The sequence below is a fragment of the Phodopus roborovskii genome, unplaced genomic scaffold, assembly GCF_943737965.1.
Source record: "Phodopus roborovskii unplaced genomic scaffold, PHOROB, whole genome shotgun sequence".
In the NCBI taxonomy this organism is placed as follows: domain Eukaryota; kingdom Metazoa; phylum Chordata; class Mammalia; order Rodentia; family Cricetidae; genus Phodopus; species Phodopus roborovskii.
This window is the reverse complement of record NW_026126571.1, coordinates 25,326,851-25,470,970: the sequence shown is the minus strand read 5'-3', so window position 1 is coordinate 25,470,970 and position 144,120 is coordinate 25,326,851. Positions and strand designations below refer to the sequence as shown.

Here is a 144,120-nt window from a genome sequence, read left to right as displayed (position 1 = left end):
AAAAATCACTCTATAGGGGGCTGAAGAGATGGATTAGCAGTTAAGAGCACCAGCTGATTTTCTAGAAGACCTGGGGTGGAGTCCCAGCACCATATGGCAGTCCAGTTCCAGGAGATCCAATGCCCTCTTCTGGCCACTGTGGGCACTTCACATGCATGCACACCCACCCGCAAAAATAATATATTAAAAAAATCTATTTTTTATTCTTTTTGGTACTTAATTTATCTGTTTTTTTTCTTTTCTGTCTTTGTTTTTCTATTGCTGTAATAAAACACTGACTAAAACCAACTTGGGGAGAAAAGGGTTTATTTGGCATACAGTTCTCATTACAAGCCATCACTGAGGGCTGGAGTGTTGGCTTAGTGGTTAAGAGCATTTGTTGTTCTTGCAAAGGACCTAGGTTTGATTCCTAGCAACCACAGGGAGGCTCATCATTTCCTTGGGAACCAGGTACATATGTGATGTGCAGGCAGGCAAAAAACACTCATACACACAAAATAAATCTTGAAAAACAAAAACAATCCATCATTGAGGGAAGTCAGGGCAGGAACCCAGCCTGTAGGCAGGAACTGATGCAGAGCCCATGGAAGGGATGCTTCTTACTGGCTTGCTCCCCATTGCTTGCTCAGCCTGCTTTCTTAGACAACCCAGAACCATCTGCCCAGAGGTAGCACCACCCACAGCAATCTGGGCTCTTCCCGCATCAATCATAATCAACTAAAAAAATGCCCCAGAGACAATGTGATGAAAGCATTTTCTCAGTTGAGATTCCCTACTTCTGGATGATCCAAGCTTATGCCAAGTTATGGTTTTTCAGACAAAGAAATGAACTGTGGTTCTGAGACATCTAGAGGAGGAAGGGTTGGCATGAAGTCAAGGCTCAGATGTTGGGGAAAAGCAAGCACGGTGAACTCCTGGCATGGGGATTTATGTGTAATATTAGGTTAGGCTTAACTCAGAATCCTTCAAAGAATGATTAATGTATATTTTTAATTTCTGATGCTTTAACAGTATGGCATAGTTAAATATGCAGTTTTCAACTCTATGTATCTATGGTAGTTTGTGTAGAAAACAGCCCCCATGGGCTCAGGTATTTGAACCCTTGGTCACCAGTTGGTGGTGCTGGTTTGGAGATTTAGGAGGTGCTTCACTGGGGGCAGGCTTGGAGATTATATGGTAAAAGATGTGCTCTCTCTGCTCTTGCCACTTGCTGTCTTCTTCCTGCCATGGAACAGAAGCCAAAATAAACTCTGTTCTCTGTAAGTTACCTTGATCATGGTATTTTATCACAACAGAAAAAAGCCAATAGAGCTACTAATTCCAAAAACTAATAGTTTCTGATTTGTGACTGTGTTGGGATTTTATCAAGTATGCATGATATGTCTAATACATTTTGTTTTTTCCTTCCTTCTTCCTTCCCTCCCTTCTTCCCTCCCTTCCACCCTCTCTCTCTTTTTCTTTCTTTCTTTTCCTGACAGGGTTTCTCTGTGTGTATCCTGGTGTCCTAGAACTAGCTCCGAGAGCGGGCTGGTCTCGAGCTCACAGAGATCTCCTGCCTATGCCTCCACTTGGATTAAAGGCCTGTGCCACCACCTGTGGGCTACCATTTAGTTCTTACAGAAGAGTTAGAGTGCTGCCTCAAGATCCTAGAACAAAGCCTTGCTGGAGACCACTCTAGTGCCAGGATTTGGGGGTGGAGAAGCCAGGAGTGAATGAAGTCCTAAGTGCATGTGTGCTATTGACATTTGAACAGCTGTGTCAAGGGCTCCAATCCTCAGTCCCAGGGGAAAATGTGAGGCTCTCAGGTGAGGCTCAGGGGGATGGCAAAGCCTTCCCCTGGTCCTTCTTTGCCTGGGTATTTACAGCCTAAAGATTGTTTCTTTATAGAGATTTACTCCTTGTGGTGGTTGGAAAGAAAATAGCCTCAAAGGCAGTGGCACTATTGGGAAGTGTTGTGGCCTTGTTGGAGTAGGTGTGGTCTTGTTAGAGGAAATGTGTCAATGTGGAGGCGGGCTTTGAGGTCACATAAATGCTCAATGCATGCCCAGTGAGACAGACCACTTCCTGTTGCCTGCAAATCAAGAATAGGAATCTGGGCTAATTCTTCAGCACCATGTCTGCCAATTCTCCTGCACTCCACCGTGTCTGCCTGCACTCCACCACTGATGATAATGGACTACACCTCTGAAAATGTAAGCCACCCCAATGAAATGTTTTCTCTAAGAGTTGCCATGTCTCTTCACAGCAATAGAAACTGACTAAGACACTCCTACTGAGAGTCTCTAACCCCACCCCCTTGTTTATCTGTCTGGAATAACCACACCCCTTCGTTCAGCTGTATGGAATAAACGTGCTGAACTTCTAGGGTGCTGAGGTTTTCCCATCAGTGAGCCTACTCCTCTTAAACCCAACTTTTCTGTGTGTATGTGTGCCTGTTATTTCTTCATTACCTCAACACCACAGGATGTCTTTCTAGCCTGGACCTCTCTCAAGTAGGTGATGCTGGCTTGATAGTGAGCCCCATGGGTCCTCTTGTCTTCAACCTTCTCATGGCTGGAATCACAACCATACATCATCATACCTGTAATTTTTTTTTTAATATGTGTTCTGGCAGTCAAATTTGTGTTCTTGTGTTTTCTTTGCAAGCATGCTCATCTTATGTAGTTTCTTTGTGTTTCTAACTTTCTACAGTTTGAATAATGCTCTTAAGATGTATCCATATTATAGCATGGGTCAGGATTTTCTCATTGCAGAATATTATCTCACTGAATAGACATAACATATTTACTAGTCCATTCCTTTGTTTTAATAGGTGAAGTTAATTCCCATATAGTGGGGGTTCCCTTCCAGATCCCAGATTATGCTCAAACCATACCTAAACACTTGCTTTCACAGAGAGATCCTTTATTAAGCAGGGAAGAAAAGTTAAAGTGGCTGCTGCTTTCTGACTCAGGCAGAAAAACAGTAGCAAATGACCTTGCAGGTGTCATTTTTTTTGGGGGGGCAGGATTTCTCTGTATTGCTTTTGAGTCTGTCCTGGAACTCACTCTGTAGACCAGGCTGGTCTTGGACTCACAGAGATCCACCTGCCTCTGCCTCCCAAGTGCTGGGATTAAAGGCATGCGCCACCAATGCCTCGAAGGTGTCATTTTTAAGAGGAGAAAAAGGGAAGGTCTGTTAGAATGGGCAGGGATGTGTGGTAAAGGAGATAGGGGATGGGGTAAGGGTAAGGGGACAAGGGAAAGGGGCAGGGACAAAAGACTGTTTCTGGATAGATAGAGAGGAGATAGAGTGGTACATAGGCAGATGGTGGTTTAGAAAGGTAAACATGGGAAAACTCATGTTAGAGCGAGGTGCTTAATTTTAATTGGGCATGTTAATTAGGTGAACCAAAGGGACTTCTGATTGCTGGACCTTGGCAGTCAGCCTTAGGTTGAAAAAGTGGCCAAATAAGGGAATAGACTTTGGTGGCTAGCTTTTGAAATGTAATATACTTTTTTTTTTTTTTTTTTTTTTTTTTTTGCAAGACAGAGGGAATTGGGGAGAAGGCAAGGCCTGCTAGAGCCACATGCTTGAGTGGGCTAGTGTTCCTTCAGAGGTATTTGTGCTGGTTCTAGTTTTTGAAGCTTAAAAGCAAGGCTAATACAAATGTGGTGTGTAGTGTCTGTGTTTGTATATGTGTAATGTTTTTCTTGAAGAATGTTAAATAGTTGTATCATTGAATTGTATAAGTTCACATTATGGCTTCATAAGAGTGTACTATGCTTTTCCAGAGTGGCTGTACCATTTCACATTTCCAACAACATTGTGTGGAGAGTTCTAGAGCTGCAGCAGTCTGTGGAGAGTTCTAGAGCTGCAGCAGTTTGTGGAGAATTCTAGAGCTGCAGCAGTGTGGAGAGTTCTGGAGCTTCAGCAGTGTGGAGAGTTCTAGAGCTGCAGCAGTGTGGAGGGTTCTAGAGCTGCAGCAGCGTGTGGAGAGTTCTAGAGCTGCAGCAGCGTGTGGAGAGTTCTAGAGCTGCAGCAGTTTGTGGAGAGTTCTAGAGCTGCAGCAGTCTGTGGAGAGTTCTAGAGCTGCAGCAGTTTGTGGAGAATTCTAGAGCTGCAGCAGTGTGGAGGGTTCTAGAGCTGCAGCAGTGTGTGGGGGTTCTAGAGCTGCAGCAGTGTGTGGAGAGTTCTAGAGCTGCAGCAGTGTGGAGGGTTCTAGAGCTGCAGCAGTGTGTGGGGGTTCTAGAGCTGCAGCAGTGTGTGGAGAGTTCTAGAGCTGCAGCAGTGTGGAGGGTTCTAGAGCTGCAGCAGTGTGGAGGGTTCTAGAGCTGCAGCAGTGTGTGGAGAGTTCTAGCGCTGCATCTGCAACAAACTCCTGGAAGACACGCGTGTCCTGTACAAACATGTGGCTATGCTAATCGTTTCCAGGTCTTGCTGCTTACCTCTCAAAGCCAATACTTGGAAAATGAGAGGAGGAGGAACAAAAATCAGATTTGTTCAGGGGCCATTGTCCTGAGAAGATGAACTGATTGTTTTCCTCTAAGCTCCATGTTGGAGAACTCAGACGATTATGAAGAAAGTAGTTTCAGGGTAAAAGTTTCTGCTGAGTGGAGTCATCATTCAGGGTGTGTGGTTTTTCTCTTCTTGGATGGGACACAATAATTGAACTTTGCCTCCCTCTCCCTTTAAATTTGTATTGTGAAATAGGATTTGACTGTGTAGCCTTGGCTAGCCTTGAACTCATGGCAATCCTGTCTTACCTCAGTCTTCAAATTACAGTCAAGCATGACCATCCTCATATTTTTCCAGGGAGTTTAATTAACCTCATGATAATTTACATGCCTTGTGTGGAACTAAAGAATGAGGGCATTACACATTCTGATGTTATTTGCATCTTAATCTAGTCACTTGAGTGCAGCATCTTCTTAGAGCTTAACATGGTTGGCAAAAGGAGGGAGTGCAACCTCCAAAGGAGCTCACTGAGATTCTAATCAACCTCCGAGCAGCACACGTGAGCTCGGTGCTGAGCGGACTGTTCTGTATATCTCATGTTTTAGCTGTACTGTCTCTACTTTGTCAGTGCTAGCTGTGCCAGACTTTCGGAATTCTCAGCTTTTCATCTTACACTTACGGAGAGCATCTGACCCGATTTGGGTTCATGTTCCCTGTGCTAAGGCTTTGAGACTAATAGTATAATCTGAGAGCTATGCTGTGTGTACGCACACACACACATTTCCTCCCTCCTCTCGGGGGACCAGTGTTTTGTGTTTCCTATTGTGGCATGTCTGAAAATTTGTTTTTATATATTTTGTCCTTGGCTTTGTTTTAAGGGGGAGTAGTATGTTTCTTTTTTTTTTTTATGATTGCCATAAAAATGGTCACAGATAATATTTATTCCCATATGGTTCTGGAGTTCAGAAATCTTAAATCAGTTATCCTGGTTGAGATCAAGGTGTTGGCAGGACCTGCTTCCTCCAGAGCCCCTGGTGGAAAAATGCATTCCCTGCCTTGTCCAGCTCCTAGGACTTCATTCCTTGTGTTTCCTGGCTTGCAGCCCTCCTTTCCATTCCCGAACCAGCAGAGCAGTGTTGTCAGACACAGACACTGTTCAGTGACACTTGGTGCCTTCAGGTATCAGGGACGGTCTCCCCATCTTAAGGTCTGTAATGTGCAAAGTCTCTTTTGCCCTGTGTGGTAACACCCACAGCTTCCAGTGACTTGGGGCTTGTTTACTCAGCCAACCACAGGAGGCGAATGCAGTTCCTATTTTGCCATCTTGGCTGAGAATGGGGATCTTCTTTTCAAACACATTTTTTTTGTTTTTGTTTTTGGACCTGGAACTCATTCTCTAGACCCAGCTGACCTTGAACTCAGAGATCCATCTGCTTCTGCCTCTTGAGTGCTAGGATTAAAGACACATACCACCACCACCCAGCTTAATATTTATTTTTAAGGTGAGAACTTGGGTGATGTATGTGTTATCATGCACAAGGCCCTGGGTTTTATCTCTACCACCAAACAAGCCTTCTCTTTTTAAACAATAAAAACAAATGCTTTCCCATAAAGCCCTTTTCTTCCTCTCTTTCCTCCCTATGTCCCTTCTTTCCTTCCTTTTGTTTGCTTCTACCACCAAGGTCTAGTCCCATCTGTGGTTCTGTTAATCCCACCAGTCAAGAACAAGACTGTGGTGCCTACCGGGAAATCCCCCAACCTCCAAGGAAGTGACTCCTGACTGCAAAAGCAAAAGGTTTTTATTGCTAAGAACCAAACCGGCTGGGACCTCACTCTATCAGAAGAGTAAGATGCCTGCTCACAATTGTGAAGCATTTTTAAAGGGAAAAGGAGGCTTGAGACCAATAGCCTCACCTCACAAGGTTTCCAGGGTTACAGAGATTTTACAGAGTACAAATTTCTGTACAAAGTCATCATGGATCAAAGTGAATAGTAACTGTCATCCATTTAGGCAAGATTGATTAGCACACCTGTAAGTGGGGGGGGGGCTCTGCAGTCAGGGAGGTATCTACTGGCCTACTGGCTGGAATTCCTGTTCTCTCTAGTTTTCCCTTCTTGCCATAATCCCTAATTTATACATTTTTTTTGGTTGTTATTTTCTATCACAAAGACCACTACTACAGTTTTAGGCCAAATTTGAAGTGAGCGTTAATTAAATATTGGCCAGGTTGATGAACTCTGGCCAGGTCCATCCAGGGCCCAGGAAATGGCAATGAGTCACATTTCCCCAAACTTATAAAGACAATTCCATAAAGCCCCACCGTACTTCCCATTAGGTCCAATCAGGGGCGAGCGTATGTCCTGACGTACTTCCTGCCTGCTGGTGATCAAGCACATTGGTGTTGTTGGGTTCACCAAACTTCCTTAGGGGAGTGAAAACGTGTGTTGTTATTTCCCATAAACAACAGCCTCCAGCATTTCAGGAAGTATCTGTCCTTGGGTAAGGGGTTAGAGGCATTTTTGTTTCATGGATCTTGGTGATTTTGGGGTTCAGAATTTGGGCACTGTTTGAAGAGGCATAGGAGGCGCGGTCTTGCTGGAGGAAGACCTCTCTGAGAGTCTGAAGACTCTCACTCTCTTGATTCGCCCTCCCTGCTTCCTGTTTGTATTAGACTTGAGCTCTCTGCCCCAGGCCCTGCCCGGGTGCCTGGAGCTTGTTGCCAAGCTTCCCTGATCTGATAGTGATGGGACTCTGCTTCCTCCGAAGCTATAAGCCCAAAGTGAACCTTTTCTCCTGTAATTTGCCTTGACCGTGGCGTTTATCTCACCAATAGGAAAGTAACCAATACGTCAACCTTCTCAACATTTTTCTTAAAATTTGAAAGAGGGTTTCACTACATTGCCCAGGCAAGTCTCAAACTTTACAACTGTCTCCAGAGTAGCTGAGGTTACAGGCCTGTGGCCCCAGGCATGGCTAGTAAAATCCTATTATGTGGAGTAAAGTTCTTTGTGGTCTAATTTGATAGTTTCAAGTCAACACTGATAGTCATCCATGAGAGACTGTTTTTGTTATGCAATGTTGAATTGTTATCTCTTGACCAGTGCGGCTTTTGTGGTGGGAATCCTGCCTGGCCTGAATGCCTTGACATTGATTCTGGACTTGTTTCTGCTAGGAATCTCAGGAGCCTTTGCTGATAACCTAAGACTGACTGACCCAAGGGACCAAACATTTACCAGGAAGCCCCTGTGTGAGCGGAGTTGTGTTTAGAATAGGTGGGGTAGGGTCTGGAGAGAAGACCCTCAGTGGGTAAAAACACTTGCTGCTTTTGCAAAGGACCAGAGTTTGGCTCCCAGCATTTACAACAGTCAGCTCATAACTACCTGTGTGTAACTCCAGCTGTAGAGGTTTGACTGAGAATGCCCACCCTACCACCCTCCCCCATATATTTGAATACTCGGTCGGTCCCCAGCTGGTGGCTGTTTGGGAAGGAAGTGTGCCACTTGGAGCAGGCTTGAGGTTTCGAAAGCCTTGCACCATGCCTAGTGCATGGTGCTTTCTGTTTGCCCCTGAGACGTGAACTCTCAGCTAACCCCGTTACCATGTTTTCACTCTGTCATCATGGGCTCCAACCCTTAGGAACCAAAACCTAGTTAAATGTTTTTCTTTTTTAATCGCCTTGGTGGTGGTGTTTTATCATCGCTATGTAAAAGTAACTAAGACTCTAGCTATGTAAGGATGGAAAAATTTAGCCTAATTCTCCCTAGACCCCTCCTAGCAGTGAGTAGGCAAAAGGTCATTCTTGACTGTTTGCGACAGGGTGGGTTACGGACAGCACCTGTGAGTGAATGAGAACAGGAAATGAGCCGTGCCACACTACCCAGAAGCCCTAGCGAAAGCAGACTTCCTGGGCAAAGCGTGGGCTTGGATAGTTCAAATTGATTGGTCCACACTGGATGCTATGAGATGATTCGTTTGTGATGCTCGGGCTTTGTTGTAACCCTATAAAAGCTGTCTGAACCCTGTACCCAGGGTTCCCAGTCCTCTACCCCACATGGAATATTGCTGCGGACCCCAGTGCACTGGAATATAAAAGACCTCATGCTTTTGCATCAAGACCGCTTCTCGTGAATGATTTGGGGGGGGGGCACCTTTCCTGACTCGGGCCTGAGGGTCCATGCCCTCTGCGGGTCTTTCAGCTCCAGGGGATGTGATACCCTTTTCTGTTCCCCTCTCCGGCAGGTGCGCGCGCGCGTGCACACACACACACACACACACACACACACACACACACACACACGCACGCACGCACGCACGCACGTGCACACACGCACACACGCAGCGCACACACGCACGCGCGCGCACGCGCACACACACACACGCACGCGCGCGCACACACACATATACACACACACACACACACACACGCACGCACACACGCACGCACGCACACACGCACGCGCGCGCACGCGCACACACACACACGCACGCGCGCGCACACACACATATACACACACACACACACACTTCTTAACTGCTAAAATAAATGAAAATAAAGGTATCCTCCTTTCAGAGTTTTGGTTTAAGACAAACTGGCTACTTTTCTGTCATCTGCTGTTAGAGACATCCCCCTCTGTTGTCATCCAGGCACACCTGGCCCTGCCCCCTGGGGACCTGGCAAAGAGTGCCCAGCCCTGTATGCATGGCAGGCAGTATCCTGGCTCTGTACACAGGAGCAAAGGTCCCTTTAAGAGATAACCTCGGCCTACTCCTGCTCTCTCTTTCTACCATTTGTCTAAAGAGTCAGACAGACCTCTGTCTCTCTGTCCCTGTCCCTGTCTCTTTCTTTCTCTTTCTCTTTTCTCTCTCCTTTTTCTCTCCCTTCCCCTACTCTCTTCCTTCCCTCAATAAAACTTCCTTCCCATGTAAGTTCTGGCTGATGGTGTGTTTGTCTCCTGCCATGGGATCTGCTGTGGTCCCACCCCAAACCATATTACTACCCTACTCCTTTCTTAAAGGGTTATCATCAGCTTCTGTCTTCTGACCTTATGTGACTTCATAGGCAGTGCCCTTGCTCTCTGACCAGTGTAATCTTCCATTCCATCCCAGCTTCTGCTCACATTAAACTGAGACAGGAGAATTGGGAGTCAACACCAGCCTGGGCTACCTCATTCAAAAAAACCAGAGCAAACCAAAACAGAACTACAAAGTCCAAGCCCCCAAAAGTTGCAGTATTCTTCCCTTAAAAATAGTAACCAAAGCTGGCCAGTGGTGGTGCATACTTTTAATCCCAGCACTTGGGAGGCAGAGGCAGAGGCAGGCACATAAATTGGAGGTCAATCTGGTCTGCCTTGAAACCTGAGAAATCCTGTCTAGAAAAACAACAACAACAAAAACAGAACAACAACAAACAACAAAAACCCAACCCCCCTAAATCTAACCATTGTTGGACCCCACACACGTTGACTATAGCCACTGTGTTAGTTATCTATTGTTTGTTACAATGACCACTTGTTCTCTCACAGTTTCTGTCCGACCAGGTGTGCAGGCACAACTGTGTGGATGGCCTCCTTTTACCCTCCAAACAAAGTGGTACTTGCCAGGGCTGGCAGCTCTCTCCATCTCAGGGTTCCTCTTGGACTATTTATTGGATTGGGAGGACTTTGGTTCCTTACTGGCCACTGGCCACTGGCCAGAGGCTGTCCTAGGCTGCTTAAAAGCAGCCCTCCTGACATGGCAGCTTGCTTCATCAAACTGAGAAGTCTGCTAAAAGGCAGAAGTCAGCTATTTGTTTATTTATTTTTGAGACAGGGTTTCTCTGTGTAGCCCTGGCTGTCCTGGAACTTGCTCTGTAGACCAGTCTAGCCCAGAGATCTGCTTGCCTCTGCTCCTGGGGTGCCGGGATTAAAGGTGTGTGCTACCACTACCTGCACCAAAGTCAGTCTTTTACAATCTAATCTGGAAAATGTCATCTAAATGTCACCCTGCTGCTGGCCTGTAAGAGAATGATTACACAAGCCTGTAAATAGAGGAAGCAGGAACCTGGTGGAGAGGAAGACTTCCTGCCACAGCCACATCCTCCCTCTATCCACAAGAATTCCCTTCCTCCTTTCCATTTCTGAGCACATTCAATTGCTTTGGTCAAGGTTGCCAGTGGCAGGGAATTGGCTGCTGGGTTTGGCAGTGTGAAGTCACTGGCAACCTTGACCAAAGCAGTTGAATGGACTCAGGAATGGTAAGTAGGGAGGGAGTTCTCATGGATGGAGTGGGGATCCTTTCAGTAACATCTTTCTATTCCCTACCCGATCCACCTCCCGTCTTACCACTCTCTTCTATGGGTTTGATGTTTTAGATTGTACTTGTTACTCAATTTATATTGTAACTTTTTCTGCTGTTTGCTTGCCTTACCTTTTGTGATTTGAAAGGAAATGGCCTGTATAGGCTCACAGGAAGTGGCAGTATTAGGAGGTGTGGCCTTGTTGGAGGAAGTGTGTCATTGGGGGAGGGCTTTGAGGTTTTAGATGCTCAAACTCAGCACCCCCCCCCCCAATTCTTGCTGCCAGCTGATTCAGATGTAGAACTCTCTATGCTTCTGTAGCTCCATGTCTGTCTGTACGCTGCCATACTTCCTGCCATGACGATAATGAACAAAACCTCTGAACCGGTGCCAGCCCCAATTAAATGTTTCCCCCTCCTCCAGGTTTGCCTGTATTATTTCACATGGCAGTTTTTTCTTCTTCTTTTTTTCTAAGGGCAGTTTTTTCTTCTTCTTTTTTTCTAAGGCTGAATACTGCCCCATTTTATATTTATACTACAATTTCTTTATCAGTTTATCCACTGATGGACACTCAAGATTGAATCCTTGCCTTGGGCTGTTGTGATAATGAACATGGGAACATAAATATGTGACACAATTGATTTTATTTCCTTGAGATTAAACCCAGTAGTGGAATTGCATGGTAGTTTCTCCCTCCCTCCATTTTTTCTTCCTCTTTCTCCCTTCCTTCCTTCTTTGTGTGTGTGTCTGTGTGTGTGTGCGCGCACACATGTATACACGTGCATGCATGTGCCATAGTTTCTCTGTGTAGCCTTGGCTGTCCTAGAACTCATTCTGTAGACCAGGCTGGCCTCAAACTCACAGAGATCCACCTGCTTTTGCCCCCTGAATGCTGGGATCAAAGGTGTGAGCCACCACCTCCTGGCTACCATGTTGATCTTATAGAGGTCAAAGACAACTTTTGGGAGGGAGTTGGTTCTTTCCTCCCACCATGAGACCTCTAGTGGACTGAATTTACATTGGTGGGAAGCACCTTTCCCTTTTGAGTCATCTCTTTGGCTCTGATAATGGCTGGTCTGATAGATGTGTGGTGATTCTTCCTTGTGGCTTTAATTAGTCAGTAGTAAATTTTGATTATCTCTATGTCTTTTGGCAGACTTAAGGTGGCCCAAGAGCAAATGGTATATTTCTTGGAGTCATTGCTTCCTGGACATTCTTGGCCCTTTAAGAAATGTAGTTTCAGGATCACAGTACACACAGGGCTCTGCTTCAAAATCACTATTGGTCCCTGACCTTTTGTCATAGGGTGGGGGAACAGAGCTGGAAAATATGCAAGTTTCCCCCAATATAATCTCATGATTATTTTCATAACAACATGGGCTGAGAATTGGACCATTTACCTTTTCTCACGTGTCCTCTAGAGGTTCTTTAAACCTGGGTCTGGGCTCTATACACCCAAGACTCCTGCCACAATGCTGCTTTTCCTGGCCCCACAGAGGATCCTTGTGCTGTGTCACTTTGCAGGGTAGGTGACTGCCGTATTCCTCCCAGAAAGTCCAGTGAATTTTAGAAACATTCACTATTTGTGGGAGCATTGTCAGCACAGAGAGACAAAAATATGTCACTTTTAAAATGAAACATTTTTTTTCAATTAGGATTCTATCTACAGTAAATATCTACAATGGAAGAATTTTATATTTTTTTGTTATTTCCCTTTCTCTCCTTCACTTCTCTTTTTGGATACAGATATAGTCACCATCTTTCTGCTTCAGACTCCTTTGCTGGGATTATAGGTGTGAAATCCTTCACGCACATGCCAATATAGGATCTTAATTGTTGTTGCTATTGACTGATCTTTTTATGTTGGGTACTCTGGCTTGCTGTCTTTAACGTAGTTTATTTGTAGCAGGATAGCAAAACACCCATGTTTCAAAAATAACTGCATTGCTGTTGGTAACAAATGAGACTACTGAAGGAAGGAGGTAATGTGAAGTCTGTTCCCCTGCTTGTTTTTTGATCCAAGAAAGTATCGTGCAGAGATGTGAAGTGACAATATTTTTGCATCAAGATTTTGGTAGAATATAACACTTTGTCTGGATTTTGTCATCAAACCTATACTAATTACTGATTTGTTTCAGTTTAATTTTTCTAATTCTGTGAGTTAGTTTTTCTTTTCTTTTTAAAGCATAGTTGGGATTTTGCTCCCACCCGCTTCCTAAAGTACATCTTTTTCTTATCTTCAGTGACATACTTTCCTTTGTGTTTTATTTTTATGTTTTTTTCTTACTCACTGGGGCCTTCTGTGTTTCCTCTTCCTGCTGTGAATGTGGGAGGGCACCAGTCTCTCTCTCTCTCTCTCTCTCTCTCTCTCTCTCTCTCTGTTCCTCTCAATTCCATTCATTTCCTACTAAACACACCTTGCCTGCCCTTTGACATAAGAACGTATCTTAAATTGGCCTAGAACTTAAAATCTTCCTCTCTCTCAAGCAATAGGTGATGGGTGGCCCAGGGGTTCCACTACTGCCTATTTCTTGACCACTCTCATGTTTGTATCTCCTGTCACTACTTCTCCCCTGAGCCACAACTCTATATATCTGACTTTTTAGTTTACTGTCCCCTCTTGGGTAGCGAATGGGTGGCTTAAATTTAATGTGTTAAACACAAACTTTCTACTGTTCAGCAGTTGCCTATTTAGTAAATGGCAACATTATCATTTTGCTCCGGCCAGAACACTGACACCATTAACATTGATTCGTCCTTCTTAAGTCCATAATCAATTCACCAGTATCTCCTATTAGCTTCTGCTGTCAGGGATCCAGTCAGCCCAGTCCATTCTCACCATGCGACAACCACCACCCCAACAGCCACCACCCCAACAGTCACCACCCCAACAGTCACCACCCCAACAGCCACCACCCACCACCCCAAGCTACAAGGCTGCCAGTTTGTCTGGATTTTCCTTTATGCTTGTCATTCACAATTTGTCCACTAGGGGGTGGAATGAGCTTTGATAAGGCACTGCTCTGTTCAAAACTTGAAAGTACATTTCTTAAAAAAGGCATGGGTTTTGGCTAATATATAGATGAATCAAGACTGGCCATGGTGGCTAAAGAAATGGCTCAGATGGTAAAAGTCCTTGTAGTGTGAACCTGATGGTCAGGGTTCTATTCCTGAAACCCCTGTTGGAAGGAAAGAACCAACTCCTAAAAGTTGTCTTTGACCTGCACAATGTACTGTGGTACAGTGGTGTGCACACTTATACATCACACATCACACACACAGTCACACATAGTCATACACAGTCACACAGTCATACATGGACACATAAACACACACACAGAGTACACACACACACAGTCACACACAGTCATACACATATACACACAGTCATACACACACACACAGTGCACACATACACAGCCACACAGTCATACACAGACACATACACACACACACACAAAGTACACACACACACAGTCACACACAGTCATACACACACACAGTACACACATACACAGCCACAGTCATACACAGACACATATACACACACATACAGTCACACACATTCATACACACACACACACACAGTCACACACAGTCATACACATACACACACACACACACACACTGAAGCTTGACCAGACATTGCTAGCTGTTGAAAGCGGGTGATGGAAACATGAGTTCATAATAGTTAATTTGTTTTCATATATTGCTAGGTTTTATCACTTAAATTATATATTTAAATCAACAATTTAAATAATTACCAATGTAAAATATTAAATGATAGCAATTAATAATGTTACATATTTAATAAAACAAAAGCAAAACCCTTTAAAAGCTTCTCTATTTTTGTTTAACTGGCTGGTCAGTTAAGGTAGCTAGTAGCTACTTGTGGCTAATGAGTATTTGGAAATGTTGCTAGACTGAATTTAGCTGTGCTGTCAGTTTAAAATTCATGTTAAACATGTAAATCACATTAATATCTTATTTTGTCATGTAATATAGTCACTTCATGTTAATATGATAATCTCTTGGCTATATAGAACAAAATAAGGTGTCATTAAAGATGCACTTGTTTCTTTTTACTCTTCAAGTATGGCTGCTTGAAAATTTAAATGACACGTGTGCCTCATGCCATGCTTGTACTGGATCTGCCAGGCCCTGTGATCTGCTCGGCTTTCCCTCTGACAACATTGCCCAGAGTTCTCTTCTTTGTTCACACCTATTCCAACCACAATGGCCTCTTTGTTTAGAATGGGCAAAATCCCTTTCTGCCACAGGGCAGGGCACAGGCACCTGCTAGTCTGCTGGAGGGAGCCCTAGTGCTTGTGTGGCTCATTCTCTTCCTTGCTGCTGTCTTATTGGTGATAGCTGACCTGGAGCCTTCATCACCTCACTCTGATCTCCTGCATCTGCTTCCCTCATACTAGTACGCATCACAACTTCAGCAGTCTACTTTCTGTTGCAGTAAAATGCTTCATAAAGAAAAGCTTGTTTGGTTTTGGAGGTTCAAGGGCTGATGCTGCTATCTCTGGGGAGGGCTCCGTTGGCTGGTACCACATCATGCTGTAGGGTATCATGGGAGGAGCATATATGGCAGCAAGGGTTCACATAGCAAGACAGGAAGCTGGAGTGGGAATGTGTTGGACTTGCTTTGTTATATAACAACTCATTCTTTCTGGGACCTAAGAGAAATTCCTTAATCTCTTCCAAGGGCAGTCATCCAATGACCCAGCTGTTTCCAATCTCATAGGCTCCATATCTTAAGATTCTAATACTGGACATTGCCATACAGATCTAAACCTCCGGTACATAACTGTGTTCATTCATTTTTTATCATCTGAGCATGGGGGACGATAGTTGTGGATCCATAACAGGTATATGGTGACATTTGTGGGATGAAGAAATAATGATTTCAAGTTCAATATTGATTATTCAGTTTTCCTAAACACAAAAGTAAAGGTTGCTAGAGCACAAAAAAATACAATACATAACATACTTTACACAAGAAAACAAGTGCATTCTAATAAGATATAGCTATAGATTTTATTCCTTTAAAAGAAATTAAGTAAAATAAATGACATTATTCAGTGTTGTTATATTTATTTAATTAATAAGATAGGGTTTTAGAGGTGTTCCCAGTACCTAAATGGTGGTCCACAACCACCTATAACTCAGTTCCAAGGAATCCAACGTCCTCTTCTGGTGGCCTCAAGCATCACACATATACATGGTTCAAAAGACATACATACAGACAAAATACCCATACCCAATAAATAAATAAACGAATAAAAACAAGAGTTGAAAAAAGCTAATAAAATACAGATTAAGGTTTTTTTATTATTGAAAAAAAAGTTCTTTAGACAATATATTCTGATCAGTTTTCACTCCCCTCACTCCCCCCAGATCCTCTCCACCTCCCAACTCACCCAACTGCTACACTTTCTCTCTCTCTATTTTTAGAAAAGAAATAGTCAAACAGCAACAACAAAAACAAAAATCCCAAAACATGATAAAAATAAAGAATGAACACAAGAAACACACACACACACCACACTCACACACAGTCCATAAAAATACAAAAGCAAAACGGCCACTAGACTGATAGCTGGGAAGCCAGCAGGGGACTGACTCAGGCCCCCCGAATATGGGTCTCAGCCAGAAGGACTGAGCAGTCTAAGAGACCTCAGACAGTGGAGCCAGGATGTATCCCTGGTGCACAAAAGGACTTTGCGAACATATCCCCCATGGAGGGATAACTGCCTTGATCTAGAGACAGGAGAGAAGCCCTAGTCCCTATTTCACAGGACCTGTCAGATCTACATGACCCCAACTGGATGGCATTCCCCTACATATGGAATTGGGGTGGGGGGATGGGAGGGGAGGGTGTTTAGAGTGATTGTGAGAGGGCAGAGAGGGTAAAAGAGAGGGAAGGAGGAAGGGAGGACTGGAGGGAGGGAGGGAGAGGGAACTGGGATCGACATATAAAATAATAAATTAAATTAAAAAAAATGCTTTGACTCCAAAATTTAAGTTGAAGGACAAGTTACTGGGGAAAAGGATTCTATTTTTGTTTCCACAGAAAATGAAAAGATGTGGATTCCTTCCAGACTAATGTGGTTTGATCACGCCAGACCGCCTGAAACAGAGTACAAGCTAATCCTACATTCAAAACAGCTGGACAGAACAGCCCTACAGACTACAGCCAGGATATCTGAATCTTCTTGGAATCTCCCCAAGACAGCGCCCCTTGCCAGCAGGAAGTAGTTTGGAAACAACAATGCCCAAATTCCCAAATATTGTGTATAAATGTTTGTTTTCATTTAATTGGACTTTGTTATATAAAATTAAATAAAATAAAAAAATACAAAAGCAAGCAAAAGTCCAGTAAGAAAAAAAAAAATCCAAACAAAGTAATATGAGATAAAAAGTTTACAAAAATATCATTGAGTTTGTTTTGTGCTGGAAATAGTTAATATACCCAATGAGACTCCATCGGAGAAAACTAACATTTCTCTGCAAATGGATGTCAATTGGAGATAGCTCCTTGGTTAGGGATGGGTGTTCCTGTCCACTTCACACTTTCAACACTGGGACCCCCTGTAGGAGAAACTGTGTCCAGCCCACCCAAGCTCCAGATGGCCAGGCCAGCCTGCACCAACATCGCAGCAGGCTCTTCCTCCCTGAGCCAAGCTGCCTCTACGCCCAGAGACTGCGGATGAAGAGACACCTGAAGAGACAATGAGGAAAGGACAACGCAGCAGAGTCAGCCGCCTGAGTCAATGGGACCTTGGCAGGGTATAAAGGCAGCCTAACTTTCTTAATAAACCAGTGTGCAGCACACCCTGCTACTCGCTGACTCCCAGTGCCTGAGTCGCTGGTGCTGTGTCTTCTCATCCCCTCTGCAACAGACCCTGTCTAGCTTGGGCTTGTGCAGGCCCTGTGCATGCTGCCACAGCTTCTGTGAGTTCATATGTGTGTCAGTCCTGTTCTGTCAGGAAAACACTGGGAGTCATTCATCCTCTCTGGCTCTTACAATCTTTCTGCCTACATTTCTGCATAGCTCCCTGGGCCCTGAGAGGAGGAGTGTGATGAAGACATCCCATTTAGCACTGAGTGGGTCTCTGTGTTAGTTTCCATCTATTGTAAGGGGAAACCTCTTTGATGATGGCTGAGCTATGCACTGATCTATGGGTACAGCAGAATATCATTAGGAGCCATTTTATTGCTATGTTTCTTTAGCAGAATAGTAATGAGTTTTTTCCTAAGCCCATGGCCTGTTCATTCCCAGGTTCTTGTACCCTAGCAGTGTCAGCCATCTTGTGGAATGGGCCTTACATCCAGTCAGATGGTAGTTGGCCGTTCCCACACATTCATACCACTATTGTGCCATTGTATCATACAGGCAGACCACCTTTGTAGACCAAAGGGTTTGCTGTAAGGTGTACGGTTTTTCCGCCTGCTGCCGCTGGTCTTGTCCCGCCGCCACGCCGCCAGCCCCAAATAATACACAGAGACTCTGTATTTTATACAATGTTGTTGGCCCTGTTACTTGTTTCTTCTCGGCTAGCTCTGCCATAATTATTAACCCATTTCTGCTGATCTATGTATTTCTCTTACCCGGGAGCCGGCGGCATACTGCTTTCTTCAGACTCTCCATCTTGACTCCTCCTTACTACTTCCTCTTCCTCCTTGTCTCCTAGTCCCTCCTATCTTCCTTTCCTATTGGCCAACAGTGCTTTATTTATTAACCAGTATGAGAAACATATACAGAATGACATCTCCCATCAGTTTGCCACTGGGTTGGTTAGCTTTCTCCTCTGGTAGCATGCAGGGTACCATGAACACTAGTCATTGGGGGTGAGGGCACCAGCTTTACTTCTCTGTGTTCAATGAGGTATGTAAGTGTTATCTTCAGCAGCAGGGTCTTACTGTCAGTTTGTCAGGAGAGACCAATATCCTTGGGGATAGCCTGGGGTGTTTAAGGGTTTCCATGGGGTCCCTTTGGCCAACGATTCAACTAGACATAATTCACTCCTGGCACTGTGCTTAAGTTTAACTTAAGAGTCAGAAATGTCTTTTATGTAATAAATAAAATCATATCTCCAAAGGAATTTTTTAAATTATCTCATCCTAGCATTAAAAAAAAAAATAAAATAAACCCAGTTGATTGGGGCATGTTACAGAGCCTAGAACTTTTTTTGGAACACTGAAACTTTTGTGATGCTGATATTTATAACAAAATGTGATCTGCTATGAGCTAATCTTTGAAAGCATTTGTTGTTTGTCATTCAAAACTCACAGGTCATAGGAAACAGGGAAGGTTGATTGCTAGCCGGCTGTAAAGTCTGAGAAATTCTCACAGAGCTGCTGAGCCTTAGGTCTCTGTGTGCATGTGAGTATGCAACTAGGATCAAGGCTTGGGACAGCAGGACAGAATTGCCTGGGCAATCAGAGCAAAGCAAAGTTAGAAGGTCACTGGTTCACAAAGGCGCATATGCACTTGAAGAGGATTGGCTGCAGATGTGAGGAGAGAAATGCACCCAAGTGCCTCAGCCAGAGCTGCAAGCGACCGGAACTACCTTGTTTAAAGTCAGTCTACAGCTGAGATCCAGGGAGAAAAAAGTATTGGTGTGTTCATTTCCTCATTGCAAGAAGTGCTTTTAAACAAATAAATCCACAAGGTGGTTTATAAGAGTACTGGTGGGTTTACACCCGAGGAAGACATGTGACTGAGACATCATGTGTCTAAATTTTAAAAGAAATGACCAAGCATGTATTATATAATGAAGTTAAAGCATGTATCTTGGTTCCATGCACAGTTCATCTTAGTAATCTTGTTTGTGATACGTTTAGTAAATGAGAGTAGTGTCTGTGGGCATATATATCACTTTCTTGAGGGCTGTGTTGTGACTTTTAACTCCAAACACCAGAGACCAAAGTCAGGTCCCAGTGATGAGATGAGGGACTCTTTCCTTTTCCGTGTGCCCTCAATTCTTTTTGGTGTGTCACTTTTGAGAGTGCGTGTGTTTGTGTGTGAAGACTAGAAATCAACTTTGGATCCATCCAGGCTGCTTTCTGTGACCCGACGAACCAAGAGAGCAAGAGAAAGCATGGGTCCCGATCCCAGACCTAATCATATGTGTGTGTGTGTGTGTATACATACATACATATATATGTATATACATACATACATACATATACATATATATACATACATACATACATACATACATACATACATACATTTCCTTTCTTTCTTGAGACCAGGTTTCTCTGTGGTTTTGGAGGCTATCTTTGAACTAGCTCTTGTGGATCAGGCTGGGCTCACAGAGATCTACTTGCCTTTGCCTCCCGAGTTCTGGTATTAAAGGTGTGTGCCGCCACCACCTGGTTGTGTCTTATGTCTTATGTAGCTCTGGCTGGCCTAGAATTCAATATGTAGACCAGGCAGGACCTAAATCTCACAGATGAACAGCATTGTGGTTAAACAGATTCTGGGACAGGGGTGTGGCTCAGTGATGGATTGCCGCTGAGGTAACCCCCAGGTTGATCCCCAGCACAAAAGCAGAAAAAGAAGCAGGAGTTCAGAGAACAAGTTGTGCAGAAGATTGCACACACTAGACTGAGCAGGGCGCAATAGCTGACTGAGGGTTAGAGCTGCTTCCTCAGTGGTCTGTGAATGCATTCTGTGTGAAGCACCTGCATGGGGAGACCTTGTATGCTTGAGCAAAACAGTTCAAGGGCAAACCATGACAGACTTTGTGGATTGGGCCTCTCGTTTTGTTTTTAAACTAACAGGTTTGTGAGAATCTCCTGAAGACTTAAGCTTGTTTGATCAGCCTTCCTTGTGTCTAGAGGAGGTCATGTGACACTGTTCTGGTAAGTGACACCCTGAAAACTGTTATGGCCAATGAAGCTCCATTTTATGCTAGGCATCCATCTTGGTACCCACCAGCCATTTGACTCACTCCAATTCCCTGGAAGATAAATTCCTAGTAACCCTGACTCAGTGATTGAACTTATTATATGACTGTGCTTTTTGCTTCTGTGACTTACTTATGTAAATACCCAAGGGTTGTTCTGAGTTGTTTAACCACTTAACTTGGCAGAACAGGCTAGTTTTTGCTTGCTTGTGTAGATATTGAAGGTTTTCCTGCAGTTTTCTACTTTAAAAATCCTTCCTCAACCCCTTCTCTCACAGCAATCTGAAATTTGGCTTAGAGACAGTTCATCCAGCTAGTAGCTAATCAACAAATCCTTTAATTACAAGAGGATGGAGGTTATGCTCCAGGGAGGTTTCTAGGAAACTCTAACTTGGCAAAATGACAGCTGATGTTGGTGGCCCTTCTTTTCCTTGAATTTGGGTATAATTTCCAGAGCCATAGACTCTCCCTGCAACTGTGGAGAAATGCCCAGAACCAATGCCAGCAGCTGCCTACCACTTCTGCAGAGTAATAAGAAAACCCTTTTGCCAAAATTTATGCTTAAGCCACTGCCAGTTGGATTTTTCTGTTGTTTGCAGAGAGAGAGCATTCCTAATGTATGTGTCCTTGCAAAAATGCAGATGGTTCTTGTTTCATAATATTTTATGAGGATTAAACGCACAAAACATCTAACAATTACTTGCATAGACAATTTTCATAGCTCTGTCCATCATCCTACTTCCTTGATCACCTTAGCTATGTTTTGGAGTGAAACTGCAGTTGGATCTTGTCTGGCAGGCCACACTCAAGTGCAGTGTTCTGATTAGCAAAGTGTTAATTTTATATAAAGCAACATAGAGTTAGCACTACTTTTTTTTTTTTTTTTTTTTTTTGGGTTGGCCTCATACTCTGATTTGTTATACTGATTTTCTTGTGTGAGTGTGTGTGTGTGTGTGTGTCTGTCTGTTTGTCTGTCTGTCTTTCTGCTTGAAAGTCACTGCTCCAGCATCTCCCTGGAGAGGGTATAATTGTACTGATCCCTTTTAATCATTTCCCCCTGGATCCATTGAGCAGACACTCCTTTCTACAAGCTCATAGGACCTGGTGTTTTTTGCTATTTGTCTTTGTTAATTTAGCTGCTGCCTAAAGCAAGGTTGAGTACATCCAGAATGTAAGACTGCTATCAGCAAACATGGGTATGATTGGAGAGTCCTGCATGGAAACCCTTCCCCTATATTCGAACTTGATTCAAGTATTTATTGCCCATTTGTCTGATATTTGAATTATTTTTGGTCCTAAATAATCTCTATAAAAATGCATGTGTGCCTGACAGGTTTCTAAGCTTGCTAGTACATGGCTGAGTTGTGGCAATTTAGTGGCAAGTAGCTAATAAAAAGAGAAATTAAATGGGACTGGAATCTTCCTCTACAGGATGATGGGAAGGACCCTGAAAAGGGATGTACAGTGGCTCACTTTGTCCTTAGTTTTTGGACTTAAAATATGTATCAAGCATTTTTATTTTTCAAATATATATGCTCATATGTCCACATATATACAACATGATTTTGTGTATGTGGTTATATGGTGTGTGTGTGTGTGTGTGTGTGTGTGTGTGTGTGTGTATTTGTGCATCTTGGGTGTCATTCCTGAGGTATTACCCAGCTTTTGTCCATGATATGATCTCATTGGGGGCTTTCTAATTAGGCTATGCTGTCTGGCCACCTGCCTTTGCCTCCTTAACACTGGGATTACAAGCCTGGGCTCCCTCAGGCTTTTAACATGGATTCTGGGGACCAAACTCAGGTACTCAGGCTTGTGTGGCAAGCCATTTACCAACCGAGCTGTCTTCTCAGCCTAGAAAGTACTTTTAAAATGAAACATTGAAGTTTAGTGGATTGTTTTTCTGTGTGCCTATTGTACCTCTCAGATGCCATGAACAGGCACACCTCAGAGACACTGCAGGCTCAGTTCCAGATCACTTTGCTTCAAAACTGTGTATATTGCAGCAAATCAAGTCTCACAACTTGTTTTGGCTTTTGGTACATATACAAGTTATGCTCTATGTTACATGAACAATAGCATTGTGCCTCAAATAGAAATTAAAATATTCTTTACTAAAAACTTGTTAAAAATCACCTCTGCCTTCAGAGAGTGGTGACATTTTTGCTGGTGGAACTTTTGCCTTGATGTTGATAGACTGACTGAACAAGTTTGTGCTGTTCAATAGATACAAACCAATAAGTGTTATAAATTGCACAATGAACCCAAGGATAGAAATTACGTGGTCACCTCTATTGATGCAGAAAAGGCTTTTGACAAAATCCAACATTCTTTCTTGTTAAAAAGTCTTGGAAGAGCCAGGTGATGGTGGCACACACCCTTAATCCCAGCACTTGAGAGGTAGAGACAGGTGGATCTCTGTGAGTTCAAGACCAGCCTAGTCTACAGAGTGAGTTCCATGACACTCTGGAGCCTCAGAGAAACCCTGTCTCAAAAACAAAAAACAAAAAAAAAAAAAAAAAAAAAAAAAGAACAAACAAACAACAAACAAACCCCCAAACAACCAACCAACCAACCAAACAAACAAACAAAAAAAAAACAGTCCTGAAGAAATTCCAAATAGAAATGTCTATAGCCAGCATTATAATGGAGGAAAAACTCAAAGCATTGCTACCAACACCAGGAGCAAGACAGAAGTGTCCACTTTCTCCACTCTTACTCAATATAGAGCTAGAAGTCTTAGTTAGAGTAGTAAGACATGAGAAGCAAATACAAGTGATACAGTTAGGGAAGGAAGAAGTCAAAGATTTGCCAAGTGCACATTATGATTCTATATATATAAGAAACCATAAAGACTTTGCCAGGAAACAGGAAAGATAAGCATTTCCAGCAAAATGGGGAGGGGGGGTAAAAATTAACACAAATCATTATTCTTTTCATATACCAAAACCAAATATACTGGAAAAGAAGTCAGGGAAGCAATCTCATTCTAATAGTCTCAAATTAAGCCAAAACCAACCAACCATCTTGGAACAACTCTAATTGATGAGGTCTATAATGAAAACCTTAATACACAGAAATTGTATTAAGGAAATTGAGGAAGACACTAGAAAGAACTCTCATGCATGAATTGGTAGAATTATCATTGTAAAAATAGCCATCTACCAAAAGCAATCTACAGATTTAATGTAATCCCAATCAAAATTCCAGGGACAGTCTTGACAAAAACAGAAAAAACAATTTTAAAATTCATAGCGGAAGAAATTTGGAGCAAAAAGAATACTTCTAGAAATTATCCCTATGCCTGATTTCAAGTTATACTATATCACCATAGTAATAAAGGCAGCATGCTACTGGCACAAATTGGGCATGTACAACAATGGAATAAAATAGAGAGTGTGTAAAGGTTTACAGCTCTGAGGTGAAAGTTTTCCCCAATACGAGTATTTTAGCTCTGAGGGGAAATCCCCAATGCATGTGTCACAGCTCTGAGGGGAAAGACTTCCTCAATGAAAGTGTTTCAGCTCTGAGGGGAAATGTTTCCCCAATGGAAGTGTTACAGCTCTGAGGTGAGAGTTTTCTCCTATGTGTTACAGCTCTAAAAAGCTATCCTGGCAGTTAGGAGCAAGAACTACCATAAAGTCACACAGTACAACAAACCTCACACAAGACATTTATTGGGAAAGACACAAGAGGGTGTCTGTTTCTGCTCAGGTTTTTTTGGGGAGAGGAGTTTACAGTGTGGAGATTTCCAGGGTTAGTGAGATTTCAAGCCAAGCCCAGGGATTTGTGGGATTTTGTACTCACACTCAGAAATGGGCCAGACCTCTTGCCCTACATAGAGCCCACATAAGGCCATGCAATGAGTTACCTGATTTTTTGACAAATATGTAAAAAAAAAAAAAAAAATACACTAGAGAAAAGACAGCCTCTTCCACAAACAGTGCTCAGAAAAATAGATGTCTACATGCAAAAGAATGAAGCTGAATCCTTATTTTCACCTTGCATAAAACAACTCCAAATGGATCAAGAACCTCAAAATCATACCTGAAACTCTGAAATGGATAGTTGAGAAATCAGGGAGTACATTTCAAGATATAGACATAGGCAAGGACTTTCTGAATTGGACTCTGATTGCCCAGGAAGACCAATTATCAATAAATTCCATTTAATATAATTAAAAGCAGGAGCAGCGGAAATTGACAACCAAATGAAGAGACTGAATACAGATTGGGAGAAAATCTTTGCAAGATATACATTTGGCAGAGGATTAGTTTCTAGAATACGCAAAGAACTCAATAAACTAAACATAAAGAAACACACAACTCAATCAATACATGGGCTACAGAGAATTATCAAGAGACACAAATGGAGTCAGACCACCTTTAATCCCAGCATTCAGGAAGCAGAGGCAGGCAAATTTCTTAATTTGAGTTCAGCCTGGTCCACAGAGCAAGTTCTAAGACAGCCAGGGTTACACAGTGAAAGCCTGTCTAGAAAAACCAACCAACCAACCAAACAAAAGAAACACAAATGGTTAATAAATACTTTGAAAAGTGCTTAATCTCCTTAGCCACCAGGGAAATGAAAATTAAAATAACTTTGGGATTTCATCTCACTCAGAATTGCTATTCACCAAGAATACAAAATATAAATACTGGTAAGGGTGGGGAAAGAGGAATCCTTCTCCGCAGTTGATGTGAGTCTAATCTGGTGACCCACTGTGGAAAGTTGTGTGGAGGGTTCTCAAAAAGCTGAAAATAGAACTACTGTATGACCCAGCTATACTATTTCTAGGCATATATCACAAGGATTGCGTATCCTACCATACACACACTTGAACACCCGTATTTACTGTGGTTCTATGTAAAGAAGCTAGGAAATAGAATCAGAGTAGGTGTTCATCAGTTGTTGCATGGCCAATGAAAATGTGGTATACATACACAATGGGATTTTATTCATCTGGAAAGAAAAGTAAAATTTGCAGGAAAATGAACAGTACAATATTGTGCTAAGTGAGGTAACCCCAGCCCAGAAAGACCAATGCCACATGTTATTTCTCAGTGTGTATCTGAGTTTCAAACTTACATATTTATAACTTTATTTGGATTGTCTATAGAGGTCAATAAGCCAGAAAGTTCTGGTAACAGGTGGAAGGAAAGCGGCCTCAGTATGGAGAGGGGATAGTGGGACACCATGAAAGTAGAGGGGAGTTAAAGGTTTCAGTACCCATGAGGGTAGGGGTAGTGAGGAGTTAACAAAACTAGTGATGTATGAAAAAGCCTTATGGAAATCCAATATGTTGTATGTTAATTAAAAGTAATTTTAAAAAAGGTTTTGAATGAAAGGCTGACAATATTCAGAACATTAAAAAGTTTAACCTTAAGAACATCTTCATTCCCAACACCTGGGAAGCAGAGGCAGGAGGAACGTAAGTGTGAACCGGTCCAGACAGCATAGTGAGTGAGTTCTGAATCAGCCGGTCTTTCATGGTGAGACTTTGTCTCAAAATAATCATCATCCTGACCAGAGACATAGCTGAGCAGATAGAGCGCTGAAGCGGAAACACACTGTTGGGAAACAGCCACCATTGACCTAGTGCCAGAGAGCGGGTTGCCGGGAACCTTGAATCTGTAAAATGCAATTATCTGTTAAGCATGGTGATTAACAGAGGAGTTAAATGTGGTCCCCAGAGAGCTTCAATGTTCCAGGATTCCTTTCTCCTTAGCAATGGTGGATTTCTTACCCTTTCCAGCTTGCCAGAACAACTTATGGCTAAATTAACAAAGGATGATAATTCTAGCTTTATATGAAACGTGTGGAGAATCTTTCAACATGTCGAACAGACTTAGCTTGGAGCCAGGTGTATAGTTTGGCAGCACAGTGTTTACGTAGCACCTCAGAGGCTCTGGGTTCCAACCTGGATGGCAAGAACTTGGCTGAAATTGTTTCTGTTCTTCCTCAGACCTGTTATTTACTTTCTTTAGAGAACTTTTTTCTTTTCTTTCCTTTTCTTTTCTTTCGTTCTTTCTTTTCTTTTTTTTCTTGTCACACAGAGAGGAGGGTATTTGGTGTTTCCCTCTACTGCTCTCCAACCCAGGGTTGAACTTTTCTTGGCTAGGTTGAAAACCAACAGGCCTCATTGATTTTCCTGTCTCCCCCCACCTTGAAACTTGTATAAGGCGTCTGTGAGATACCTGGTTTGTTTTGTGGGTATTGTGTTCTGAACTCTTAAGGAATACTCAACAAGCACTCAGCCTAACCGCTCCAAGTGGCCACCTCTTCAAGACCACTTATATTTCAAGAGGCAGATGAAATGAAAAGAGGTATACTAAAGTCTATTTTGTATTCAGGAGTTGGATTTCCTTGTTATTAAGGTGCCTCTGGGAATGGAGAAATGACTAGCATAATGTTTGAGGAAGAGGGTAAAACAGCTTCTCTTTTGCGACCTGGGCAGGAGAAGGAAGCTTGTAGTTCGCAGTGATGGTTAAGCTGAGTTAGGCTCAAGGACCAAAGAGGAGCTCCAAGAAGACTCGTGAGCAACTGCGCAATCACGAGGGTTGGTGGAGAGGTTGGGCCGGGTCAGTACAGAGGCGGGGCAGCAGGGCGGGGCCGGTCACAATGGGGCGTGGCACGAGGGAGGGCGTGGCTCTAGGAAAGGGTGCAGCTCTGGAGAGTGTGAGGGTGGAGCTAAGTGGGGCGGAGCCCAGGGGGCTAGGGCGAGGGAACTAGGGGAGGAGCTGAGGGAAGAGGGCGGTGCCAAGTGGGCGGAGCTTAGGGGGGACGAGGGAGGGAGTAAGCGCGCCTGGGGGCAGAGGAGGGGGCCTGAGGCGAGGGCGGGGCGTGGCCACGAGGGGCGGGGCGTGCTTGTCTGGGCGGGGCCGAACTGTTTCAGGCAGCAAGGCAGGTGTTCGCGCGCACAGGTCGGGTGGATCCTGCTTGGCAGCTGCAGGGCGGGCTCAGGGCTCGAGGCGAGGGCTCCTTTCTCTTCCTGCGGCCATGGAGCGGCTGACGTTGCCTCCCGGCGGCGCGGCGGCGGTAGACGAGTACCTGGAGTACCGGAGGTGAGGCCTTAACTCTGCTCCTGAGGCGACTCCGGTTCCCGGCTGGGTCTCTCGTCGTCGGAGCACGGTGGGGTGTGCAGGGACCTGGCAGGAGAGCACACTAGGACTCTGGGAGTTGATTCTTGGACTGTTCAGGAGGCCTGGATTAATTTCCCATTTCATCTTCTGTAATTAAATATGCGGACACACGGTTCTATAATGAGTCTCTTCCGAGACCACTTGAGTCTCACCTGACAAGAGGGATGATTAACTACTTTTATAGTGGACCCTGTTTTGTTTCTCTAAGTGACAATCCAAGAATTACATATTGAGCACTTGGGACCTAGAAAAGTTAGTATACGTCAGTTTACATTTAATTCAGTGATGGGTAAAACGACAACTGATGAATGCACTCCCCAGCCCAGGGAGATGGTCTTAGGACTTGGTTTTGGAGACTTCTCTCCTGAAGCAGGGGGCACAGTTGCTTGCTGCTTTGGCTCTAGGATGCACAAAGGCTAAAACATCTGCCTCCAAGTCCCCATCTCCTAAGAAAGGTTTCTTTTTGATGGTTGGGAAACTGGGAAAATGGGGTTTATAGAAGACTTGGCAGGATGTGTGTGAAATGGGAAGGCCAAATGTATGAATCATACCCCAAGTCACTTGGGGGCACCTAGGAGGTTGGGTTTCCCAGCATCCTGCCCCATTAGTGTAATTTTGGTTAATGCTTGGAACTTTCTGAAGATTTTGAACAGGAAATGTGAGATGTAACAGCCTGATCAGTCTGTCTGCCTTAGATTTCTATACTTGTGATAAAACACCATGATAGAAAGCAACTTGAGGAGGAAAGGGTTAATTTTATCTTACAACTTGTAGTCCATCATCCAGGGAAGTCAGGGCAGGAACTAATAATGAGGCACAGTGCTTTGCAGCTCGTGGCTTCCTCAGCCTGCTTTTTAATATTTATTTTATATTTTTTCTTATTTTACATATTGATCCCAGTTCCCTTTCCCTCCCATTCCCCCCTTTCCATCCCACATCCACTTCCCAGGGAGGGTGATGCCTTCCAGGAGAGATCATCAAAATCTGTCAAGTCATTTGGGGTAGGGACTAGGCTAAGAGAGTAACCCTCCATGGGGAGGGAATGTGTTCGCAAAGTCCTTTCATGCACCAGGGATATATTCTAGTTCCACTGTCAGAGGTCCCCAGACCTCGTTACCAAGATCCACCTTCAGGGCATCTGGGTTGGCCCTATTCTGGTTTCCCAGCTATCAGTCTGGGGTCCATGAGCTCCCTCTTGTTCAGGTCAGCTGTCCATGGGTTTCTCCAGCCTGGTCTTGACCCCTTTGCTCATCACTCCTCCCTCTCTGCAACTGGATTCCAGGAGTTTGGCTCAGTGTTTAGCTGTGGGTGTCTGCTTCCGCTTCCATCAGTTACTGGATAAAGGCTCTAGGATGACATATAAGGTAGTCATCAATCTCATTTTCAGGGAAGGGAATTTAAGGTAGCCTTTTCACTATTTTCAGATTATTAGTTGGGGTCATCCTTGTAGGTCTCTGGACATTTCCCTAGTGCAAGATTTTTCTTCAAACCTATAATGGCTCCCTCTTTTCTTGCTCTCCTCTGTTCCTTTCCCGACTCAATCTTCCTGCTCACTCATGTTCTCCTCTCCCTTCCTCTCCTCTCCTTCTCTTTCTCCTAACTCCCTCTCTACTCATTGCCTCCCCCTCCCAATTTGCTCAGGAGTTCTTGTCTCTTTCCCCTTCTGTGAGGGACCATGTATGTCTCTCTTAGAGTCTTCCTTGTTTCCTAGCTTCTCTGGTAGTGTGAATTGTAGGCTGGTGATTCTTTGCTCTATTTCTAAAATCCATATATGAGTGAGTAAATACCATGTTTTTTCTTTTTCTTTTGTGACGGGTTACTTCACTCAGGATAGTTTCTTCTAGTTCCATCCATTTGCCTTCGAATTTCAAGATTCCATTGGTTTTTTTTTTTTTTTCCAGCTGAGTAGTATTCCATTGTGTAAATGAACCACATTTTTCTCCATCCATTCTTCAGTTGAGGGGCATCTAGGTTGTTTCCAGGTTCTAGCTATTACAAATAATGCTGCTATGAACCTAGTTGAACAGATATCTTTGTTGCATGGATGTGGATCTTTTGGTTATATGCCTAAGAGTGGAATTGCTGAATCCTGTTGTAGACTGATTCCCATTTTCCTGAGAAACTGCCATACCGATCTCCAAAATGGCTATTCACATTTGCACTCTCACCAGCAGTGGAGAAGTGTTCCCCTCTCTCCACAGCCTCTCCAGCATAAACTGTCATTGGTGTTTCTGATTCTAGCCATTCTGACAGGAGTAAGTTGGTATCTCAGAGTTGCCTTGATTTGCATTTCCCTGATGGCTCAGCCTGTTTTTTTTTTTTTTTTTTTTATAGCACCCTAGGCATTGCCCAGGAGTGGCACTGCCCAGTGAGCTTGGTCTTTCTAGTCTGGGGAATTTTTTCAATTGAGATTTTCTGTTTCCATATGACTCTAGTTTGTGTTAAGTTGATGTGAAACTAGCCAGCACACAGTCTCCATTGCATTGGGTTTTATTTTCTACTGCAACCAGGTATTTCAAAACATGAAAAAGTATATATGTACAAAAACAAAATCATATAAGCATTTTATAAACAACACTTCAGCCAGGATGTAAAATAAGTAAAAATAAATTTATTTAGAAACAGAAGTTAAAGGGAGATATTTTCAAGGAGAAATTCCTTCTACTTTGAACAACTTTAAAAAAATTTTTAAATGTATTTTTTTCTTCCAGCAAGGCAGTTTTCCCCCATAGAAATAGTGCAGGCTGATACTTTTTCATAAAATTTTGGAATCCTATGAAATGTCCAAACATCTGATCACCCGTACTTACCCTGAGTTTGAGCTTGTGTAAATCAGAGCTTGTTTTCGGAGCTCACATGACCTTCAGCTCCTGTGATAATCCAGTGATAAACCTGTTGCTCTGATAAAATTCCATGGTCAAAAGAAAGTTAAGAAGGAAGGATTTGTTTTGGTTTACGGTTCCAGAGGGATAGAGTCCATCGCAGCAGGAATGGCATGGCTTGGCATGGCATGGCAGCATGGCAGCAAGAGCAGGAAGATGGCTGATCATTTTTTTTTTGTCTGTACATAGGAAGCAGAGAGAGAGAGAGAGAGAGAGAGAGAGAGAGAGAGAGAGAGAGAGAGAGAGAGAGAGAGAGCAGGAAGTGAAAAAGCTATAATCTCTCAGAACTGTTGTTGAACAATGCACTTCTGACAGCATGGCTGCACCTCCTGAAGGTCCCATGATGTCACCAAACAATGCCACCCTCTGGGGACCAAGTATTCAGATACAAGGACCTATGGGTGACATTTCTCAGTCAGACCACCACCATCAGCAAAGTTATGTTTACAAATGGTTAGCTACAATCTTCTTATATGGGAAGAGAATGGAGAAAAGATTTTTGTTTTTTTCCTCAGACATCACTGGGTTCATGGCTAAAGTACCTAAAGTAAAAGGAAGATTGATGAGGGAAATTGATGAGGGATAGTCCAGTTTTATGTTGTGGTATGGATGAAAGGAAATAAATGCACAGGAAATCCTGTACCGTTATGTTTAAGTTTGTGGAATGGTGGACAGCCAGAGAGAAATAGGACTTAAGGACAGCATAATGGCAGTGAACTGGGGAACTTAGCAAGGCCTGTTTGTCCAGTTTGTCACTGTGCTCTTGTGTCTTCAGAGACAAGTATGTAGGTAGAGGGAGGCCCCTTCTGGAATGAGGGGTAGGACCCGTTTCCGGGAAGAATATTCGGGATGGTGGGAGTGGCATCCCTGCTTTGGCTTTTTGCCCAAGAGGGTGTTTGCCAAATTTGGGGGAGGGGTGGCACAGCCTGAACTCTACCAGAAGCAAAAGTTTTATTGTTACTGTTTGCAATTTGGCTATGTATTTGTGTTGAAAGTAAAAATCCAAAGTCAAAGCCACTTTTCATTAAATGTATAAGAATAATTTAATCTTAGACTTCAGTATTTTGGGGCTGGAAAATACTCAAGGATTAAAAGCAATACTTGTTGTTGTTGTAGAATTGTTGGTGAGGACGATGGAGGGAAACTTTTTACTCCTGAAGAGTATGAAGAGTACAAGAAAAAAGTCTTACCCATGCGTTTACAGAACAGGTTATTTGTGAGCTGGCGGTCACCAACAGGAATGGACTGTAAACTTGTTGGCCCAGAGACACTGTGTTTTTGTACACATAGGTAAGATATTGTATCATTTACTTTTAAAAAAATTAGTTTTAATTATGTATATGTGTGTGTCTCTGGGAGGCTATGTGCATGCTAGTACAGGTGACTGTGAAGCCAGAGGCATCAGATCTGCCTGGAGATGGGTTACAAATGGTTGTGAGCCACCTGAGATGGGTGCAGGGGACCAGACTCTGCAAGAACAGTGTGCACGTGTAACCGTTGAGCTATCTCTGCAGTCTGAGCCATCTCTGCAGCCCACTTTATGGCTTATTTTCTGATGGCTAGAAAATGAAGTCTGTAGCAAAAAACATATCTTCCTCCTATAAATAACAGTGTGATGGTTAAGAAACATTTGATGTTGTCATTAATACACTAGAACTATGTAAAGGTTTTTAAGCATATAATAAACTTTCATACTGTGTTAAAACTCATTACAGAGTCTATCACCATGAGCAGCTCTTGTCTTGCCATTGGGAAAGCAGAGGATAATGTTTTTCCAGGGGTCTTTCTGTGTGGTGAAGGTAGCATCTACTGGCCCCATTATTAGACAGGTAGGAACTGGGTGGTCACACTGACCTATGCTGGTCAGGCTACTCATCCACCAATAGACCCATGCCTCCTCAGGGTTATGAATTACTCTTCACATCCTCAGAGTTGGTGTTTTTCTTCTATATTTGTTTGCTCAGTTCTTTGTGAGAAGGTCCCATTATATAACCCAGGCTTGCCTGGAACTTGCTGTGTAATCCCAAGTAGCCTCAAACTCATGCTTCTGACTCCTGGGTGCTGGGATGACAGGTATAACCATCATAGTTGGCCCCATACCTTGAACAAACAAAAAAAAATACATATTCTTTTAACCTCAAATGGCTGTGTTCAAGAACATCACCAAGAGAAGAGATGCAAGGGCCAGTCATACTGTGTGTTGTTTGTATTGTTCTGCCCATGCATTCCTTCTGATTTTTCTATCATCTTACAGTTGTAAATACCAGGACGACCAAATTGCTTTGTAAAAAGTACAAAAGGAAAAAAACTACCTAACCAGTACTTATTCTTAGGGACCAGGGTTAAGTTTTCGTTCTAAGGAATCCATTGTGGGGAACCGCCCTGCTTCAATAGCAACTTGTGAGGCTCCTTCTGAAAGACTCTTTGTCTAGTTGCTATTTACAGAGTTGCAGTTTGACAGAAGTTGTTAGACAGTTGCTAGGATGAGTAATGTGTATAGATTGGCTTCAAACCTACCTAGAAACTATAACTAAAAGCACTGTGGAGGACTGGAGGATGATGGGTGCATGTTGATATCTGTCAAAACTGAAGGGGTTGGGCAAATTTGTAGTAACCTTATAATTTATGCTTGTGAATATCTAATGCCAGTTTCTACGTGGAATTTGTGCAGCCTGCAAATGACCTTCAAAATCCAACCCAACTACAGTGAAGATATTTCTCTGTGGTAGTCATCACTTAATGAAATTCCTATCCAATGTATGTTTTTCTGTTTATAAAATGAAACATGGTTATTAAGGAAAATGGGGGAATGTATAGAAAAGTAGAGCACTCACTACCCAGAGCCCTCTGCCGTTAGCATGTTCCATTTTTGTGTATAATTCTCTCTTTGCATTGTTCATTTAGTTGTACATTCTGTGCATGCATCAAACATAGCCCTGTTTTGTCACGATTGAATCACAGGACATATATATGCATGTGGCTATTAGTAATCTCAAGGCAGGTTTTTGATAAATTCTCCATGTACTAGCTTGTTCAGTGTTCACTGTTGTTCTTGAAGCTGTGAGTGAGACTCAGGGGGGGTGCCAGGCAGAAAGGCGGGTTGCAGGAGTGGGAACTCCAATTCCTGTCCTTCCCTTGGCTTTCAGCAATCCAACTTTTAAATATTTTATACTTAGTATTGTGATTCTATGAAGGTTCACTCTCTTTAGATAAAAAAGACTGTTTTCTGGTAATGCATTTGTCCATTTCCTTATGCTTATAAATATGCCTATTTATACATAAGTACATGTACTATTGCTAAACTGCCTTTATGTCAAGTCCTTATCCATATGTAGAATTATTTACTTAGAATAAATAATTCATTTTCCAAAATGAATTTCTAGGGTGAGAGAATGGAATTTTTAAAGTTTCTTGAAACATCAAATGGAATTGGTTGTTTTGTAAGACTTCCTTTTTAAAAAATTGAAAGATTTATTTTATTATTTTATATATATGTGAAAATAAAAAACATACAACTTAAAAGTATTTTATCAATTCTGTTAATTCATTTTGATCTTGAAAGTTAAAATTAAATTATAGTTAGGTAAACAATATTAAAATTTTATTAAATTTAGGTGATGGACTTCGATGAAAACCATTCTTTTTAAAAACCTTACATTTATATTTATTCATTCATTATGTATGTGTATATGTATGTATGTATACATGCATGGAGATCAGTGGGTCCAGAAGATCAAACTCAGGAAATTAGGCTTGGCAGCAAGTTCCTTTACCTACTGAGGCATCGCACAGGTCCTCTTTAGTTTTCTTGGTGTGCTAGGATACTCACTGCCTTATTGTAATAGGCAAGTGCAAGCCTTATAATTTTATTGTGTATGTATGTGCATGTCTCTCTGTGTGTGTATGCATATATATGTGTGTGTGTGTGTGTGTGTGTGTGTGTGTGTGTGTATGTGTGTGTGAGAGAGAGGAAACACACAGGAGTGGTTTCCTCCTCCCACCATATGTAGCTTCTACGTATCAAAATAAGGTCACTAGTTTTGGCAGCAAATACCTTTACCCTCAGAGCTGCTTCCTTCACACCTTAATTTTGTGACAGGGTCTTGTTGTATAGCCCAGGCTGGAATCAAACTCATGATCCTCCTGCCTCAATCTTCTGAATGTTGAGATTACGCGTACCACTACACTTGCTAGAAAGCAGTTTTTATAAAGAGCTGTTTTGTATGGCTGCTTATATTTTAGTAGTGGAGCATCTGATGAGCATACATGATGCCTTGGGTTTGATTTCCATTCAGTCCCCATAAAAGAAGCTTCTTCGTACATTGAGGATATGCATGCAGACTAAAGAACTGCGATGATGAGTATTTGAAGGGAATTGTACTTTTTTATATGGTTGTGAAACCTCTTAAATAACCAAAAATTAAAGTCTGAAAAAGTGAAGACTACTGACCAAAGCTGATAGCAATGCTGAATGCGGGAGCAGTTACTTTTACCTTATTAATACAAATAATAAAAGATAAAAACAGAATTAAGATAATTACGAGTGTGTCTAGTAAACAGTAATTGTAATGTTTGACAATATCCAAATTGTGTTTCTATTTTTTAAAGGTATAAACAGCATAAAACTGACTTTGAAACGATTCCACAGCAGCGCCCCATTGACCTGCCTTGCCGAGTGCCTGGATGCCGGTGCAAGGCTTACCACTATGTCCCTCTGAATGGCACCCAGCCTATTCGCTGCAGGTGCAAACACTTTGCTGACCAGCACAGTGCTGCACTTGGCTTTGCATGCAATGCCTGTAAGTTCCATCTTCTACACAGGTGCAGACTGTCTTAGCTTCTTTATTAAATTCTTAACTGAATGTTTGCAACTATTTAGCCACAAAGTAAAATTCAATGGATGGATACTCAGTTCTTGGTATGATTTATAATAATAAACTTCAGTGTCATAGAATTTACATAGTTTAAGTAATAGGGATAGATTTTAAAGAATTACTAGACATCACCTTAGTAAAAGTTTTTAAAGTTTAGTTTAATGTGTATGGGTGCTTTGTCTACATGCATGTCTGAGCACCACATGTGTACTTGGTGTATGTGGAGGCCAGAAGAGAGTGGCAGATCCCTGGGACTGGAGTTATAGATGGTTCTGAGCTGCCATGTGGGTGCTGGGAATTAAACGGTTCTCTAGAAGAGCTACCAATCTCTCCAGCTCTGATTAAAAGTTGTCAGTAATAGGAGAGATGACTCTACAGTGAAAAATTAATGTGTTTTAGAGGACCTAGGTCAGTTCTGGCACCTACATGTGACTTACAACCATTTTTAGGCACACACATTGTGCACACTCATACTTTCCGGCAAAGCACTCATACATATAAAAATAAAGTAAGTAAACTTAAAAAAGTGATAAAAATGTTTTCAATGAGAGTTTAATCAACCTGGTTCCTTTTTGCTGTGGGGCTGTTGTCGGGGATTGTTAGGTCTTATGAATGCTACGTAAGCTTTCTACCACAGATCCACACCTATAGATCTAGATTAATTCTTAACAGACTTTTAAAAGAGGGATTTTATAAGTAAAAAAGACGCAACAGCCTGACAAACATTTCAGATTTTCTGATTATGGGTGCTCAGTCAGTAAACTCAATTTGTGGCAGTACCAAATCCAAAAACAGATCTGAAGCATCTCTCACTTTGAGCATTCTGGATAAAGGATGCTCAACCATAGAAACATTTTCTGACAATTGTGTGTATGTACTTGGTGCTGGCAAAAGCCAGATGAGGGCATTAGATTGCCTGGAATTGGAGTTACAGACAGTTGAGATCCATCCTGTAGTTGTGGAGAACCGAACCCAGCTCTTCTACAAGAACAGTGTGTGCTGTTAACCACAGAACCATCTCTCCAGCCTTTATTTGTTTCATGTTTTAGAGGCAGGGCTTTGCTGTGTGCACTAGTCTGGCCTCAGAGTTGTGATCTTCCTGTCTCAGCCTTCAGAGTGCTTAGCTTCCAGGAGTTCACCACAGTGCTCAGCTTTAATGTAGCTTGTGAGGAGAGTGTTTGTCATCTCTGGCACTCCAGTTTTTACCTCAGTGTCCTTTGGGCCCCGTTGGTTTTTGAAACATTTTCTCCTTCAGTGTGTACCTCCTTAACCCCTCAGCTTCTGTAAGAATAGCAGTGGCTGGGGATAAGAGATGCAGGGCCAGAAGACCTACCCTTGGCGGGCTTTGGCTAAGATAAATGTCGTAGGGTGGGCAGCTTAGCATCTCATCTTAACATTTTACCCTTTGTGTCCCAACTCAGGCTCCAAGTGTTCAGGGTTCCACAGCTGCTTCACCTGTGCCTGTGGCCAGCCGGCATATGCCCATGAGACAGTGGTGGAAACACGACAAGAAAGGTTGGCTCAGGGAAAACCAGTAGGACAGGATGTTCCGTATGCAGCAATGGGAGGTTTAACTGGTTTCAGCTCATTGGCAGAAGGCTACATGCGCTTAGATGACAGTGGCATTGGTAAGTGAAAGTATTTGAAGTGTGAGCTTGGCACAAGGTGTACTAACAGTAATGAAACCTTACCTTTTCTTTATTTTGGTTTTTTAAGACGAGGTTTCTCTGAGAAACAACTCTGGCTGTCCTGGAACTTGCTTTGTAGACCAGGCTGGCCTCTCTTAGGCCCAAAGTTTTAGTGATCAAGAAGGACAGGAGTCCCAAGACCAGGGAGAAAGTTCCATCCTCAGGAACAGACAGGTGAGATAACAAAAGCAGTACTTACCTGGAGTCCTTTTGACCTGTGAGAAGGGGATCCAAGTTTATGACTTTTGATCCTCTGAAACCTGTATGAACTTTATTATATAAAAGGACATAAATGTTTTAGATACATTATCATTACTGATCTGTACTGAAATCCATATTGTAGAAAAAGTAGATATTGGGTATCTGTAAAACAGCAGGAATGTATTTATACCTTTGAGTCCTAGCAAAAACTACAGGTTTGGGTTAGAAGCTTGTACATTTTTTTCTTCTGTCTAGAGAGAGCCAGGTATAGATTGGACAGTGGTGCCTTAGGCCTGATGAAAATCATAGTTAGATGAAAACCAAAATAAATTATAAAACCTTGAGCTTGTGACCGATAGCAGGTAGTTACCACTCTATTAGCTTATCAGAACTTTATTAAATGTTAAGATCTGAATTTATATTTTAAATTATTTTATATCTTTAAGACTTATATGTCTTTATACTTTTAGATTTTTATTTACGAGCCATATTAAGGCAGCCTGATACTGCCAAGCTGACAAAGTTATGGCTAGCCCAGACATCAATACTATCAGAGATCTGAGAAGGATACATTTTATGTAACTTTTGAATCTATTAAAAAATGACAGGGACCAGTACATATACAGTTAGCCACAACCAAGTCTCTAAAGTGTTGGGGGCAGAAGTAAATCTTCGCCAGGTCCATAAAGTGAGAGGGTTTTTTTTTTTTTCTCTCTCTTTCTGTGGAAGAGGGACATGGAAAAGACTGACCTTATTTTGTCTAGGCAAAGATGATGCATTCAATTTTCCAGTACCCTGCAGCTTGTCCACAGTCTAAGCCGGGTCCTGCCTGGCAGCAGGCATCACATTTGAGCATCTTGCTCACTGGTCAGTGTTGTGACAATCCGTGGTGCCCCATAATCTTCTTTAGAGACCTTAGGTCACTGTCAGGTACTGGGATTCTCTGTTTGATATTATAAGCTTTGTAGTTAACATTTTAAATGCCATATTCCACAGATCTCTGTAGTATTAGAAGTCTGCCTAGGTAGATCTGAATAGACAACTTTGTTTTTAGTTACTTGTTTTAAGCTTAACCTTTGAAAACATATACAGGCAACTGAATAAGGTTTATCCCTGTTATAAATCATTAGTACTTAGCTTGATTATAACCAACAGTTTATTTATAAGGATGGCTACTAACTTATCTTTCTTTAATATCAAAAATAAAGTACCCTGTATGTTTTTAAAACTATTATCACCTGGATGACTGTTAATTTTATGTTATCAATTCTCAGTGTTACTAGTTTTAACCTTTTAGTTTTAGTTTTTAACAGATTTAATCACAAAATAGCTTTATCTAATATAATGGCCAGAGCTGAGAGATAAATTTTGAGCTATATCCATAAATGACTGACTGCTGTTAGCATTAGACAGCAAAAATATTTAAATCATTCTTGTTTTAGCATTATGATTGCAACAAAACTGACATTTATACCAGAAAACACAGAACTTTTTAACAGGTACATATTTACTTATTTATTTTTTAAATCGTGAGCCTCTTTGCACCCTCCATCATCTCAACTGTTGACTCTTGTTGGGGTTTACCCGCTCTCCTGTTATTATTATTATTTATTATTAGGGGGAGTCTGGTTAATCCTTTCTTTTATCTTTTATTGCCCAGAGAAGTAGAGTTATACTTTTAGCATTTGAAGCTCCTTCTGATGTTTTCTGTTCTGCTTTGATGTGTTTTGTGGACCTCTGAATTTGCAGCCCATTTGTCCTGTCTCTTACGTCCACTGTTTTGTCATATTTTGTCTTTTTTTGTTTCAGAATGTACCACTTCTGCATAGAATATTATAAATTATATGTTCTTTCTGTATCAATCTGCATATTCCATATGCTATTAATTGAAATATTACATTGTTTTCATTTAAGAAATTAGGCCAAATTTCTGAAAAGTTCTAAAATATAGGTCAGAAATATTCTGAAGTAGTAAAATGAAATCATAAGCTAATTCATTTATTTACTCTGAGCCTCCAATAATAAAAATAATATGGTGGCTATACAGACAGACATAGAACACTCACCCTGGCCAGGAACTCAACCTTTCGGGGTCAGGGGTCCTGGGCTATTATATATATATAATAGCCATTATATATATATAGATCATCTATTTTGTTAGTCTTAATTTTTTAGTTGACATAAAAACCTTTACCCAAGTCATCCTCCCGCTCCATACCTGCATCGCTTGTGCTGCAGCCCCTGTGCAGCCGCTGCCACCTGCGGAGGGGAGGCAGGGGCTGGGTGCTGTTCACCCTGGTGCTCTGCTTTGCCACTGGGCTGTAATTTTCCGGTCTGGGAGCCGATGAGGCAGGAAATTTTATGATTTTACACAGGGGAGGAAGGAGTCTGTCTTATGTTAATTTTTTGCTGTCCTATGTTAATATTTGTCTGGGGTAGAGTCTGTAGGGGAGAGACAATGGAAAAATACATCATATAAATAAACGTCACAGTTAGAGGGCCCAACACAGAGATTTACATACTGTAGGTTCTCTCAGATTCAGACTGCCTGACTCCCCTGTTTCCACGGGAAGGTCTATAATGCCAAACACAGTACAGACGGGAGGTGGCCTCCCCAGTAGGGAGACTCGGTATTCGACCAAGTCTTCACTCTCAGATGACAGGTTAATCCAGCCCTTGGCTGGATCCCTGCCCAGATGAGAATTCGAGGTGTCCCCCAAATTCTCCAGGTCTGACCCCTTTAGTGCGTCCACTGAGGTGCTATTGACCTATATACTGATACAGATGTCCACTGCTGGATCAGAAAGAGAACATTTTTTTTCAGACAGACAGACAGACAAGACAGTCAAGCAGACTAATAGACAGACATATCCCCTAGCCTCCCAGGACCCCTGACCCCGAAAGGTTGAGTTCCTGGCCAGGGTGAGTGTTCTTTGTCTGTCTGTATAGCCACCATATTATTTTTATTATTGGAGGCTCAGAGTAAATAAATGAATTAGCTTATGATTTCATTTTACTACTTCAGAATATTTCTGACCTATTTTTTAGAACTTTTCAGAAATTTGGCCTAATTTCTTAAATGAAAACAATGTAATATTTCAATTAATAACATATGGAATATGTAGATTGATACAGAAAGAACATATAATTTATAATATTCTATCTTCATTTATCTGTGCCCTTCTGTGCAGACAAGTGGCATCCTAAAGTTACTTTTCTAGAAGGCCCACACAATTCTTATTATTTCTATTTAATCTTTAAAAGCTTTAAAAATTATACTTATGCATTGCATGTATGTATGTGTAGGCACATGTGCATGTGGAGCCCAGACAACTTTTTGGAATCCTTTTATCATGTGGGACCTCAATCTTGGGAGTTTTAGGTAGATTTTCAGTACAGTTTGCAAAAAATGCTATTTTTGCCTTTCCCAGTTCTCCCAAATCCTTTTATTAGTAGTTTTACTGTGGCGCTAGATAGCGGTGGTGACCTGGCATCCTGGCCTTTCTAACATTTATCCCTCAAGTTGCTGCAGTGTAAAGACAGAAACCCTTCCTTTCATCTTACTTTCCTGTTGCTGGGATAAGACACTGTTTCCTAGGCAACTTATAAGAGAGAGTGTTTAATTTGAGCTTATGGTTCCAGAGGGTTAGAGTCCATGATGGGGGAGTGAGGGCATGGCTGTAGGAATAGCTGAGAGCTCACATCTTGAGTCACAACTAGGAGGCAGAGAGCTAACTGGGCATGGCATGGGCTTTTGAAACCTCAAAGCCCATCCCCAGTGACACACTTCTTCCAACAAGGTCACACCTCCTAATGTTTCCCAAACATTTTCAACTGGGGACACATTCAAACATGAGCCTATTGGCCGTTCTTATTTAAATCACCGAAAACCACAAGGGAAGTGGGTGGTAAGGAAAGGTGGAGAACGTAGGGATTGTGAGGCCTCTGCTCTGAGCCATGTAGCATTCTAGATAATGGTGCTCTCTGGTCAGGACTTGATTCTTTTGAGATGTAGAAGCAGTCCATAATTCCCAGATCTCAGGAGTCCTGGGCAGAAAGCCGAGCTGTCTGCCATCACAGCCTATGCTAGTGGGGCTAAGGTGACCCCAGAGCATAGCTGAAGGTGGGTCCCCAGCACTGGAAGATTCTGCATGGGAAGTGACAAGCACTGGAGCTTAGTAGAATCTGCACTTGCAGGGAGGGCACCAGAGACTCTCCACCTGGAGACGAGATTACACATGAGGCCAACCCTCAACGCCAGAAACCAGGAACCCATGCAACAAGGGAGGCCCAGCTGGACTGAGCCTCCCACCGTCACAGGAGGGGGCGGTGGAGGTAGGCAGGGACAGGGATTGGAAGCATGAGCAGTTTTTCTGTGCTATACACTATAGAAGGTAAGGCTAGCTTGTCATCCAGTTAGATTGAAAGTTCATTTCCAAGGAGGTGGTTTGTGAGGGAGATAGGATGGCTTTATATATTTCTCTGTGGCAAAATTCCTTCTTTTTGGTTTCAAGAGTTAATGCCTTTAGCAGTTGGTCTTTGTAATTTGTAGTTTAGGGGTGGTGTATGTATCTTCGTTCATCGAAGAAAGAATTTTTTTCATTTTTCATAGTTTGCTTTCTGTTGACTGTCATAAAACACTGCTCCCCCATCAACCTGAGGAGGAAAGGGTAACAGATGATAATCTATCATTGAGTGAGGCCACACAGGAACCTGGAGGCAGATGCTGAAGCAGAGACTGGAAGGATGCTGCTTACTGGCTTGCTTCCCATTGCTTGATCTACCTTATACAACCCAGTACCTTTGGGTAGGAGGATGCATGCCTTTAATCCCAGCACTGGGGAGGCAAAGGTTGGGACATCTCTGTGAGTTTGAGGCCAGCCTGCTGTACATAGTGAGTTCCAGACTACAAAACCAAAACCAAAAATATCCTCCTCCAAATACATAACCAACCCAGGACCACTTGCCTAGGGGGACACTACCCACAGTGGGCTGGGCTCTCCTACATCAATCATTTTTTATTTTATTTTTTTTTTATTTTTGAGACAGAGTTTCTGTGTAGGTTAGAAGTTCATCTTGACCCCTACTAATATTTTTCCTTTGGTGGAAGAGTTTCTGAGAAATGCAAAAATATTTTTAAATAGATAACAATTTAAAATGAAAATTCCTTGGCCTGGGGAGGTGGCAGAGTGGTTAAGAGCACTTGTTGCTCTTGCAGAGGACCTGGGTTTGATTCCCAGAATCCACATGGCAGATCACAACTGTCTATACCTCTGTTTCCAGGGTATCCAACACTTGGACACCAGTCATACACATTACAGACATACATTCAGGCAAACATCCATACATCCATACACAGAAAGTAAAAATAATTTAAAATAAAAATTCCTGTTTGTTTACTTATTTATTTTGAGTTGGGTTCTCAATGTGCTCTTCAAACTAGTCTAATGTCTCACTTGGTAAATATGGGATTATAGGTGTGTGCTACTGTAGCCAGCTAAAATGCACAGAACGTTTCCCTAACAGCTCTGCTGATGTTCTGATCGACTTCACAGTAGGAATGATGAATTGCTTGTATCTTTATGAATAGAGCTTTGTTTTCCATACTCATTTTCTGTTTCCAGGTGCACCCTCAGTTGAAGTTTTGGACTCTCCAGTTTCCGCCAGGGACCACCCATTCTTAAGAGCCTTCCAAACCCCGTCTACTTCTTCTCCACAAACACTAACAGATGGTAATGAAGTTGCAAGAAGTACTTCTGGATGTAGTAATAATATAGAACTTTAATTTGCCTCCCAGGCCAACAGGCCAGAGTAAGGATTGCAACTGTGTCCAATTTAGGGAACCCATGAGTATTTACTAGGGTTACTAACAGGAGCGTGGTGAGGGACAGGGATGACCCCCACCCGGGGGAAAGCTGTACCCCAGAGAGGGACAGGGATGACCCCCACCCGGGGGAAAGCTGTACCCCAGAGAGGGACAGGGATGACCCCCACCCGGGGGAAAGCTGTACCCCAGAGAGGGACAGGGATGACCCCCACCTGGGGGAAAGCTGTACCCCAGAGAGGGACAGGGATGACCCCCACCCGGGGGAAAGCTGTACCCCAGAGAGGGACAGGGATGACCCCCACCCGGGGGAAAGCTGTACCCCAGAGAGGGACAGGGATGACCCCCACCCGGGGGAAAGCTGTACCCCAGAGAGGGACAGGGATGACCCCCACCCGGGGGAAAGCTGTACCCCAGAGCTCCACAGTCCAGGCACGGGGATCTCTTTCCACAGTTTGGCTGTCTCTGTCCAGAGCAGCTGTTTATTCCCTTTTGTTCATTGCTGGGAAAATCGTGGGAATTCTTGTCTCCCCCCCCCCACTGGTGACCTTTTGTTTACCTACTATTTCCCTCTGGCTATAGAGGAAGACCTCCCCCTCCCTCCTGCAGGCAGTGTTTCAGTTTGGAGGGAAAGTTGAATTCCAAGGAAGGTACTGCCATGCATTGAGTCCAGCTCAACTCCAGCACTCACACGACACACACAAAAACAATTTTAATTTCCTTTCAGAATATAAACCAGCTATTGGTTAATTTTACAAAATAAACAGCATGAAAGTGACTAAAACTGTCTTAGTTCTGGAACTTTCAAAGCAGTATCATTTCTATGGTTGCCTATAGACAACCTCAATAATGAACAATGCTATAAGTTAATAGTTGGAAAATGTGTGTGTGTGTGTGTGTTGGTAAGTATGCATATGGAGGTCAGAGGGCTACTTGCTTAAATTGGTGCTTTCCTTCCAACGAGTGGGCCCTTATGAATTCAACTTGTCTGGTTGGTGGCAAGTACCTTTACCTGTCCAACAATCTGTTGTCCCTCTGTTACTTTTTGACACAGTGTTGTAGCCTATGCTAGCCTGGAACTTGCTATGCAGGTAGTTCAGGTTGGCCTCCAGTTTTAACTCTTCTTGCTTCTGCAAACTCTTCCTGCATCGTCACTGCATCTCAGTGACGTGGATTTAGGTATAAGCTCTGTGTCTAGCTCTTGGTTACCCATATGGAATAGCTAAGTGGTGTTATTTAATAGGAGCCAGTTGAATATTTGGAGACTATTTACCACTGAAAATTACTTTTGTTTTGTGATGGAATTCCTGCCAAGAAAGAGTTTAATATGAGGACCATTAGGGCATTTCTGGTTTGAATAATAAATTATTATCACTTGGTGTAAAGGAGTTCTGCCTCTTCTCCATCTCCTTTGGGGGGGGGGGCATGCAATATTATAAATACACAACTTGGATTTTTTTCTCACATAGTAGGTCCAAGCACTCAGATTTCTTCCGTAAAGAAGCCTGAAGAGGATGATATGGCTTATTTTGAAAGACGATACCAGGAAAGGGTAAGCATTTGTGGAAATCTCCTTGCATAACTTTCCAGCCCACATGATGAATTATTTCCTGAGATACTTTCTATATTCTTTGCAGTGTAGCTAATGGAATGTAAAAGTGAGATGTTCACATTGAAACCCTTTCCCTCCAGCTGGCATGAACCATGCAGTTGGTTAGTACTTGCCCTTTACTTCAAAACCACTGAGCAGAAGGGACCAGCAGGAGGCTGTGTTGGATGTTGCAGGGCTTTGTTCAAGAACAAGGCTATGCACTGCCTTTGTCCTTTGCTAATTATTTGGAACATTGGTATGGGGATTCTTAAAGGTTAGTGGAAGTTGGCTGTGACAGTTGAAGCTTTTGTGCTAACATGGTTTAATGTCTGCTGTTGGAGATTATTGGTAAGGATTTACTTTATGTATCAGGTTAAATTGTTTTCTTCTCTTCTTGGTCTCTTTTCCCCAAGAAAGGAGAGTTTCACTAAGGAAACTAGTACCAAATGTCTGCTAGGGGCAAGATGCTTTTTGTGCTGGGACATGTAGAAAAGCAGGGCAGGGCCTGGGAAAGAGATGGCTTGCCTTTTAGCTCACTCACTATCTGGGTATTTGATAACAATTTTCTTTCTTAAGTGTAATTTTTTTTTGAGCAGGGTATTACTACATGCTAATGCCTTGAACTTACCATCATTTTACCTCAGCCTCTAGTGTGTGTGTGTGTGTGTGTGTGTGGGTGTGTGGTTCAGTGTGCCACCTTGCCTGGCTTTGTTAAATACTATTTCAAATGAGCAATGGCTGCTGTGGCCTTTTGCTTTTGTTTGGCATACTTTCTGCTCCCTTCCACCCCACCTTCTTCTCATATTACTAAGAATCTAACACTTAGCCTTAAATGAGATGAAAAAAGAGTCTAGCATTTGTTGACCACTTATCTGTAGATTGATTTTTGGGGTGGGGTGGGGGAACAGGTAGCCCTCAGTGTGACATTAAACTCAGTATGTTTGAAAGACTGACTTTGAATTTCTGTTTCTCCTGCTTCCATTTTTCCAAGCACTGGAATTGTAGGTATATGCCACCATTGGGCTCAGTGTTCTAGAGAGGGTTAGTGTCTATTATGGGGGAGTGAGGGCACGGTGGCAGGAACAGCTAAGAGCTTACACATCCAATTGCAAGCAGGTGGCAGAAAGAGCAAACTCAAAATGGTGTGAATCCTTTGAAACCTTAAAGCCCATCCCCAGCAACATACCTCTACAAGCAAGGCCACACCTCCTACCTAATCGTCCCCAAACAGACACCAACAGGTGACCATATATCCCATTGCCCCAGGCTACTGGGGAACTTGCATTCAAATCTCCACACCTAACTTACTAAGTGCTTATTAAATATATCCCTCTATATATTTGATTTTATTTATACTTTTGAATAATCCTGAGAAGGGTCTGTATTGTGGTTAAAAGAAACAAAACAAATGAAAAGCTGTCCTAAGTGTTTGGTGAAAGAAAGAGGTAGGATTCAAATGTTCTTCCATTTGAAACAAGAGAACAAGAGGATGAATACAGGTGACATTAAAGCAGAGGAGATACTAGGGGAAAATGGGGGCCAGCAGGAGGGGAGATGGGGATGGGCAGGATAAATAGAGTGCATATGTAAATGCCAATATGAAATCTGCGACATTATATAATTAAAACAAACAAAAACTAGCCTTTAATCCCAGTGTTTGGGAGGCGGATCTCTTGAGTTCTTGGCAAGCCTAGTCTACAGAGTGAGTTCCAGGACAGGACAGCCTAGGTTATACAGAGAAACTCTGTCTTGAAAAACCAAACCAAAACCCAAACAAAACAACCTCTCTCCCCCACCCCTTAAAAGCACTAATGAAAAGGTCCTATAATGCTGCCTTCGAATGGGGTGTTCTTTAGAGCCCTTCAAATGACCCCATGACAGTGTGTGAGTGAGAATGAGGGCATGGTGCCTGAGTGAGGTTGCCAACCAGAGGAGAAAGGAGAAAATGGGGAAGATAGGTTACCTGGATTTTATTACTGGTAATTTATCACTTGCAATTTGACAGATAGGATAAACTGGTTTTACCAGGTGCCAGACAGTTTCTCTTCCTTGCCCCCCTTTTCTTCCCTTCCCTTTCCCCTGCTTCTGTCTGCCCCTGCTCTGTCCTGGCCTTTCTCATCCCCTCTTTTCTGCTGGAAATCATACCTAAGTCTTGGTACTTGCCAGTCAAGTGTTCCATCACTGAGCAACCTTCCTCCTGACTTGTTTCTGGTTTCTTTTTAAAAGTATATGTCTTATTCTTTGAGAATTTTATATATGTATATAATTTATTTTGATCATATGTATCCCTGTTCCCTTTGGTTTCTTTTCTTTTTGTTTTTGAGACAGGGTTTCTCTGTGTGGCCCTGGCTGTCCTGGAACTCACTCTGTAGTCCATGCTGGCCTCAAACTCACAGAGATTTACTTGCCTCTGCCTCCCAAGAGCTGTAATTAAAGTTGTGCACCACTAACTGCCCCCCCCCCCAGTTTCTTGATATTATTTCTGACACTTAAACTCAAAGGTCCTCTTTCCACTTTTGGGCCCTTTATATTTTGTTTGTCCCCTTGGAAGTTTGAGGCAGTGATGCTGTACCTGGAAGCTGTCGTTGAGTGGGGATGACTAAGGAATCAGTGTGCTTGTGTTATGGGGACTTCCTCCTGTCCATGTAAAGGTTCACCTTTCTCATAGTTAGACAACTGCCACTTATGGTCGCCACTTTTGAATCGTAGGAACTCACCTTTAATGGTGCCGGTGCTCCACAGATGGCCCTGCTGAATTAGTAACTGCAGGAGCACGAATAGGCTGGATGTACCATGAGGATTTTAAGCATTTAGAAACACTCCAGTGATATTTAAAATGTATTTTTATCCAAGGCAATATTCATTTATATATTCCTTTTTATCAGACTTCTGAAAAGCTAAAGCCAATCATTTAAAGAATGTAGTCACATCCCTTTACTGATCAGATTTTGGCATGCATATTTAGCAGTTACTAACTCTGGTGTGGCTATGCTAAATAAGGTATGATTAACAGGTATGTACAGCCTTTATTTAGGATAATTTAAAATTTTAATCAACAAATGTTTTAAATTTACAGATAAAAATGGAAAAAGCTGCTAAGCAGAAAGGAAAGGCTCTGCTGCCACCAGGCACAAAACCTTCCTGAAGTCTGTTGGAGAAATTGAAGCCACCATCAGGATGCATCTTTTATTTATTTAAGTTTATTTCCTCTCAATCTATGTACTTTCTTATTGTATAAATACGTCGTTTTGAATTTTGCTTAGCTTATTGAAACAGGTGAAATGAAAATATTTTTGTCAGAATTCATGACTTAGCACTTTCTGTGCTTTTTAAAATATAGTCTAGTAATCCTGCCTCAGCATATGTATGCTTTTTCTCTCTCCTAGTGAGTTATGTGTGTTATCTTCATAGGATTAAAACCCTGAAAGTAAATATTTTTAGTTTATCATAATTTAATTTTTGTAGGTTATCTAAAAAATTAAGGTTATTATCAAAGGCTTTAAACAAATACATATAGGCCAGTGTTTCATTCAAAATGGAAAATGAAAACCATTAGTTTTTGCTTTTTAAGCTTTGGAATGTTAACTTATTTTTAATTAAAATTATATTTTAAAATTATAAACCTCTTTTTAATAATAAAATCCCTTGACTTTTTATGTTGTCTTACAAATGTGCCCATTGTACATGCATATATACCTACATACATACACCTAAATGTAGTGAAATTTAATTAAAAAAAGAACATAAGGAAGTTGTATGACAGAAGTGACACTTGTTCTTCTCAAAACCCACTCCTGCTAGCTTTTACGGACTCCAAGTTACTAATCAGGGTCAGGCCTTAGTGCACCCCATTGGGAAGCAGTCTTTCCTCGAGGAGAATGGTTATGCCCCGAATGGATTGAAGATTCTGGTCTAAGGGTGTTGGCTGGAACCCAAGAAACATGTCTGAGGGCAGATCTTGAGAATATGCTGGATCAAAGAGTTGGATGAAAAGATGATGTGGGAGCACTCATACTGTGGGAGCACTCATCCTGCTATACCTTTTGAACGCACAAAGGTGCCTGCCATAGGTCCTGAGAGACTGTAGTGATGTTGTACAGAAGATACAGAATATCCATACGGGATTCCAGAAGTTACTGGCATAATACTGAAAAAAAGGGGTCAGAAACTCAGGGGTGTGTGCGTGTTGAAAACAGGAGAAGCAGCGTGGCTGTAGCTCTCACTGCTGAGTAGTGCCAGTCCTCTGTCCACCAGGAGGCAAGGACCAATGGGGTTCAAGGGGTTGGGCCTGCTCACCCCGACCCCGGGCAAGCACAGGATGTCTGAGATGAGTCTCAGTGATAGTCCAGTATTCATGGCACTTTGGAAACCAGAGACCTTGAACCAGACCAATGGCTCATTGTGATAAGTATTTACATGTAAAGCTGTTTGGGCATATACATATATATATATGCACATAAACATATATACACATACACATATACATATGTACATACACATACATACACATATACATATACATATTCACATACACATAATACACATACACATACATACGCACATACATACACATATACATATGCACATACACATACACATATACATATACTGTGTGACATACTGCACTTTGCAATTCCATGTCAGTGAATGAAATGTGCGATGGAGAGGTGGGAAAGATGGCAGAATGGAGTCACATGCCAGGTGGGAAGAGACAGAATTACAGACACAACAGTGGAGACAGGTGTGGGGATGTGGCATGTTGTTGCTGAGTAGAGGGGCAGGGTGTTGTGCACAGCCTGGAGGTCAGGCAAGTCCTGCCCAGTTGGATCATTTCCCTGGCTCTGAGCAATGGCTCCTCTAAAGAAACTCCAGATCTGTGCTGCCTGAGGCCATGTTGATGTCCATGGTCCTTGCTGTTGCTAGAAGCCATGTGCAAGTCTATAACCTGTGCTGCTGCTGGCTGATACAGGTGAGGAAGCATCTTTTGTAGTAGCATCAGTGATGGCAGAATGACAGGGTGAGAGATGTTGAAAGCTTCTGTGACAACCTTCTTAGCCCCACTCCCCAAAAAGTCCAACAACAAAACCCAGTTTAGACAGGAAGCCACTGAAGAGAGACCTTAAACATTGTAATTGGAATCCTGAAGTGTAGCTCTTCACAGTTTAAGATTTCTGGGAGTGGGGGTGGGGTAAGGCTGGGGAAGGACTCAGTTGTTGTTGTTGTTGTTATTATTATTATTATTATTATTATTATGAGACAGGGTTTCTCTGTGTAACAGCCTCTGGCTGTCCTGGAACTCACTGTGTAGACCAGGCTGGCCTCGAACTCACAGAGATCCTCCTGCCTCTGTTTTCTGTAAGGGGCTGGTCACTCAGAGTTTGATATGCTCCAATGAGTATATGGGCAACACAAATTGGACTTGGTGTATTCTTTTATTTTATTGGGGAGGGCCCAAGGGTGGGAGGGTGGACCTGGGGAGGACTGGGAAGTGAGTGTGATCAGGGTGCATTGTGTGAAATTCTCAAATAATAGAACTATGCTGAGCAAAAAAATCTGGAGAAAAAATAGTCTGATTTTTTTTCTAGGAAGGCTTGGATGATACCACTAAGGCTAAGGTCTTAAGCAATAGCTGAGGATGCCTGGGAAAGAGAGAGAACTCAGAGGGTCTGACCAGCACAGTATAGAATTAGTGAAAGATACTGCCATTATCCTGGATTCTGTCAGAGCAGATCGATAATGGAATAGAAAGTTGGGGAATTTGACTGTCAGAGGCTTAATGTAATTAAATGGGCAACAAAGCGTGAGTCTGATTAATTATAAGTTCAGAAAGACAGTTATTTGAGGTCTATAACTATTCCTGCCTCATCTCTCAAACATAACAAATATAATACAACAAACCAAAATTCCCAACTGTGGTAACTGTCAAGTAAAAGGCTCACTCACATAAGCATGGGTAATGAATATAGAAAACAAAACAAAACAAAACAAAAAAACAAAACAAAACAAAAAAATAAAAAACCAACCAACTGACCAAACTCCACAGTTTCTTATCTACTTACCATTCCAAGGTACTTCAGTCTTAGTTCTAGGAGGAAGGGAGATTCCAGATCCCTTCAGGAAGTGTTTTAGGGTTTTTACTGCTGTGACAAAACACCAGGACCACAAAGTTGTGGAGGAAAGGGTTTATTTGGCTCACACTTCCATATTGCTGTTCATATTAAAGGAAGCCACAACAGAAACTCGAACAGGGCAGGATCCTGGAGGCAGGAGCTGATGCAGAGGCCTTGGAGGGTGCTGCTTACCGACTTGTTTCCCATGGCTCCCTCAGCCTGCAACCTAGGACCACCAGCCCAGGGATGGCCCCACCCACCATGGTTTGGGTCCTTACAGTTGGATCTCAGGGAGGCAGTTCCTCAACTGAGATTCCTTCTTCTGGTGACTAGCTTTTGTCAAATTGACACATAAAATCAACTAGTACACGAAGGATCATCATTATCCCATGAAAATCCTTCTGGGGCAAAATATTTGCTAGGAAAAGTATTCTGTGGATAAAGGTTAATGCTCACATTTTCAGTCAAGAACACAAAGACACAGGATCAGCATTAACATAGATTCAAAAGGACCAAAAATATTATGGCTCACTGGTTAGAGTTTTTTCAATAAAAAGTTTTATATATGTATGCATATGTAGGAAAGGGAGGTCTGTACATGGGCTTAGAGGACAGACGTCTACTGAGGATGTCTTTCCTCATCAGTCACTATTGCGGTCTCCGAATGGAGGCGTGGGTTCGTATCCCACTTCTGACACCAGATATTGCGGTAAATAAGGATCAGGATAAACAAATAGGCCGAATAGATGTTTATTCAGGGAGAAATAACTTACAACCTAGACAGATGAACACCAGAAAATTCAACCTGATCCTCTCCTGTCCGAGTCACGCCAGAAAGAAAGAGCGCCTTCCTGGCCCCCTCCGACCTCCTTCCTCAGGTCACCTCCGCCCATCGCTCCACCCCCCAATGGGCGTGGTCAGTGCTACAGAAGGACTACCTCACTACAAGTCACCTTGGTCTTTGAGGTAGGGTCTCTCAAAGGGACCTAGGGCTTGCCAATTCGGTTAGGCTGGCTGGCCACAGCCCCAATAACCTTTGCTCTGCCTCACTAGCACTGGGATTTCCAGCATGTCATGTCCTATTGTGCCTGGCTTTTTTGTTTGCTTTGTTTTGGGGGTGCTGGGATCAAATTAAGGTCCTCCTATTTGACGGAGTGAGCTACCTCTCCAGTAGACCATTCCCAATGCTCTCTCTCTCTCTCTCTCTCTCTCTCTCTCTCTCTCTCTCTCTCTCTTTTTGGCTGGGGTCTTGTTTTGGTGGTCAGATGCAATGGGTGATCTCCATTGTCAGCTTGGTAGCATCTGGGATCAGCTAAAGACATGCCTGTGGATGGGTCTATGAGGGTTATTTCCATAAAGGATTAACCGAGGGGAGAGGACCATTCCTCAAAGTGGGCAGTGGGCTCAGTGCAAAGAGATTCAAGGGAAAGCAGTGTAGCCCACCTGCCTGCCTCCCTTCCCTTCGTGCTGCTGCTGCTCTGCTTCCACCCCTGACTGACACCACACAAGACTAATGTGGACTGGAGATCAGTGTCGTCCAGCAATCGTCCAGGCCCTTAGCACCTGGACTGGGGCTGCGGAGGCATCCAGCTTTGGGAACCGAGTGGATTCTCAAGCATGCTGATGGCTTGGTTGCTCAGCATAAATATATACAAAATAAGTGGGGCATTAAATGTTTTACACTTTACTATAAAAAGCTACAAATCAAAAACACTACACACCAAAATTCAACAAACTTTGATATGGTCAGAATAGCCATTCAGAATTGAAGCTGTGGCACTTCATATTGGGTATTATATTTTTACTCTCAAATATGTTTTCAAGTACTTATTTACCAATCAAAATGAAAAATACAGAACCGAGTTAGGACTGGGAAAAGGTATGGACTCAGCCTAGATACCCATAAGTGAAGGGATGGGTAAAGAATCTTGCCTTGTTTTATGCCATGAACTACTTACTATTCAGCTTGAGAAGAATTAAATGTCATTTGCAGAAAAATGGATAGAACAGGAAATCACCATTTTAAGTGAAATAAGGTGGACTCAGAAAGACAGACACAGATTCTTCTAATGAAGAATCCAGAAAAAGAAACATGAAAGGAGAAGGGCTATGAAGGAAGAAGACGGCCAGGAAGGGAGTGAAGTAAGTGTGACTGGGTGTGCACGGGTCAAGACAATTATGTGCATGTGTGGAAATGTTGCAATAAGAGCCATTACTCGGAGGTGTTAAAAAATAACCAAGAGAACTAAATAGTAAAGAGGAAATAATAAAAATCCGATCATAAGATGAAAACAGCAGAAAAAGGAAAGGAAGTCACAGTAAGCTTGTACTGTGACTGATCAGTGTGTGTCTGAGAGAGGGAATGATGACACAAATTGTGACTGTTAGGAATGTGACTGTTGCTGTTGCCGTAGATTCTATAGTTACTAAAAGTGTAAATAATTCCACACTTTACCTCCCTTTATTTTGCAAAACAGATAAATCCTTTGGAAAACACTGAGGGGAAGTGAATCCTCCGTGCAGAATCTTTAAGGAGCATTCTAGTAATGCTGTGTAAATTCTAAAGAAACAAGTGATGAAAGGGTTCCTTATACTCACGGGTCCTGGAAAAGGGAGTCACGACATGCCTCTGAAGGGACTCTGTAGGATGACAGTCACCAAGAGAAAGGTTCAGTCAAGAAGGTAGGAAGTTGAATGTAATCACTCTGCAAGGTCTCTTATTAGGAGTAAGAACAGAGCACACATCAAAGGCATGGGGTACTTCAGTGGTGCTTTGGAATGTCCCGAGGTCACAGTCAGGAGGGCAGGATCGGGAGCTTGTGACGGGACATCACACTTTGACTTATAAATTAGTGTGGCTTCTTTGTTAGTCTAGCAGTTTCTTACACACACTTCCCTACCATTTAGCCATCCCCTAGGGGACATAATCCCAATGGAAATGAAAACAGTATGTCCACGCAAAGACCTGCAGACCATAGCAGCTTTATTTGAAACCATTCTAAAGTGGAAGGCATCCCTATGTCCACAGAAATGTAGAAAAAGTGTTATGTATCCATAGTGGACTAGTGCGCAGTGATAAAAAGTTACAAGCTAGTGATATACACAAGAAAACAGATGGAATTATCTTAAAATATCCATGCCATTTGAAAGAAGGCAGATAAAAATGATCATTATATACGATCCAGTTAACACTTTCAGAAAATTAAAATTAACGCTCGGTATGAAGAAACAGGGAGAGCCAGGTTACTGTGAGGAAACTTTCGAAGTTGATGGAAATGTTTTATTGTGGTATAAAACATATTGATATCTGCAGTTTATGCAAATTATACTTCAAGCTTTAGAAATTAATTGGAGGGCTAGGGTTGTAGTTCAGTGGTTTGACCCTGCAGTAGGATTTGGGTTCAATTCCCAGCTTTGCAAAACAAATCAACTAGAGATGGTTTTCAGCTGTGTGATGTTTGTGCCACGTGTAACACTTGCCGGTAATGGGATAGCTCAGCCTCACAAATTCCCCTCCCCTGGTAATGTCCTGAGGGGAAAAGACTCCCCCTCCCCCATGTTAGATGTGGCTGCCAAGGTTCAGGGAGAAACGTGTATCAAGCAATTGAAAAAGGCACTGTGGCTTAGCAAGTTATTTCTTTCCCACCGTGGGAAAAGACAATCCGGTTCCTCCCAATTTTGGCTTTATGTGTTTATTTTTTCTTCCTCTTGTAGTTTAAACCTCCGTGAACAAATGAGGAAAACCCACGCAACCCCACGCCGCGGCCTTACGTCACTGCCACCTGGTGAGAGGAAGCAGCCATTGGCTGGCCGGTGCGGGGGGGGGGGTGGCGTCCTATAAATTGCCCGTGCACGCGGGCGCGCAGCCTTCCTTGCGGCCGGCGGGATGCGGCCTGGACAGCCTCGCGGTACTCGAGGCCTGGCGGCGGCGGCCGGGCCACGTGACTGCCGCCGCGCTCCATACGCCGCCGCCGTGGCGCCGCAGCAGCACGGCGCGCGCAGGCGCAGTGCGGGTGCGGAGGTGCGGAAGCTCGCGCGGTAAGAGCTCGGAGGGCTGGCCTGCGAGGTGGGCGGGCAAGCGGAGCGCCTGGCATGTGGGGCCAGCGGCTCTTCGCTGGGCCGGCTGAGGCGGAAAGTGTGAGGTTAGTCGTAGTCCTGGTGGTGGGGGTGACGGGGGCCGTTTCCGGGGCGCCGTTGTCCGCGCCGCCCGCATTTAGCGTTCAGGGTCGGGGATGAGGCCTGTTCCCCCACCCCGGGCCTCCCGCCGCCCTCGGGCCGCCTGCCCCTGCGAGCTCGACGGCACCCAGCTTCTTCGTGAGTAGACCCACCGTGTGGAGTATTTCTTCCCCTCCTGGCGAATTCTGTGGTTTAACCTTCCAAGCTCCCCCAGAGAGCAAGTGTGGAGGGGCTTCCTTCGCTTCTTCCCCGGCCTCATTTCAAAGTGAGACTCAGGCCCACCATTCGGCCGGCCACCTCTGCTCACAGCCATTACGGTTCCGTAAAGCTACCTTGGCAAGTCTTAAAAACGACTTAAAATAATTCTAGAAAGCCGTTTGTTAAACCATGTGGCAGGATTTCCAAAGTAAACTTTTTTACTTTTAAACCAAGAACACGGCTATGGCTGCACACATCTTTAATTCTAGCACTTGGGAGGCAGAGGCAGGAGGATCTCTGAGTTTGAGGCCGGCCTGGTCTACAGAGCAAGTTCGAGGCCAGCTAAGAATACATAGAGAAACCCTGTCTCGAAGAATCAAACCAAACCAAACCAAACCCCAAACCCCAAACCAAACCCTAGTGATCAGTTTGGAGAAAGTATTTCTCACCAGGTTTTGCTTTAGAGGGTGAAGGCTGTTGATATATACCTTTTGTGTCTTTTCTGAGAAGGAAATAAAATCAGTTGTAATTGAATAGTATGAAATATTACATACTTGTATCATTTTAAGATTCATGAGTGGAAAGTGTGGTTTCTGGTGTGTTGAGATAAAATTGTGAAGAAGTAGACTTTTTTAAAAAATAGCTTTTAGTTATTAAAATATTAGTAATGAAATGCCTTTTGATTAGACAAAATTTGATATATTTCAGTTTTTAATTCCAGGGTATTTTTAAAAAAATAGATGCCAGTCCTAGCCATTTGTAGCATTTCTCTTTGTTTTATTGTGGGAGTCTTTCTCTTGTTTGAGAGGGTATTTTTTATTTTATTTTAATTTTTTTTAAGAACATGGGGGCTAGAGGGCTCAGCAGTTAAAGAGCCCTGGTTGTTTTTCTAGAGGACTGGGGTTCACTTTCCCTCCTACATGCTGAGATTTGGGGGCAGTGTAGTTTTGTTAGAAGTTGAACCTTAGTTCTCTAGAAACACTAACATGGCAGTTTACAACTGGCTGTAACTCCAATCCTAGTGGATCTGATGGAGCCCCCTTCTGGCCTCAGCATCGACTACATGCATGTGGTTCACAGACATACATACATACAGGCAAAACACCCATACATGCTCACACTCACACTTGCTTGCACCCATGCACACAAGCACAAAAATATGCATGTTGTTCCAGAGTATTGATTTATTAAGTGATCAAAATGTGTGAGTTAACTTAAGGTAAATCTGTAAACGTTTGGCTAAAGATAATGATAGGGATAGGCATGATACAGTTCGACATTGAAAACTACAATATATTCAGAATAAATACAAGAAACAATCATGAGAGGCAATTTTTCCTATAGAGTTTGAGTTTTGATAGCCCTACTAGGAAAAACACTTTAAAGAATTTAAACATATGTGGTTTAGATTTTTTTCATTGTTAATAGATATTAAAACCTAATTCAAGGTATTGAATTGTTAGTTTTTCAGGACTTGTCCAAATGGATGAGGACACACATTACAATAAAGGTACTGGATTAAATATTGTTTGGGGGTATAAGAGCGAAAGGATATTAAGTTCTAATTTTTTTTTTTTGTATTGTGATTTTATTTTAGTTGAAGATGTTGTTGGAAGTCATGTAGAAGATGCAGTAACATTTTGGGCCCAGGTAAATAGAAGCTTGGTTGGTTTCTCTTTTCTGTCTACCTTATTCTTTCTTAGTCCAAGCCTTTTCCAACAAAAGCAAAATAAAAACCTAAGAATAAATGTATTTTTGTTTTCATTCTCATTACCTAATTTTGATGAAATCACGTAGCATAAGACACAAATTCAAATGACCACAGCTTGTAGTTTAGTTTTCCCAGGTTGAATAATATGCTTGTAATACAGCTGAATTAAACAAGAAAATTGTCAAGATTGGGACTTCAAAATTATATTCAATAGGGCCAGGAAGGCATGTACTGTTGTATTTGTGAAGTTATAGCCCCATCTAGAGGTCTTTTTTGAAGATTGTTAGACTGTTTCTTGAAAACAAACTTTTTTATTTTGTTTGTTTGTTTTTTTTATTACTCAAAAAACTTGATTAAAAACAAGTTAGCTTTGTGACCTGTGTGTGTGGATTTTCCCCCCGTGTGTGTGTGTGTGTGTGTGTGTGTGTGTGTGCGTGTGTGTGCGTTTAACACATACACATTATTTTTCTTATTTTTATTCTTTTGAGAATTTTATTCAACATATTGTGGTTCATACGTCCTCCAACCCCCCCTCCCCCATTCAAAATAAAGTTTTGTTCATGATCTGGTCATGGACCAGTTTGGAATACAATGGACTAACAGTCTCTGATGACATTGAAGGAATTATAGACATCTCAGAAGAACTTTAAGTCTCACAGCAGCACTTTTCCAAGTTGGCCTAGGTCTAAGTCACTCTCAGAAATTTTGTGTTTTACCTACTTAATTGGTGAACAGTTCCATTGCTGGAGGTTTGGGGTAGCCTAATTTTTACAAATAACATTAATTATATCTAACTTATTAATTAATTTGATTACATATACCATTCATATCTATAAAATAATATTTTAAAATACTTTTCCTGTTTTAATTTTTACATTTTTTATTCTTTGAGAATTTCATACAGTATATTTTGATATTATTATTCCCTAATTCCTGGACCCTCACCCACCTCCCTACCTAAAGAACTTCATGTTCTTTCTCTTTCTTAAAACAAAACAGAAAGCCATGGTATTCAGTTTGTGTTTGATGTCTTAGAAATGCTCTGAGAGGTTTTCTATCACCAGACATTGTGGCCTCATTGAATATTTTTGTGTTTCTATATAAAGCTTGATGTGATGTGTGTGTCTATTGATACTTGATTTTGTGTTGTTGAGACAGCGTGTCACTGCAGAGCCCAGCTGACTTCAAACTCAGGGTCCCCCTGCATTCCTGCCTCTCAGGTGCTGGGGTTACTTACAGGTGTGCAGTGTCACTCCCAGCTTTTATTTAATTTCTTCTACTGTGAAATAAACTCACAGGAAAATTACAAAATCAATATAAAGGCTTTTTGTGTACTTCTCACTCAGCTTCCACAAATACTAATTTCTTGTATAACCACAGCACAGGACAAAAGCCTGGCAGTTAATACTGGCACAGTACTATTAATTGAACTGTTTATAGTCTTTATTTTAAATTTCATTCCCCCATTCCATGATCCATTCTAAGATCCTCATTGTATCTTTAAGAGTCCTCTAACCTTTGTCCTGACTTTGGATGTTTTGGATGTATCTTAGTATTTTTATAGAATATCTTTAATATGGGTTTATTTGGTTATTTCTCATAAATTGTCCAAAATACCCAAAGATAATGTTGTGTCCAGTGTGCATTGATTGTATTGGGGTTCTTGATGTCATGTCTTTTTGGATATATTAACTTTAATCTACTTGGTTTGGTTGTTCACTTAAAAAATAATATTTTTTCTTTTGTAATTAACAAATGCTTTAGAGAAAGATACATTTGATTGACTAGTTTTGTTCTTTTCACTTGTAATTTTGAATTTTTTTTCTTAGTATTGTACTGGACTTTCACTTTCTTTCCTTTCAAATTTCTTTATTCCTGTTGTATTTATTAAGTGTTCCTCTGTACGGAGGAGTCGTTTCTTCTCTGCTACTTAGTTGTTCAATAATTTAGCTTATGTGACTACAGGATATGTCACAGGCAGTAATCCATTGCTGTTATTATTTATTTTTGCTGTTTGAATTCTTCATCTCTGGTCAATGGAACAGGAATTGGCCAAAATACATAGGTTGGTTCCTTGTCTTCTAAACATGTCTTATTCTTCCATTGATCACTTTTTATTTTCTGTAGCTACCAGCCTTGGAATTACCCAGTCTCTAAGGAACTTGCTTAGCATAATTTAATAGTATTTGGCACTTTATTTGAATTCTACATGACCTGAGCTTGTTGCTAGTAAGCTTCATGTGGTTCAATATCAGTTCTTCTGTGAATTCATTTGAATTATGAAAATGATAGCACAAGAATTTGATCTAATTCCCAATGTTCTAAATCCTTTAAGTGTTATTCCTTAGTAGGCCCCTCAGGTATTATATATAATACCATCGGGATTTATTGAATCTCATGTTTTCTTCTTAGAATGTTAGTAGAAATAAGGATATTATGAAGATCGGTTGCTCACTATCTGAAGTTTGTCCTCATGCTAATTCAGTTTTTGGGAATCTTGATCCTAAGAAGGTAAGCTTTATTCCTGGATATAATCATTTCATCTTGCATGTCTACTATTCTACATTTTAGAATTTATAGATTTTGGAATTTGGAGCCTATTGAACAGAAAAGACAGATTTTTAGAATTTCTATAAACTATAGTTATAGCAGGTTTATTAAAGATAACTATGAACAGAAATTATGATATAAACTAAATATGGAAGACTCTTGATCAAGTGTCGGGGGTCTAGTGCATGTTCAGTGAGACATCTACCAATAGAGCTGCATCTTAACCCTCTATATTGGTGTAAGTCTTTTGTCTTATATATGTATGACTAATATTTGTTCCTAGTCTGTGGCTAACTTGATTACCTTCTGGGTATCATTTGAAATCTTACCTATATTAATATTTTCTTTTTTGGTATGTGATTTCTCTTTCCCTCTTCAATTCTTCACTTAGATATGGGAGAATGGGGGAGGAAGGAGAAGAGAGGAAGAGAAGGGAATCAGAGGGAGAGGGAAGGCAAGGGAGATAGATAGATGGAGATAGAGAAATAGAGATAGATACACACACACACACACACACACACACACACACACACACACACAGAGAGAGAGAGAGAGAGAGAGAGAGAGAGAGAGAGAGAGAGAGAGAGAGAATTGCCTGTGCTTATGGAGGCCAGAGAATGGGTGTGTCTTTTTCTATTGCTTTCCACTTCACTTCTTTTGAGACAGGGTATGCCATTGAAGCTGGGGCTCAATTGTTTTGGCTGAGCTTGCTGGTTGCTTTCATTATTTCCTCCTAAGAAGCATTTTAGACTAGTCTTTTTCTTAGTGGGGCTTCTGCAACAAGACATTATAATATCATACTATTGATAAATTGTGTATGTTGCCAGGAAGGGTGGGATTTAGGAGATCCATGAACCATTGTAGTAACTAAGCTTTCCCTTGTATGTTATTCTTCCAAATCTACTTTTTGTTCCCATGGAGACAATACTGCCTCCACTGAGAATGTGTGTTTTTAGGTGGTTATCACTCTGGAGTGACTTTTGTGTCTTACACTAACACTTTTAGGAGACAGTTGATAGTGGAAGGAGATTGCTTTTGGTTGTCATAACTGGAAGTGGTGCTATAAGTTTCTAATGGGTGATGCCAAAAGGAATGATGGATGGCAAACACCCTTTACAGCTCTTCACCTCCAAATAAAGAACCATTCAGTCACAAATGCCAGTAGAGCTGAGGCAGCAGAACTCATAATTTTTGTTTTTTTTTATTAAACATCATTAAACTAAAGTATAAATTTGGTATTTAATAATACTATCTAATTATCAGTTAATCATGCAGCAGAAAGCATTTGATTTTCTTGTTGCTTGATTAAACAGTGATTCAAGAGGCAGCGATAAACGAAAAGAGAACTTTACTTATTGGCCAAAAAATGGAGAAATGGAATCTCTGCTTACAGTTTAGCCTCACAGCTTCGGGGAACTGAGGAGTTACAGTATAGAAGTAATGATGAAAAGAGACAGGAAAAGTATTTGTCTTTACTGAGAATAGGCATAAATCTTTGAAGAACTTGGGTGCTACACCTTCCTGTGTCTTCTGTAGTCTGATATTTTCACACATAACCAAAATGTTAAAATCTAAATGACACAGAGATGCCAAGCCTTTCATTTTGGTTCCAATCTCGAATTAGACATCTGTAGGCCCAATAGAGAATCAGTGCTTTCATCAGAAGCAGCCTTCCAAGTCCTTGACAAGTGACTGTTACTTATACTCATACAGCAGAGACGAATGCACAGCAAAGCTGATAATGCATTGGCCTCCAAAAGTTAACTAAGAACACAGAAACGAGAGAGTTTTAATTTTTTTCTTGGCAAAAGTGTTTCTAATGTCCTTATATAAAGTAAAAAGTCTAAAAATCATTCTTGACTCATAGAAAATGCAGATTCCACCAGGTTCAGGATTAGACTTAAATAGAATATTCTTGACATGTTTATGTATAAAAATATTTTACTTGTTTTTTTAGACATTAGAACAATCAGATATGGGGGGCTGGAGAGATGGCTCAGCAGTTAAGAGCTCTGCTCTTGCAGAGATCCTGAGTTAATTCCTAGCAACCATATGGTGGCTCACAACCATCTGTAATGAGACCTGCTGTCCTCTTCTGGCCTGCAGGCATATGTGCAGACAGAATACAGTATACATTATAAATAAATAAATAAACAAATAAAAAAACCCCAGTAAGATGCTTTTTAAAAAATTTAAAATACCTTTTTAAAAATTTATTTTTAACTTATTTTTTTTAACTGGTGTTTCTTTTCTCTTTTGGAATATCTTATTTATTGTTTGACAATTTCATATATGTGTACAATATATCTTGATCCTGTCTAACCCCAAATCCCTTCACCCATTCCTCCCAGACACCCTATAATAACTTCCCTCCAATTTTTATGCTTTTTCTCTCTGTATTTTTTTGTAACTCACTGAGCCCAATTAGTGCTCCCTTCTAGAATGTGGACTGATCATGGCTAAGTCTGATGCCTGTAATTGCTGGAGTGAGTTTGGGAATGCATGGGCCATGTTATGTCCAGGAGAGTGCATTTTCCAGCATTTGTTCTCATCCTTCAACTTTTATAGTCTTTCTACCCTCCCTTCCACGATATTCTCTGTGCTTAGAGGTTGATATAGATCTTCCATCTAGTAAGTGACACAGTAGTCACTTACCCTTAGCACTTGAACTAATAAAGAGTTGCTGTATTAAATGCTGCCCATTGCAGAAACAGCTTCTCTAGCCAAGGTTGAAAGCAGCACTGATCTGTTGGTATAAAGTAAGTTGTCTTAGTGTGTTTTCCATTGCTATGTCAAATACCGTGACCAAAGGCAACTTGGGAAGGAAAGTTTATTTCACCTTGCGAATTGTAGTTCATCACATCAAGGGAGGTCAGGGCAGAAACCCAAGACAGGGACTGAAGCAGAGTCTGTGGAGGAACACTGCTTTCTGGCTTGCTCAATCTACTTTGTTACACAGCTCAGGACTACCTGCCCAGGGGTGGCCTCATGTACAGTGAGCTCACAGGTTTGCTCACAGGCCAGTCTGGTGGGGGCATTTTCGCAGTTGAGCTTCCCTCTTTCAGAATAACTCTAGCTTGTATCAAGGTGATAAGCTAATCAGGCCATACATATTTAGAAAGCAGTTTGACAGCATTACCACTTAGCAAAACAGCAGGAGTGGGTTCTCCCCTATAGCCTATGACCTTCCAAGTTATGGGCTTTTGACCAGGTTAACAGTGCCAGACATGAACACCCTCCTATGGAGTGGGTCTCAGATCCAGTCAGAAAATGGTTGGTTAGTACCACTGTTGCACCTTGCCTGGTAGGACAACGTTGTAGTATTCAGGGTTTACTTCTGGGTAGTGCCATGAATGACTTTTCTTACCCAGTGCAGTGTAGCACACTATATAGCACTATGAAAGATAACAAGCAGGGAGAAGTTTTCAGATACATTGCAGTTTGGTTTCTCTATGTCTTACAACCAAGGTACTAGTTATGATGAGCCAAGAGCAGTTGCAGTACCCTCTGCTTTTTTGGGATTTCCTTGACTGATTAGTCATAGGGAGTTGATTTATGTATATTAAGCTATTCCTTCATCTCTGGAATAAAGACAGCCTGGTTGTGGTAGATGATCTTTTTGATGTGCTTTTATATTTAATTTGCAGGTATTTTGTTGAGAAATTTTTTTGTGTGTAATTTTATCATGGAAATCTCTAATTTTCTTTTTGTTGTTATTGTGTCTTTATTTGCTTTTTGGTATCAGGGTAATGGTAGCTTCATAAAAAGAATTGGGTGATGTTACTTTTTTCTTTAATGGTAAGATTTGTGAAGAATTAGTGGTAGTTCTTCCTTGAAGGTTTGGTAAAATTCACCAGTGAATCCATCTGGGCCTGGAATTCTTTCAGTTAGGAAATTTGAAATTTATTGCTTCAGACTCACTATTTGTTATAGATAGGAAAGTTCAAATTACTGCTTCAGGTTCACTTTGACTTAATTTGTTAGGTCATTTGCATCTAGGAATTTATGAGTTTCTTTTAGCATTTCTGACTTTGTGAATGTATGTTTTCAAGGTAAGACCTAATGATTTTCTGATTTCATTGGTAGCTGCTGTAATCAATTGAGGTCTCTTTTTCTTTTGGGTAGTTTGACTAAGGGTTTGTCTGTTTTATTATCTTTTCAAAGAACCAGGTATTTGTTTGATTCTTTGTATTTTTCCTCATTATATTCTGTTTAATGATTTATTTTCACTTACTGAATTTTGATTTGATGTGTTTGTGCAAACAGGCCCCCTCAGCACACAGGCTAGAGAAAAGCATCATTCTCCAGGCACAGGTATTTTTAACAGCAAAACCCACAAACTTAAGGAGGGGCTGTGACCCTCTGACCATTGAGTATGTGACCAGAGTCATGGGCTCTAGCATGCTCTTATCGTTTTAGATGGTCTCGCTATTTAGGGTGCGCTAATCAATCTTGCCTAAGTAAACAGGAGTTGCAGCTATCTCTTTGTTTCTCTAGGACCCTGCTGACACATTGACTGGAGGGGCAGTTTGTTCCCCCTTGAGTTACCTGTGGGAGGGTGACCTTCTTGGTATCTGGCTATCTTAGGGCTTTGTAAGGCAGAGGTTGCAGGTGGTTAGCAAATTCCAGGAACTAAGTCACAGTGGCCTTGGTCAGCTTTCTGGGTCAGACTGCCCTGCATTCCAATTATTTGGGCTCCATTTCATTTCTTTTCTAGTTTAAGTCTTTCATGACTTTTCATAGAGTTTTTTTAAATTTGACTTGTTACGTTTTTATTTTAAACATTGGTTTCCCCCCATATTTCTCTTTGTTCAATTTCTTCTTCCTATCTTATCTAGCCTTTCTTATTTCATTTAGCTGGTTTTTTTTCCCTCAATCATGAGCTTGTTTTCTTTGATTTCCTTGGATAAAATTACAATCAGTCTTTTGAGTTCTTTGTGATTGCATTTAATTCATTCTTGTTAGATACCGTTGTTGTAGCATTAGTAAAATTTGGAGGAATTAAATTGTCTTTGTGTGTTTCTTATGTCACTGTGTTGGAATTTATGCATGTAGTGTTATTCATTTGGTAAAAATTTTTTATCAGGTGTATTCTTTCAGTTAAAGTATTAGCAATGTTTTTGTGAGACTTGGATGTGGTAGAGTTGACTGTGTAGTTCAGAAAATAGTTCCCCAGTTAGGAGCTCAGCATGCTAGGTGTAAAATTATCTATTACTTCCTTAGCAAGATATAAACTTTGAGATCAACCACAGCTACTTGCTATTATCATTATGGAGATACTATACTAACCAGTTAATGATAGTGGTCCCTTTGGCTTCCATAACTGCTATAGGATAAGTAATAAATAAGGGTAGTATGGAGTGATTCAGTTAGATTTTAGTTAATAAAATTAATAATGGTAGTGAGATAGATTAGTTAAGGATAAGGATTAATTATTTGTGTTAGTTAGGGTTTCTATTGCTGTACTGAAACACCATGACCAAAAAGAAAGTTGGGGAGGACAGGGTTTTTTTCTGCTTGTACTTCCATATTCATCATTGAAGGAAGTAAGGACAAGAACTCAAACAGGGCAAGGACTCAGAGGCAGGAGCTGATACAGAAACCATGGAGGAGTGCTGCTTAGTGGTTTGCTCCTCATGACTTTCTCTGTCTGCTTTCATACAGAACCTAGGACCACTAGCCCAGGATGGCACCACCCACAATGAGCTGCGCCCCCCCCATCAGTCACTAGTTAAGAAAATGCTCTATGTGGCCCACATCCTGATTTTATGGCAGTGATTCTCAGTGGTTTGTGACTCCTTTGGGGGTCAAATGACCCTTTGACAGGGGTTACCTAAGATAATTGGAAATATCAGATATTTAATTATGATTCATAATAGTAGCAAATTAAGTCATGAGGTAGCAATGAAAGTAATTTTGCCACTGGGTGTCACCACAGCATAAGGAACTTTATTAAAGGGTCACAGCATTAGGAAGGTTGAGAACCACTGTCATATGGAGACATTTTCTCAGTTGAGGTTCCCTCCTCCAGATGACTACAGTTTGAGCAAGTTGACAGTCTATCCACCACAGTATTAGATTTATTTAGAAAAGAAAAACAGTCAAGGTGTATACAGTAACGAGGAAGTGAAGTACTATTAGGTCCATAGATAATAAGAGCTGTTATATTTATGAAATATTGTAATTAAGAAGTAAAGACAAGAGGCGATAGAGATGAAAGGGAGATGTAGGAATAAGAGGAGGTGTTATATGAGATGTGGAAGGAAAGTGTAATAGAGAATACTTTATTTTGGACTGGTGGACAACAGTCCTGAAACCTACTTAATTATATGAACAACAACAACAAATCAAGCAACATACAAGCAAGAATGGAGATTAAATAATAATCAGAAATAAAAAAAATACTTAACGGAGAATTGCTGACACGGCTATGCAGAGTTGAAAGGTGATGTCATTTGATTCTTCTGGCAGACTCCTAGGTGTGTGAGGAGCAAGTAGGAACTGTTGGTCTCTGCAGCCTTCTTGGTTCTGGCATGTAGGGGAGGAGAGGTTGTAAGACCTTTCATGGTGGTCACCTTGGATTCTTCCATGGCCTTTTTCTTGTCCTGCAGGCTGCCCTAATATTTAATTTAGTTCTTTGACAATTACATATATACATTTATAATGCATTCTGGTCCCTATCTCTCTATACTATCCCTATTATCCTCTCTCCTAACTGTGCCTTTCCTAGATTCATGATTTTTGCTTTTGTTTTGTGGCAGTTAGTTTAACCAGGGAAATCTGTGTGAGCATAGAGGCCCAGTGGGTTTACTAGTAGTACACTGAACAGCAGTGACTTCCTCGATAGAACCAGAGAGGTTGTTCCGTAATGACACAGGGTTTCCTGAGCCTCTCCTTAATGTATGCCTGGCTGTTGATGGGACTGTGCTTATACAGTCATGTGGTTATTTTAAGTGCTTAATTGTGATAGCTTTCCCAGAAGACCAAGAAGGTGGCCTTTTTTTTTTTAAATTTATTTTTTGAGAAGTAGACTAGTATAATGGACTCTAAAGTCAGAAGTTTGAATCTTGGTTCTCCTGAAAATGAGACTATGACTTTGGATACGTAGAGGTATAAACAAAGTACCTGCCTCACAGGTATGTTTGGAGGATTTGGTAAGTTATTGTATTCATTAACACACGGTAGTGCATGATGCTAACTTATATCCTGACCTATTTAGTGTGCTTTTCATTAAAATGAAAAATGTTTCTTTTTCTTCCACAGATTTATGGTGGATTGTTTTCTGAAGATAAGTGTTGGTACAGATGCAAAGTGCTAAAAACCATCAGTGATGATAAGGCAGGAAATATGTATCCATATTTTTGGGCTTAAGGAATGTTTACTTTGGTTCCATAAATTTTTAAAAATGTAGTTTTAATTTTTTGCAATTTTTAATTTTTGTGTGTGGGTATATATATGTATGTGGGCACAAGAGTGACACAGTGCATAACATTTGTGAGGCTTGAGGACAACCTGAGGGAGTTGGTTCTCTCCTACCACCATCTGGGTCCTGGGATTGAACTCTGGTCATCAGCATTCTCCCCTACTAAGCTGTCTTGCTGGCTTTTGCTTCTGAAACTTGATGCTTATTGAGTCTATTATTACTTGTTTATAGTGATAATGTCAGTTCAATAAACTTAAATTTATGAAAAACGTTTTTTTTTTCTGGCGAATTTAAAGAAGTAATTTCTTCTGAATTTAAATTTCTGGTAAATCATCAGGTTGTCTAAAAATAGATAACATAGGACTGGAGAGATGGCACAGGGGTTAAAAGCACTGTGCATTCTTCCTGAAGACCTGGGTTCAATTTCCAGTACCCATATCAGGGCTTACAACCATCTGTAATTCAGTGCCAGGGCAATGCCCTTGTCTGGCCTCTTTAGGCAGCATGGACATACGTGGTACACATAATACATATCAACAAAATACAATAAACATAAATAATAATAAAATAAGAGAATTCAAAGCTAGAAGATAAATTTTGTGGGTTATTTTTGTTGATTATTTGGCTCTTTATGCCTTATGTCTTTATGGTTCATGATAGTAACTTTTAATCTTCATCTTATGAAGATTGATGAATGGAAAAAGAAAATTTATTTGATCTTGAAGTTACATATATTGTATTTGGTGTCAAATGTAGTTGACAATGATAATTTGTTTTTCACCTCTAATCTTTAAATTGATAAATTCTTTTTTTGTCAAGTAGTTTTATTTCTTACATTGAAAGGTTGTGGAAGATTTATTTACATATTTTTATTTCATAATTTCTTGCATATGTAAAATGTACTTTGATAATATTCATTTCTCCCTATTATCCTTCTTATTCTCTTCCCATTCATGCCAACCCCCCTTTTTTCCCTCCCTTCAAGCCCTCCTCCTAAAGGAGATGAGATTATATGCAGAGCTGTTTGGGGGCAAGTGTACATTGTGGGATCATGGAAACAGTTCTGCAGGTGTTCCTTAAATGGTTTTCTATTTTCTAGACCTCAATGTATTTCATATTGTATATGTTTGGTAAATATTTTTCTGGATAAAATGCTAAGTTGAAAAGTTTAATGATTTATGTGATTGGTTTATGTTTTTAAAATGTCATTTAATATTGCTATAGATTGTTTTATCTTTGTGAAACTAACTTTTCTAATATAACTTTTCTCATAATTTAACAGTTGAAGACTATTTTGCATTTGCTTTTTGAGTTGACTAAGATTTTAAATTAAGGCATGAGATGATGATTGACTTTGTAATATACTTTTAGAAAGTTTTTAAAAATTAAAAAAAAAATATGTGAATGGGAGCTCTCTCTGCTTGTATGTATGTGTGCCATGTGTGCAGTGCCTACCGAGGTTAGAAAAAGGTGTTGGATTCCTTGGAACTGGAGTTACAGGTGGTTGTGAGCCACTGTGTGGAGGCTAGGAAGAACAGCCAGTGTTCTTAATCACTAAGCTAATTCTACAGCTTTCAGAAAGATTTAAAAAAAAAAAAAAACCCAAACCAAACCAACCAACCAACAGACAAAAACCAAACCAAACCAAACCAAACAAACAAACAAACAAAAAAACAAAAAACAGATACAAGGTTGAAATAAGAGTGAATTTGGTCAGTTTCAAGGCCTAGTCAGAGTGGGTTTAATTTTGTTAAAGAAAAATTCTTTCCTGAGGGAAAATAGGCTTTATTGTTTTCAATTTGAATTTAAGAATGTAGATCTGTTTTAATATTAAGAGATTAGGAAGGATCACAATGCTGAATGCCCTTATTTGTATAAAAATACCAGTGATTAAAAAAGACAAATGACAAATGATATTATTGGAAATAAGTCCCAAATGCAGAATTTTCTTTATTTTGAGGTTGTCATTAGAGGTGTTTCTGATGGCATTTGTTATCTGAGGTGATGTTTATAGGTCTTAACAGATTTGTAATCTAGGTTCAGTACTACTGTTTGCTTTCAATTTTTTCTAGTGCTTGGTGAGGTACATTGACTATGGAAATACTGAAATTCTAAACCGATCTGATATAGTAGAAATTCCCCCGGAGTTGCAATTTTCTAGTATTGCCAAGAAGTATAGACTTTGGGGACTACAGATTCCTTCTGGCCAAGAAGTTACCCAGTTTGATCAGGCAAGTCACACATTTAAATACTTCTGTATTTAATGTATTATACTTGAAACTATATACTTGAAAGCAAATGCACTATAAATGTCATTAGCTTTGTTTAATGTAAAAGCTTGTATATTTTGATGGAAAATAGGAATGATAAAAAATTCAGTTATGATGCAGTTCATGATAGAACACTTACTTACTTAGTATGATCAGACCCTGGGATTTATCCCTGGTATTTACCAAATAGACAGATGACCATAAACATACAAAAATTAAAAATTATGTTTTTGTTCTCATATTTGTTAGGTAATCACTTAATGATCAAATAAGTGATTTTATATATGTAAGTAAATAAAACAAATGTGTGTAGTTTCTTCTGTAAAAATTTAAAGGGATTGTATTTTATATGATAAAAATTCTGTTAACACAGTTTGGTTTGCTTTTGTTTTGGCAGCATGGGGATTGAATCTAGAGTACACCTCAATGATCTTTAACCCTGTCCATAAATTATCAATAGTTTGAAATGTTGGTATTACAAATAATCAGATTTATGTTTTAGGCAATGTGACAGTTTTAAATGTAGTTGGACACAAACTAGAATAACTTGGGAAGAGAGTCTCAATTGAAGGATTATCTAGATCAAGTTGGCCTGTGGGCATGTATATGAGAGCCTGTTTTGATTGCTTGACATAGGAAAGCTCAAATCCATGTGGACAGTACCATTCCTTGGCCAGGGTCTCTTGAATGATGTAGTACAGAATATAGCCAGATGAGAAGAGAAAGTAGGCAGCATGGGTATATTTGTTTCTACTTTTAGTCATGGATGTGGTGTGGCGGCTGTTTCAGCCTCAGCAACTTCTCTGCAGTGATGCATATAACTTGGAATTTTTATATTGTTTTCCTGGGAGTTGCAATACATATATATCTACTCATGCCAGATGGGGATCCCATGACAGACCAAAGTATGGATTCCACCAAACTTAAACTTGATGAAACAGCGAATTTTATTGGGGGTACTTACAGGAGTAGAAATGGCTCAAAGACAGCTGAATTATTGAAGTCCACTCCAGTGTGGGTGACACCTCACAAAACTAGGAACCTGAGACACACTGCACAGCAAGTCTGCAGGCAGATCCACAGGTTAGAGAGTGTCCTTTTAGGTGCCTCTGTGGGTTTAACCCTCGTTGAGTCAGCTAGGCTGGTTTTTGATGCTTTTAGCACCTGTTTGGGTGTCAGAGTCTATTTTGCAGCTTTTCCTCTCTGAGAGTCCCTTTGTAGCTGAGCTTGTCTCAGTCTTTGTGGCAGCTCATCTCATCTTAGTCTTCTTGCAGTCCAGCTTCCTCTTCTGAGGAGTTTTTATTGCTTGCAGTTTTTATTGCTTACTCTGGCCAGTTTCAGGGACTTAAGCTATTTTAAGTTATTTTTCTACTTAAGGACCTTCTTCTTGAAGAATGGAATGCTTCAATCTCCCAGGAAATTGTTACACAGTACTCCACCCCTTCCTCCTGCTCTTAACATTCTTTTTGCCCCCTTTCGCAATGATCCTGAGCCTTGGAGGGTTTGCCTATAGATGTCCATGGTTAAGAAATAGGCCACCATCTCACAGTAGCAGTTACTTGAATTCAAGAGCTTCCCCAATGGTTATGAGTTGAGACTGATAACAGCAATGATCTATGGGCATAAGTACACATGTTTAGAAGATGGTTTTACAGGTGCATCACATCTATCTAGAAAACCCATAGAAATTGCTTCTGAATTGGGACTTAATGACTTCCCAAGCCATAGGTTTTTGTACTGGCTTACAGTACCAAACATGAATTCCCTCCTGAGAATGGGCCTGAAATCCAATCCAGAGGTTGTTGGTCTCACCCATGATAGCAGAGCCATTGTTACACAAGTAGACACATCCTGCCCAGCATGTTGGTATTTTAGCACACATAGTCCATGGCCAAACAGGAATATTGGTGACAGTTTTCCACCAGCAGTGGAAATGGCCTGCTCTGACAGTACAGAAGCCAGATAGCAGGCTGGGAGTTTCCAGTTCAGTCCCAGATTAATTTCTCCATGTTCTACAGTGAAATCATATACCCACATTTAATATCTTTAGCAGTAGAATCTTACCATCTAGTCTTGGCATACAACCAATAGAAGTAGCAAGGTTTTGGTTTTTTTGATTTGTAGGTTCTTAGGTGCTTCCCTGGCCAGCAGCTCACAGGAAGTTAGCACACTACTGGCACTGGGGTTTTTATTTAATAACCTTAGGGTCTCTGGTTTGATGTTTTTATGCATGTAGGGTACCTTTTGGATTTTAAAAAATTAACCCAGTGCCAGTAGATAGAAGTTCCATTTTACTTCGTTGTCTCTCCAGTGGCTTTCCAAAATTTCAAAGTACTTAGAGGTTAGCACTATGTTATCTATAGAGTGAGACCTTTCCCAGAAGATGAGTAGGAGGACAAGGCAACATCTTGAATTACTGTCTCGTAACAAATAGTGGGGTTACAAAGATAACTTTGGTGAAACACTCTGAGAGATTGTTGTCATTGTTTCTCAGAAAGTGTCAGGTGATCCAGATGCTCACAACTAAGAAGACAGAAAAGTTGAACATAAGCAAGCTCTAATACAGCATAGAAAGATTTCATCCATTTATATCATTTGTTTCCTCCACAAATGAGTGTTTGGTACACATGAACAGGAGGTGCTGATTTAACTAATTTTCTGCTATGTTCACTCCTCTCTGACTTGTTAACATTTTTACATACCTTGGAGCTCTTTCTGGGAGCCTCCCTACATTTCCCCACACCTGACAAACTCAGTGGGTCTGACTTTATCTGCTCAGATGTACTTAGGGTCAAAGGTGAATGTGGCTCTGCAATACCTGCTGACTCCCTGGGTCAGAGTGGCTTGCCCATTCACCATACCTGGCTGTTGGGGGAGTTCCTGACTGGGCAAACCATCTCTTCCCTTAGCATAATCCTTTGCTGGAGGGAAATGTGGCCTCCTTAGTCTCAGGGATTACTACCCTGGGGCAGGCTTGATCTCCTTCAAGGATGCCCTCTGAACTGATTCTCAGACAGAAGCTTCTCAGCACACATTGTGGCTTCTATCAGCGTTTTCCTTAGGAACTCCAGCTCAGTTCAAATCCTGTCACATTTGTCCCCGAGAAACCCAGACAGACTCCTACCTCTGCTTGACCATGTCATTGTCTCCTCTAGGTTGCTCTACCACTTTGTGAACTGTCTCTACATGTTGGTCTGAATCACTGAGATCTGCCAAAGCCTTTCCTACTTTATAAGAGTCTTGACTCACCAGAGGACTGGGCAAAGGCACTAAAGCTGCATACTAGTGTTGAGCTCCTTGCAGGCTCAGCCTTTTCTTTAACTCCTCTGTGAACATAGTTTTATTTGACCCAATGAACTGAGTTCAAACACAGCTTCCCTAGTTTCCTCAATGGCGTCCATTCCTCCTCTGTGACCCTCTAGTTTCTGATACTTATGGGGACTTCAGATGGACATAACCAAGCGTTGTTAATGTCTTTGTTAAGCCAGTCTATTAGGAATTGATTTTCTTTATACTGTCTCAGTTTATGCAGCCTTTGCCCTAAGGAGAGATGGGAAGTTAATGACTCAGTTTTCTTGCCAGTACACCTAACTTGTATTTATAAACTGTGTGCTTGAAAAATATGTAAAGCCTATGTTTCTTTTAATAAAAATACTTTGTCCCCTCACCAATTCCCCTTTCTCTCTCTCTTTCTCTCTCTCTGGAACCCTCCTTCCCAATACATCATCCTTTTCTCTTTAAGAAAAAACAACTCATAACCTACCGAGATTATTTAAGATTGCCTGCATATGTGTTAGTGCGGGGTTATTTACTGGATCATGGCTACACTTGAGAAGAAAAATGCCTCTCTCACCTCCAGCAGCCACCAACTGCTAATGCTTGTCAGCTAGAGTGGGGCCTCCTTTGCTACTCCCCGTTCATAGTGGGGTATTGTTGGGGTTAACTTGTGCAGGTCATATGAAGCAGAGGGTACTGAGTTCATGAGTGCAAGGGTCATGTCAGATCCAGAAGACAGTTTTGTTCATCATAGTCTGGTTTTTTACACTCTTTTTGCATGCTCTTCTGTTCATGTGCTTCCACCAATTTTGAGACTCGGCTTTAAATGCTGTATTCACTGTAAAAATCAGCTTATCTGAACAAGGTTGAGAGCCTTACTAAACCTATGGATACAAACATAATATTTAGAAGTCAGTTTCACATGTCCATTTAGCAGAACAACAGCAGTAAATTCCCCTCTAGGACCAGTGACTCCCCTGCCCCCTTGTCTTTTAAAAAATAGTGATGATTGGTAATCTTTTAGCATATATAATTTGCATCACTTCTGATCCTTTAGATGTATTCTTCTAGGCCTAAGTGTTCTTAGTCTGTTGATAAATTGAACCACAGATCAAATATGCACCAGGGATACATCCTAGTTCCACTGTCAGAGGTCCCTTAGACTGCCCAGGCCTTCTAACAGAACCACATTCAGGGGGTCTGAGTCGGTCCAATGCTGGTTTTCCAGTTATCAATCTGGGCCCATGAGCTCCCTCTTGTTCAGGTCAGCCGTCTCTGTAGGTTTCTGTAGTCTGACCCCTTTGCTTATCATTCCTCCCTCACTGCAACTAGATTCCAGGAGTTTGGCTCAGTGTTTAGCTGTGGGTGTCTGCTTCTGTTTCCATCAGCTACTAGATGCCCTCTAGGATGACATAGTTATCAATCTCATTATCAGGGAAGGGCATTTAAGGTAACTTTTCCACTGTTGCTCAGATTGTTAGTTGGGGTCATCCTTGTAGGTCTCTGGACATTTCTCTAGAGTCAGTTTTCTCTTTAAACCTATTATGGCTCCCTTTATTATGGTTCTCTCTCTCTCTCTCTCTCTCTCTCTCTCTCTCTCTCTCTCTCTCTCTCTCTCTCTTTTGCTCTTGTCAATTCATCCCCTAACTCAACCTTCCTAGTCCCACATGTTTTCCTCTCCTTCCCTCCTCTTTCTCCTAACTCCTTTTTCCAATCACTGCCCACCCACTCCCAATATGCTCAGGAGATCTTGTTCCTTTCCTCTTCTGTGAGGGACCTTGTATAAATTTCTTAGGTTCCTCCTTATATTCCTAGTTTCTCTGGAGGTGTGGATTATAGGCTGGTGATTCTTTACTGTATGTCTAAAATCCATATATGAGTGAGTACATACCATGTTCCTCTTTTTGTGACTGGATTACCTCACTCAGGATGTTTCTTCAAGTGCCATCCATTTGCCTGCAAATGTCAAGATTACATTGTTTTTTTTTTCCCACAGAGTAGTATTCCATTGTGTAAATATGCCACATCTTCTTTATCCATCCTTCTGTTGAGGGGCATCCAGGTTGCTTCCAGGTTCTTGATATTACAAACAATGCTGCTATGAACATAGTTGAACAGATGTCTTTGTTGCATGGATGTGGATCATTTGGGTGTATGCCTAAGAGTGGGATTTCCATGTCCTGTGGTAGACTTGATTCCCATTTTCCTGAGGAACAGCCATACTGAACTCCAAAATGGCTGTAGGAGTTTGTATTCCCACCAGCAGTGGAGGAGTGTTCCCCTTTCTCCATATCCTCTCCAGCATAAGCTGTCATTGGTGTTTCTAATTTTAGCCATTCTGACAGGAGTAAGATGGTATCTCAGAGTTGTTTTGATTTGTATTTGATTGCTAAGGATGTTGAACACTTTAATTGTCTTTCAGCCATTTTGGATTCCTCTATTGAGAATTCTTTCTTCAGTTCTGTACTCCACTTTTTAATAGGATTATTTGGTGTTTTGGTTATTAGTTTCTTGAGTTCTTTGTATATTTTGGAGATCAGCTCTCTGTCAGGTGTGGGGTTGGTGAAGATATTTTCCCAGTCTGTGGGCTACCATTTGGTCTTGTCAACTGTGTCCTTTGCCTTACAGAAGCTTCTAAGTTTGAAGAGGTCCCATTTATAAATTGTTGATCTCAGTGTCTGTGCTACTGGAGTTATGTTCAGGAAGTGGTATTTTATACCAATTTTTTCAAGGGTACCTCCTACTTTCTCTTCTAAGAGGTTCAGTGTTGCTGAATTTATGTTGATGTCTTTGATCCATTTGAACTTAAGTTTTGTGCATGGCAATAGACATGGGTCTATCTGCAGTCTTCTGTACAACATCATCCAGTTGTGCCAGCACCATTTGTTGAAGATGCTTTCCTCCTCCCATTGTATACTTTTAGCTGTTTTGTCAAAAATCAGGTGTTTGTAGGTGTGTGGGTAAATATCAGGATTTTCAATTTGATTCCATTGGTCTACCTGTCTATTTTTGTGTGAATATCAAGCTGTTTTCAGGACTCCTCAGCAAAGCAGGAAATTTTAAACTGTCCCACCTATGTTGGCAGTTTGTCAGTCATTTTTCTCTGTGTCTTGCAGAATGTCTGCCTGGCAGATTCTTCCATGAAGCAGGAACCCTGTAGCAATGCCCATCTTGTATCAGCAGTCACTTTCCTGTGGGTCCTGCTTGTCCAGTTTATACAGCATAAAATCAAACAGTCCAGATAAGGGCAGTATCTTGCCCAAATGGCTAGTCTTGCCATAATGAAAGCAAACTCCATAATGAGTTTCTTTGATGTCCATCTTCCTTTCTGATGCAAGTGGTGTTGCTAGGAGCAGTTGTGCCTCACTGTTAAGAAAAACCCTAAACCATTTTAAATGCTATATTCTGTAGGTCTTTGAAAGGTTTGAAGATTGCCTATCCATCTCAAATACATCTTGAAAACCTAACTAACTTAACTCTAAGTTTTGACTATCATAGGTAACTAGCTGTCATCTATGCTAAAGTATACATTACATTTCTAAATGAGCTGTATAAACACAATACCTAAACAAAAGGAGAAATATACATATCCCAAAATTGACCATTTGTATCAGTAAATGAAAATCCATTCCAAAACAAAGTATTCATATCTATACCACAATCTGCTTTTTACCTTTAAAGAGATTGGTTGTGGTCATTAACCATTTAAACCAACCCTATATAAATGAAAACAAACATTTATAAACAACATTTGGGGATTTGGGCATTGTTCTTTCCAAACTGCTTCCTACTGGTAGGGGGTGCTGTCATGGGGATCCTAAGACGTAGAAATCCTGGTTGCAGTGGTCTTCAAGGCTGCCTTGTCTCATGGACATTGCTTTAGGGGTCTCGTTTGATCAAACCTTGTTAGTCTGGAAGGAATCCACAGATTTTCATTTTCTGTGGAAACAAAAATAGAAATCCTTTTCCCCAGTAACCTGTCCTTGAACTTAAATTTTGGAGTCAAAGCATTTTCAAATTACATAAATTGGATTAATTTAGCAACATTTATTTTAACAGTTGTTGCTATTTCCTCAGTAGTCACACAGACAGACAACAGAACAGCATATAGTATCCAGACGCTTTTTGTGCTTTTCATCTTTTTTGTGGCTTTTTTATTACTCTATTTCTTTTATTTCTATTTTTTATTTGTTGATACAGGGTTTCTCTGTGTAACTTCTATCTGTCCTGGAATTAACTTTGTATACCAGGGTCGCTTTGAAATCACAGAGATCTGTTTGCCTCTGCCTCCCGAGTGCTGGAATTAAAGGTGTATGCTACCATACCCAGCTACTTTCTTTCTTTCTATTCTTTTTTTAAACCATTTTATCCTGTTTCTTTTTCTGTCTCAGGCCTACGCATATTTTAAAACACAGTGTAAACCTTTAGAGGTTTTTCTTAATCTGAATCTGTCTTTATTATAAATCTTTATCTTTTTGTGGCCACAAGTCTTTTATCTGGTAACCAACAACATTGCTAAAATGAAAGCCACAGCTGTATTATCTGCAGTCTATCAAGATGTCAGGGGATGTTTACCACCAGAATCGACAGCTGTGCTCAACTGCCTTGGTCTATGCTACCATCCAGCAGCATGCTTCCAGCTTGGAGATGTGGTCACTGCCATCGCCAGCTCTCATCTACACCATTAAGTTGTTAGCAGAGCTCTTTAAAAAGCCTTGTTTTTTTTTCCTGCTTATGGTGAGTCAGGAAACCTCCCTTAAAGAGCCATGTAAATCTTTGCTTTTCTCTAGCAAAACAGAGATCTAACTGAGAAAAATGCTGTTACCAGGAAGCCTTGCTTATCTCTGTTCTTTTGTTTCTGAAACCCTTTATTAAGCTTTTGTTAAGTTTTAAGTGGAAATTCTTATTAGCCACATTGCAGCACCATTTTGTTAGGAGTATGCTTTCCCTCCGGCCTTGTCCTACATCTGTACCAGCCCCAAATAACACATTGTATTAGATATTATGCTGTTTGCCAGTTACTAGTTTCTTATCTGCTCTCTCTTACATATTAACCTATTTGTATTAATCTAAGTATTTCTACGTGGTCTCATCTTACAGAGTGAGAGTTCAGCATTCTACTCTCTCCTCCCTCCATGTTGAATCTCCTCTCTACTTCTTCCTCTTCATCTTCTAGTCCCACCTATCCTGTTTTCCTATGGCCAACAGAACTTTATTCATTAACCAATAAGAGAAACATATTTACAGAATGACATCTCCCATCAGGGACTTTTTTTTTGGGTCCAGTGTTATTTGGTGTTCTGTATGCTTCTTGTACTTTCATAGGCATATCCTTCTTCAGATTGGGAAAGTTTTCTTCAATGATTTTGTTGAATATGTTTTTGAGCTAGGCTTCTTGGCCTTCTTCTATGCCTATTATTCTTAGGTTTGGCCTTTTCACAGTGTCCCACATTTCTTGGATGTTTTGTGTTAAGGATTTGTTGGATTTAAGATTTTCTTTTGTTGATGATTATATTTCCTCTAGTTTATCTTTAGTGCCTGAGATTCTTTCTTTGATCTCTTGTATTCTGTTGGTTATGCTTGCATCTGTAGTTCCTGAAAATTTACTCAGTTTTTCTATTTCCAGCATTCCCTCAGTGTTTTCTTTATTGTCTCTATTTCAGTTTTCAGGTCTTGAACTGTTTGAATTGTTTTTTTTTTTGTTTTTTTTTTTCCCATCTGCTTGATTGTTTTTTCTTGGCTTTCCTTTAAGTTATTTATTTCTTGTATGTTTTGCTTGGTATTTTCCTCTATTTCTTCCAATTTTTTGTTTGTATTTTCCTCCATTTCTTTAAGAGATTTTCTCATATCATCTTTGAGGGCCTCTATCATTTTTATGAAGTTATTATTTTTAGTCGTTTTCTTCTGCTTCATCTGTGTAGATATGTTCAGGTCTAGTTGGTGTAGAGTCCCTAGATTCTGGTGGTGTCATACTGGCCCTTCTATTGTTGGGTGTTTTTTTTTTTGTATTATGTCTTCCCATTGCTTCTTCCAGTGGGTGCAGGTGGAGTCTCTCTGTCTGTCTGTCTGTCTCTCTCTCTCTCTCTCTCTCTCTCTCTCGCTCTCTCGCTCTCAATCTCTCTCTCGTTCTCTCTCGCTCTCTCTTGCTTTCCCAGTGGTTGTAGGTGGGTCAGGAGTTCTATGTCTGCAACTTTGGATGATCTAAGCTCTCTTGGAGGTCTCTTTTCCTGCAGAGGGCAGGCAATGTGGTCCAAATATCAGGTGAGTGCGGCCTCAAGGTGGTCCCACATGGATAGGTGGGTCCAGTGTTTGCAGAGCAGATTTAGGAAGTTCCACAGAGGTGGGGGGTTGTTGGACCTGCACTCTGACTTAATGCTTACCTGGAGCAGGGGGCCCAGCAGGACAAAGGGTGGGCGGGAAGGCAGGCTCTGGGTGTGTGTGTGTGGAGCATAGTACCAGGACTGTATTATCCAGGGTCAGAATATAGGGGGGGAGCAAGATGAGGAGCTAACCCAGGAATTCCTAGTGAAGGATGTGGGGGGGGGATTTGGCCTGAACTGGTCCCAGACTCACCTCTGGCAGAGCACCTGAGGAAATAGTCCAAACATCAGGCGAGTGAGGCCTCAAGATGGCCCCATGTAAATAGGCTGGTCCAGTGTGCTCAGAGCAGGCCCAGGAAGCTCCACAGAGGTGTTGGGGGTTTGTTGGACCCGCAATCTGTCCCAGTGCTCACCTGGAGCAGCAGGCCAGCAGGACAAAGGGACTTTTATGATTTTTTTAATTGACATAATTCTTACTTGTTTGGCATATATCCTATTTTATTTATTTATTTTTGGTAGTGGTGTTGGGGTTTGAACCCAGGGCTTTTAAGGTGCTAAGCAAGCATTCTGCCACTGTACTTCCACCTGACCCAGTCATACTGTTTTTTCATATTTACTGAGACTATAGTTAGAAATAAATCTGTCCTCTCTTAACAGAGATGGTCCACTTATTCTTAATAGTGCCCCTATTTCAAAGGGGATATGAACAGTTATCACTGATTTTGCTTTTTGAATTTATGCTTTATATATTCTGAAAAATTAGTAATTTCATTTATAGTGTAGGTTCAAAATCAGGAAAGGAATTTAGAGAAATTGAGAAGAAAGAGTACTTAGATTGTGTCAAAGTAATTTTAGGAATTAAAATTTTCAGTAGCCATAAAGTTCATAAAATGAAGTCTCTTAAGATACTCTCTAATCTCAAATACATTGTATTATATCTTTTCTCAGTGTAATGAGTTGGTAATAATTAAAAGTTACCAAATACCTAATTTCTCATGTGGCTTCTCACATGATGGCACTGATAAAGCCTCAAAGTTCTGTTTAAGGGAGTTTTGAATAAAGGATTCCTAGTGTCTCACATTCTATAATGTAAAATTGTTGATTTTAAAAATGTTCTGGTATTTTATGTTTTGAAATTGTTTTACATTTATTTATTGAGTGACTATGTAAGAGTGTGGGCATGCATATGACATGGCATCTGTGGAAGTCAGAGACAACTTGTGAGAGTTTTCTCCTTCCACCATGTGGCTTCTGAGGTTTGAACTCAGATTGTCAGATATGGTGACAAGCTCCTTTACCCATTGAATCATTGTGGGCATCTGTTTTGTGCTTTGAGATTCTATTCTAGTCTGTTCTTGTCTTAGTTTAAAATCGAAGTATCTGATTTAAGCTTTATTGAACTCCTTTTTTACAGGTACTAGAAATTCTTTGTAAAATTAAATTCCTTAGAACTTTACTACAGCTGACTGTGGTGGCTCACAACTTTAATCCCGATGCTTGAGAGGCAGAGGCCAGCTTGGTCTACAGGGAGAGTTCCAGGACAGCCAGGGCTTCTTAAGAAACTATCTGGAAAAGCCAAACTAACCCCCCCAAAAAACAAAAACAACAACAACAACAAAAACCCCATTACATTTAGTTGGAGCCAAGATAGTCAACACAATCTACTAAGTTAAAAAAATTATTCTTGGATATTTAATTAGTATTCATTAAAACATTTATAAATATGAAATATGGGTGAATACTACTAGCTTTACTTCTCAAAAAAGTTTTCACAAACATTGGGATAATTCATGCAATGCAGATATATATTTTCATAAGTCAACCACAAGGTATGTATATACAACCCCCTTCCCCCCACACACCACTTACATACAGATTTTAGGAAAAAACTATGCTTGGGAACAAGTGGAAACAAAGTAAGTGAGACAAAATATTAATGTTTTGGGCTGGAGAGATGGCTCAGAGGTTAAGAGCAGTGACTGTTCTTCCAGAGGTCCTGAGTTCAATTCCCAGCAACTGCATGGTGGCTCACAGTCATCTGTAATGAGATCTGGTGCCCTCTTATGGGATGTAGGACATTAATGTGGATTTTTTTTAACCTATCTTTCTTAGGGAAGAACATTTTTGGGAAGTTTGATTTTTGAAAAAGAAATAAAAATGAGAATTAAAGCAACCTATCAAGATGGAACAGTCATTGCTCAGGCTGAGTATGGCACTGTCGATATCGGGGAAGAAGTGGCAAAGAAAGGATTTGCAGAAAAGTGCAGACTGATCTCTGGCATTGACGTCTGTGAGGCAAAGAAACCAGATCCTAGTCAGCTTGCTCTCAGAAGCCTCAAGAACCCTATCCCCTTGTGGGGGCGTAGATCAAACCAGTCAACCTTCAGCAGGCCTAAGGGGCATTTTAATGGGAGGCTGACTCTTGATGTGAAGTATGAGACTAATGCAGGAAATCACGTGACATTTCCAAAGTAAGATGGATTGTCTTAGTTAGGGTTTCTATTGCTGTGATGAAACACCATGACCCAAAAGTATGTTGGGGAAGAAAGGGTTTATTTGACTTACACTTCCATATTGCTGTTCATTAAGGAAGGAAGTCAGGGCAGGAACTCAAAACAGGGCAGGTTCCTGGAGGCAGGAGCTGATGCAGAGGCCATGGAGGGGTGATGCTTACTGTCTTACTTCCCATGGCTTGCTCAACCTGCTTTCTTATAGAACCCAGGACCATATCATGGGCTGGGTCCTCCCCCATTGATCACTAAATGAGGAAATGCCTTATAGCTGGATCTCTTCCAGATGTTTCCTCAAATGAGGCTCCTTCCTGTCTGATAACTAGCTTGTGTCAAGTTGACACAAAAATAGCCAGTACAACTGTGGTGCTATTTCAAAATTTTAATTGATTTCAAATTTATGGTTGTGGCTTTTATAGAACCCAGTTCTTGGACTTTTGGAATCCTTAACGGTGCCTATGACTGATCTTTCACAATTTCTTCCCCCCCAAACACTTTTTGTCTTTAGCAGGAATATTTTCCTTAAAAACCAGTTTGAAAATAAAATTGTTCTTGAATTGTTTAAAGTTCCCTTGCCAACTTTTTATTCCAATTCTTTTTAATGTCTTTATCAAAAATAAAAATCTACCCCAGTATTAAATTTCTCAAAGCCCAGAACTTAAAATAAGATTTGAAGCTGGGTCTGGAGTTGTAGCTCAAGGGAGTACATACCTCTTAGGCAGAAGTCCTGGATATAATCCCCATTCTCTTAAGGGAAAAAAGATTGAATGTTTTCTTCTAGTTATAAGAAAAGTTTTTACATGTTAAGGAATCTTTTCTGTGAAAGCTTGGGGTGAGATTAAGTGCTCTGTAAGGAGGTCATTTCTTTAAAAATACATACATACATACATACAAACATACATACATACATACATACATACATGCATTGTGTTTGAAGTCAAAGCCAAGGCATGATGCTTGCAAGGCATATATTTTACCAATTGATCTCCACCCTCAACCTTAATTCTTAAGTGATCAAATATAATTGTTTGTACTTCTGATGTATGGTATGTTGTTTCTATTCATGTATGCCATATAATTAAAATATCAAAGGAAATAGGATATGTCACCTCAGGTAATTTTACTTATATGTATGTCTCTGCACCACATGCATGTCTGGTGTCCTCAGAGGCCAGAAGAGAGCACTGGATATTCTGGGTCTGGAGTTACAGAAGGTTGTGAGCTGCCATGTGGGTACTGGGAGGGAACTGAACCAGGGTCCTCTACAAGAGCAGACAGTGCTCTTAACCACTGAGCATCTCTCTAGGTCAGTGGCTTTCAACTTTCCTAATGCTGCAACCCTTTAATACAGTTCTCTTGTTGTGGTGACTCCCAACCATAAAATTATTTTTGTTGCTACTTCATAACTATAATTTTGCTGCTGTTACAAATTGTAATGCAAATGGCTGATATTTCTGATGGTCTAAGGTGATCCCTGTGAAAGGGTTGTTGACTCAAGGGGTTACAACACACAGGTTGAGAAGTACTTCTCTAGCTCTACTATATTCTTACCTGTGGTGATCCAAGCAATGATGTCATGGCAGTTTGATGGATTTTTACTGATTGTTTAGGAACTAAACAAATGAGGTACAAGGGAGGAGGGAGTAGAAAAAACTGACACAGAACTATAGTTCTTTTGAGTTGAAAGGAATTTGGAATATAAGAGAGTGGAGGCATTGTTTTTGAAGTACACCTCAGTTAATACAACCTAGTTTGCATTAAAATAATTTATTTTCATGTTTTGATGCAGAGTTTCACTGAGTGGCTCAGACTCCTCTCAAACTCTGTGTAGCTGAAGGTAGCCGTAGATTTTGTATGCATCCTCTTTGGCCTCCCAAATTCTGGAATTTCAGACTTGTGCTAACATGCTTAGCTTAAAGTATTTTTTAATGTTGAGTTAGGCAATGGTTTTAGTTTTTGAAATTAATTATAAAATGTATTATAAAAATTTCACAGAATTTTAATTTTTGAATTCCAATAGCCTTAGCATATTTTAAAAATAAGTAAATTTGTTTTCAACAGGGAAAGTTTGGCTGCTGGTGATTTTAATTTAGGGTCTAATGTCAGCTTGGCAAAAATTAAACAGGACCAGAAACTTATTGAAGAGAATGAAAAGCTTAAAACAGAGAAAGAAGTTCTTCTGGAAAATTACAAGGCATTAGAATTGAAAGTTGAACAAACTTCACAAGAGCTGCAGGTATATCAGAGGCTTGTGCTAAAGAAAAAGTTATTCTATGAAATATGTACACTTACTACTCTGTCTCCATCCACTCTCTCTTGATATTTGTGTAAGGAGATTTTTTTTGTATATTTCAAGCTAACCATGTTTATATTTCATTGGCTGTTTGAAATTTAATTATTTTTCATTTATATTTTCTCTTAATGTTCTTTGTGTGTTCATTGTGTACAGATGTTTTCCTCATTTCCACTTTAGTTTTTGTTACAGGTCTTTCATTGAACCTGGAGCATGCTGATTTTGCAGGACTGACTACACAGCAAGCTCAAAGAGCCTCCTTTTTTCTGCCTCTCCTCTCCAGGGCTGCACTAGAGCTGTGCACCACTGTGGTGCTTGGCTTTTCTTTGTGAATCTGGGCCCTGACTCAGATCCTCATGCTTGTTTAGCAAGTACTTTACTGACAGAACCAGCTTTACAGTCCCTAAAAACTTTTAAATTATGGAAAATCTCAAATATTCCAGAAAGAGAGAAGTCATGATTAATCCCTATATTGCTTATCACTATTGCTTTTTCTTTTTTTTCTTTTTTTCTTTCTTTCTTTTCTTTTTTTTTTTTTTTTTCAGTTTTTGGTTTTGTAGTCTTTCATTAATTCTATAGTTCAAGTAGTGTTTCAAAACAAGAACCATTAATAGTGTTTCACATTCTTAAGAATGTGCCTTATTTCTGTGTGTAGTGGTACACACACACCTTCAATTCCAGCACTGGAGAAGCAGGCAGATCTCAGTGGGTCTGAGGCTAGCCTGGTCTATATAGCAATATCCATGCCAGCCAAATCACAAAAAAAAAAGAATATGTATCTATTGCTAATAGATGATGTTAAACTAGAGTTGAGTGTTGTGGTGCATGCATTTTTAATCCCAGCACTCAGCAGGCAGACACAGGTGGATCTCTATGAGTTTGAGGTCAGCCTAGTCTACATAGTGAGTTCTAGGCTGGCAGGGTTACACAGTGAGACCTTGTCACCGCCATCACCAATACCACTACCCCAAGCACTATCACTTTGATCTCCTCCACTTCTTCAAACAACTTCTAGGTACAGGTGTCCTTGGTTAGATCCCAGCCCTCCCCAACTGATAATCAACCAAACTATAACCGTACTATATAGGTCATAGTAAAATAAGCAGTAATTGCATAACACCATTTTTTATCACATTTCGCTTATTACTTTATGGAGTCTTTAAAATTTATCCCTTTCAACTAGGGTCCCAGACCTGGTATTAGCTGCGTGTCCAACAATTCCATTCTGTTCTGACAGTAACATTTTTAAAACCCTTAACATGTTTCTTGAATCTGACTAAAAAGTTATTTGAATGTTAGAAGTATGTTGTCCTAAGTGGTTCTCATTGATAGGTATATTTTTTTATGTTTCAGCAAGAGAAAACAGCTACCATGGATCTGACTAAGCATTTAGAAAGCACTCTGAAGACATGTGTAGGAACCAGGCTGAAGAATCTGGCAGCTAAAGTAGAACTATTGAAAGAAATCAGGTACTTTAAATCAAAATTTGTTTGTTCACTTATTTGTTTATTTTTATTTGCAGTTCTGGTTACCAAACCCAAACTCTTATGCATACTAGGCAGTTCTTTACCACTGAGCAAAAATTTCAGCTACAAAGAATGTTTTATATGTGGATATAAATGTGTGCTTATGTGCATACATGTGTGTGGGTACATATGTGGAGGTCAGAGCACAACTTTCAATCTTCATGTGCTTTTTCTACCTTGGTTGGTTTTTGAGACAGGGTTTCTCACTGTCCTGAACTCACCAGGTCAGCTGTTCTGCCATCTAGACCCAGGGATTCACTGGTCTCCACCTCCTGAGCACTGAGTTTACACTGTACACCTCTAGGCCCAGCCTAGGTTCTGGGGATCCATGTTAGGTTGACATTCTTTAGTGGCAAGCACTTTCCCACCTGATCTCTTTAGACCCTACCCTTCAACAATACTTTTTTTTCAAATGATAATTAAAAAAATAACTAGTGTTTTGTTTAAATTAATTGTATACTGTTTTTGCTTTTGAGGTTTAGTCTTTGGATTTTTATGATTTGAAAGAGAAAGTTCCAAACCTAAGATTAATTTTACAGACTCTTTTGGTCAGTTTTTTGTTCTTACTTAAAGCTATAGTGCCTTAAGTTCATATTTGAGAGTGAAATTAGAAAACACCTTTCAGCCCACTTTAGCTTCTTAGTAGTGGTTTGATGTGGAACCAGCATGTTTAACTGTGCTGTTTGAGGTTCTTTTTTCAGTTTACTGAAGCTGAAGGGTTTTTTTTTTTTTTTTTTTTAAATTTTATATCCGGGTAGCCGTCTCCCCTCCCTTCCTCTCTTCCATGTCCCTCCCCCAACCTCCACCTCCTAGTCCACTCCTGTGTCTGTTTAGGAAAGGGCAGGTTTCCCATGAGTATCAACAAAAACATGACATGCCAAGTTGCAGTGAGACTAAGCACCTCCCTGTGTATTAAGGCTGGAAAGGACAACCTACTATGAGGAGTATGGTCCCAAAGTCAGTAAGAGAGAGGAGACAGCCACTATTCCCACTGTTAGGAGTCCCACAAGAGGCCCAAGCTACACAACTGCAACACATACACAAAGTGCCTACATTGATCCCATGCAGACTGCCTGTTTGACAACAGTCTCTGTGAGCCCTTGTGAGCCCAGATTAGTTGATTTCTTTGAGTTTTCTCTCCCCCCCCCCCCCCCCCCCGCTCCTACAATCCTTTCTCCCTTTCTTTTGCAGGATTTCCCAAGTTCTGCTTATTGTTTGGCTGTGTGCCCCTGCATCTGTTTCCATCAGTTGCTAGATGAAGCCTCTCTGATGACAGTTGGGCTAGGCACCAATCTATGAGCATAGCAGAATATCGTTAGGCATCATTACATTGACATTTTCCCCTTTAGTCATATTTGGTTTGGTCCTATGTCTCTGGGTCATCCAGCCTATGGGTCCTGATGCTACAGACAGTGTAAGGGATGGTCTTAGTCTCCTGGCGTGGGTTTTAGGGTAGACAAGTCATTGGTTGGCCACTGCTTCAGTCACTAGGTCATCCTTACCCTAGCATATTCCATAGGCAGGACAGACTTGAGGTTGAAGTTTATGTGTCTGGGTTGGTTTCCCACTCGCTCCACTGGAAGTCTTGCCTGGTACAGGAGATAGCTAGTTCAGGCTATATATCTTTATTATTAAGGAGTCTTAGCTGAGGTCATCCTTGTAGATAACTGGGAGATTCCCTTGAGCCAGGTTTTTAGCCTGACCCCAAAATGCCCACACCTTTCCAGTAGTCTCTTTCAGTACTCTTCCCCCTCCACCTCCCCAACCTGATTGCCTATATTCTCATCCCCATCCACCCACCCACAGTTCACTCACTGAAATCTCTTCTGTTTTCCCTTCCCAGGGAGATCTGGGTGTCTCCCTACAAACCTTTCTTGTTACATTGTTTCTCAGGGTCTGTGGATTGTAGCATTGCTAGTTATCCTTTATTTTATAGCTAATATCCCTATGGATGTATACATATCATGTTTGTCTATCTGGGTCTGGGTACAGCACTCAGGATGTTTTTTTTTTCCTAGTTGTTTTTAATTTTCATTATGTTATTGTTTTTAACAGCTGAGTAATAATACTCCATTGTGTAAATGTACCACATGTTCTTTATTCATTACCTGGTTGAGGAATGTCTAGGTTGTTTCCAGGTTCTGGCTATTAGAAATAAAGCTGCTATGAACATAGTTGAGCAAGTGTCCTGGTGGTATGATTGAGCATCCTTTGGGTATATGCCCAAGAGTGGTATAGCTGGGTCTCATGGTAGATTGATTCCCAGTTTTCTGGTTTTTTTTTTCTTGACTTTTTTTTATGGATTTATTGATTCCTTCCAATTTTTTGTTTGTCTTTTTCTCAATTTATTTTTGTCATTTATTCTTTAGGGACCTACATCATCTTCATAGTCATTTTTAAGGTTGTTTTCTTGTGCTTCAGCTATGTTGGATTGTTCAGGTCTTGCTGTTGTAGGATAGCTGGGATTTGGTGATGCTCACTGAACTTTCTTTTAATTGATTGTGTTCTTACATTGGTGTTAGGCATCTGGATTTGGGATTATTGTAAGTCTAGGTGTTGATTCCTGTGTCATCTTTTTTTGGATGGTTTCTTTTTTCTTCTCTCATCTTCTGGCCTAAATGGCCAACAGTTCTGGCGACTATCAAGTCCCTCTGGAACTTTTGGGGCTCTCTCTCTCTCTCTCTCTCTCTCTCTCTCTCTCTCTCTCTCTCTCTCTCCTCTCTCTCTCTCTCTCTGTGTGTGTGTGTGTGTATGGGGGGGAGCTGGGGTTGTTGGGAAGATTTAAAGGGATATAGTAGGTGGTGGGCAGTGTCTTGCCTGGGGTTTCTGGGTCCAGTCTGGCCTCCTGCAAGTCTGCCAGGCTGTGGGGCTTTGTGTGGAGCCCAGGGAAGGGAAGGCTTTAAGGAGTATTAGTGGGCACTGGAAGGTGTCTTACCTGGGGGGGGGGTCCTTAGGACCACTCTGTCCTCCAATAAAGCTGTCAGATGTGTGGGCCCTAGTGTGGAACTCAGGGGAGGGGATTGATGGCTTTATTAATATGAATTTTTATACTCTGTTTAAAAATACTACTTTATAAAAAGAGAGGAAAAGAATTAATTAGCAAATCTTATATATTTATTCAGTAGTTCTCAAAGTCTGTGTTAGAATTATTTAGATATTTGTGTTGATGGGGGTTATGTTATTGTTAGGCATAATTTGTTCCTCTTTTCTAATATGTGGATTAAATAGTTGTTAAAACAACCAAATTCTTTTTCATGCTGAGTTCTGTACTTAAAATTAATGATCCATTTTCACCTATACTTTGATGTCACCATGGACGTATATATTGCATGTTGATTTCTTCCCTCAGTGGAAATTTATATTCTCTAGTATAAATCTATCTCAGTGTATTAATCTTTGAGGAATTAGTAATTTGGATGGCCAGAGCCTAATTAACTTTTGGTACAATACTAAAAAGCAGGTGGCTGCATTGGTAAAGCTCTGAGCCACACTTGAGCCAAAATGACAAAATACTTTAATTCATTCTTGAAAAAATGTGCGGTTAGAATGGTGGCAGTCTAGTGGGAAGATAGGAAAAAATATAGATGAAAAATCTGTTCATTTTGTTTATTACATGGCCTCTCTGATTGCTTTGTTTATAGATTTAAAAAAGTCAGCATATCCTGGGTAGAAGGACTTTTCCTATGGCCCTGGTAAATGAGACAGGCTATGTCTAAAATTTTTAGAGAAGTATTTATAAATCTTATTACAGAACAGAAGTTAAAGGTCCTTTTGACATTTTCAATTCTGCAGATTTTGAAAGTTATCTTTCTATATAGAGTTTAAAAACATTGATTTCTTTCTGTTAGATATGTAGCATGTGTTAGTAGTTAAAGTTCTGTTGGAGGCAGGAAGATTCTTGGACCCAGAAGTTCTGAGTCCAAGCTAGGAAATACAGCAATATCTTTTGTTGTTTTTGTTTTGTTTGAGTGCTGGGGTTAAATGTGTGTATTGCCACACCTGGCTGACAGCAATAGTTTACCTCATAATATACATGAAATTATCTTTTCCACACATTTAAAAAGGTTTACTTACTACATGACTGAATGTTTTGTCTGCATGTATGGATGTATACCACATACAAGTCTGATGCCTGAGGAGGCCAGAAGGAATCTAATTCCCTAGAATTTCCATTACAGATAGTTATGAGCTTCCATATGGGTGCTAGGAACTAAACCCAAGCCCTTTGCAAGAGTCAGCCTCTTAACCATTGAGCCATCTCTCCAGTTCTCATCTTTCATTAGAACTTTGTATTATAGTTAAATGATTTTCCATAAAGTTTTAAAAAGTACCAAGTCAGGCCAGTGCTGTAAATAATAACTTTTAGATGTTTTAAAAGAATTTTCTCATAACATACTTTGCAATTTCTTCCCCTTTTCTTTTTCTATTTTTTAAAATAGGCACATTAACATCAGTATTCGTTTTGGTAATGACCTGTCAGATGCTATTCAAGTGTTGGATGAAGGGTCCTTTACTACTCTAGAATCTTTGAATGAGTTAGAAAAAATTTGGGCCGAATATAATGTAGCTCAGGAGAAGATCCAAACTTGTCATAATGAGGTGGGTTAAGGATTTTCTCTCCTGTGTTTGTTTATTTATTGATTTTTATTTTTAAAAATATGTTGAATCTTTTAAGAAAGGAAAGGATCTGATACTGTAGTAATACTTCATTTAAGAGAAAGTTAGGATAGGTAATTGGCAACTAGATACATGGTTAACAAAAGTTTTTTCTTTTCTATATGCATATTTAATATTTAACTTTCTATTTCCCTGGAAGTCCAATAAAATGTTTCAACTATGTTAATAGTCAAGATTGTTTGTGGTAAATATTCCTGAATGGTAAATTGTATCTGCTTTAGGAAGAACTATAAAACACTTGCTGAGTATTCTTACAACTGGGTATGTCCTTCAGGGCTACTAGAAGTTAAACCTGTGGAGGAGTTAAAAGAAATACTGAGTTTTGAGGGTCTCATATGAGGTTTTAACTAGGGCAACTTCTAAACCTGCTAACATGGATCCTTGTGTTTTTGTCTGAGTAGAATGTTTTTTTGTTATTACAGTTGGACTCTGATACATTATTATGTACTGACTAAATTGCTCAGTGTTGAGAGGTAGTTTGTGTGAAGGAAGAGCATGAGAGTGAAATCTATCTAGTAAATTGTATACTTTTTTCAAAGAAACAAGTTCACCATGGCAAAAATAGCAGGGAAAAAGGCGCTTACAGGATTGTTGAGCTTACATTTTAAGTGTAGTATTAAAATTTAGAAATCGCTATCATTCGTACAGGTAAATGTGTGAAAATACCTAATGTCTAATAGTGACCATTCTATTTACTTTTCTTCAGAATGAAGGTAGTATATTGATCGCCAGAAGAAATGAAGTACAACAAAAGCTGTTTGTGGCTGTAGATGTTTTTATTCTGGAAGTAGATGAGTTGCCACTTGAGAAACGCTTGAAAACATTGCAGGTTTGGAATTAAAATATATTAAATATATATTAAAATTAAGTTTATTCTTTGAGAGGTTATATTAGTATTAACTTTGAGATTTTAGATAGTCCTGATAATTGTAAAAATTTTGTTCTTTGCTGATTTCTAGTTTTTAATGGCATTAAAAATTTATTAAATTAAAAAATTATTAAATTTCTTTATTATTTAAAACTTTTTCCACACAATATATTTTGGTTCATATTCTTCCCCACTCTGTCTTCCAAGATCCCCCTCCCTACCCAATTTAATGTCTTTTCTCTCTTTAAATAAAAGATAGAACTCTACAGACAATAACAAAAAAGCAGACATAAATATATGGAGACTGTTTTGGGTTGGTCAGCTGTTCCTGAGCATGAGGCTTGCTCTGGAGTGTGGTTGATATATCCAGTTTCACTTCATTGGAGAGAATTCATTTTCTGTCTCTCAGCTGGTATCAATGGCAAGTAACTTACCTGTTAGAGGTGGGAATTTGTGCCCACTCCTCCTCTGCTGGGATTTTGTCTGACTTGAATTTATGTAGGTCTTGTGCATGCTGTCATAGACAGTCTCTGTGACTTTGTATGTATACCAGTCCCTTTGTGTCTGGAAATGCTGTTTTCTTGGAGTAACCTACCACCTCTGGCTCTTCTGCATCTTCTCAAAAGATAACTGAGCCTTGAGATAAGAGGTTTGATAAAGATATCCCATTTAGGACTGAGTGTCTCAAGGTTTCTTAGTCTCTGCACACTGTTCACTTGTGAGCCTCTATGTTAGTTATCCTGTACTGCAAGAAGCAGCTTCTGATGAGGATTGTGAGATTCAATGAACTATGGGTATAGAAATGTGTCATTAGGAATTGCTTTATGGTTATGTTCAGTTAGCAGAATAGTTTTCTCTCAGGATGCATGCTCTTTCTAGTTTCTGTTTTCTGGCTTCATTAATTAACAGTGTCAGCTATAAGTTCCATTTATGGAGTGGGTCTTAGGTCCAACTAAAAAGTGGTTAATTATTCCCATAATATTTGTGCCATTGTTGTACCAGAATATCTTACAGGCAGTTTGCTGTTATAGGTTGTAAGGTTCATTAATGGGTGAGGTTAATGATTACTTTTATGTTCTGGTAGCATGTGTAGCATTGCAGCATGTATAACACCTTCCAGTATCATGAATGCTAGTTAGTAGTGGTGAGGCTTCTAGCTGGACACTATCTTGATCTCTCCATGTTTTATGACATAAGTAAGTGGCGTCTTCAGCAACAGGGTCTTACCATCATGTTGTGGAGGGCAACCAATAACATTGGCAAGAGCCTATAATGCTTATGGGTCTATGGGACCCCTTTGGCTAAAGACTGCAAGTTGTAACCCATTCTGGTATTAGGTGTTTTACTTGGTATAGTGATATCTAGTTGGGGTCTTGTCTTCCCTTTATATGGTAACACCATTACATTTCCTTTCATATATTTTATGAAGCTTCTAGAATAGTACTTATAACTTTTCAAAAGGCCTTTATCCTGCCCATATTCTTTTTAGTCTGCCCTCCTTCTCCCTCCTATTTAATCTTCTCATTTTAGATTTTCTTTCTTTTTTTTTTGATTTCCAGTGTCCATTTTAATTTTGTCTTCATGAATGCCAAATTTTCATTTTGATAAAAATGAATAAGCCACTGTCATGTTATCTTAAATATTATATTATCTTAAATATTATATTTAAACAATTATCTTTTAAAAATAAATTTTTATTTAAATTGAAAACAATCTTATTTCACATACCAATCACAGTTCCCTCTCCCTCCTGCCCTCCCATACTCCCCACCAACCCCCCATCCCACTCCCCATCCATTCCCCAGGGAGGTCTCTCTTGGGGGATCATCAAGATTTGTCACATCATTTGGAGCAGGGCCTAGGCCCTCTCCTATGTATTTAGGCTGAGAGAGTATCCCTTCAAGAGCCCATTCGTGTACTAGGGATAAATACTGGTTCCACTGCCAGAGGCCTCATAGACTGCCCAGGCCTCCCAACTGACAGCCACGTTCAGGGGGCCTGGTTCAGTCCCATGTTGGTTCCCCAGCTGTCAGACTAGGATCCTTCAGCTCCCATTTGCTTAGGTCAGCTGTTTTGGTGGGTTTTCCTAGCATGGTCTTGACCCCTTTGCTCATCACTCCCTCTCTACAACTGGATTCCAGGAGTTTGGCACAGTGCCTAGCTGTGAATCTCTGCTTTTGCTTCCATCAGCTACTGGGTGAAGGCTCTATGAAGGCATTAGAATTTCTTTCCTTGGGAGATCCCTTGTCATGATGGTCTACCTAACCTCTGTGGATATTATTATTCTTATGAAACATCTAAAGCTTAAAACCTAACATACAAACATAAGAGAAAACATGAAATGTTTGTTCCTCTGGGTCTGGATTACCTCACTCAAGTTGATTGTTTCTAGTTTCATCCATTTACCTACAAATTTAATTTTTTTATTTCTTTTTTTTTTGCTCTTACATCCTGACCAGTTTCCCCTTCCCTCCTCTAATTCCATTTTTCTTAACAGTTGAATAATGTTCCATTGTGTAAATCAACTATTCTCATCCATTCATCAGTTTATGGACATCTAGGCTGTTACCAATTTCTGGCTATTATGAATAGAACAGCAGCAAATGTGGCTGAGCAAGTATCTCTGTAATAAGATGGAAAGTCTTTTGGGTATATGCCCAAGAGTAGTATAGTTGGAATTTACAGTAGATGTATTTCATCCTTTTGAAGAAGCTCCACACTTATTTCCATAGGGGCTTATACCAGTTTGCACTTCTGTCAGCAGTGAAGAAGTATTCCTCTTGCCCCACATCCTCACCAGCATTTGCTGTCATTTGTTTTACTAATTTTGGCTATTCTGACTATGGTAAAATGGAATTTTAAATTTGTCTTAATTTGCATTTTCCATATGTCTAAGGACATTGAACATTTTTGTTTGTTTCTCAGCCATTTCATCTTCCGAGAACTCTGTTTAGTTATATATCACATTTTAAATTGATTTATTTGTTTTATTGATGTTCAGTGTTACATTTTTGTATGTTTTAGATATAAATTCTCTATAAGATTATAATTGTTAAATATATTTTTCCATTTTGTAGGTACAGCTTTATTAGAAGGTGGTGTCCCTTAATGTACAGATTTTTTTCTAAAGCTATGTGAGGTTTTATTCATTAATTCGTGGCCTTTATTCCTTAAGTTTTGGTCCTGTTCAGAAAGTCTGTTACTATACCAATGAGTTTCAGTCTAATCCCTACTTTCTTCTTTCGGGTGATTCAGAGTATCTGATCTCATGTTGAGGCCCTTGATCTATAAGTTATATTTTGTAGATGGTGATAAATATGACTATTTTCATACTTCTGTATGCAGCTGTGCAGTTTGATCAGCACCCTTGCCTTTTCTCCAGTGTGTATTTTTGGCTTCTTTGTCAAAAATCAGGTATCTATAAATGTATGGAATTAAGTCTTTGTCTTTAAGTCTGTTCTATTGATCAACGTGTCTGTTTTTGTCCCAAAACCATGTGGTTTTTATTTCTATGGCTCTCATACAATTTGAGATCAGAAACAGCACTACTTCCTGCATTTCTTTTATGACACAGGAGTGTGTGTGTGTGTGTGTGTGTGTGTGTGTGTGTGTTTCTCTATAAAGCTGAAAACTATCCCTTAAGATCTGTGAAGAATTGTCTTGGAATTTTGATGGGGATTACATTGAATCTGTAGATTGCTTTTGGTAGGATGGCCATTTTTACTATACTAATCCTACTGATGGATGAGAATGGGAGAATGGGAGATCTTTCCATCTTCTAATACAGTTTTTAGTTTCTCTAGTGTTTTTAAGGTTTTATTTTTATCATAAAAGTCTTTCATTTGCTTGGTTAGAGTTGCCTAAGACATTTTAAATTATCTGAGGCTTTTGTGAAAGGTGTTGTTTCCTGATTTCTTTTTCAGTCTGTTTGTTATTTGTATGTAGGAAGGCTACAGATTTTTGTGAGTTAATTTTGTATCCAGCTACTTTGCTGAAAGTTTTTATCAGTTGTAAGAATTTCTTGGTGGAATTTTTAGGATGGTTAGTATATAATATGATAGTAGTATCATATTATCTGTAAATAAAGATACTTTTAAATTCTTTCTATTTTATTTCCACTTGATTTCCTTCAGTTGTCTTATTACTGTAGCTAAGACTTAAAGTACTGTATTGAATAAGTATGGAGAGAGTGGACAACCTTGTCTTGTTGCTGATTTTAGTGGAATTGCTTTGAGATTCTTTCCATTTAAGTTGTTGTTGGCCATGGGCTTGCTGCAAACTGCCTTTATTGTATTGAAGTATGTCTCTTGTGTCCCTAATCTCTCCAGGACTTTTGTCATGAAGGGCTATTGGATTTTGTCAAAAGCCTTTTCTGTATCTAATGAAATAATCATGTGTTTTTCTATTTATGTAGTGGGCTAATTTTATTGATTTACATATGTTGAACTATTCCTGCATCCATGAGATGAAGCCTACTTGATTATGATGAATTATCTTTTTAATGTATTCTTTGATTTCATTTGCAGGGATTTTGTTGAGTATTTTTGTATCTATGGTCATAAGGGAATTTGCTCTCTAATTCTATTTGTTGTATCTTTATGTGGTTTAGGTATAAGAGTAACTGTGGCCTCAAAAATGGATTGAGCAACATTCCTTCTGTTTCTATTTTGTGGAATAATTTGATGAGTATTGGCATTAATCCTTTGAAAGTCTGGTAGACTTTTGGGCTAAAATCATCTGGCCATGGGAAATTTTTTTTTTTTTGGTTGGGAGACTTTTAATGACTGCTTCTAATTCCCTAGGAATATAGGTTTGTTTCAGTTGCTTATCTGATCTTGGTTTTAACTTCAGTAGAATGTATATATTGAGAAAATTGTCCATTTCCTTTTGTTTACCTGTTTGGTGGAGTATAGGTTTCTAAAGTATGTTCTTTTGATTCTCTGGATTTTCTTGGTGTTGTCATGTCTCCCTGTATAGTTAATTTTGATATTTTCTCTCTGCCTTTTATATTTATACAATTAAGAGTAGGAATTCAACATTATGATATTCTGTTTCTTGAATCCTAACAGTGCTTAAATTCTAACACTAGGTCAATTACTTTAACAAATATTTCTGTCTTTAGGATTTATCAACTTCTTTAGAAGCAGTGTATGGAAAGGCCAAAGAAGGAACTAATTCTGAAGAAATACTTAGAAAGTTTTGTGACTGGCAGTGTAGCAAAAGAGAAGAGTTCACCAGTATTAGGAGCGAAACAGAGGCTTCTCTGCAACGTCTTGTGGCATGGTTTCAGAGCAGTCAGAAGGTAAGCAGAACATCCAATTAGCAATGTTGGTGGAAGGAAACAGGGTTTGGGTGCTTGTTCCAATTCTGTCTCTTCATTGTTCAGTAGCTGACATTGTCTACTTGTAACAGTAGGGATTTTTTGTAACTTTTGATATAGACTGTTATATTAAAAATCATGATTTTATTTGTTTTTCTATTTTCATTTGAATTGACCATTTGTCTTAACCACCAATTTTCTTGAAGCATGCTATGCTCATGTATGTTTTTTTCCTTTTTTAAAGTTTTACAGAATGTATTCTTTGTTCTTTTCCTGGAATTTTACTTTTTCTGTTTGATCCATGGTATAGCCTCATGCTCTATTTCAGGTATATAAGCACAACAAATGCTAAGTCAATTAACTGATTTAGATATATCATGCTTTTATTTTGCAAATAAGGTTTTTGATCTATCTTTGGGTGAATCATTAACTTCAGAAGACATGATTGGTAATATAGATGAAATTCTAGAGAAGACTGAGTCATGTGTCTGCAAAGAGCTGGAGATATCTCTCATTGTGAGTAATGATGTTACTGTTGTTTCCTTTGAGACAGCTAGATTATGTTAACCAATAATATGACTTCTTTTTTTTAGATAGAATTAAGACTGACCTTCACTTTCTTTTTTAATAGGCCTGCTTGAAACAGTTACACTGTCAAGGTTTAATCCAGTAAAATTTAGTGTCTCCATTCTTCCACAGGATAATTGTTTTTTCATTTGAATAGGACATTTCACATTAAGAAAGACTAATGTTTAATTTTAGGAGACATCTCCTTACTCAATATTGATTGGCTTTCTGTACAATTTGGTTTCTGAGTTTAGCATATCCAGTGCATTTAAGAAAGTACTCCTTAAATGTTATGAAAATGAAGTAAAATATGGGCAAGCTTTGGACATATATACACTAGAGTTCATTTATTGTGTACAATCTGTATTGCCATGTCAGTGGAAAATAAGTATAGGCGTCAAAGAGTATTTTGGAATCCTAGACCTTTAAGCCTTGCTTATTGGGATATTCCCAGTTTTTCAACCTGCTTTCCAAAGTCTCAGTGGTAATGCTTTCTATTTTCTTTCTTTTTTGAAGTATTATTTATAATGTATTAAAATAAATCAGTATTTACTACATTCTGTAGTAAATAGACTTTGTTGGTTTTATAAGACTTGATTTTAGAAGTTGGTGAGAGACAATTTCTGAAAGTAACTTAAAGTGTTGAGTTTGATGTTAAAATTTGTTCTGTTTAGAATATTAATTGTCCTGATATCCTTTCAGACAGCTTCAGAAATATTTATAGTATAATTAGGATAGCATTTTGAGCATGAGCATCTTTGATGCCAGTATTCTGTCTAGGAAAAGATTTGAGAAATAATTTGAAATGGATATAGCAATTTTCAAAGATACTTTCATTTTGAAGTTCATCCATTTTTCTTTTTTGATTTTTTTTTTTGAGATAGAGTTTCTCTGTGTAGTTTTGTAGACCAGGTTGGCCTGGAACTGACAGATCTGACTGCCTCTACCTCCTGAGTATACTGGGATTAAAGGCATGTGTCACCACCACCCAGCTGAAGTTTTAACCATTTTGTTGTTTATACATATTCTTTCATCTAGGAGCAAGATGTTGTAGATAAGGAGATTATTTTAAATACATACAGTCAGGTGCTGCAGAAGATCTATTTTGAAGAAAAGTTCATTGCTACCCTGTTATCCAAATACAAGGACAGTGTTGAGGTTGGATTTTGCTTTCTCTTATTGGGTTTATGAATTGTTACATTGTATTTCTTTACTTGTTGAATTTTTCTCAAGTAGTTTAATATTCATTGTGTTAATTAGTACTCCAAGAAAAATGGTACAGCCACTGTTTGGTTTATAATTGACTTCTGTATGAAATTTGAATGGTGATTTTTGTTGATAATATATATTTCAGTGAATATTGGAATGATTTTCTTATGAACTTAAAGATATCTTTGTCATCGTTTTCTGTAGCAAACATACTCTATATAGAGAAAGTCAAGAAATGATAACATTGCTTTTAATACTTTTAGTGTGAGAGATAGTTAACATAGCATTCCCCTGTGAATGGGCACATACATCCACTATCAATATATGTGTTTTGTATTGTATTGTATTGTCTTGGAGCACTTTTGAAGATATTTTCACAATTTTATAGACTATTATGAACATTTTCCCATATGATCAGTGATTCTTTATTGTCCTTTTAAATGATTTTCATTCTTATATAAATATGTACTTACTTAACCATATATGTTAGATATATGACCATATAAATAATGCTTTACATATTTTTTTTTTGAGACAGGGTTTTCTGTGTAATTTTGGAGCCTGTCTTGGAACTTACTCTGTAGACCAGGCTAGCTTTGAACTTACAGAGATGTGCCTGCCTCTGCCTCCCGAGTGCTGGGATTAAAGGCATGAGCCACACTGCCTGGCATGTTTACATATCTTTGAACATAATTTTATGTATAATTCTTCATTTTCCTATAATTTATAAATTTAAGTTAGAAGATATGAGCATTATTGAAGCTTGATATATTTTGAGGATTGTTTCAACTTAGACCCTTACCGTAAATTTCAGCCTGTATCATGTTGGTACTGTGTGTCTAATTTCATGTCTCAGTTGAATTGAAGAGTATTTCCTTTGTTACTTTGAGCACTGAACCTGAGATTCTTCTAAACAGAAATGTGGAAAATTAGGAAATAAATTGGTCTTGTTGCCTTGTAGAAAGTAATGGAATTTTCTTAATATTCACTCTGAACCCAAGTACTTGCAAATTAATGATGTTCAGTGACTGTTGTCTCATGTATTTGAAAATATGGTAATTCTTTCTCTCATATAGTTTAAAAATCAGATCATTGACTGTTTAAATAAGAGCCCCAGTGTGGATTACTTGCTGTCCATTAAGAAGACTTTGAAAGGCTTAAAAGCTCAACTGAGATGGAAATTGGTTGAGAAGAGTAATTTGGAAGAAGTAAGAAAAAATTTGCCTCTAGCTAACATGTTTTTGTTTCTCATTTTGGTTGAATTATTTCATAAATCTATGTAGAAAAACTCTCTAAAACTAGAGGACTATTGTATTTATATTTTTTGTTATGTACATATCTTTTAAAAATTTACTTATTTAAATTAAATTATTTAGTGTATATGTGAATATATGATTGTGACTATACCATTGTGCACATGTGTATGTCAGAGAATAACTTGGAGTCAGATCTATCTTTCTATCATGTGGGTCTTGAGAATTGAACTCAGGTCATTTACTTAGAGGAAGTGCCTTCACCCACTGAGCCATTTCACAGGCCCAAGTACTTTATCTTTTTATTTCTGTATATGGAAATGAATTTGAAATTATATTCTTACAGAAATTGTGTCCCATGTAATTAAATATTTAAAAATTAAATGTTTTACATTGCTACCTTGATTTTTTTAATAACACAAAAATTGTAGAATAAATATTAAAACTTCCATTTCCCTGTGAACTGTTAGAATATTTGTTATAATACAAACCCCTATACATTTAGGTAGTAGAATATTTTCCCGTGTTTGGGTTTCTGTGTGTGTGTGTGTGTGTGTGTGTGTGTGTGTGTGTGTGCTTGTGTGCATACATGTATGTGTGTTCACATGCACGTGGAGGTCAGAGGACAACCTTGGGTGTCATTTCTCAGGTACTGTCCACCTTTATTTTTGTGTTTTTGGAGATAGTGTGTTCTTGGCTTGGAGCGGTTAGGCTAAACTCCAGGGAGCCACCTGTCTCTGTCTCCCTGGAGTAGGATTAAAGAGTCACATTATGCGCTTTGGAGATTGAATATAGGCAAGCACTTTACTGACTGAGCTGTCTTCCCATCTCCAAAGGTAGAATTTTGTGATGAAGTATTTTTAAAAGATCATGCTCTCTTTTGTAAACTTCTTTGAACACTGCTTATAATATTTCTTGCAAGTTTTAAACATTGTTTTCACATGATAATAGAGTTGGAGGGATTTTCTAATTTTTGACTACATTTCTTTCTCAGGCTTGAAACTTTATGAATAAATTAGTAGTTGTTTGAACTTTTTTGAGGATTTTATTTATGTACAGATGAGATCTAAAGTATGTCTTTATCCAGTGTGATTATTTCTCTTTTTAGTGTGCAACTGGAAGCAAAATGGGAGTTATTTTAGAACTAATTGCAGTTTAAGGTTTCTAGTTTTATTGTATTCTAGGCTATGGAGAAGGTGTTTTTTTTTTCCCCAGTCTTTTCAATTTTTGGAGAAATATATGTGACAAGATTGGGCACATTCATTATAGTAGAACTGTAGACATTATAGACATATCTTTTTAATGCAGTCATACCCTTTATTAAAGTAACTTATTTGCTAAAATTATATTGAAGTCATATGGAATATTTCAGAATCATAGAGTTTTTCCCCCATAGTAGATAATCTAGATATTTGCTCATCATTTTGTTGTGTGAGCTTTTAAAAACCTGATTTCAAGTAAAAATTTTACACACTCCATTTTGGTTGCTGTTCTTAATATTTATTTTAAGATTAGAGTAGGGCTGGAGAGTTGGCTTCAAGGCTAAGAGCACCAACTGCTGTTCCAGAGGACCCAGGTTCAATTCCCAGCACCCATGTGGCAGTTCACAGCTGTCTGTAACTCCAGTTCCAGGGCATCCCTTTCACAGAAACAGAGGCAGGAGAAACACTAATGCACATAGAATAAAATTAAAAAAATCTTAAATAAGAGAAGAAAAAAGATTAAAGTTAATTGTTTTTATTTTCTAGAAAATGTACAAGAATTTAAAACATAAGCAATAAGTTTTTATATTTAAATACTTTTTTATAGTTTTGGAAAAAGTTAATGTTAGAAGACTTGATATGTGCTGGGTACTGAAGGCTGCATGAGAGCCACACAGAATGATTTACTATAAACATTGCATTAATTCTTAAGGAAGACTTGTTTTCATCTAGTGCAATAAGCCTATTTACTACTTTTTCTCTCTGATAAAGTCTGATGACCATGATGGAACTGAAATTGAGAAAATAAAACAAGAAATAACTCAGTTGCGCAATCGTGTCTTTCAGGAAATTTATCATGAGAGGGAGGAATATGTAAGTATTTGATTCTCTGCAATTTTAAATTAGATTTTATTTAGGAATTTAAATTTAAAAATAGACTGTATATAACTATATACTAGAAATATCATTGGCATAGTAGTGTTTATGTAAGTGTGAATATTAGTAATGTTATACCAATGTGGAAATTTCAGATTATAAAGAAGAAAAAAATCATTTGTAATGTTCTTGATGGTAAAAGAAGTTAAAATTCAACTTCTTTATAGTTTTTTTCTGCTTGTTTTTAGAATTGAGCTCAATTACACACACTTCTGCTTAGTTTAATTGTTAAGTTAAGGCATAGAGATTCTCACAGTTTAACAAAAACACCCTTTTTAGCTTAACATTCAATAAAAACAGGAATTGAGCAGTTTGAGCCACCAGAAAAAGTCACACCTTTGTTTTCACTCCTTAATTCTGTGGCCTTCGAAAAATTAGCCAGTCTACTTTTTTCACAATGGAAAGAATATTGCATTTTATGTCTAAGAGATATTATGAAGAGTTAGTTAAGAGATAGTTCTTCAAAGTAAATAAATATTATGCAAATAGTAGACATTTTAAGTGTCAGGCTTTATTTACCAAATTCACATAACTATGGCATACCTTTGAAACTTTGAATGAGACCTGGTAAATGTTTAGAAGTTTTCCTAAGTAAACATGTCTTTGTAAAGATTTTGTTTTCTCATTTGTAGATTGTAGATCTGCATACTTATTATTTTTATCTCCAGGCTTTTAGAATTGGCTTTTATGGTTTTCTTGTTCAGTTAAACTGCCATTTAAAATAACAATTTAAAATGTTATTATGTTCTTAATATTTTGAGAAATGACAGGTTATTATTAAAATTACAATTTTTTATTTAATTTTGGATATGAAGTGACTCATGTTTTGCTTGATAGTCCTTGAAGTAGAAATTAAAATTAAGGACTATGTGTCTTATTAGTTGTGAGAAGGCAGATGGTCATATATTTTCCTGAAGGGTAACATGCTACAATTGAGTACTAATTGATCTACAATAAAAATACTTTTTAACTTTAGGAGAAGCTGAATAGCTTGACACAGAAATGGTTCCCTGAACTACCTCTGCTGTACCCTGAAATAGGATTACTTAAATATATGGTAAGTTTTGTTTCCTCTGAGAATTACCTCCATGCAGAAATGTAAAAGCATAGTGATGTTCATATCATGTCAGTTTTACTCCTAATAAATGTTTGAAAGGATTATTAGAGCCTATTCTTGAGACTATTTTAGATCAAGTAGTTTAAAGTAGAGATGTTGATGTGAGTTTGGTTTTCTTGACAAACAGGACTCCAAGGCAAGGAATTAGGAAACTAGCTCTCTGAGGAGGATCTATATATCCCAGTGTTTTAGATTACCTGGTGGCAATAAAGAATGAAATAAAGTACCATTGTTCTGTGGTTTTTAGAATTGCTTTCCAGATCCCTTGGGTTCTAGAATCCAGCATGTACAAGTTCCTGACATAAAGTGCCAGAATATCTGGGCTGACCTTGAACTTTTTATTCTCCTTCCATCCTGCTGTGAGGTCTAGGATTGCAGGCTTGAGTGACTATATCCTGCTTTCCTGGTATACTTTTAAATCATATCTAGAGTATTTGTAATACCTAGTAAAATATAAATGTTACATAAATTAATCAGTATACAGTGATTAGGGAATGCACAACAAAAATCTTCATTTTGACACAGATACAATTTTATTTTGAACATTTCTACTTAATAATTGATTGGATACAAGGAAGCAGAATCCACAGATATAGAACCAATTGCATTTGTTTATTGATATTGACATTAATGGATGGCCAGGGATTTAATCCAGTAGGCAGAGTGCTTGCTTAGCATGCATGAAACCTTTCAGTTTTCCATATTGCATAAAACATATGTAGTGGCATACATCTGCAGTCTCAGTACTTTGGAGGTGGAGGCAGGAGGGTCAAAGTTCAGGGCCAGCCTGGGCTTCATGAGACCCTGTCTCAAAAATAAGTGTTAGTAAGTATAGATAAATTATGATCTATAAAGAGATGTTTGTATAAATATGTGAGTTTATTTTCATAAATGTATAAGATTAAAGTTGTGTGGATCACAGTTGGTAATATAGCTTAATGGTTGTCATATCCAGTGCCACAAAAATAAAAAAGTTCTTTAAAGAAATATTATAAGGTTTTCCCATACTATATTTAAAAATCACGTGTGAATTGAATTTCACAACTTACTATTATAGTTTCAGGATTTGGAAAACAGAGAGATGAGGATTGCTCTCAGTTTTAGGCCAGCCTGAGTTGTGTACTGAGTTCCAGTATAGCCAGGGATAGATACCAAGTGAGCACCTATCTTAAAAACCCAAACATAAGCTGGGCATTGGTGGTGGTGCACAATAATCTCAGCACTTGAGAGGCAGAGGCTCTCAAACTTGTGAGTTTGAGGCCAGCCTGGTTTATAGAACTAGTTCCAGGGCAACCAAGCCTACTAGAGAAACCTTGTGTTGAAAAAATAGAAAACAAAAACAAACACCAAGAAAAAAACCACAAAGAACCCCTCAAATATCAAGAAACAGGACAAAACCAAAACAGTAAAAAATTAAAAAAAAGGTATTTTTCCATGAAGTTACTAACTCTAGCTTTAGAGACTGTCTTGTGTCTGATGATTGTGTGTATAGTTATGTGAAAGTTGAAAATTATTTTATTTATTAGAGAAGATTATAAGAGGTTCAAATCATGGTTTATGGATGCTGCCCAATGATTTTAGTATGTTTAAGATGATTTTGAGCTATATGTCTAGAAATCCTTTATAAACTGATTATGTATTACTGAAATTTAACAACAACAACAACAACAACACACACACAAACAAGGAAACAATTCTATAACTTTGCCCTCTAAAACTGTACTGAATAAAACTTTGTCATTGTTTGGGTCTTGTTTAGGGCCCTTGGAAAATTTCTGCCCCCTTTTCTGTGATGTTCCCTGAGTTTTAGGTGTATGGATTGTATTGTAGATGTATCTACTAGATCTGGGCACTCCATGGTCAATAGTTCTTTGCATTTTGACCAGTTGTGGTTTCTGTAATCTTCGTCTGCTGCAGAAGGAAGATCGTTTGATGAGGGGTGAGAGTTATATTATTGGTGGGTATAAGGATAAGTATTAAGAGTACAGTTAGAAATTATATTGGGTTAGAGAGTGGCAGCAGTAGTTTCATCCTAATGTGGCTAGAGGAAATTCTGCAAGGCCCCACTCTAGGTAAAAAGCTACAGGTAATTAATGGCTGGCAAGATAGCGAAAATCAGTCTTCCCCAGGGATAACCCCCCTAATTTGTTATTTAAAATCAAGTGGTCAGCAATAAGAACGTATGTATGTGAGCAACACTAAACGGACTCAGCAGTTTGTGTGTGTGTGTGTGTGTGTGTGTGTGTGTGTGTGTGTGTGTGTGTGTGCGCGTGCATGCGCATGCATGTGCGTGCACGTGTGTAATAAAAATTAAAAAAGAGGGCCATAAATTTGAGTTGGGGAAGATATAAGAGGGCTTGGAGGGAAGGGGCATGATGTATAAATATAGTACACATATATAAAATTTAAAAAATAAGTTAAAATCAAGCTCTGCTATGGTGGTGCATGCCTTTAATCCCAGCACTTGGGAGGCAGAGGCAGGTGGATCTCTGTGAGTTAGAGGCCAGCCTGGGCTACAGAACAAGTTCCAGGACAGCCAAAGCTGTATAGAGAAATCCTGTCTCAAAAACAAAGAAGGAAACAAACAAATCTACTAAAGGAAGAAAATTCTACTTTAAATGTAAAAGTTACAAAAATGTCATAATTAAAACTTTTGAAAATCATTTTTACATTTAGGGACATTAAGCAGGAATAGAATTGTGAGGATTACTCATAATTTTTAGATTTCTCATTACTGTTCTCTACTTTCACTTGTCTTCATTTTAATTTTTAGGACATATATGAGGTTTTCAAAGTAAATGTTGGAGTTTCTTGCAAGCATGTTGTATTAACCTCAGTCATTTCTGCAGTCTGTTCTAAATTTACAGCAGTGACAGTAGGCAGGAGGTGTTCAAAAGCCAGGGGTTAAAAAGAATCCAAACTATAAACATTTTGTTTTATTTTTCAGTTAGGTTGATGATCTTCCTTGCATTTAATAGTATGTCCCAATCATGTTGGTGACTTGAAAGCCCTAAGGATTTATTTTGATTGTCTAAATGTAATAATTTGTGCCTAGAATTCTGGTGGTCTTCTTACTATGAGCTTAGAGCGAGACCTTCTTGACACTGAGCCCATGAAGGAACTTAGCAGCAAGCGTCCTCTGGTGTGCTCTGAGGTTGATGGGCAGCCAGTTCTCTTAAAGGTAATTTTAAGTTCTGATTTATGGAAGCTTTAGAAGTATAAATGAAGTGGTGAAGTTACTTTTTAGGGAATAAAACAAACCCACTATTTCTAAAGTTGATTGGCATGGTGATTATGTTTGAGTTAATTTGACTTTAAAGTTCCTCTCATTTCCCTAAAGAGAATTGTCTTTACCAGGGTTACTTGGGGTTACTTGATTTTCTTTTTCTGGGTAAATATACTGCATTTTGTTCAGTAGTCTTAAAAAATTCTTGTTTTTCTTAGCTCTTTCTTGAAAGCTTAGCTATATTGCTAACACAATCTTATGCTGCCTGATTTCTTTGAAACTTTTTAAAATTTCATTTTATGTGTGTGAGTGGTTTCCCTGCATGTATGCCTTTGTTCCACACACATGCATGGAACTTGTAGAGGTCAGAAAAGGGAGTTGATACAGTTGTGAGACAACATGTGAGTTCTGGGACCCAAACTCCCATCTTTCACAAGAGCACCAAGTGCTCTTAACCACACACTGTCTCTCCAGTCCCTTAATGTCTTCTTGTGAGCTGAGATTGAATGAACTTCAGAGGGTCTTTAAGTTGGCTTTACTTTTTGCATACTTGGGAATGTAGAGTAGGTTTCAGGTAGTTACTTTTTCATCCTATATTACAGTATTGCAGATAGAGAAGGTACTTAAAATTAGAATAGAAAAATATGTTATTTAACTCACATACAATAACATTTAAGTTGGAATGATAAATTAGAATGTTTTTTTTTTAATATTGAAATTACCAATGCCTGTTACATTTTCTGTTGTTATTGTTCAGGGCTATTCTGTGGATGTTGACACAGAAGGCATGGTGATTCAGAGAGCAGCTTCTTATCATAGAGCTTGTGGAGATGCTAAGGAAGAGTCTGGGTTACTACCATTAATATTCCTGTTTCTGTGTAAGGTAAAGTTCTTAAGCTAGTCTATTGGAGAAATTATTTAAAATAAGTTTTAAGTAGTAATTTTTCTTAAAATAAATCATTAGCTGTGTTATAGAATCACTGTAAAATACAAATATATTGGTGAATTGTTCACTTTGAGTTACATTTTCTATTTTGCTTCTTAGTCTGATCCTGTTGCCTACCTGATGGTCCCATATTATCCTAAGGCAAACCTGAGTGCAGTTCAAGCCAGTATGCCTTTAACTTCAGACGTAAGTAAAAATAATTTTCAGGGATGCATTAAATGAGAAACTTAAACGTCTAATATGTAACACCCAGTACTATATACTGTTGTGCACAAATATTTGGCTTGCATTATTCTATTTCATTGTTGCATCAGCTCTATGCACACAAGAAAAACAAGACTGAGAAGGATTAAGTGACTTTCACAGAACCTCTTCACCTAGTAAAACTGAAACTTGAAATTAGGTCTTTCTGGTTCCAGAACTCATACTTACAACCATTAAGCTGTGCTATATGTAACTTTCTAGACCAGTAATTGATATTTTAGTTTTAAATGGAAACTTTAGCTTTTATCATTATAACTTTAGAATTAGTAATGAAAGGAGGATCTGATTCTTCCTGTTTAACATTATTTTATTCTCTTCTAGATACTTTATATGGTGGTAACTTATAATTTAAGTTGCCTTAGAGGGGTGTGTGTGGAATGTGTGTGTGTGTGTGCATCCATGTGCACTCACATGCATGTGTGTATCTGTGTGCAAACACCAGTTACGATGTTATCAGTAGAGTATTACGTAACTTTTTAGTACTGTGATAGAATACCATGATTAAGGCAACTGATAAAGCATTTAATTGGACTTAAAATTCCAGAGAGTACATGATGACAGAGCAAAGCATGGTGGTAGAAACAGCTGAGAGCTCCTATCTTTAAAGAAAGGCAGGAGGCAGAGAGCACACAGGGGAATGACTTCAGTTTTTTTGAAACCTCAAAGTCTGCCCTGGATGATGCACCTCCTCCAGCAAGGTCATTCCTCCTGATCCTTCCCAAATAGTCTACCAACTAGAGATGAGTATTCAAATATGAGCCTATTGAGGCCATTCTTACTTAAACAACCACACATAGTTAAGCTTTATCTAGCCTTTAATCAATATCTGTGATATGTCTTTAATTTGAAGGAGGCTTTACTTCAATTTTGGGACAGTCTTTTTTTTTTTTTTTGTTTAATTTAATTCATTTTTTTACATGTCGATCCCAGTTCCCTCTCCCTCCCTCCCTCCCTGCCTGACTTTTACCCTCTCTGCCTCCTCACATGCACCCTGACCACCCTCCCCTCCCACCCCCACCCCAATTCTGCATGTAGGGCAATGCCATCCAGGTGGGGTCATGTAGATCTGTCAGGTCATTTGAAGTAGGGACTAGGGCTTCTCTCCTGTCTCTAGGTTAAGGCAGTATCCCTCAATGGGGGATGTGTCCGCAAGGTCCTTTTGTGCACCAGGGATACATCCTGGTTCCACTGTCTGAGGTCCCTTAGACTGCTCAGTTCTTCTGGCTGAGACCCATATTCAGGGGGGCTTGAGTCAGTCCCATGCTGGCTTCCCAGCTGTCAGTCTGGGGGCCTGTTAGCTCCTCCTTGTTCAGGTCAGCTGTCTTTATGTGTTTCTGCAACCTGGTCTTGTCCTCTCCTTCTGCATCTGGATTCTAGTTAGACTCAGTGTTTGGGTATGGGTGTTTGCTTCTGTTTCCAACAGCTACTAGATGAGGGATCCATGATGGTGGATAAGTTAGTTGTTGATCTCACTCTCCAGGAAGGGCATTTGTGGTAGCCTTTCCATGATTGCTCAAATTGTTAGTTGGTGGCAGTCTTGTAGGTCTCTAGACCTTTCTTTAGTTTAGGTTCAGTTTTCTCTTCAAACCAATAATGGCTCCCTCTTTTATGTTCTCTCTCTCTCTTCTGTCTTCTATTCCTACCCTGACTCAATCTTCCTAGTTGCACGTGTTTTCCTCTTCTCCCCCCTCTCTTTCTCCTACTTCTTTCTCCATTCACTGCCTCCCCCACTTCCCATGTGCTTTGGGGGACTTATCCCTTTCCCCTTCTGTGAGGGACTTTATATGAATCTCTTAGAATACACCTTGTATCTTAGTTCCTCTGGTGGTGTGAATTATAGGTTGGTGATCCTTTGCTCTAGGTCTAAAATCCATATATGAGCGAGTACATACTATATTCCTCTTTTTGTGACTGGGTTACCTCATTCAGGATGGTTTCTTCAAGTGCCATCCACTTGCCTGCGAATGTCAAGATTCCATTATTTTTTTTCTGCAGAGTATTATTCCGTTGTGTAGATGTGCCACATCTTCTTTATTCATTCTTCAGTTGGGGGGCATTTATGTTGCTTCTAGGTTTTTGCTATTACAAATCATGCTGCTATGAACATAGTTGAGCAGATGTCTTTGTTGCATGGATGTGGATCATTTGGGTATATACCTAAGAGGGGGATTGCCGGGTCCTGTGGTAAACTAATTCCCATTTTCCCGAGGAACTGCCATAGATCTCCAAAATGGCTGTAGGAGTTTGCACTCCCCTCCAGCATGAGTTGTCATTGGTGTTTCTAATTTTAGCCATTCTGGCAGGAGTAAGATGGTATCTCAAAGTTGCTTTGATTTGCATTTCCCTGATAGCTAAGAATGTTGAGCACTTAAGTGTCTTTCAGCCTTTTTGATATCCTCTATTGAGAATTCTTTCTTCAGTACTGTATCTCATTTTTTAATAGGGTTGTTTGGTGTTTTGTAGAGACAAAATTTATATATTAAAATGAGTTGTCAATTTTTTAAACCCCATCTCTTTCATTTGTACTTACTTGTAGGAAGCTTTAAAAGTCATGAAAGGTGTTGCTCGAGGCCTGCATACATTGCACAGTGCTAACATAATTCATGGATCACTTCATCAGAACAACGTATTTGCCTTAAATCGTGAACAAGGAATTGTTGGAGATTTTGACTTCACCAAATCTGAGGTAAAATATAGCTTTACTGGACAGAAACCATTTAATAAAGTGGTTCAGTACTTCCACAGAATATGGTAATTTATTATAAGATCTGTACTTTCAGTTAATGGGTATCATATAGTACAAATAGTATCTGTAACAGTCATCTAGATTGTAATGAGCATTGTGTGTTTTTGCCATAAATATAGAAACAATCTGACCTACTACATGGCATTGAAAACATTATTTTCTCAGTAGGAAACACGTAAGAAACTCCCTCTGCTTGTACTCCTTTCTTTCATAGATTAAACATATATTCTTTGCTATTATTAACGTAGTACATTTTTAGAAGCCTGAGAACCATGGGTGTTTTTGTTTCATTCAGGTCTAGGTTCAGTTCATGACTTTTAATTTGATACCACATTATCTCCCAATAGGAAGTTTGTAGAGATAACAAAGTCCAGACAGTCTAGGAATATATATGCTTATAAGGGAGAAATATCCTTTTTGTTTATTTTAATTGACAATGGTGTACATGCATGTTTATTATATATAGCCTCTTATTTTGAAATATGTGTATGATATGAATGGCTAAATCAACAATTCCCATTTAAAGTACAGTAGAAGTGTAGAATTGAGTACTTGTTTTTAGTGTATTATTAAAGTGGTATATTGATTACCACTATCTAATTCCAGATAATTTTTATCACACCCCAAAATAGTTACTGATTAGCTGTTACTTTTCATATATGCTTCTGTTCAGACCTTGGAAACCAGTAATATGCTTTATATTTCTGGATTTTCTTATTCTGTAACCTTATAAAAGTAAAATGATACAATAATTATTTGGCATTTTGTAAATTATTTTGTTATTGTAACATTCAGAATTAATGTATAGTATTGAATATTTAAGGCCATAATTCCTTTTATGACTTAATATATTTAATTATATGCATAAGTGATACTTAGGTGTGTGTTCTCATCAGTGGATTGATAATTTGGATTTACAATTTTTTTGTTAGCTCGAGACACAGTCTCACAGGGTAGTAAATGCTGCTTTTGAACTATAGTTATAGCACAGGTCTTGAACTCCTAGTTCTCTTCCTGCCTCAGCCTTTTACATGCTGAGATTGTAAATATGGATCCTCAAGCTTAGCTTTAGGCTTATGCTTTTCAGTTATTATGAATTAGGTTGACCATGAACATTAGTGTACAAGTTCTTTATACAGACATTCTTATTGCTTTGGGGAATACAATTATTGAGTCATGTAATTCTGTTTCCTCACTATTAAAAATTCTGTGTTTGGTAGAACACTTAACAAGTTACATAGTTATGCATAGGAATGAGTGATAATTTATATTATAGTCTGTGTCCATATATCTCAAAATACATTGTAAACAAACAAAAGTGGCTTGGAAAATAATCACAAAATGTTTTAAGTGGCAAGAATTCTTGATCAGCTAGTTTATTTTCCTACCATGCAAGATGATGTTTAGTGTAGATATTCTCTGCTTGAATTTTTTTCCATCTATGTTTCGAGGGGTCTAGTATAGAGAATCGAAATTCTTAAGCATTACTACTTCTGGAGTTTTATAGTCAAAAACCGTTGGAAAATGGAATTTGTAGCTGGGTGGTGGTGGTACCTACCTTTAACCTCAGCATTCAGGAGGCAGAGGCAAGTGGATCTCTTGAGTTTGAGGCCAGTCTGGTCTATAGAATTCTAGGACAGCCTGGAAACCCTAAGCAGAGAAACCCTATCCTGAAAAACAAAAAATTCAACAAAAAAACAAAAATAGAAAATGGAATTTGTTTTTGGCTGTATGAAAATCTGTTCCAGGTACTATGGACTTTGAGAATAAGAATACTGTTTGTATTCTTTTCTCAAGAGACAAACTTAGACTATTTTTAAAAATCAGGCTTTAAATTACTTATAGCAATGAAAACCATGAAAATTTTAAACAAAATTGTATTGATTCTGGTGGGTTTAAATATATCCACGTTACAGTTTCCCTTCTTGAGAAAATTTCTAAAAGTGTCTATTGTTTTCCATCCTCATAAGTCTTATCTCAGATTGCATTTTCCCATACATCCTTGTCAACCACTGCTGTTAGTTACATTGATTATTTGGCCATATTTAAGTTTTAGAATAATGCTGTATGTATATAGTCATAGTGTTTTCATATGATAGCTCAAAAGAATGAAAAAAATGAATGTAAAACTTAATATAAAATTTTAAATAGACCAATTTGGGAAACATTTATTAATTTATCTGAGAATTAAGATAACATAATAAAATAAGGGCTTCTAAACTCAAATTTAAGGATTCTTGTCAAATTATTTTTGAGCATATCACTGGTACAATTTAGATGTGACTGTTCTAAGACTCATTCCTTTTATATTAATTTTTCATCAGATAGTCTTCCTCAAAGTGCTATTTAATCTTTCACTTAGCATTCTCAGTTGATGCCTTAGCTGCTCTGTTTTAGATTATGCTTAGAGAAGTTGGGATAATGATAGTAAGTGGAGAAAATATATAATTAATATTTAGTGATATGTAGTAGGCACTGTGCTAATTAACATCTTTGTAGCAACTCTATAATATAGATATCATTTCAATTTAAAAGTTAGTTTAGACCACACAGCAAATAAATGTGAGAGTTGGAATTGCAACTAATGACAGACTGAATTTAGGTATCATAATTTGTCATTAATTGTCTTTTGAATTTTTAGAAAATTATATATTTAGAAAATGGTCATGAAGAAAGTAATTTGTACAATTTAATTTAAAATATTTAGAATGTTGAGTTAGAAAATAGTATTGCTTTGTAAATTTATTAAAATATACAAGCAGTAGGGGGGATGGCTTCATGGGTAAAGTACTAGCCATGTAAGCCTGATAACCTGAGTTTGGTCCCTGGGACCCATGTGAATAGTCAAGAAAGCCTGATGTAGTGGCACATACCTGTAGTTCCAGCACTTCTGCAGTGAGATGCAAGGCAGGGACAGGAGAATGCAAAGCTTGTTGGGCAGCTTGCCTAGAGTAGGTAGTGTAGCAGCAGAAAGAGCAAGAGAGACCCTGTTTCCACAAGGCAGAAGGTGAAGACTTTCTCTAGAGAGTTGTGCTCCATATGTGCTTAGTGGCACACATGCTTATCCATCCATCCACAAACATACATGCACACATGTAAAGATTTAAATTAAGATACATGGAACAATGTCAGTGATCAAAGAATTCAGAGTTATTCATCTTCACACACCTACAATCTGAGTATAACAAAGATTGAATATAACAAAAATAAAATTTGTAAGAGTAGAAAATTAGATACTTGAGAATAGACAATGAAATATTTCAAAACAACTTTAAATCAAGAATAGAGACTTTCACACAAAGCCTTAAACTATTTTGTCTCTAAAATATTTAACACTACTGTTTTTTTAGAGTCAGCGAGCCTCAGTGAACATGATGGTTGGTGGATTGAGTTTGGTATCACCTGAATTGAAAATTGGAAAACCTCCTTCTGCAAGTTCAGACTTATATGCTTATGGCTGCCTTTTATTATGGGTATGTTGTTTTAAAAATAATTATCAATAATTTACTTATGTTTCCAAATATAAAGGGATGACTGGTGATTTTCAGTCATTTTTCTGGTTGAAGAATAATGCTATACTTTTAAAATGTAGAGTTTGTAGGTGGATGTATGTGTGTATGTTGTATTTGTGTGGGGTATGCTTGCACCTCTGTGCATGCATGTAGAGGCCAGAGACCAATTTTGGATGAGTTATTTACAAGTCATCTACTTGGTTTGTTGAGACAGGGTCTGTCATTGTCCTGGAGCTTGCCAAGTAGGCTAGGCTGGCCGGCCATGGAGTTATAGGGATCTTTCTGTCTGCCTTATCCATACTGGGATGACAAGCATTTACAACCAGGCTCAGGTTTCTTTTTCCTTTTTGTTACATGGGTTCCTTGAATCAAACTCAGGAATTCATGCTTGGGGTGGCAAGCACGTAGCCAACTTGCTATCTTCCCAGCTTAGAACTTTTTTTTTAAAATCGCAAACTGTTGTTATCCTTATTCTAAGCACTTTCTATAATTTAGATTGATATATACTATAAACATTACATTGTTCTTAGTTTTTTATAGTCAGTATTGACAGTGAAGATGATTTTATTCTATAGTAATGTAGAAGAAATTCATGATTCATGTATGTATGAAAACTAATGCTAAATGAATACTAGGTATATTTTTGCTTTTCGTGTATACCAAATGTTACCTATCCCTTAATGGGCTATCCCTTAAGTATTGAGTGCTTGGGGACTGGAAGGATGGCTTAGTGATTGAGAATTTGAGTGGTTAAATATTAAAAGGGAAGGATATGTTTTTCTAGTGAATATTATACTGTTGCTTCTGGCCCAGGGGTGAGTAAATGTTCTCTCTCTCTCTCTATCTCTCTCTCTCTCTTTCTCTCTCTCTCTCTCTTTTCCATTTAGAAGCATATTTACTGATTGTTACACAAGGGTTCTTTGTTTTGGGGGAGGGGGTAAAACAAGTTCCTCATAACAAAGCTCCTAATCTAAACTATATGTTTTCTTAAGGAAAATACCCTACCCCTGCAACTTTAGCCCTTATTGTGTACTGTTTGCAGTACCCAATAATGCAAGGTGTTCCTGGTATGATAGGATTGTCTCATGCAAAACTTCAGAAAAACAACTCTATAAATTATGGAAAACACTTCCATAATGGTTCCAAGGTCTAAGTATTTAAAGAAAAAAAACTTAATTCTAATGTTTACCCTACATACAGTAAAAGAAAAAAGAACTATTTCATTTAATGTTTACCCTACATACAATCATTCTGCTAGATTTCTACTACATGATCTATTTATGCAACTTGGTTCTTCTTTCCAAAGTCTTGCTATGGTCAACTATAATGATACCAACATCTTTAATGTTTCACAGTGCTCATGTGCAGGAGTTACTGTTGAACACATATATTACATGTAATGAGTGTTTGATATCTGTAAATTGGGCCTTCATAATACAATTCCTCAAAACAGACACCATCATGTTTAAATCCTGACATATTTGCATTAATCTTAGCAGTAGTGATTTTTCTGGCATGAATATATTTTTGAGAGTAAATGTTTTCTAAAAGGGTGTCAGCTCATTACATTTTTAGGCTATGGCATGGGATGTGTTGTCAGAGTTCTGCTGCAGTAGCACCAAAGCATAAACAAGTGAATGTGATCTGTTCCAGTAATCATTTATTAATGTTGAAGTTTGAATTTTATGTAGCTTTTAGATCTTATTAAATGGCATTTCTTTGATTTTCCTTTAGATATTTAAAAATGTGAGGACAGTTTTGGCTTACAGTTTGTACAGAAATAGGTAGTAGCATTGATTTGGTGCAGAGGTTATAGTTTGCTAATCCTCATTCTAGCCAGTACAGATGAACAAAAGGAAGAATCATTTATTTAAAAGCAGAGAAATGGGCTGAAGAGATGGCTTAGTTGCTAAAGACTAGGCTCACAACCAAAAATATAAAAGCAAAGAGATGGAACTGGGTTTATTTGCAGATAACATGATTAACAATGTAGAGTATTTTTAGGGGTGCACATAAAATCTGCTGGAACTAACATGTATTTATCAAGGTAACAATTTCAATTTCAGTGTAATTATCTTTCATATGTAATAATAAAAAAGAGGAAATTTAAAATTATAAAAGGCCCAAAGAGATGGTTCAGTGCTTAAGAACACTTACTTTTGCAGAGAACCTGGGTTTGATTCCTAGAAACCATATGGTATCTCACAAACCATGAGAAATTCAAATTCTAGGGGATCTGACACTCTCTTTTGACTTCAGTAGGCACTAGGCACACACAATTTACACATGCATACATGCACACAAAACCATATAAAATAATTTTATAAGTCATGAAAGTAGCTGGGGACATGGCTCAGTGAATAAGAGGGCTTCCTATGTAAAAATGAGGACTTAGATTTCAAACCCCAGAATCATGAAAAAGCCAAGCATGGCTTCATGCTTTGCCTATACTTACACCATACTCTGTTCCTTCAGCTAAAATGTGGGAGCTTCTAGTTTAGAGAATAAGGAAGAGGAATAGAGGAAGACATGGGCTTGTGTGCATGTAGTCCCTCACACACTCATAGAAAATCACAAAAATATCAAAATATGGAAGTTTGGACAAGTTCAACAAAATATATATGAGAGTATCGAACTACAAGGTAGTTGTTTTTTGTGTGCAAATAAATAGCTAGGTATTATAATAAATGTTACAGTTTATAAAAATATGTAGGATTGGTAGTAAGCAAGAGAATTTTGTGAAAGAAAAAAAGTTGGAAGGCTTGTAGGATCAGATATAAGACAGTAAAGTCATAGTTTATGTAACTAGGCTAATATTATTGTGAAGTTAGACATACAAATGATGAGAATGGTATAGAGCAGTGGCTTTCAACTTTCCTAATACTGTGACACTTTAATATTAATATTTAATATCAGTTCTTCATGTTGTGGTGACCCCCCAACCATAAAATTATTTTGTTATTACTTTGTAATTTATTTTGCTACTGTTATAAATTGTAATGTAAATATCTGATATGCAACCCCTATGGGGTTGTGACCCACAGATTGAGAAGCAATGATATAGACACTAGTAGAAATAGATCTGTTCATGTGTGGCCAGTTGATTATTGGAGTACTGGAACAATGAACAACCATATATGGAGAATAAACTCTAATAAACTCCTTGTACTGTGTTCAAAGATTAAAAGAAACGTTCATTAGATCTAAATGTAAAACTGAAGTTTCTAAATCTTCAAGTAGAAAATATATTTTTTAAATTTATTGGAGAGGTTTTAAAAGTATGTTCTTAGGGTTTTCTGAATTTCATTTGCGTCTATTGTAATGTTTCCCCTTTTATTTGTATTTTTATTAGTTTGGGTCTTCTCTCTGTTTTGGTTAATTTGGGTAAAGCTTTATCGATCTCATTTCGCTTTTCAAAGAAACAAATCTTCATTTCATTGATTCTTTGTATTGCTTTTGTTTTTTTGTTTATTTCTATCTCATTAATTTTAGCTATATTTTTTGTTAATTTCTTCATGTCTACTCTTTGAGTTTAATTTAATTTATTCTTATTTTTTCAAGGCCTCATGTGCATCAATAAATTATTATAGAGCTAATGTTTTTAAACATTGATATTTTGTGCTGTAGATTTTCTTTTTAGGAATGCCTTCATTATATCTCAGATTTTGGTATATTTCCATTTTCATTCAGAACTAGGAATTTTTTTGATTTCCTTCTTAATTTCTTCAGTTACTCAGTTATCATTCAGCAGTGTAGTAACTGCTGCTACTGTTAAGGCAGAGCAATTTTGTAATTTATCCAGATTTATGTATGTTCTCCTTTTGTAGCCAAGTTTTTTCTTTGCCTCAAATGTGTCCATTTTTGTCAGAGACTGATGGGTTACCTGAGTTGGGATGTGAAGCTTGAGAAAAGGCAGATAAAAGAAACAGAGACTGAAACACTGGATAGATTCATGAGTCCTGCTAGCAGCAAGCAGTTTCATTTCCTACCTCTGTGCCTTTTGGCTGGCACTAGAAGCTTGCTAGTTAGATAATCTGCTCTTTTCCATCAGAACTTTTTCATGGCTCTTAAGGAAACTGAAACAAGCAAGCTTGAACTCTAATGTCTTATAAGTCGGAATAGACTCAGGTGGACACTGAGTCACTTGTGGGCTATCATACCTTTTTACATTGTGGCAAGATATTGCCATCATTCTAATTAATAATGACAACAAAAACCACAAATAGACTCTCTTAATGATTTAAATAAATCTGTGATTTTTGAAGTTGGTTAATTCATAGATATTCTTGGCACGTGGCCCATGGTCCCTAGTTTGGACATATGTAGGAATAATCCTTTCACCCTTATGTAAACACTGTTTTTTAAAACATCTGTATTTTGTCTGTTGAAGAAGGCCATTGTCTTGGGGTTTTTATTGCTATGAAGAGACACCATGACCATGGCATCTCTTATAAAGAAAACATTTAATTGGGATGGCTTGATTAGTTTCACAGGTTCAGTTCATTATCATCATGGCAGGGGGCATGGCAGTATGCAGGGAGACATGGTACTGGAAAGGTAGCTGAGAGTCCTAAATCTTACAGGCAACAGGAAGGGGACTGAGGCACAGGGAGGTATCCTGAGCTTAGGAAACTTCAAAGCCTGCCCCCACAGTGACATACTTCCTCCAACAAGACCATACCTACTCCAACTAGACCATACCTCCTCATAGTGCCACTCTCTATGAACTTATGGGGGGCATTTACATTCATACTACAACAGCCATACAATCAATAAACAATATATGACCTTTTGAGACTATCTTCTTTCAGTGTAATGCCTTCAAAACTCATGCATTTTATCTAATGTAGTTTTTGTATGAGTGTATCAAGTGGATTTTAGTTTTTACAGATGAAGCTGCTTGTAATAACTTTGTATGTAGGTTTTGTTATAAACAAAATGTCTTCTTAGGGTAAATATATGTGAGTGAGATTGCTGGATCAGATTGTAATTGTGTGAGTAATTTTTGCAAGGAACTGCTAAACAACGTTGCAGATTTAGTATCATTTTTCACTGTAGTTATGTAAATGAGTTTCAGTTGTCTACATCATTGTCACAACTTAATATTGTTCTCTTCTATTTAACCATATTCATAGATTGATAGAAGTGTTTTTATCATGGTTTAAGTTTTTATTTTAATAATGGGTAATTATTTTGAACATATTTTGTTTCTTATATACATGATGATGTCTCTTCATAACTTTTGTCTGTTTTTAAATGGGCTGTGTTCTGATTATTAATTTTTCAAAAAAGCACTTAAAACTTCTTCTGAAAGTGCTTGACATCTTTGGTTTTATATATATATATGCTTAAATATTAAAATAGTTTAAATGGGATCGTTTTTCTGATATTAAGCAAAATTTTTATTAGCGTATAGCAATGTTACTGATTCTTTTGTGATTTTGCAATCTGATACTTTGTTGAATTTTTTTTTATCAGATCTTGGTGTCTTCATGTGACTTCTTTAGGAGCTTTTAAATATGGGGTCATTTCATCTACAGATGGATAATTTATTTTTTATTTTTTATTTTTATTTTACATATTGATTCCAGTTCCCTCTCCCTCCCTCACTCTTTCTCTCTCTCCCACCCTCCCATGTCCCCGACCACCAATCACTCACCACTCCACATGTAGGGTGATGCCTTCCAGGAGGGGTCATCTAAATTTGTCAAGTCATTTGGAGTAGGGACTAGGCCTTCCCTCCTGCCTCTAGGCTAAGGGAGTATCCCTCCATGGGGAATGTGCTCCTGAAGTCCTTTTGTGCACAGGGGGATACATCCTGGTTCCACTGTCAGAGGTCCCTTACACTGCCCAGGCCTTCTAACTGAGACCCATGTTCAGGGGGTCTGAGTCAGTTCAATGCTGGATTCCCTGCTGTCAGTCTGAGGGCCCGTTAGCTCCTCCTTGTTCAGGTCAGCTGTCTCTGTGCGTTTCTGTAGCCTGGTCTTGTCCTCCCTCTCTGCATCTGGTTTCCAGTTTGGCTCAGTGTTTAGTTGTGCATGTCTGCTTCTGTTTCCATCAGCTACTAGATGAGAGCTCTATGATGGTGGATAAGTTAGTTGTTGATCTCACTATCCGGGAAGGGCATTTGTGGTAGCCTTTCCACGATTGCTCAAATTTTAGTTGGTGGCAGTCTTGTAGGTCTCTAGACCTTTCTTTAGGTTCAGTTTTCTCTTCAAACCAATAATGGCTCCCTCTTTTATGGTAGGTCTCTGTCTCTGGCTCTTGACTCTTTTCTCTTGTCTATTCCTCCCCTGACTCCTAGTCTCATGTGTTTTCCTCTCCTCCCCTTCTTTTTCTCCTAGCTCCCTCTTCACTCACTGTCTCTTCCCCGACTCCCAATATGCTCAAGAGATCTTGTCCCTTTCCCCTTCTGTGAGGGACCTTGTATGAATCTCTTGAATCCTCCTTGTATCCTAGTTTCTCTGGCGGTGTGAATTACAGGCTGGTGATCATTTGCTGTATGCCTAAAATCCATATATGAGCGAGTACATACTATGTTCCTCTTTTTGTGACTGGGTTACCTCATTCAGGATGGTTTCTTCTAAGTTCCATCCATTTGCCTGCAAATTTCAAGATTCCATTGGTTTTTTTTTTTTTTTCCGTAGAGTAGTATTCCATTGTGTAAGTGTGCCACATCATCTTTATTCATTCTTCAGTTGAGGGACATCTAGGTTGCTTCCAGGTTCTTGCTATTACAAATAATGCTGCTACAAACATAGTTGTACACATGTCTTTGTTGCATGGATGTGGATCATTTGGGTATATGCCTAAGAGGGGGATTGCTGGGTCTTGTTGTAGACTCCCATTTTCCTGAGGAACCTCCATACTGATCTCCAAAATGGCTGTATGAGTTTGCACTCCCACCAGCAGTGGGGGAGTGTTCCCCTTTCTCAACAACCTCTCCAGCATAAGTTGTCATTGGTGTTTTTAATTTTAGCCATTCTGTCAGGAGTAAGATGTTATTTCAGAGTTGTTTTGATTTGCATTTCCCTGATAGCTAAGGATGTTGAACACTTTCTTAAGTGTCTTTCAGCCTTTTTGATTTCCTCTATTGAGAATTCTCTTCAGTTCTGTACCCCATTTTTTAATAGGATTATTTGGTGTTTTGTTGACTAGTTTCTTGAGTTCTTTGTATATTTTGGAGATCAGCCCTCTGTCAGATGTAGGATTGGTGAAAGTCTTTTCCCAGTGTGTGGGCTGCCATTTGGTCTTGTCAACTGTGTCCTTTGCCTTATAGAAGCTTTTCAGTTTGAGGAGGACAATTTATTAATTGTCGATCTCAGTGTCTGTGCTCCTGGAGTTATTTTCAGGAAGCTGTCTCCTGTACCAATTTGTTCAAGGGTACCTCCCACTTTCTCTTCTAAGAGGTTCAGTGTGGCTGGATTTATGTTGAGGTCTTTGTTCCATTTGAACTTAAGTTTTGTGCATGGCAATAGACATGGGTCTATCTGCAGTCTTCTACACACCATCATCCAGTTGTGTTAGCACCATTTGTTGAAGATGTTTTCCTCCTCTCATTGTATACTTTTAGCTGTTTTGTCAAAAATCTACAAGGTGTGTGGGTTAATATCAGGATTTTCGATTTGGTTCCATTGGTTTACCTGTCTATTTTTGTGTGAATATCAAGCTGTTTTCAGGACTATAGCTCTGTAGTAGAGCTTAAAGTTGGTGATAGTGATGCCTCCTGAGGTTCCTTTATTGTACAGAGTTGTTTTGGCTATCCTGGGTCTTTTGTCAGTTGATTATTATCCTTTCAAGGTCAGTGAAGAATTGTGCTGGGATTTTGATGGTGATTACATTGAATCTGTAGATTGTTTTGGCAAGATTTCCATTTTTACTATGTTTATCCTATTTATCCAAGAGCATGGGAGATTTTTCCATTTTTTTAGTGTCTTCTTTAATTTCTTTCTTTAAAGACACAAAGTTCTTATTATATAGCTCTTTCACTTGTTTGGTAAGCTTTGCCCCAAGATACTTTATGTTCTTTGTGGCTGTTGTAAAGGGTGATGTCTCTCTGATTTCTTTCTCAGCTGCTTTGTCATTTGTATATAGTAGGGCTATGTAAGGAGTAAGGTTTTTCTGCCCACCGCTGGTCTTGTCCCGCTGCCGTGCCAGCCCCAATTAACACACAGAGACTCTGTATTAGATATAATGCTGTTGGCCAGGTATTAGTTTCTTATTGGCTAGCTTTGTCTTAAGCATTAACCCATTTCTGTTAATCTAGTATTTCCACGTGGTCTTCTTACTGGGCAGTGGGGCCAGTGTCTGGTCTCCCCAGTATCTCCAACTTGACTCCTCCCTACTACTTCCTCTTTCCTCCTCGCCTCCTAGTCCCTCCTCTCGCTTTCCTATTGGCCAACAGTGCTTTCATCAACCAGTATAACATCTCCCATCAGGGCTACTTTTTTTTTTTTTTTTTTTTTTTGAGTTTATCTTGTATCCTGCCAGTTTGCTGAAGGTGTTTATCAGCTGTAGGAGTTCTCTGGTAGAGTTTTTTTGGGTCGCTTATATAAACTATTATATCACCAAGATGGATAATTTAATTTCTCTGTTTTTTGTGTCCTTTTTCTCGCCTTTATTGCTTTGACTATGAATTTATCAGTATAGTGAATAAAAGTGTTGTGAGTTAGATGCCCTTATTTCTTGATTTTAGAGAAAATGCTTTAATATAGAAGTATGAAATATTCAAACAAGTATAGACTATTCTAATAGCTACAGAATACACATTCTTCCATCATTCTGAGAAACTTTGTCCATTTGTTTGAGACCAACCAAGTCCTGTCAGTTTTCATGCATGTGACATGATCTCACTATTCAACCTACTGTAACAAATTCCTCTAAATTTTCCCCCATAGTGTTTGTGCTATTTCTTTTTGATGTTCCTGTCATGGTGAATTTCTGGAGTGGGACTTGAGTTCCACATCAGCCCATGTCTGTTTGCAGCCAGATATTTGTCTGAAGAGTTGTATATTTTCCTTTTGTGTTTAGATTCTTGCAGTTCTTTATATATTTGAGATAGTAATCCCATTAGAACAGTTTTTAACAATTGTTTCTTCATTGGAGGATACTGCTACAGTCTGGTGGTTGTTTCCTTTGCTGAATAGAAAATTTAATAAAAATCGAATTTGTATGTGTATGTGTGCACACACACATGATGTATATGTGTAGGTACACAAGTCGTAATATGTGTGGAGGCCAGAAGACAATTTTTTGGACTTGATTCTTTTCTTTCGCCTTTACATGGGTTAATTTAATTTAAGTTGCTAGGTGAGACAAATATCATTGCCTGATGGGCCATCTTACTACCCTTACAGAAGTTTTTAAATTTCATGTAATACCATTTAATTAATTCTTAGAATTATTTTCTATGCCTTTGGAGTCTTTAGAAAGTGAGAGGGAGGAGTGATGAGCACAGGGGTCAAGAGCATGCTGAGGAAACCCACAGAAACAGCTGACCTGAGCAAGTGGGAGCTAACAGACCCCAGTCTGACAGCTGGGGAACCAGCATAGGACCGAACCAAGCCCCTGGAACGGGGTGTCAATTGGGAGGCCTGGGCAGTCTATGGGGTCGCTGGCAGTGGAACCAGTATTTATCCCTATTGCATGAATGGGCTTCTGGAGCCCATTCCACATAGAGAGATAACTCTCTTAGCCTAGATATATTGGGGAGGGCCTAGATCCTGCCCCAAATGATGTGATAGACTTTGATGATCCCCTATGGAAGGCCTCACTGTCTCTGGAATATAGATGAAGGATGGGGAGTTCGGTGGGGGGAATTGGAGGACTAGAGGGAGAGGGAACTGGGATTGGTATGTAAAATATGATTATTTTTAATTTAAATAAAATATATAAAAGAAAGTGCATGCACATACTTATTTCTCAAAGTGTTTTAATTTCAACAGTTTCAAAGTTGCAAGTCTTACATTAAGGTCTGTGATCTCTTTTTAATTAATTATTGGGTAATGTAGTGGTTTGAATTATATGTCTCCCATAGTTTCAGATACTTGAATACTTGATCTCTAGTTGATGGCACTATTTGGAGAGGCTATTTTTGTGTGTATGGGGTTGGGATGGTGAGAGTCTTCCTGAGTAGCCTCAGTAGCCAGTACCTCAGTGTGTGGAAGCAAACTTATTTAATAGCAACATCACTCAATAATAATTTCAAGCCAGTTACATATTATCAGAGATTGTAAACTGAAAATTGAGAAACTTACAGTATAGAATATACTGAAAAGTTAAAATTTATCTAGGGTAAGTGTGGACAGAAGTCAAAGAATGAGATAAGAAAATAGAAACAACTCCTCTATCCAAAGTAGAGATGGAAAAGATAGGGGCTAAGATATTAACAGGGTAAACTGATTTTAAAAATTAATGAAAGTAGCTGGGCATGGTGACACATGCTTTTAATACACCATTGAGGAGGCAGAGTCAGCTAGATCTCTGTGAGTTCAAGGCTAGCCTTGCCCACCTAGAACTAGTGTAGAGCTACAGAGAGAATCTATCTCAAAAATTTAGAAAAGGAAAAGGTGTTTGTAATTGATAAAAAATTAGGGTGGTGTGGGGAAAGAAAGGGAAAAAGACAGGAGCAGGAAAATGGAGAAAGAGAGGAAATGTATGGTACATGGGATGAAGTTTTAAGAAACATTAGGGAGAGTCTGGGCATGGTGGTACATGCTTGAAATTCTAGCACTTAGGAGGAAGAAACAGGAGTCTCTGGCCAGACTCTCCAGGTCATCCTGGGCTGTTCAGTCAGCCCCTTTTTTTTTTAGAAAAACAAAACAACTAACAGAATAAAATGAAGCAAATACAGTAGAAGACAAAATAATAATAACAAAATCAGTCTCACTGTCCTCGTAGCTGAGCAAGTGATGGAGATACTGTGCCTTTTTCCTCAGGTATGCCATTTTATAGTTTATAATTTATAAATTGTAATTTATAGTTTATAATTTGCTATGAGGTTAAAGGCCAAGAGGTAAGAACAGAAGTAGCCAATTGGAAGCTGAGCTCTTCTTTGCCCATCCCACCAGGGCTTCTGTGACTACTGCCAGGCTGAATTCTTGCCAGCATTTTCCCATGAAGGTTTGGAACTCTTTGAATGCAAGAAACGACCCTCTAGTTCCTACCTGCTGAGTCTGTGTATTCACTTAGGGTACATTCACTGTTACCAGAATCATTCTGCCCCTGCATGTGTAGGTGTGGGAGACACTGGGGTAGGCGTTTACAGTTGTGTCTAGAACTCTGAGAGTGTAGGAGGCAGTCAGGCCAAAGTAGTCAGTGCTGAGAAGAAAGGTACAGGCAGTGGGTGATCCTGTGTACTCTGCTCTCCACTGTGGCCTTCCTGCTCATAGTCTTATGTAGCCACATGGCTCCTCCTCAGGTTGGGTTGGGCTGCTTTTCTTTCAGTATGATTACATTTCCTCCCAAATAGATCTGAGATTTTCAGATTTCTCAACCAGTTTACTCAATGTGATTGCTTATTCAGGAAGTGAGATGGAAGAAGGCATTTGTGCCTTTAAGTATAAAAATCCAACCATATCACTGATGAGCAATTTACAGAGTACAAAGGCTCTTGTCTAGTGTCTGTCAGTTATACAGATCATTGACTTTACGTTTTAGTCTGTATTCTCACAGAATGCCAATAGAATACCTGTGAATCTTGTCATAGCTTTCCTTTTCTCTTTTTGCTTACAGCCCTGCTGAAGAGAGCCCCCCACCCCCTTTGTTTTCCTACTGTCTTGCCTGTGTTAGGTGCCCAGTGTTAGGATTCATATTTATTTTTCAGACCTGAATTTCAGCATTTCTGCATTTCTCTTGGTCTCTAGCTGCTGTTCATGCTGCACTGCTATGCCTTTCTAAACTGTTGATCCCTCCTTGCAACCATAAACCTAAAACTTTATATTCATGGGGGCATAGGCAAATGCTCCCACCAAAGGGAAAACACCTGCAGTGAATAATTCTAATCTAAATGAATTATGGTGAAAATAAATGAAGAACTCAAAATGACAGCAGTTGTATTTGTCTTAAATTCTGGTGTGTAGATGACAAGCAGCAATGATGGATAAGATAGAAATAGATGATGGATTAGATAGATAGAAATAGTCAAATCTGCTTATACTAAACTCTAAAAGAAAAATATACATACAGTTAATTACTGTAGGCAGCATAACTGTCATACTTAGATTTATGTTTTCACCAATTAAGACCGATAAAAATCAAACCAAACCAAACCTTGCTTAGTGTTTTCTGCCTTTCTGTCCTATAAAATTTTACTATTCTTGTCTCTGTTCTTCACATTTTTGATTGATTGTATGTTAAGTTTTTAATGTAATCCTTACAGACTTCTTTTGTGAAACTGATTTCCTGCAAGATATGGTACATGACATTTTCTTGTTTTAAGATTATTTATTGATTTATTTTACTTTTGAGGTTATAATTACAGCATGTCTCCTTTCCCTTTTCACTCTACAAATTCTCCAACATATTCATGCTTTCAAATTAATGGCTTCTTGTTTTCACTATTTGTTATTGCATGTATATATGTATATTCATTATATATGTATATTCATGTATATGCATATTCTTTAAATATAACCTGTTCAGTCCATATACTGGTGTGTGTGTGTGTGTGTGTGTGTGTGTGTGTGATGTACTCTTTTCTCAGGGAAGACCATCTCTCCTACACCCAGCTTTCCTTCATTGTCTATAGTTCTTTGTGTAGGGCAGAGGCTTTATGAATTTTCCCCATCTGCTTAGGAATGACCATTAATGTCATCCTTTTCAGCTCATGTTTGGGCAGCCATATTGGTGAGACTTTGCATGTAGCTTCTGATATTTACTGGTGACAAAATCTCATAGTAAACTCTCTGATCCTTTGGTTCTTAGATCTTTTTGCCCCTCTTCTGCAACATTAACTGAGCCTTAGGTGTTGGTAGTGTTTTGTAGCTGTGTTCGTTGGGATTGGTCACCACAACTCCACATTTTGATTCATTGTGGTTTTCAGTAGTGATCTCTGTCTGTTACAAACAGAAATTTCCCTGATGAGGAGTTAAGACTATACTATCTGTGTGTATAAGAACAAATATTTGTAGATGTTGTTGGGTATTATGCTGGCTTAGTAGTCATTGTAGACTATCCTCCAAATAATCATGACTGTACTAGTGCTGAGTCGTTAGCTAGGTTTCCAGGACTAAGCATGGTTTCCTTCTTGTTTAGTAGGTCTGAAGTCCAGTTAGTTGTTTGTTGCCACCAAAATATGTGTGTCCCTATGGCACCCTTAGGGTTATCATATCATGCTGGTTGTTGATGTGCATTGTAGGTGTCATAGATGGGAAGGACTGTGTATTGCTTCCCCTCTTTGGAAACTTGCATGGTGTCTGCTGGTACTATAAAAGTCTTTAGGGAGAGGGAATTCAGGTCAGTTCCAGCTGAGAGACCACTGTGCCCTGTTTCTGAAGTGCATAGCATATTCAGCAATAGCTACTTGCCTTTATCTTTGGGGAGTAACTGAGGCAGGAGCAATAGGCTTATATTTTTGGAGTCTCTTGGAATAGCGCTGGCCAGTAATTCAAAAAGAGGGCTTCTCATGTTTGGTATTGGGGTTTTTGTTTTTTGTTAGGTGGTCTTTGGTCCTTGAAGGGAGAACTATCAACTCAGATGAGAAAGGAACTATATATGTATATTTATGCGCAGAATTATGTGTATAAAAGTTTTTAAAAGGTAGTTATTATTATTATGCCTTTTCCAGCCATCCTTACTGTTATTTTACCTATACCTTCCTTTTTCTGTATTTACTTCCCTCCACTTCCTTAAAGAACCCTCCTTCCCATTCCCCTTATCAGATCCACTGGTATCTAGCTATTCCCCTTTACCTTCTTCCTACCTCCTTCTTTATGCCTCCTCCCCCTTTTTTTGAGTCCCTCTTTCTAATTTCCTCCTGATCAGAGCATTTGTACTTTGCTATTCTCCTTTGCTGCACCCATCCCCCTATCCTGGCAGTGGATCATATCAGTTTTCTGATTTCTGTAGTTACTTTAGGTTATGTACACATTTCAACACCAATGAATATTACCCTTGGCATCTGCATCCTTGAGACTTTGATCTAATGAACAAGTCATCAGGGTTACCGTTTTTGTTTTACTGATTTTTTTCCTCCTCTACTTCCAGCACAACCTGTCCTCAAGATCTAGAACTTGAATTTTATCATGGTTGCTGATGTCCTGGTAGATTATGATGATAGTGGGTAGGGGAGACTGTGGTGCTATCTTTCGAGGAGCTTAGAGTTCAGACTAAGGCTAATTTAGCCAGAGGGTACTCAGAAATTGTGGTGAGAAGATTGTAAAGTTTATGCTGTTTTTGAGTGTATTTGCTTTGTACGGTTTTCTTAATTTCTTTAAAAAATTATATTCATTCATTGTGTGTGTGTATACATGTACACTCATTCCTGGCATATGTGGCTGCCACAGGACAAGTTTGTATGAGTTGGTTCTCTCTGCCATATGGGTCCCAAGGATTGAACTCAGGTGATCAGATTGGCAGCAAGTGCTTCAACAGCTCATTGAGTCATCTCACTGGCCCCTTTTCTGTTTTTTAAAGTTAAATTTATTTAATTAGTTTTTGTGTGTACAAGTGTGCATGTGTTTTGTAGAGGTCCCTTGTGTACCTGTGCAAGGATGTGTGGTAGTTGGAGATTGAAGTTTTATTAGTTGCTTTTCACTGTTTCTTTTTTCCCATTTGAGACCTGGTTTCCCATGGAACTTGGAACTTTCTTATGTGGCTAGCCTGGCTGACTAGCAAGTCCCACGAGTTCTGTCTCTGCCTCTAGCACTGGAATTAAAGGAACACTCTGCCTCATCTTTTGATGTTGGTGCTGGGGGTCCTTATGCTTATATTGCAAATTCTTTACAAACTAAGGTATCTTCCAGCCTCTCTATGAATTTTTTAATGGTCTGTCTGGGCATTAAGATATGCACATGTGTGTTTTTTTTTAAATCATGTTCTAGCAGTGCATTAGTAATTTAATCATCACTACGACAAGGTACCCAACAAATAGCAACTTTAGGGAGGAAGAGTTTACTTTAGCTCATAGCAAAAGTGAAATGGCTGGTCACAGTGTGTCTTTGGTCACAAAGCAGAGAACAGTAAGTGCTGATATTCAGTTTCTTTCTCTCTTTTCCATTTTTATTCAGCCTTAGACCCAAAGCCATGGGATGGTACCACCTTCATTGAGTGGGTCTTCTCTCCTCACTTTAACCTTTCTGGTAAAGCCCTCAAAGATGTTCCCTGAGGTCTGTCTTGTAGGTAATTCTGAATCATCCAGGTAACAGTGATATATTGATTTAGAGTCCTTGGGCAAATATTCAAGAGTGATATAGCTGTTTTTTTTTTTTTTTGAGGACATATGTTGTAGCTGGATTAGTTTATATTCCTTTCAGCAGTGTGTGAAGATTCCCTTTTGCCATCTCATCAGCACTTGTTACTTGTTTTCTTAATGATTGACATTCTGACTAGGTTGAGATGGGACCTTAGTGTAGTGTATTTCTCTGATGGCAGATGGGGTTGAACAGTTTTTTTTTTAAATGCATTTGTTAGCTATTATTGTATAATCTTTTGATAATAGTCTGTTCATTTTATAAAGCCTATTTATTGGCTGGGATGTTTGGTTTCTTGTTTACTTGGCTGAATTCTTTCTGTGTTGTAGATATTAATCCCTTCTCAGACTTGTAGTTAGCAAAGACATTCTCTCACTGGTATCTTAGTTTGCTTTTTCTTGCTGTGATAAATACCAGACCAAAAGCAACTTGGGGAGGAAAGGGTTTATTATTTCATTTTTATAGCTTCCTTCCTTCACTGAGGGAATTCAAGGCAGGAACTTGGTTACAAGAACTGAAGGTGAGGCCATGGGGGACAACTACTTGCTGGATTGCTCTATCTGCTTTTTTATAGCTTCCAGAACCATCTTCCCAGGGATGACATAGCCTGAAATGGACTGGACCCTCTCACATCAGTTATTAATTAAGAAAATGTTCCATAGATTGGCTACAGGCCAGTCTAATGGAGGCATTTTCTTTTTCTTTTTCTTTTTCTTTTTTTATTTAATTTTATATAACAAAGTCCAATTAAATGAAAACAAACATTTATACACAATATTTGGGAATTTGGGCGGCGTTCTTTCCAAACTACTGCTGGTAAGGGGCGCTGTCATGGGGGATTCGAAGAAGATTCAGATATCCTGGCTGTAGTCTGCAGGGCTGTTTTGTCCAGCTGTTTTGAATGTAGGATCACCTTGTATTCTGTTTCAGGCTGTCTGGCGTGATCAAACCACATTACTCTGGAAGGAATCCACATCTTTTCATTTTCTTTGGAAACAAAAATAGAAATCCTTTTCCCCAGTAACTTGTCCTTCAACTTAAATTTTGGAGTCAAAGCATTTTTTAAATTTAATTTATTATTTTACATGTCGATCCCAGTTCCCTCTCCCTTCCTCCCTCCCTCCTCCCTCCCTCCTTTCCTCCCTTTTACCCTCTCTGCCCTCTCACATGTACTCTAAACACCCTCCCCTCCCATCCCCCCACCCCAATTCGACATGTAGGGGAATGCCATCCAGTTGGGGTCATGTAGATCTGACAGGTCCTGTGAAGTAGGGACTAGGGCTTCTCTCCTGTCTCTAGATTAAGGCAGTTATCCCTCCATGGGGGATATGTTCGCAAAGTCCTTTTGTGCACCAGGGATACATCCTGGCTCCACTGTCTGAGGTCTCTTAGACTGCTCAGTCCTTCTGGCTGAGACCCATATTCAGGGGGGGCCTGAGTCAGTCCCATGTTGGCTTCCCAGCTATCAGTCTAGTGGCCGTTAGCTCCTCCTTGTTCAGGTAAGCTGTCTCTATGTGTTTCTGCCACATGGTCCTGTCCTCTCCATCTGCATCTGGGTTCCAGTTCAACTCAGTGTTCATGTATGGGTGTTTGATCCCGTTCTCAACAGGCATTAGTTGAGGGCTCCATGGAGAAGTTAGTTGTTGATCTCACTCTCCGGGGAAGGGCATTTATGATAGCCTTTCCATGGAAGCTGAGATTGTTAGTTGGGAGCAGTCTTGTAGTTCTCTAGACCTTTCTTTATGTTCAATTTTATCTTCAAACCAATATTGGCATCCTCTTTTATGTTCTCTCTCTCTGTCTCTGTCTCTCTCTTTCCTATCTTCTATTTCTAACCAGGCTCAATCTTCCTGGTCGCACATGTTTTCCTTTCCTCCCCCTCATTTTCTCCTACTTCTCTCTCCATTCGCTGTCCTCCTCCACTTCACCTGAGCTCTGGGGGACTTGTCCCTTCCCAGTTCTGTGAGGGACTTTATATGAATCTCTTAGAATACAACTTGTATCCTAGTTCCTCTGGTGATGTGAATTATAGGCTGGTGATCATTTATTTGATCTAGTTCTAAAATCCATATACGAGTGAGTACATACTGTGTTTCTCTTTTTGTGACTGGGTTACCTCATTCAGGATGGTTTCTTCAAGTGCCATCCACTTGCCTGCGAATTTCAAGATACCATTATTTTTTTCTGCAGAGTAGTATTCCATTGTGTAGATGTGCCACATCTTCATTAACCATTCTTCAATTGAGGGGCATCTAGGTTGCTTCCAGGTTCTTGCTATTACAAATAGTGCTGCTATGAACATAGTTGAACAGATGTCTTTGTTGCATTGATGTGAATCCTTTGGGTATATGCCTAAGAGGGGGATTGCCGGGTCCTATGGTAAACTAATTCCCATTTTCCTGAGGAACCGCCATACTGATCTCCAAAATGGCTGTATGAGTTTGCACTCCCTCCAGCAGTGGAGGAGTGTTCCCCTTTCTCCACATCCTCTCCAACATAAGTCATCACTGGTGTTTCTAATTTTAGCCATTCTGGCAGGGGTAAGATGGTATCTCAAAGTTGTTTTGATTTGCATTTCCCTGATAGCTAAGGATGTGGAGCATTTTCTTAAGTGTCTTTCAGCCTTTTTGATTTCCTCCATTGAGAATTCTTTCTTCAGTTCTGTACCCCATTTTTTAATAGGGTTATTTGGTGTTTTGTTGACTAGTTTCTTGAGTTCTTTGTATATTTTGGAGATCAGCCCTTTGTTGGATATAGGATTGGTGAAAATCTTTTCCCAGTCTGTGGGCTGCCGTTTGGTCTTGTCGACTGTGTCCTTTGCCTTACAGAAGCTTCTAAATTTGAAGAGGTCCCATTTATTAATTGTTTCTTTCAGTGTCTGTGCCCCTGGAGTTATGTTCAAGAAGCAGTCTCCTATACCAATTTGTTCAAGGGTACCTCCTACTTTCTCTTCTAAGAGGTTCAATGTGGCTGGATTGATGTTGAGGTCTTTGATCCATTTGGACTTGAGTTTTGTGCATGGCGACAGACATGGGTCTATCTGCAGCCTTCTACACACCCTCATCCAATTGTGCCAGCACCATTTGTTGAAGATGCTGTCTTTGCCCCATTGTATAATTTTAGCTGTTTTGTCGAAAATCAGGTGTTCATAGGTGCGTGGATTAATATCAGGATTTTCAATTCGATTCCATTGGTCTACCTGTCTATTTTTATGCCAATACCAGGCTGTTTTCAGAACTATAGCTCTGTAGTAGAGCTTAAAGTCAGGAATGGTGATACCTCCTGAAGTTCTTTTATTGTATAGGGTTGTTTTGGCTATCCTGGGTCTTTTGTTTTTCCATATAAAGTTGATTATTATCCTTTCAAGGTCGGTGAAGAATTGTGGTGGGATTTTAATGGGGATTGCATTGAATCTGTAGATTGCTTTTGGTAAGATTGCCATTTTTACTATGTTAATCCTACCTAACCAAGAGCATGGGAGATCTTTCCACTTTCTGGTATCTTCTTTAATTTCTTTCTTTAGAGTCACAAAGTTCTTATTATATAAGTCTTTTACTTGTTTGGTAAGCGTTACACCAAGATATTTTATGTTGCTTGTGGCTATTGTAAAGGGTGATGTTTCTCTGATTTCTTTCTCTGCCTCTTTTTTTGTCGTTGGAAAAAAGTAGGGCTACTGATTTTTTTGAGTTTATCTTGTATCCTGCTAGTTTGCTGAAGGTGTTTATCAGCTGTAGGAGTTCCCTGGTAGAGTTTATTGGGTCGCTTATGTAAACTATCATATCATCTGCAAATAGAGACAGTTTGACTTCTTCCTTTCCAATTTGGATGCCCTTGATCTCCTTTTGTTGTCTTATAGCATTAGCTAGAACTTCTAGTACGATATTGAAGAGATATGGAGAGAGAGGACAGCCTTGTCTTGTTCCTGATTTTAGAGGAATTGGCTTAAGTTTCTTTCCATTCAGTTTGATGTTGGCATTCGGTTTGCTGTATATTGTGGAGGCATTTTCTTAATTGAGGTACTTTGTAGTGTTATAATTCTGAGGAAAAATGTATCCTGGAGTTGGGCATCAAGGGATATCCCAAAGTCACACCACACAACAAACCTCACACAAGAGATTCATTAGGAAAGACACAAGAGGGTGACTGCCTTTGCCTGGGAGAGAACTTGCAAAGAACGGAGCAGGAGACAGGCTTATACAGGGTTTCTTGGGGATGGAGGGTGGGGATGGGTCAGAGCTTCCCTAAGGTAGCCTGGGATTGGAGGATTTTGTGGCCTGGTCATTTTTTTTTTTTTTTAGGATGGAGCTTGGGTCTGGGAAAGGCCTTTAGAGAAGTCGGGGTGGGGGTGGTGGGGGAGAGGATTTCTCTCTCTTTCTTAATTTATTTGCATTGATGTTGTGCCTGCATGTATATCTATATGAGAGTGTCGGGTACCCTGGAAGAGACAGCTACAGACAGTTGTGAGCTGCCACATGGGTGCTAGAAATTGAACCTGGGTCCTCTGTAAGAGCAGTCAGTGCTGTTTAACTGCTGAGACATATTTTTTATTTTTAACATTTTCAGAGTTTCAGATCTTACATGGACTCTTTTTTTTTTTTTTTTTTATCTTTTTTTGTACAGGGAGAGCGGCATCTAATTTTATTTTTCTGGAAATACATTGAATCTTTTGATAGTATAGCCATCATCATAAAATTAAGTTTTCCAGTCCACAGGCTTGGGAGATGGGTTAATTTCTGTAGAGTTAATTTTTTTTTTTAAATTGAGATTTACTTCCTTGGTTCAGTTTTTTCTAAGGAGGATATTTTTTCAGTTATGAATAAGATTAGTTAGTATCTTGATTTTTTTCTCATCTTTTTATTTATATATATACACACACACACACAAATGAAGGGCATATAGGAGTTTATATGTTAATTTTTAAATCGTGCCTCTTAGTTGACAGTGTTTATCACATCTAAGGATTTTCTAGTGTATAGTTTGGAATCTCTTTAGTATGTATAGAATCATAACACCTGCAAATACAATTTGAATGTATTTTTCCTTTTCTATTTGTATCACTTTTATTTATAGCGCTCTTGGCTAAGACTTTAAGCACTGTATTGAATAAAAGTGGGTAAAGTGGATATTTCTGTGTTGTTCTGATTTTAGTAGAAATGTATTGAATTTCTTCTCCCACTTAGTATGATACTAAGTATGATACTAATATTGGCATATCATATATCACTTAATTGTGTTGGTTTGTATTCCTTTTTCATCTCTTTAGGGCTTTTTATTCTGGAAGAGTTGAATTTTTGTCAAAAGCCTTTTGTGCATTCATTGAGATGATCATGTGTTTTCTGTCTTAAGTCTTTTTATTATATTTGTTGATTTAAATATGATGAACCATCCAAGCATGTCTGGAATAAAGCCATAGTAAAAGATCTTGGTGTGTTCTAAATTTGGTTTGCAAATATTTTGTTAACTTTTGCATGTATGCTCTTCATGTGAGTAATTTTTCTTTTGTCATTTGTGACCTTGTTTGGTTTGGGTACCAGATAATCCTAGCTTCATAAATAGAATATATAGCAACCCTTTCATTTCTATTTAATAGAATAGTTTCAGAAGCCTTGGTATTAGTCTTTTGAAGGTCTTCTAGAATTGCTTCTGGCCTTTAGGCAAGAATCAAGTATAAAAGTAGATTTCAGCATTGAATACATCTGGGTTTGGACCCTTTTGAGTTTTGAGGTTTTTTTGTTTGTTTTTGTGGCTTTAACCTTGTTATTATAGTTCGACTAAAATTATATAATCTTGGTTTAATTTTGTTGGGCTGTTTGTGTCTATAAATTGATTTCTTTGAAATTTTCTGATTTAGTGAAATTTAAATTCATAAATTATGATCTAGTTATTTTTATATTTCATTAGCACTTTTGGTAATGTTTTCTTTTTTAATTTAGATCTTCTCTGTCTTTTAGTTTGGTTGAGGGTTTGCCTTTCTTACTGTTTTAAAGAACCAACTCTTTGTTTCATTGATTCTTTATATTGTCTTTTGTTTGTTTGTTTCCATTTGAACTTGATCTTTCTTTTATGTTTTTCTTCCTTTCTTTTTCCTTTTCTCTTTTTTTCTTTTTCTTTTTATTTTTTGAGATGGTGTCACTTTGTAGTCAAGTCTGGCCTGGAACTTGCTGTGTAGACCAGACTGGGTGGAACTCACAGAGATCCACCTGTCTTTGCCTCCTAGGTATTGTTATTAAAGGAATGTACCACCACATCTAGCTTGACCTTCTTTCTTTACAATACTGATTTTGGGTTTGTTTTTTTTTTTTCTTTTTTAAATTATATTTAAGTTATTTTACCTATCAATACCAGTTCCCTCTCCATCCCATCCTCCCATACCCCCCTTTAACCCCCATCCCATCTCCCATCCACTCCCCAGGGAGGGTGAGGTCTTCATGAGGGATCATCAAAATCTGTCACATCATTGGGGTAGGCCTAGCTGCTGCCCCCCCTCCCCGTGTCCCTAGGCTAAGGGAGTATCCCTCCATGGGAAATGGGCTCCCAAAGTCCTTATGTGCACTAGGGATTCATCCTAGTTCCACTGCTAGAGGCCCCATAGACTACCCAGGCCTCCTAGCTGATACCCATGTTCAGGGGACCTAGTTTGGTCCTTTGTTGGATCCCCAGCTGTCAGACTGGGATTTATGAGTCCCCACTTGCATACACCTCACCTGGGAAGCACACTAGAGCTGACCCTGGGGTCGGGGACACAGGCACAGGTGACCCAACCCTAAGGACATGAAAGCAGGAGAGCTGAGAGCCGTGCCCCCCCCCCATATGGTGGCATGGGTTACAGGAAGATGCCCTTCCACCTCTGCTCCTTGCTATCTATGAGAAGTGAGAGAGCTGGCCCCTGGGATAATCAGAGTGAGAGAACTAGCCCTGCTTTAAGCAACTATAGCATACAGGAGCACAGGCCTGTATGTGCACTCTACCCTGACAGCACACTAGAGCTGACCCTATTGTCAGGGTTGCAGGTGAGATAGCCCTGAGGGTGTGAAAGCAGGAGAGCTGACAGCCCCCTTAATATGCCCCCCACAGCAATTGGGAGAGAGGACCTTGCGCCTTGCTTGGACAAAACAGTAGAGCTAGCCCTGGTGATAGCAGTGAAGGAGACCCAGAGCTGGGCCTGAGAGCAGAACTGGCTCCACTCCTTGGTGTAGGTTGCATTGAATGAGCTAGTCAAGGCAGTGTTGGAGAGCTAATCTGGGTAATGGCAATTAGGGAAAACTAGTGAGCTACCACCCAGGCCTAGAACCAGGGCTGCTAGTTGGCCCACCCCAACATCTACCCCATCTGTGAACTGTTGGAACATGTGAAGGTGATGAACCAACAGATCCAAAACAACAGGATCTCCATGACATGGAACAATGACAGGATGTCCAGAAGAAGCCCCAGCGAGAACCCATTATTGGTGGTGTGGCAGAAACCAGAGGCTTCAAGCCAGACCAAAGACTCAGGGCAATAAAAACTTGCAAAGATGAATGGGTAAAGGGTATACGGTGTGTCTCAACAGGCCATACTGTAACTTCTACAAGGCTCTTCTTCTTTTGTTATTTGTTTGGTTTTTGGTTTTTCTTTTAATCTTGGTTTTGTTTTGGGGGAGGAATCAAGGGCAGAGGACAGATGCAAGGGGGGCAAGAATGTAAATGAGATCGGAATGCATGGTGTGAAATCCACAAAAAGTCAATAAAAGTAAGAAAAAGATTTATTCATTTTATTTCAAGTTACTTTTTTGCCTGCATGTATGTGTGTGTAAAGAGGGCACTGTTTCCAAGAACTATAGTTACTTAGGGTGTGAATCACCATATGGGTCCTAGGAATAGATCCCAGGTCCCCTGTAAGAGCAGTAAGCGCTCTTAACCACTGAGCCAGCTCTATAACATTTTCTTAGAAAGCAAGGAAGTATTACAGTGTTTATTTATGGTATATCTATCAACTAATCAAGACTGTAGGTGCCTCAGGAGCTATTTGCTTATTTGTGCAAGTAGTTTTTACTAAGTGCTTTTATCCTACATGAAAAACATGCTTTCTTACGTGCTCTTCTCTATTCACCAGAATCTAATGGCATCCAGTCTTTGGACATTGTGGTATGAGGTTGTAATCTATATAGTGTTGGCTTTCATTCCTGGTTATCCCAAGGTACTTGTAGCCAGTGGTCTGTGGGTTGATTATATCTGAAAATGGTTCAGAGTAGACTTTCTAGCATTAGTATTTAATGCTAATTAAACCTTTGCAATGCTGTAACCCTTTAATACAGTTCCTTATGTTGTGGTGACCCCCAAACATAAAATTATGCTGTTGCTATTTCATGGCTATTTATGCTGCTATTTTGAATTGTAAACATCTGATACGCGGGATAGCTGATCTTTGATCCTGGCTGAGAACCACTGATGTAGGTACTTTTGGAGCCTATTCACTTTTGTGTTCTTTTGTAGCTTTCTGTTCAAAATCAGGAGTTTGAGACAAATGAAGATGGAATCCCAAAAGTGGATCAGTTTCATTTGGTAGGTTTCTTTTGGTTATTTACTCATTTGAAATGTATAATAATACAAATGTATAAGTATTTGATTGAAAAAATTAGCATTAGAAATGAAGTCCCTATAGGTCACTGTCAGGTAATTGACAAGTCATCTATCTAATAAGAAAATACAGTGTTTACTATATGTTCCAAGGATATTTTGTTTTGAAATGAGTATTTTACTCTTGTTTTTTTAGGTAAGTGCCTAACTATATCTTTTCTTTGAAATTCATACTTGCCATTGATGTGGCTTTGTCATCCATATATGTTTTCAGCCAACTTATTTTGAGCATTTATTTGGTACCAGAAATTGAACTAGGTACTAGGGCTACCAGGAATGGAATAGGAAGTAAAATTAGTAATATAACTTCTATATTACTCAGATAATAATTACTGTATTATAGTGATACAATTTCTGTATTACTCAGGCTCTTTTTTTTGACTAACTACAGGTTTTTTTTTTTTTTTTTTTTTTTTGTATCTTTCTGCTTTGCTTTTTGTTCTCTTGCATTGTAGATCTGAATAAGAAAAGTTACCAGTAGCCATTCCACAGCTTGAATGCTCTTCTGTTTTGATACATTAGTGAATCACTCCTCTATTCAGGTTCTCCTCATACTTGGGCTCTAGGATAGAGACAGAAAGTACCAGACTTTTTTTGTTTTGTTATTTTGCTAGACTGTCACATGGATGGCATTATCTTAGTTAAGGTTTCTATTTCTGTGAAGAGACACTGTGACCATGGCAGTTCTTATAAGGAAAACATTTAATTGGGTCTGGCTTAAGTTTAAGAGGTTTAGTTCATTATCGTCATGGAGTATGGCATGACGCCAGATATGGTACTGGACGGGGGGAGCTGAGAGTTCTGCATCTTGATCCACAGACAACAGAAGCAACTGTGTCCACTCTGGGCACAGCTTGAGCAAAGGAGGCCTCAGAGCCTGATCACCGCAATGATACACTTCCTCCAACAAGGCCACACCTATTCTAACAAAGACACACCTTTTCCCCCCCTTTTCTTATTTAAATTTGGGGTTGCCTTACCTGTCAATCCCAGTTCCCTCATCTTCCTATCTTCCACTATCACCCCCACCAAACCCCAGTCCATCAGGTAGCAGTTTAAGGAACAAAAGGTTAAGGAGGTATTTTTCAGTTGAAGTCTTTTTATCAGGATTTGTTTATAGTTTGGCATTTGAATTTTCTTAATTAAAATTTTTAAAAAATTTTTAATGCATCTTCAAATTTAGTCAGATTCTTTCAGTAAAGCTTTAAATAATTTAAAAATGGCTTTAAAAAGAAATAGCCAACTTTACAGTTTATCCACTTAGAGTGTATAACTTAGTGGTTTTTTTTGTATAATCATGTGTCTGACCAACACCAGAAACTCAATACACTGTATGTGCTACCTCTTAGTATTTGTATTTCTTCACTCCAGTCTTAACCAATGACTAATATGTTGTCTGTTTCTATATAGTTTGCTGTTGTGGGCATTTATGTGAATGAAATAATAATTGATGGGTACATTGTGCTTTACTTTCACTTAGCATGCTTTTAAGGTTCATGCAAATTCTAGTATTAGTATTTCATCTCTTTCATGGATAAGTAATATTCCAGTGATAGATTTACTACAATTTATTGATAACATATTTATTTATGGATATTTGGGTTATATATGCCTTTTGGTTATTATGGAAAATTATATAAATATTTGTATATATACATTTGAGCAGACATGTTTCATTTCTCTTGGGTAGAATTACTGGGTAGCAGTAGAATTACTGGGTCATGTGGCAACTGTTTATTTTGCAGTTTGAAGACTCACTAGATTCTAAAGCAGTTTTTTACATTTGTAGCAGCAGTATGTGAGAGCTTCAGCTTCTCTATATTAATACTGGCTATAAGACTTTGATTCTAGCCATCTTGATTTAGATTTGTGGTGCCTTCAGAGAAATGCCTATGCAGACTCTTACTTTTTTTTTCTTACATTTTAAAAATTGGGCTACACTTTGATTTTTGAATTTTAATTGTTGCTTATGTATTCTAGAAACAAACAACATGCTGGGCACGTAGTTTGCAAATATTTTACCTCATGCTGTCAGTGGAATTCTCATTTTTTTGATAGTGTTATGTGAAACACAAGAGTTTGTAATTTTCACAAAGTATAACTTTCTCCATTGTTGTTTGTACTTTGGGGATTATTTTTTTAAGAGTTCTTTGTCAAATATAAAATTGTAAAGATTTAGTTACATAGTTTAAGCTTTTATATTTAGATTTTTGATCTATTTTGAATTAAGTTGTTGTTTAAGAGGTAATATTCCAGCTTCTATCTCTGCCTGTGGCTGGCTATCCCAGTACCATTTATGGAAAAAAAGACTTTGTAAGCATTAAATGGTCATATCATCCTTGTCAAAGCCAGTAGATGATAGCTGGGTTTCTTTCTGGACTCTGAATTCTTGTTCACTGTCTTACAGATGCTCCTCAGTTATGATAGGATCATACCCTTATAAACCAAGAGTAAGTTTAAAATGTGTATGGTCCACATTACCTGCAGAATTTATATCTTGGCACACAGTGCACTGCAAAACATTGCTTGATTATCTTGATCAAGCTGGTTTAGTGATCACATACTGATTTAGAGTGCAGATCACTGAGGATGTCCAGCATCAATGAGAGTGTTATACTAAGTATTGCTAAAATACAAGTCTGTGTCTGTTCCTTTGCCAGCATCATGTTGTCTTGATTACTGCTATAGAGATTTGAAATTGGGAAATGTGAATTGTTACACTTTGTTCTTTTTAAAGATGGTCAGGATCTGTAAAGTTCAGAGGTAGCATATCAGTGTCTACAAAGAAGTTGGTTTATCTAATAGGACTGTTTTTGCCAAATGTTGTTTTATCCATTAAACATTGGGTGTTTTCTCATTTATTTAGACCTTTGTTTTCCTTCAACTATATCTTGTAGTCTTCAGAATATATGATTTGTAACTATTTTGTTTAATTATTCTTAACTATTAGTTCTAATAATGTTTAGTGGGTTTCTTAATGATTTAACATAGCTCTGTACTATTTGCAAGTAAAGATGGTTTTACTTCTTCCCCTTCCATTTATTAATATTATTTTTTAAATTTTCCCTATCTAAGAAGTTGGTAGTAGAGGTGTGAAGTTTTCATGTGAAACTCTGACCACTGTCCCATTAAAGAAGGAAAAATTTGTTCAAATTCCACTTATTTTAGCTGTGATTATCCCTGTTAAATAAATTCTGTTTTCTTAGTACTGGAGATCTATCTCTTTCCAATGAAATGTAGTGGAACTTGGAAAGAATCTCTAAAAATCTAAATAGAAAACTATGTCAGTAACTAAAAGAGGTTTTTAAAAATTGAAACCTCTATCATTACAGATCTGCTCTTATTTTTACCATTAGTTTTAATTTTTATTCTTTAAAAAATATTTCTCTTTCCTTGCAGGATGATAATGTCAAATCCCTCCTCTGTAGCTTGATATATTTCAGAAGTTCAATGACTGCTGAGCAAGTTTTGAATGCTGACTGTTTCTTGCTTCTAAAGGGGAAATCAATTCCAAACCCAGAAAAAGAGATTGAGTATGCTCAGCATAACAAAGAAGATGAATCAAAGATGGAGAGCTTAGATAGATATAAAGAAAGACAAGAAGTGGTGAAGCCAAACCTTGACTTGACAAATTAGTCATCTATTGTTGCTGTACATGTTCCTTTAAAAACTTTGTTCTGTTTGCTTGGTAGACAAAAGTGTGTGTAAATGTTCTGGAAATAATTGGATTGCATCTTTGTATTTGGATTGTAAAAAAATAAAAAATGTTTTGGTTATGCATGAAAATCAGTCACAATGTTTGAAGTTTTGCCTAACTTGGCATTGTTTTGGAATGGGTTTCTGTTTGAGTTACTGAAATTTAGTCATCATAGTATTAATGCAAGTCATCTGTTGATGTTTGTATGTTAGTTGGTAGTGATAAGGCATCTGTTTTGTATCTAGTTCTGGCAACATAAAGATAATTAAAACACAGTCCTTATATGTTTCACAGTTTGAAAAATTTAATTATTTAAAGAGATCTTGATAATGCAGTATGGAGATATCCAGATATAGCTCTGGGCTTTCTGGGATTATAAAGAAGGGACACTTATTTTATGGAGGAATGGTGACATAGAATGTGTTCAAGATACGTTATACCTTCCTTAAATCTCACTAATTTACTGTTTTAAAATTTTTAAATTTAGGGTTTGTGCGCGCACAGGGTGTGCATGTGTATGTTCATATATATATGCAGATGCATGTGAAGACCAGAGGACAACCTTGGATTTCATTCCCTAGGAGTGTTTCTCACCTTTTTGTGAAAAGCTCTCTCTCTCTCTTTGCCTTGGAGATCACATATGTAGGCTAGGTTGACTGACTAGGGTATTCTGTGGTCTGCCTGTCTCTACCTCCCCAGCAATGGGATTACAAATGTGCACTATGCCTAACTTTTTATGTGGGCTCTGGACATTGAACCCAGGTTCTCATTCTTGCAAGAACTTAAAAATCTGAGCCATTTCCCATCCTTAAATTTACTGTTAAAATATTGAGATTTTTTTTATATATGTATTGAATATATCTTGATCATGTTAATCCCTTCCCCTTCCATTATTCTTCCAAGATCCATCTATTTCTCCTCACATTCCTCCCAATTGCATGTCTTCCCTTTTAAAATAAGTTATTTAGTCCAGTAAGTCCAAATTGGACTGTCTATATACAGTCCAATGGTTGTGGGCCATCCATAGAGGCATCCTTAAAGGAAATCAGTTCTCCCTTCCCGGAAGCCATCAATTGTAAATAGTTCCTCAGTTACTGACATGTTGGAATGTTGATTAACTTTATCTTGTGTAGGCAATCAGAACTTCTGTGAATTCGTAAGTGCAGTGGTCTAGTCCTATCATGTCCAGAAGACAACTATTTAGCCTTGGTCCTCCTTGACATCTGGTTTTTACAGCCTTTACACTGTGTGTGTGTATTTTTATTATAAATCATCATATTTTACATATCAATCCCAGTTTCCTCTCCCTCCCATCCTCCCATGTCCCCCACTGATCTCCCAACCTATCCACTCTCCAGGGAGGGTGAGGTCTTCCATGAGGGATTATCAAAATCTGTCAAGTCATTGGGGTAGGGCCTAGCGCCCCTACCCCCACCCTGTCTCTAGGCTAAGGGAGTATCCCTCCATGGGAAATGGGCTCCCAAAGTCCTTTTGTGCACTAGGAATTCATGCTGGTTCTACTGCCAAAGGCCCCAAAGACTGCCCAGTCCTCCTAGCTGATACCACGTTCAGGGGGCCTGGTTTGGTCCTTTGTTGGTTCCCCAGCTGTTAGATTGGGATTCCTGAGTTAACACTTGCTCAGGTCAGCAGTTTCTGTGGGTTTCCCCAGTGTGGTCTTGACCCCTTCGTTCATCACTCCTCCCTCTCTACAACTGGATTTTAGAAGTTCGACTCAGTGCTTTAGCTGCTTCCATCAGCTACTGGATAAAGGCTCTAGGATGGCATTTAAGGTAGTCATCATTCTCATTATAGGGGAAGGGCATTTAAGGTAGCCTCTTCATTATTGCTTAGATTCATAGTTGGGGACATCCTTGTGGATCTCTGTAGAATTCCCTACTGCCAGATTTCTCTTTAAACCTATAATGGCTCCCTCTATTAATGGGTCTCTTAAAATATGGTACATTGACACAATGGAAGACTACTCAGTGGAAAAAAGCAATGGAATCTTGAAATTCACAGGCAAATGGATGGAACCAGAAGAAACCATTCTGAGTGAGGTGACCCAGTCACAGAAAGACAAATATGGTATATACTCACTCATATGTGGATATTAAATATAGAACAGAGGTTTGCCAGATTACAATCCATACCTCCAGAGAAGCTAGGAAACAAGGAAGACCATAAAAGAGCCTTTACAGTTCTTATCCTCCTCTTCTGTAATGATCCCTGAGCCTTGAAGGGATAAGGTGTAATACATATGCCCCATTTATGACCCAATATTGCACAGACACTGTGCAAGGAAACTTTTCTGGTTAGGTTTGGGAGCTGCATTAATCTATGAGTATAGAGATAATGAATTTATAGGGTAATTCCATATTATGTCTACTTACCAAAATAGTAATAGGTTTACTTGAAATTTATGAGCGCCATGGGTTTTGCAGATTTATTTTATTAGTTATTCATTTCTTTCTGTGGAGCAGACCTTTAATACAAATAGAAAGCAGATGGTTGTCCCCATAATATTGATGCCACTATTGTACCTATGGGCATATCTTTCCATTCTGGTAATTGTTGTAGTTTACAGGACTCACAGCTGGAGAAGACTGTTGATATTTCCCCCTACATAGCTTACATAGCACTTTACAATACTGTGAGAGCTAGCCAGTAAGAAGGAAGCTTCCTAGTTAGTATCAACTTAGTTTCTTCATGTCCTAGGATGTGTTGTATCATCAACAATATTAGCATTTTATCATCAAGTTATGGTGGGCACCCAAGAGGAAAGACAACATCCTATATATTTTTTGGCATCACTGTGACACTCCTCTGACCAAGAACTTGAGGCAAGATATTCTACACCCCATACTGGAATCCTGTGGCTTCTGGGAAGAGTAGTATTTCTGTGAATGCCAGTTGATACATTTGTATAAATATGTGTGTCTTTGTGTATGTATAAATTTATGAAGCCTAGGAAATAATATCCATTATGGCTTTTCTTCTTACATATTTTTCTTTAGTTTTAAAATTATGTTAAAACCAAACAGTTTGATTTGCAGTCCTTGCTTATAGCTAAAAGTGACTCTTTTAAAATTTACTTCAATTAACATTTTCATTTATTTTACATAGTGACCACAGTTTCCTCTCCTCCTCCCATTCCCCCTCCCATCTACCCACTCCCTCATCCACTCCTCCTTCTCTACCTCCACTCAGAAAGGGCAGGCCTCCCATGGGCTTGAACAAAGCATGAGGATGAGAAAATCTGGGAAGTAATAACATACATTAATAATGTCTGAAAAGTGCCATGGTTTTGTGAATCTCTTCCCTATGCTGGATTACCATTACCTGACCCAGAATT

The 144,120-nt window shown here is 39.2% G+C and overlaps 2 protein-coding genes across 5 annotated transcripts; both read left to right on the top strand.

Annotated features, from left to right (window-relative positions):
- Positions 1-27,558: 27,558 nt before the first annotated feature.
- On the top strand, positions 27,559-48,155 carry Fam221a (family with sequence similarity 221 member A). Of its 4 annotated transcripts, none has more exons than XM_051203071.1 (7): positions 27,559-27,702; positions 31,779-31,952; positions 35,271-35,461; positions 36,958-37,164; positions 43,050-43,157; positions 44,722-44,801; positions 47,917-48,152. In XM_051203071.1, exons 1-7 carry the CDS (start codon positions 27,638-27,640, stop codon positions 47,983-47,985), a joined length of 894 nt encoding a protein of 297 aa, XP_051059028.1. In that variant the 5' UTR covers positions 27,559-27,637; the 3' UTR covers positions 47,986-48,152. The 4 variants fall into 4 exon arrangements, with proteins under 4 accessions (XP_051059028.1, XP_051059027.1, XP_051059029.1 ...); XM_051203070.1 differs by having other exon boundaries at positions 44,719-44,801; positions 47,917-48,037; XM_051203072.1 differs by lacking the exon at positions 47,917-48,152 and adding an exon at positions 44,887-44,936 and having other exon boundaries at positions 44,719-44,801.
- Positions 48,156-55,033: 6,878 nt separating this feature from the next.
- Positions 55,034-140,762, top strand: Stk31 (serine/threonine kinase 31). Its single transcript, XM_051203045.1, is given in 25 exon segments — positions 55,034-55,092; positions 56,788-56,834; positions 56,922-56,974; positions 59,448-59,546; positions 66,849-66,923; positions 69,081-69,239; positions 80,987-81,345; positions 83,446-83,620; positions 85,031-85,146; positions 89,643-89,802; positions 90,587-90,709; positions 95,871-96,050; positions 96,468-96,584; positions 97,674-97,793; positions 98,921-99,052; positions 101,071-101,172; positions 102,212-102,292; positions 105,408-105,533; positions 106,336-106,461; positions 106,624-106,710; positions 109,325-109,474; positions 112,885-113,007; positions 136,928-136,996; positions 140,471-140,657; positions 140,660-140,762. Coding segments are annotated over 25 exon segments (3,051 nt in total). The 5' UTR covers positions 55,034-55,042; the 3' UTR covers positions 140,695-140,762.
- Positions 140,763-144,120: the final 3,358 nt, after the last annotated feature.

Bases quoted from the DNA above. Each gene is read 5' to 3' on its own strand.
- Fam221a (XM_051203070.1), top strand. From the start codon at position 27,638: ATGGAGCGGCTGACGTTGCCTCCCGGCGGCGCGGCGGCGGTAGACGAG. The intron at 27,703-31,778 runs GTGAGGCCTTAA...TTGTTGTTGTAG, and splicing joins GAGTACCTGGAGTACCGGAG to AATTGTTGGTGAGGACGATG. The intron at 43,158-44,718 runs GTAATGAAGTTG...TTTCTCACATAG, and splicing joins TCCACAAACACTAACAGATG to TAGGTCCAAGCACTCAGATT.